The sequence below is a fragment of the Prionailurus viverrinus genome, chromosome E2 (assembly GCF_022837055.1).
Source record: "Prionailurus viverrinus isolate Anna chromosome E2, UM_Priviv_1.0, whole genome shotgun sequence".
NCBI classification, from domain to species: Eukaryota; Metazoa; Chordata; class Mammalia; order Carnivora; family Felidae; genus Prionailurus; species Prionailurus viverrinus.
The window spans coordinates 50,481,263-50,613,221 of NC_062575.1; the positions used below are offsets into that span (position 1 = coordinate 50,481,263).

The 131,959-nt window shown below is 41.7% G+C and overlaps 4 protein-coding genes, 2 long non-coding RNA genes and 1 other non-coding gene across 16 annotated transcripts; 5 read left to right on the plus strand and 2 right to left on the minus strand.

Moving 5' to 3' along the window:
• The first annotated feature begins 6,467 nt into the window (after positions 1-6,467).
• LOC125152925 (zinc finger protein 226-like) lies at positions 6,468-26,445 on the plus strand. 5 transcript variants are annotated; one of them, XM_047835566.1, is made up of 7 exons: positions 6,468-6,479; positions 11,056-11,188; positions 11,715-11,762; positions 17,730-17,786; positions 18,888-19,014; positions 19,860-19,952; positions 23,386-26,445. In XM_047835566.1, the coding sequence occupies exons 4-7, from the start codon at positions 17,772-17,774 to the stop codon at positions 25,569-25,571; spliced, it is 2,421 nt and encodes an 806-aa protein (XP_047691522.1). In that variant the 5' UTR covers positions 6,468-6,479; positions 11,056-11,188; positions 11,715-11,762; positions 17,730-17,771; the 3' UTR covers positions 25,572-26,445. The 5 variants fall into 5 exon arrangements, with proteins under 5 accessions (XP_047691522.1, XP_047691526.1, XP_047691523.1 ...); XM_047835567.1 differs by lacking the exon at positions 6,468-6,479 and adding an exon at positions 6,708-6,820 and having other exon boundaries at positions 11,077-11,188; XM_047835568.1 differs by lacking the exons at positions 6,468-6,479; positions 11,056-11,188 and adding an exon at positions 11,290-11,381.
• TRNAQ-UUG (transfer RNA glutamine (anticodon UUG)) lies at positions 22,558-22,641 on the minus strand. Its single transcript has one exon. It is a non-coding gene; the product is annotated as a tRNA-Gln (tRNA).
• Positions 26,445-44,338, minus strand: LOC125152927 (uncharacterized). The gene is made up of 3 exons (XR_007147361.1): positions 44,246-44,338; positions 34,832-34,874; positions 26,445-26,533 (listed from the first exon to the last, which is right to left on the minus strand). It is a non-coding gene; the product is annotated as an uncharacterized LOC125152927 (long non-coding RNA).
• Positions 43,970-57,009, plus strand: LOC125152924 (zinc finger protein 227-like). 6 transcript variants are annotated; one of them, XM_047835561.1, is made up of 7 exons: positions 43,970-44,078; positions 44,586-44,748; positions 46,689-46,758; positions 47,203-47,264; positions 49,380-49,506; positions 50,569-50,691; positions 54,434-57,009. In XM_047835561.1, the coding sequence occupies exons 4-7, from the start codon at positions 47,205-47,207 to the stop codon at positions 56,548-56,550; spliced, it is 2,427 nt and encodes an 808-aa protein (XP_047691517.1). In that variant the 5' UTR covers positions 43,970-44,078; positions 44,586-44,748; positions 46,689-46,758; positions 47,203-47,204; the 3' UTR covers positions 56,551-57,009. The 6 variants fall into 6 exon arrangements, with proteins under 6 accessions (XP_047691517.1, XP_047691515.1, XP_047691519.1 ...); XM_047835559.1 differs by having other exon boundaries at positions 44,024-44,269; XM_047835563.1 differs by having other exon boundaries at positions 44,025-44,269; positions 49,338-49,506.
• Positions 57,010-67,927: 10,918 nt separating this feature from the next.
• Positions 67,928-73,930, plus strand: LOC125153514 (uncharacterized). The gene is made up of 3 exons (XR_007147497.1): positions 67,928-67,977; positions 69,960-70,459; positions 73,882-73,930. It is a non-coding gene; the product is annotated as an uncharacterized LOC125153514 (long non-coding RNA).
• A 231-nt stretch (positions 73,931-74,161) lies between these two features.
• On the plus strand, positions 74,162-83,329 carry LOC125153512 (zinc finger protein 233-like). The gene is made up of 2 exons (XM_047836725.1): positions 74,162-74,683; positions 82,677-83,329. Exons 1-2 carry the CDS (start codon positions 74,533-74,535, stop codon positions 83,174-83,176), a joined length of 651 nt encoding a protein of 216 aa, XP_047692681.1. The 5' UTR covers positions 74,162-74,532; the 3' UTR covers positions 83,177-83,329.
• A 104-nt stretch (positions 83,330-83,433) lies between these two features.
• Positions 83,434-84,528, plus strand: LOC125153513 (zinc finger protein 233-like). Its single transcript, XM_047836726.1, has one exon. It carries the CDS (start codon positions 83,434-83,436, stop codon positions 84,328-84,330), a length of 897 nt encoding a protein of 298 aa, XP_047692682.1. The 3' UTR covers positions 84,331-84,528.
• The last annotated feature ends 47,431 nt before the right edge of the window (positions 84,529-131,959 follow it).

Here is a 131,959-nt window from a genome sequence, read left to right on the forward strand (position 1 = left end):
TTAAAAATAGAACTGCCCTATGGTCCAGCAATTGCACTATTAGGAATTTACCCAAAGAATACGAAAACACTAATTTAAAGGGATACATGCACCCCGATGTTTATAGCAGCATTGTTTACAATAGCCAAAATATGGAAAGAACCCAAGTATTCATAAGTTGATAACTGGGTAAGGAAGATGTGGTATGTGTATATATATATACGATGGAATATTACTCAGCCATAGAAAAGAATGAAATCTTGACATTGGCAATGATGTAGATGGATCTAAAGGGTATATTGCTAAGTGAAGTAAGTCAAAGACAAATAGTAATTACACTCCTATGCGGAATTGAAGAAACAAGAAACCAGCAAAGGGCAAAGGAGAGGCAAACCAAGAAACACTCTTAACTATAGAGAACAAACTGATGGTTATCAGAAGGGAGGTGGGTGGGGGGATGGTTTAAATAGTTGATGGTGATTAAGGAGTGCACTTGTGATGAGCATCGGGTGATATGTGGAATTTCTGAAGCACTATATTGTACACCTGAAACTAATACACTGTATGTTAACTAACTGGAATTTAAATAAAAACTTTACCAAAAAAAAAAGTCTGCACAGCCTTAATATTGACTAGCCCTTGTAGGTGTGCTCTCTACCTGTATGTTAAATAAACAGCATATGAAAATTGCATCCAGAGGAGGAAACCTGCAAAGTAAATTTCAGTACAAAGCAGTACATTTGTTGAACTGTAGAAAACCACTGGATATTACAATTCACAACGTTAATGTTACTCCTCTACTATGAATGGCTCCTCTCCTCCCACAGCCTCTGTTCTCAAGTTGGGTTCTTATCTGGGGCCCTGTGTACTTTTCCAAGCATTGTATACAGTTACGTTGAACTGTCTTTTGTCATTTTTCTGATACTACAGACTGAGAAAGTTTTGTTTGCAAGGACTTAGCTGCATTTCACACAGCTGCTTTTATCCCTCAGTGTTAAGGCAAGAATTTACTGTAACACTTTGAAAATGTCACAATTAGGGGCGCCTGGGTGGCACAGTCGGTTAAGCGTCCTACTTCGGCCAGGTCACGATCTCGCGGTCCGTGAGTTTGAGCCCCGCGTCAGGCTCTGGGCTGATGGCTCAGAGCCTGGAGCCTGCTTCCGATTCTGTGTCTCCCTCTCTCTCTGTCCCTCCCCCGTTCATGCTCTGTCTCTCTCTGTCCCAAAAATAAATAAACGTTGAAAAAAAAAAAAAAAAAGAAAATGTCACAATTAATTACCAATAACAATTTTCTTAACTGACCTTGAGTTTATCGTTGATTTATAACTCTGCATTTCCATCCAACTCAAAATGTTGCCTTCTAATTACTGTAGCAATTTTTTTTTTATCAAAACTTTCATGTGGGGTCTATGCCCTCTTTCTCCCCCATGCTCATGAAAGGAATACCCCCCCCCCCACACACACATTTGTGGGAATTTGATAATTTGATCAAATGTGTTTTTTTTAATTTTTTAAATGTTTATTTAGTTTTGAGACAGAGAGAGACACAGCATGAGCAGGGAAGGGGCAGAGAGAGAGGGAGACACAGAATGTGAAGCAGGCTCCAGGCTCTGAGCTGACAGCACAGAGCCCGACGCGAGGTTCGAACTCACGAACTGTGAGATCATGACCTGAGCCGAAGTCGGACGCTTAACCGACTGAGCCACCCAGGCACCCCTGATCAAATGTATTTTTGAGGGGAAATTGATACATGCTTTTCCCTACTGGCAGCACTAAAGCATGGTTCTTGGAAAGGAGTATATGTCAGAATATAGGTTGTACATCTCTGATTTGGAAATCATATAATCAGAAGTTAACATTATGAGATTAAAATACGAAGAAGATGAGCACCACATTGATGATATCACTGATTTTTTTAATAGGAATAAGTGCACGTCTGTAGGAACTTGAAATTCGAATATTCATATATTAACTTGAAGCCATTAAGATTATGGCAGATATCTGTGACAAGAGGAGAAATATACGGGCTTTGAGAAATCATAGATTGTAGCCTTCATAGCATAATCACACATAAATCTTTGTGTGTTTGTGGGAATGTATGTATCTACATACATAGATAATGTGTAAAGGGATCCTTTTTCATAGTGGTTTTCCTTGGCAAGGAACATTTTATAGCATTTTTACAAATTTTCATCCCCCCCCCCCATATTCTTCCATTTAAGTTATGTTTCAGTTTTTCATGGAATAGTACCAAAGCAGTAAATTACAATGGAATTTAGGAAAGTACCAAATAATTATCCCTTGCAGTTAAGCTGCTTTGAATGTTCTGTATTGTCATCTGGCATATAAGATCAAAATTAAGGTATGGTCTCTGGAAGCCAATTGCAAAACCAAAAAATTCTCTGGTGGTTTTGCATATACAAGAATTGGATGAATTTTAACAATTGTAGTTAACGCATGCTGTGCTTTAAGTATAAATTCATAACAGGGAGAAGGCAAATCCTGGAGCTACAAACAACATTGGTATAAATGCATTGTGGAGGCATTAAAAAAACATTTCCTTTTGAAAAGGTATGCATGAAGGAAGACCATAACAGCAATGTGGACCCTCTGGCTGTGGAACCAGTAAAGGTGAAGACCAGGTTTGGATGCTGTTGCATAGACATGATAGTGATTATTCATTATAGTTGATTAAAGGGGCTTTCCTCAGCAAACTCTATTTACTGGACACAGATTCCCACAATTGAAATTGATTTTGTGAACCACACCTTCATCGGATGTTAGGTACTTAATTAGGTCCCTGCTGTTTCAGTTTTGTGTGTTGGGGGTTCCTAAAGCTATTCCATGTTCTTTCATTCCCTAGAGTACCCAACAACTGATCTGTTAATTGAAAAGATACAAAATAAAATGAGCAAAAGGAGAAGGTACATAGGATGAAGTCCGGAGGAGGAAATTGGGTGCAAGCTTCCAAAAGTTCTCTCCCTGTGGAATCACAGTGTACCGAATTCCTTTGGCACTGAATTGTGGTAACACGTGTGAAGTGTCACCATCAGAGACTCTATGCCCTAGGGTTTTTTTTGGAGGCCGGTTACTTAGGCATTCTCTGCCTGGCATGTACCAAAATTAGAGATTCTCAGAAGGAAAAGAGATATTCAGGATAAATCACTTTGCACAAAGAGCTTAGGCACTGTGAACTACTTAGGGAACGGTAGGAATCCTCCTGACCAATCCAGCTACCCAGATATTTGTCAAGAGCCAGCCTTGCACACCGGCCTTTCTAAGGGTCCCAGTCTCAGCTCTATTATAAACTTTTCTGTACACATGACATCAGAAGCCCAGTGCCTTCATTTTGGTTTCGTTTTTTTTTTGTTTTGTTTTGTTTTTGTATTTTGTTTACCATTTTTTGCTGTTATACCATAATGTGTCGTCAGGGAATTTGTGACAGAAAACTCAGTAGATGAAAAAAAAAAAAAAAAGATTTGCCCTCACAACTTCTAAGACTGCAGGTACGGCTTACAGGTTGAAAGTTACTGAAAAACAGGATGGGTGCTACAGAGCCCAAAATATCTCCACAAAGTACAGTATTATTATAAAAAGAAATATAGGGGCACCTGGGTGGCTCAGTTGGTTAAGCTTCCGACTTTGGCTCAGGTCATGATCTCACGGTTTGCGAGTTCAAGCCCCTCGTCGGGCTCTGTGCTGACAGCTCAGAGCCTGGAGCCTGCTTGGGATTCCATGTCTCCCTCTCTCTCTGCCTCTTCCCCTGCTCACACTCTGTGTCTCTCTCACAAATAAATACACATTAAAAAAAATTGTTTAAAGGAAATGTAGGTATATCATGGAGAAATCTAGGTGAACACTCCCTTAGCCAAGATGTTCATATTATTGATAATAGAACAAACCTACATTTTAGGTCTGATATGTACCAAGAAGGGTATGATGTTGCTTCACTGTTATTACCACCAATATAATATTTTTGTATTTTTGTATCCTGCATTCTGAGGGAATAGCAGATAAACCCAAATTGATAGTTTCTTCACAATTGCCTGACTGCAGGAGTATAATTGGCCAAAGGGCCCAGCTGCTGTGCTCTAAAATGCACCACCACACTACATTTACATGGAGGCCAATCTTCCCATGATTGCTCCCCATCAACACAATAGGGGTCCTAAAACGGATCCATTCTTGGAGGCTGGGACTCCTCTGTCCAAAGCCTTTTCTTCGGGGACCCCCTCCCCCTGACAGCTTTCAAGATCTTAGATATAAGGCAGTCTAGGATGATCACCAAATCTTCCAAAACTCCTTCACTCAGGGTCACGTTTGTACCATGATCTGATGATTCTGATGATTCCCTCCCTGAGCTCCCGGCCATTTTCTCTCTCAGATGTTTCCCCCTAATAAAATATCTGTTCTTTAAAAGTCTTGCTTAACATCTTGGCGTCCACTCCTTGGAGAACCAGGACAAACCCAACATCTTAGAAACACACCTCTCGGGGTGGGTGATGGGTATTGAGGAGGGCACCTTTTGGGATGAGCACTGGGTGTTGTATGGAAACCAATTTGACAATAAATTTCATATATTAAAAAAAAAAAAAAAAAGAAACACACCTCTCAGGCTCATTCCTGTTATTTCCTTTTCCCAGTGGTAGCCACTAACTCAATGGCACAGATTCATTTAGTCTGTTCTGTATTTTATATAAGTGGAATTATACAGTGTACACAAAATACATACACGCTGGCTTCGTTCACTCACCATCATGTTATGACATTCACCAACATTGTTGGGAGCAGAGGACTTTGTTTTACTTTAGTTGGTGGAGATCATTGTAGTGTGTAAACATACCATAATCTATTGATTCTATTGTTGATGGGTATCGGGTAATTTCTAATTTTTGGATATCACATTTAGTACTGAAATGAACAGTCTAAAATGTGTCTTGTGCTTAATATATGATACATTTACTTGAGGAATATTTATATGGATGGAACCAAAACATTATAGGTAAATGTTCAACTTTAGTAGATACTTAGAATATTCCAAAGTAGTGACACCAGTGTAGTCATACTTTCTCAATAGTGATATGCAAGTGGTGGCATCTTTACTCAATATATATATTTTTAATTTTAGCCTTTCTAATCAGAATGTGCTGGTATCTCATAACAACATAATTTGTATTTCCCTTATGACATGGAGTTTAGTACCTTTTCATGATTACTGGCTCACTTGACATCCTCTTTTCTGAATTTACTTAAGTCTTTTTTCCATACTTTGTGTCGGGATGCCTATCTTATTGATCTGAAGACTTAGATTTTACATAACAGTCCTTTGTTCCACACATTTTGAAAATCTCTCTTTTTGCCTTTTCATTCTTTTAGTGTGTTTTGATTAGCAGTGTTTCTTAACTTTAAAATAGTACAAGGGAATGCAAGCTGGTGCAGCCACTCTGGAAAACAGTATGGAGGTTCCTCAAAAAACTAAAAATAGGACTACCCTACGACCCAGCAATTGCATTTATCCAAAGGATACAAGTGTGCTGTTTCAAAGGGACACATGCACCTCCATGTTTACAGCAGCACTATAAACAATGGCCAAAGTATGAAAAGAGCCCAAATGTCCATCGATGGATGAATGGATAAAGAAGATGTGGTCTATATATACAGTGGAGTATTACTCGGCAATCAAAAAGAATGAGATCTTGCCATTTGCAACTACATAGATGGAACTGGAGGGTTATTATGCCATGTGAAATTAGAGAAAGACAAAAATCATATGACTTCACTCAAATGAGGACGTTAAGAGACAAAACAGATGAACATAAAGGAAGGGACACAAAAATAATATAAAAACAGGGAGGGGGACAAAACAGAAGAGACTCGTGGAGAACAAACTGAGGGTTATGGGAGGGGTTGTGGGAGGGGGGGATGGGCTAAATGGGTAAGAGGCACTAAGGAATCTACTCCTGAAATCATTGTTGCACTATATGCTGATTTGGATGTAAATTAAAAAAAATTAAAAAACAAGTTTAAAAAATATAAAAATATATATAAAATAGTACAGTTTTTCAATTTTTTATTTCAATATTTGATTTTTATTTGTTTTTGGTTTTTTGGTTAAGAAATTCTTCCTACTTAAAAAGAGGGAGGGAGAAATTCTCTCTAGTCCGAGTAAGAAAGAAATTCTGTTTCTTTCCTTTTAAAAAAAAAAAAAACATTTTATCTTTTTAAATTTATTTTTGAGAGCAAGAAAGAGCATGAGCAGGGGAGGGGCAGGGAGTGAGGGAGACACAGAATCTGAAACAAGCTCTGAGCTCTCAGCACAGAGCCTGATGCGGGGCTCAAACTCACAGACCATGAGATCATGAACTGAGCTGAAGTCAGACGCTTTACCGACTGAGCCACCCAGGCGCCCCTGTTTCTTTCCTAAATTATCATTGTTTGCTCTTCAAATTTAAATCTGCAGACCTTCTGGAATTTGTATTTTTATATTCTATGAGACAGTGGTCAGCATTTTTTCCCTGTAGAGATATCCAACTGACTGAGAACTGTGTATTAGGGAGACCTCTTTACCCTCTCTGTTGTAGTGTTTTCTTTATACACATCAAGGTATAATGTCTGTTTCAATATAGATTTTGATGTCTATTCACTCATTCATCTAGAGCAAACTCCAGACTTATATTGTAGATTTTTAAGAAGATTTAGTGTATACTAATATAAATAAGTCCTCTGTTTTATTCTTAGACTCTTCTTAGCTCTTTTCTAATGTTTCTAATCATCTTATCATTTTCTAGGGGAAAATGCTGATATTGTTATTGGAGTTTGGTTGATACTATAGGTCATTTTGGTGAGTATTGAGATCTTTGTAATACTGAGTCTTGAAGCCATGAATATCATTATTTATTTTTTAAGAGTTTTCCTTAGAGAACATAAAAGTGAATCCCCATATAATAAGATGCACATACATAGACTCCAAAACATTTAAAGGACCTACATATGAAAGACCGGTCTAGAAATTTATTTTAAGCAGGAAGAAATAGATACTTTTGCCTTAGGAGTGTCAAAGGACAGAGGTTAAGAAGAAATTTAGTAGTTATCTCACAATTAATGACTTCTATTCAATGAGGGACACAATAGACAAAATTTAAAAACACATGCCCACTTAGGAAAGAATGTTTGTAATTTCTAAAACTGACAAGGTATCAATAATCAGAATGTGCAATGAAAATGAGGAAAGAAAAAGGTAGCATCCACAAGAGAAAAGGGGCCAAGGGTATAAGTAGGCATTTACAAATGAGGCTCCTGAGCATTTGAAAAAATTATCACTTACTAGAAACTAGAGAAATTTAATTAAAACTGTGTGATACTACTATACATTTAATAGTATCATAGTTATACTGCCGGTAGTAACAACTGGCAAAAGTTAGGGTGACAAGTCTTCCAAATGGAGGTAAAGAGATAGTTACACAAAAAGACAGCTCTTGTTAATGTGGACTGGTGTAATGATTCAATCTGGCTGATACTAAATTTAAGTATACATGTATGCTATGAAGTAATTTCCCTCTTGGATATGTCTTCCCAAGAAATTCTCACATAGGTCCGTAAGTGAACATGTGTGTTCATTTCATTGTTTCTGGCAGTAGGAATGGGAAGAGTAGATGGATGAAATGTTGGGAAAAAATGTAGAGGCAAACCAAGAAACAGACTCTTAACTATACAGAACAAACTGATGGTTGCCAGAGGGGAGGTGTGTGTGGGATGGGTTAAATAGGTGATGGGAGGGGCACCTGCCTGGTTCAGTCAGTAGAGCAATACAACTCTTGATCTCAGGGTTGTTGAGTTCACTCCCCATGTTGGGTGTGAAGCCTACTTAAAAAAAAAAAATCTTAAATGAATAGGATAGGATAGAATAGAATAGAGTAGAATAGAATTAAGGAGTGCACTTACTGTGATAGTACCAGGTATTGCTAAATTATATACCCAAAACTAATATTACACTGTATGTTAACTACTCGGATTTAAATACAAACTTTAAAAAAATGTGGGTGCAGAAAATGGAGTTCTATAAACTAGATAAAATGGGTGGATAAATCTTAAAAACATACACCTGAGTGGATAATATAAACACCAGGATAAATTTTATGACACAGTATCACTTATATAAAGTAAAAACACATGTGCACAAACTGCATCATACTACATTCCAGATTTCAATTGACTTGTACATTGGGAAGAATTTCTGTGTCTGCTCTGTGTGCCATGTTGCATTAAGCCAGGCACGGTTCTTAGAGGATGATTTCCCAGAATTTGGAACACAAAAACATTAAAAAAAGACACAAGAATACTGTAATTATTATCCCACTGACTTCTGGGTTTCAATGTTGTTGAAGCAATGAACCAAATCCAAAATACTGCAAGTGTAGGGAAAATAATGTGATTTTCCATGAATTCAGTCACATACTTAAAAAAAAAAAAAAAAAGAAGAGTGCACGACTATAGAACTATTTAATAGTGATAACCAATACATTCAAATGTATGGATCGTTTTTTTTAATATCTGGATTCAAAAAAATTTAGTTTAGGCATATTTCACACAATAGTAAAAATTTTTTTTAACCGGGGCTTGAATATAAATTGTTATTAAACAAAGATTTTTCCTTTTCCTTTTTTCTTTTAAGTTTATGTAAGTAATCTCTACACTCAACCTTGGGCTTAAACTCATGATCCTGATATCAAGACTTGCATGCTTTTCTGACTGAGCCAGCCAGGTGCCCCCTAATTTTATTTTTCTTAAACATAATTGCACAATATCTTTAGGCTTTAAAAATGTTCTTATCAGGGGTACTTGTTGGTTCAGGCAGTGGAGCATGTGACCCTTGATCTCCTGGTGGTGAGTTCAAGCCCCACATGGGGGGTGGAGCCTACTTAAAAAACATGTTCTTAACCAGTAAGAGATGGATACTAATATATTTATAGGTGAAAGTACCTCTCTGGAATTTGCTTTAAAATAGTCAAGCAAAAATAAAAATTGAGAACGTGTTAGAGGAAATAAGTGACCCTGGCCAGTTCAAGAAGGAATGAAAAATAAAGAGAAGGTATACAAATTGGAAAGGAAGAAATAAAATGGTTGTTACTTACAATTAACATGATTTTTTAAGTTTACCTATTTTGAGAGAGAGAGAGTGAGCAAGCAGGAGAGGGGGCAGAGAGAGAGGGAGGGAGAGAGAATCCCAAGCAGGCTCCATGCTGTCATTGCAGAGCCCAACTCGGTCCTCAGTCTCAGGAACCTTGAGATTATGACCTGAGCGAAAACCAAGAGTCAGTCCCTTAACCGGCTGAGCCACCCAGGCACCCCACTTAAATTAACATGATTAAGTGTATAGAAAGTCCAGATGAATGTGGTGTTAACACTGAAATGTATCGATGAGTTTGGCAAGTGAAGTTTCTGTCATTTCATCAGGTATTACATATATACATATACATATACACATATACATCTATATATTTCACAGAAATATATGTACATATATATACAGATATATTACATATATACGTATATATACATATATATTACATATATATATATATACATATATATATATAGTTGTTGTTGTGAGAGAAAGTAGTACAAGCAGGGGAGAAGGGCAGAGGAAGAGAGAGAATCTTAAGCAGGTTTCACACTCAGCTCAGAGCTGATGCCAGGCCTGATTCCATGACCCTGGGATCATGATCTGAGCCAAAATCAAGAGTTGGACGCTCAACAGACTGAGCCACCCAGACACCTCTACAAATATATTTTTATAAAGGTGTTTACAGTATCATCATAGTATCTCATGATGTTCTCTTTAATTTCTGATACTTGCTATTTTTCATATATGTCTTTTTTAAAAACCATTCTCACCATACTTTTATCAATTTCATTGCTTTCCCCACGGGGTGATCTTTTGACCTTCTGTGGAAGGCGGGATCCACTTAATTTTGTTGGTAGTTCACTCATCTGGTCTTATTTCCTTCTATCTGCTTTCTTTGGTTTTGTTATTCGTTAATTAAATTTCTGAGATTAGTCTTTTTCCGGAGGGATTTTCAGCTTCTCCTCTATTTTAATACATGCATTTAAGGCTCAACATTTTCCCCCATGTGTGTATCTGTTAAAATCTCCAGTTCCAACTGAGTTTGAATCTTTCTCTGTCATCGTTCAATTTTCGCTTTATAAAATACAAACTGAAGTTATTACTTTCTGGTACCTTGAAACTTTTATCATTACGAAAAGTGGCCCTATGCCAAGTAATGTTTTCCCCCCTTAAAGTTCACTTGGCCTAATACTGATATGACAAATTTTATAATGATAGGAATAATTTGAGGCTTAGGATGATGACCGACATCTTCCCGTACAAAGGATTTCCACTCGCTTCTGCAAGGGTCAGAAGATGCCAACAATTCACTTTCATGCAGTTTCAAGGACTGAGCTGATTTAACGTTTGCCAATGAAGGCCCAGTTTCCTTTTGCTCCTATTCCTATGGTGGAGCTCTTTGGGATTTACTAGGAAGCATCTGTGGTAGAAAAAAAAAAAAAAAAAAAAAAAGGATTTACGTGCTTTAGTCCCTTGAGCATCTCGAAAGTGCTACTTAGCTTCTCGGCTTTTCGTGAACAGAATCTACACTCTTGTAAGTGCTGAGATGACGTGCTAAAATGGCAAGGCAACTGCAGGAGACCCTTTCGGGAATCCCTGGAAGTGAAATAGAATAGTCAAGCACTTCCGTATCAGGGGCGTGGCTTTGTCTGTTTTCCGCTACGACCTTAGGCGAAGGGTAGTCTGGAGAGCCTTGTTGTCACCGTAGCCGCAGCGCGACGCAGGTTGGCCCCTGCGGTCCAGACCTCTCCGTATAGTCTCGCACTCCGCAGCGACTGTAAGCCCCGGCTGTAAACGTTTTCCCCTGCGGCATTCTGGGAAGTGTAGTCCAGGAGCTCCGAGTAGTCGCAGGTACTTCCATTCAACACGGTGGTGCTGGTGAATTCTGGGAAGTGTAGTCCAGGAGCTCCGGTGATCGCAGGCGCTTCCGCCCCAGGAGGACGCCGTAGCAGCCATCTTTTCTCTGATTGTAGGGTTTCAGGTCCGCTGTTCACGACCCGTTCAAACTTCCCCGGAACGCACCCGGGGCCAGCAGCCACCAGCCTTTCATTGGGAGAGAAAGAGGAGCAGTGACTAAAAACGGAGGTTAGATGGCCGGGGGGGGGGGGGGGGGGTGATTTGCGTTCTCCTGGGCGGAGCTTCTTCGCGTTGGGGAAGTGCCCGGGATGGGGCGGGTTCTGGTTGTGCTTCTCCGGGTTAGAGGGTGTCCCGGGCTCTCTGCACCTGTGTCCTGGCTCCCCGCCTACGACCTACCCCTCTTCATGCGGTATCGCATTGGGTGAGTTACTTAATCCCTCTATGCCTTGGTTTGCTGTTTTGTAAAAGGGGAGTAAAAGTAATACCTTCCTAATACAGTGCCGTGGGGAGAAAACCAAGATAGTACAAGCAAAAGATTTAAAACTACCTGGCGGGAGTGTTGTGGTTATTAATACTACTGTAATTATCCGAGAAGCGCCTGTTTCTCAGACTCTGCGAGCCCAGGATGCTGAATTGTCCTGGACTCCTGACCTTTTTTTGGAAGGAGAGGGTTGCTTCTAGTTGATACCGGGGAATGTGATTTATTGGGAATGGAAAGAATACTGGTATTTCACAACCTCCTTTCCTTCCCCAGCCCTGACTTCTCAACAAGCACTGCAGGGAGGAGGCAACAGAGCCCCACGTGAGTAGGACTTGCCATTCTTCTACCAAGATAGTCACGTAAACTGGAGAAAGTGTGGGACACGCTCTTGGGCATCGGTGATGATTACAACTGAGCCTTCATTGCAGAGTTCCGTTCTAAAAGCTTTACACAGATGAACACATTCCCCCTCACACAATGCTCATTGAAGTACTGCTGTTTTTCCTACTTAAAAAAAAATTTTTTTTAAATATTTTTAATTTACTTTTGAGAGAGACAGAGCAGGAGCAGGAAGAGGGGCAGAGAGAGAGGGAAACACAGAATCCGAAGCAGGCTCCAGGCTCTGAGCTGTCAGCACAGAGCCCGACACGGGGCTGGAACCCACGAACCTTGGGCATCATGACCTGAACCAAAGTCAAATGCTTCACGGACCTACGTGCCCCCATGTTTTTCCTACTTTAAAGATGAGGAGAGACTGAGGTGGAGAACATAGCCCATTTGTCCATGGGCATCCAGGTAGTAGGAGGCGGAGCGGGACATTCTGAAGCCATCACCTGAGTTCATGAATCTCTTTGATATATTCTCCTTGAGCATAAGGGACTGGCTAGAATCATTGTGAAAACATTTTGGGACTTGACTGCAGGGACCTTGAGAGCAAGGTTTAGGGTATTCTAAGAATTTCTTATATTTTTTTAAACCGTTTTTTAAGTGTATTTATTTTGAGAGTGCGTGCGTGCAGGTGGGGGAGGGGGAGAGGGAGAGAGAATCCCAAGCAGGCTCCCTGCTATCAGCACCGAGCCCTGCTTAGGGCTTGATCCCACAAACCATGAGATCATGACCTGAGCTGAAACCCAAGAATCTGATGCTTAACCTACTGAGGCACCTCGGTGTCCGAAATCTCTAAAGTAGATTTTTGGTCTGTGTCATTTGTTTTAAATAATATACATATTTTTTAATTTTTAAAAGTTCACATATCTGAGAGAGAGAGCAAGCACAAGTGGGGGAGGGGCAGAGAGAGAGAGAGAGAGAGAGAGAGAGAGAGAGAGAGAGAGAGAAATTCCCAAGCAAGCTCTGCACCGTCAGCACAGAGCCTGTTGTGGAGCTCGAACTCACGAGCTGTGAGATCATGACCTGAGCCAAAGTCAAACACTTAACCAACTGAGCCATCCAGTCGCCCCTAAATAATACTTATATCATAGAAGTAACCTAATCATTATGGAAAATACAAAAATGCATATAAATACAAATGTTAACTACCCATAACCTTGGAATGTAACAGTAACAACAACAACATTTTAGCCTGTCTGGTTGCTCTATGTATATTTGTGTTTAGTGGAGGTTGCTTTCTTTGGTCCAGGTGGGATACTGCAGTGCTCCTGAAACTGTGGCCCACAGAGCAGTGGCCTTGGCATCACTTGGGTAGAAATGCTCATCCTTGAGCCCCTTCTGAGACCTTTTATTTAAACTTTCTGCCCATGGGGCCCAGGAATCTGCATTCCAGCAAGATTCTGGGGAGATTCCTGTGCACGTGAAAATTCCAGAAGCTCAGGAAAAGGCTCTTGTCTGGAAGCTGAGACCTGGAAAATGGACCTTGCTGGAGGTCACAGATAAAACTGAGCTGGGTACACCATAGCCCCGTCAGTCCAGTGGTTTCTCCCCCCACCCCCCGACTCATTCTTGTCAGCTGTCATGTCTGCTTGCAGTGTATTGACTTGAGCAGAAGGCAGCTGGCAAGTGTAGAGTCAAACTGGAGGGAATTGGAGGATGTGTGTAATTGGGGAGTGAATTTGTTGCCATCTTTTGTAATAGAGAAATTCTTCCGGAAGTTTGAAGATCAGCTAGTAGTTACTGTTAACATAAGATATTTTTGCTATAGTCACCTTTATCAGAACTACTGCTATTATTACTATTCTTTTTTTTTTTTTAATGTTTGTTTTTGAGAGACAGAGCGTGAGTGGGGGAGGGGCAGGGAGAGAGGGAGACACAGAGAGAGAGAGAGAGAAAATCCCAAGCAGGTTCTGCACCATCAGCACAGAGCCCGACGCAGGGCTCGAACTCACGAACTGTGAGATCATGACCTGAGCCGAAGTCAGACGCTTAACCGACTGAGTCACCCAGGAGCCCCATTACTGTTCTTATAGCTATGACTATTTCCTATTTTCTTTCATCTTTTTTTTAAAATATATTTTTTAAATGTTTATTTATTTTTGAGAGAGAGAGAGAGAGAGAGAGGGAATCCCAAGCAGGCTTCACACTGCCAGTGCAGACAGAGCCCGATGTGGGACTTGAACTCAGGGACCGCAAGATCATGACCTGAGCTGAAATCAAGAGTTGGACACTTAACCAACTACGCCACCCAGGCACCCCTCACTTTTTCTTTCTATGTACCTTCAAACTTCTAGAAAAGTTGCAAAAATAGCATAACGAAGTCTCATATCTTCATCGGATTCATCAGTTACTAACTTATATTTTGCCTATTTGCTCTGTCAGTGAGTGTCAGCCCCAAACCACCAGGGACGTCTCTGTAATCAAAGCACTAGGTTGGTTTCAGCTTGTGGAAGCAAGGAAGCCCACACACCCAGGGTGTCTTGGTAAGAGGCTATTAAGTGGGGCTGCTTACAGGGTTTTTGCCTTGTGTTAACTGAGTTGGGGAGTTTTAAGCAGTGAGAGTTTCCTGCTGTCAGGAAGCAGAAGCAATTTGATGACTGAATGTTGTAATAATTTTTGTCTAGTAGATGGGAGAAACAAAATGAGACTGCAGTTGTCACTATTAATAAACTAGTCACTCATGTTAGCTGGGGGTGGGCTACAACAAAGAATGTCTTTGTGTCTGTGCTACAAAGTGTCTCATCCTTTTTAAAAAAATTTGTTTTTAAAAGGTTTATTTAGGGGCGCCTGGGTGGCGCAGTCGGTTAAGCGTCCGACATCAGCCAGGTCACGATCTCGCGGTCCGTGAGTTCGAGCCCCGCGTCAGGCTCTGGGCTGATGGCTCGGAGCCTGGAGCCTGTTTCCGATTCTGTGTCTCCCTCTCTCTCTGCCCCTCCCCCGTTCATGCTCTGTCTCTCTCTGTCCCAAAAATAAATAAAAAAATGTTGAAAAAAAAAAAAAAGGGTTTATTTATTTTTGAGAGTGAGAGAGAGAGCACGAGCAGGGGAGGGGCAGAGGAATCAAAGGATCTGAAGCAGGCTCCAGGCTCCGAGCTGTCAGCACAGAGCCTAACGCAGGGTTTGAACTCCTGGACCGTGAGATCATGACCTGAGCCAAAGTTGGACGCTTAACTGACTGAGCCACCCAGGCGTCCTGTGTCTTGTCCTCTTCCTGTTCATCATGATGACTGAGTGGCCCTGTCAGATTCTCACTGATCGGTGGCAAACACCAAGCTCTAGCTGTTTGCTGCTGTTAGCTTTCAAGGCCTCCCCCTTTTTTTTTTTCTCTTTCACAGCTTTATCATACTTGTATACTATGTTTTTTTGCTGAACCATTTGAGAGTGAGCTATAGACTGATCAATATGGAATTAATTGGGGCGCCTGGGTGGCGCAGTCGGTTAAACGTCCGACTTCAGCCAGGTCACGATCTCGCGGTCCGTGAGTTCGAGCCCCGCGTCGGGCTCTGGGCTGATGGCTCAGAGCCTGGAACCTGTTTCCGATTCTGTGTCTCCCTCTCTCTCTGCCCCTCACCCGTTCATGCTCTGTATCTCTCTGTCCCAAAAATAAATAAACGTTGAAAAAAAAATTTAAAAAAAAAATATGGAATTAATTATGATAATGTACTGTTATCTAATCCACAGTACAAATTTCAGTTTTTTTCAGTTTTTCCAAGAAAGTCTTTGAGAGCAGTTTCCTTTTTCTAGTTCAGGGTTCAGTCCTGTGATATGCGTTGAACTTAGTTTTTGTTTTATTAGTCTTTATTCTAGAATGATTCTGGGGTGCCTGGCTTGCTCAGTCTGTAGAACATGCAACTCCAGATTTTGGAGTTAGGAGTTTGAGCCCCTTGTTGGATATAAAGATTACTTAAAACTTGGGGCGCCTTGGGTGGCTCGGTCAGTTGAGTGTCGGACTTCGGCTCAGGTCATGATCTCTTGGTTTGTGGGTTCATGCCCCATGTCAGGCTCTGTACTGACAGCTCAGAGCCTGTAGCTTGCTTCAGATTCTGTGTCTCCCTCTCTCTCTTCTCCTCCCCTGCTCACATGCTGTCTCTCTCTCAAAAATAAACATTAAAAAAAAAATTTTTAAAAACCTTGGGGCACCTGGATGGCTAGTTGGGTAAGCGTCTGACTTCAAGTCAGGTCATGATGTCACAGTCCATGAGTTCAAACCCCGCGTCGGGCTCTGTGCTGACAGCTTGGAGCCTGGAGCCTGCTTCGGATTTTCTCTTTGCCTGTGTCTCTGCTTCCCCCCTGCCCCATTAAACATTAAAATAAACATTAAACATTAAACGTTTGAAAAAATTTTTTAAAGGTTACCTAAAACAAAAAGATGGAATAATTCCTCAGACTTCATTTATGTAATTTAGATGATGGTATTCTTGAAGAATATTGGCAAATTATTTTGTAGAATGTCCCTCTTTTTTGGTTTATCTGATATTTGTTTATGATTTGATTCAGGCTGTACGTTAGCAACAGGGATGTTACAGAAGTCAGTGGTAAGGCCACCTTCTTGGGAGGCACCTGTCAGTTTGTTGGTTTGACCCAACTGCTGGTGTCAAATTTGTTTTCTTAGGTAAGGTGTCTGCCAGGTTCCTGTTTTCCCTTTTGCAGTTAATATTTTATTTATTTATTCCCAAACTTGCACCATTTTTTGGCATCCATTGATGATTTTCTAACTATCTTTCTTTCATTCTACTTTTTTTACCTTGCCTTCTGCCAGAGGGGGAACTTTTTCTTCCTACCTATTTCTTATACATTCCTTTATTTGTAACAGTATGGTTACAACTCAGATGTCTGTCTTTTTTATTTAAATTAGGTCAGGACTGTCAACCTATTTTCTGTTGTAGAAGCTTGGGTTTTATTAGTTTTCTTTATCTCCATGCATACTTGTCAAAAGTGCACTTCCTGCTTAAAAAGAAACTTCACTTGGGGTGCCTGGGTGGTTCAGTGGGTTAAGCATCTGACTTCGGCTCAGGTCACGATCTCACGATCCGTGAGATCCAGCCCTGCTTCAGGCTGTGTCCTGACAGCTCGGAGCCCGGAGGCTGTTTTGGATTCTGTGTCTCCCTCTCTCTCTGCCCAGACTCTCTCTCTCTCTTTCAAAAATAAATAATAAACATTAAGAAAAAAAGAAAGAAACTTCACTTATTTTTGTAACTTTTATAAAAAGTTGGCCATGTCTCTCTAAATATTGTCGTTGAGGTTTCAGATTATTAGGAAGACAAACGGAGATGTGGAGCAGTTAATAAGACTCTCGCCCGACAGAGTGACAACCTTTGATCTCTGTGTATTTTAACAATATTCTCTCGGTAGAGAGAATCTAAACTATAGAGTCTTATTCTGCAGAATGTGTCCCTGCATTTGCAAAGAAATAAGGAACTGGCAGGCCTCTGGGAGCTTTCCACCTCTTCCGTGGTCCCAGGACGTTGGTAGCATTATTCTCCCCCACTTGCACATGACAAAATCGAGGCAGAGATATGTTAATGATCTGCCCAAGATGACACTGCTACTGAATAGCCTAGCTGGGATTTCAGCCCATGCACACTGACTCCAGAGCCAACTCTTACTGGTGCGGTCTCAATTTATATCATACCCGGGATAAGAATTCCTACGGGGATTCCCTGTAGCGGAAGCTACAGGGGCACTGTGGTGGAGCCATTTTTGTGGTTGGGCAGGTGTTCCTTGAACTACTATGGAAGGGATAGAGGGCGGGTAACTGGTATACATGTCTCATTCTGCCTGTGAAGGCTCGTTCACCCGCGCCGTGCCGAGGAAGGAGTGCCCTTGCTGATTCACAGTGAGCCGTCCCCTAGGTTAGTGACGTACCTGACTGATTGCCACTGACTTCTTTCTTCTTTCTCAGTCTGTCTTCCTAGGATTCTGTTTCTCCAGAAGGAAAGGGAAAATGAGCTTGTTCAAGGTGAGTAGGGCTTGCCTTTTTTGCTGTTAAAAATGTCCTTTTAGTCCTCCAAGGCTGGACATAAGTTCTTCTCTCTTTAGTTTTTATTTGTCTTTTAAATTTGTTAAAAAAATTTTTTTTAACATTTATTTATTTTTGAGAGAGTGAGTGGGAGCTAGCGGGAGAGGGGCAGAGAGTGAGGGAGACACAGAGTCCCAAGCAGGCTCCAGGCTCTGAGCGGTCAGTACAGAGCCCGATGTGGGGCTCGAACTCACAAACCACGAGATCATGACCTGAGCCAAAATCAAAATCAAGAGTAGGACGCTTAACTGACTGAGCCACCCAGGCATCCCCATCTTCATTTTAAATATAAAGAAAAGGGGTTAGGAAAAAGGTACCTGCTTAAGTTCACACAAGAAAACCAGGGATCTGGAGGCAGAGTTGTGGTGTTCAAGTGAAGACAGGTACAGGAGGAGAGAGTGCTTCATTCAGGGACCTGGCATGCCCTTTGGATTATTTCCACACAGAATGCTACTTCTCACCTGATCCCACCTCAGTGGGACGGCAGGTGCCATCAAACAGTGCTGTGGCTAAACTGTTAAATGTTCCTGGGGTAATTGGCAACGTTAGTTAAAAAGTAAAACCTTTTTAGTATAGGATACAGCGATTCAAATTCTAGGGAGTTTGCTCTTTATAGTGTTCACTGAGAGGGCCGGGTGAATAGACAAGCTTTCCTTTCCATAGCAACACTTTTTTTTTTTTTTTTTTTAAGGTTCTGTATTTATTTTGAGAGAGCGTGAGTGGGCTAGGGGCAGAGAGAGAGGGAGAATCCCAAGCAGGTTCCACATTGTCCGTGCAGAGCCTGATGCAGGACTCGAACCCAAAACACCGTGAGTGAGCTGAAATCAAGTCGGATGCGTAACCGACTGAGCCGCCCAGGTGCCCCTCATAGCAGCACTTGTGACAAGGCTGCAGGAAATCCGCATGTGGCACTGGTTGGGTAGGAGCGGCGCTGGGAAACCTACACATTGCTCAGGGGCCAGAGCAACTTCCCCCCCCATCCTTCCCACCTCTCGCAGTGGACATCGGGTGTAAGATGGAGGTTGTGTGTGTTTGTCGTAGGAGGCAGTGACGTTCAGGGATGTGGCAGTGGCCTTCACGGAGGAGGAGCTGGGACTGCTGGACTCTGCCCAGAGGAAGCTGTACCAGGATGTGATGTTAGAAAACTTCAGGAACCTGGTCTCCGTGGGTGAGGACAGCCCCCCTCTGGAGTATCTTTGTGACCTTTGGGGGCTCTTGAGATGGTTCTCTGAGTTTGGGGATTGAACTTTTCCATTTCCTACGGGACACAGGATGTCTCTGGTCTTTGTGAACGGGACCTTTCAGGTCTTTTTTATTTGGGTTTGGTAAAGAACTATAAATGGACTATGTATGCTGCTACGCTTTACCTATTCGATTTCAGATTTCACTCCTATCCCATTAATGCATTGTAAAACTGGTTTATTGAGGTCTGTGAGCAACTTTGAATGAAATAAATAAGGTAGAGGATATCAGCTTCTGAGGACGCACTGCAGCAAAAACTGGCTGAGTGCAGGAGTGTGTGAGGGCCAGTGGGAGGGATTTAGTGAACACGGACATTGGTCAGAAATAGAGCATTCAAACGTTGTTTCAACAGTACATATCTTTAGGTATGTATTTGGGTCATGAAATAAATGCTATGTACTTAGCTTTTGGGTCATGATTTAAAACAGGTTGGAAAAACACAACTTTCGATACCTCGAATCTGCAGTTGGAACTCAAAAAGTTTCCAGTAAATTTTAGCCCTCGTGTGTTCGTTCTTTGTTTTTAATTTTTTTTTAACGTTTATTTATTTTTGAGAGAGAGAGAGACAGAGCAAGAGTGGGGGGAGGGCAGAGAGAGACACACACAGAATCTGAAGCAGGCTCCAGGCTGTCAGCGCTGAGCCCGATGCGGGGCCTGAACTCATGAACTGTGAGATCATGACCTGAGCCGAAGTTGGCCGTTTAACTGACTGAGCCACCCAGGCGCCCCTCTCGTGTGTTCGTTCTAACTCGTGACTTTGCGTGTTCTCAGGACACCAATCCTTGAAACAAGATAAATGGCGTATAGAAAGAGAAGAGAAGCTTTGGTCGATGAAGACCGCAGCCCAGATGGAGAGAAATGTGGGTAAGAACCAAGCACGTGTGAGTTCTCAGTTTCCTGACCATCCTTGTTGTTTCTTGCCACCCCTGTGCTGTTGCCCGTGTCCAAGTTGCCACAGCTCTTTCCTGGATTGTGTGACTCCTCCTACAGTCTGTTCTTCGAGTAGCAGCCAGAGTGATCCTTTGTAACTTCAGGCCAGGTCAGGCTAGTCTTCTGTTCAGAATTCTTTTACGGCTTCATTCACGTAGAATGAGAACCACTGACAACAGCCTCCGGAACGTCCTCTGTGGCCTGCCGTTCATCCCCCACTTTCCGAATACATCCGTCCTCCCTCTTGCCCCATCTTTTCTGCCTACAGCGTCCTCTCTGCCGTTCCCCAGAACCGCAGAGGAAGCTTCTGTCTCAGAGCCCTTCACTCGTTCTTCTCTCTGCCTGGAATACTTTTCCACCTCCGATCCTTCAGGCCCCTTCTCTCCTTCTTTTGGGTCACTCAGTTTTAATATCATGTTGGGCTCTGACCGCCCTGTTGAAGATGCCTTCCCCTTTCTCCTCTCTGTGCCCTGCTTTATTCTGTGTCTGAGCCCTGGTCCTCATCTCACATATATTTTTGTTCATTGCTTATTACCTTTCTCTCCTCACTGGAGTGTAATTTTTTAAAGTGGGGGGATTTTTCTGTTTCTTGTTCACTATCCTTAGTGCTTAGAACAGTCCTGGTACATGGCAGGGGATCTGTAAATATTTGTTGAATAAATGAGTGAGTTCCCTTAGAGGGAAACCTGCCTTCAGTGGAGATAGCTGATAGGTGGTGAACAGATCCACGTGAATAGGGGATATTGCAAACCAGTTTTTGTCTTTAAATGAATTCCTGACCTAATTCCGATGTTTCTGGTGTCCCTGGTATACGTGCGTGTGCATGTGTGTGTGTGCCTTTCTGTACAAATTGACCCGCACCAACTTGTACAGAAACCTGTACAGAACCTGCAGCACTGTCATTATAACCAAACTGAATAACATTCTTTCCCTGTGACTTTCCATTAGTAGCAGAGCATATTCATTTGGGGAGGAATTGTTTTTTTAATTGTGGATTCTTCTGTCCAGTTAGGCAGCTCCTCCATAGAAGGGAAAATACTCAGTTTCCGTGTCTCTTGTATCAGAGAATGAAAGGTCTCAGAAAATAGCAAGCTTGTGAGTTAGCCTTTCCCTTGAAAGATTTGCCCAACTGCATCCCATTTGCTGCTTCCAAAATCCACAGGTATAATAAGAAGTGGATCTTAACGTTGTTACCTCAGACGTTGTGTTTGTGTATGTATTTAAATGTATGACTTTTGAAGGCGTTTCGTATAATGACACCTTTATTGCTTGCGATGATTCTCTAATCGTTTCTGATCTGTTTCTTCTAAATATTGTAAGCTATGGAATTGATTTCCCAGCTCACTAAGAAACCGTTCTTCACTTTGAAAATTATTCTTTTTTTTTTTTTTTTTAATTTTTTTTTCAACGTTTATTTATTTTTGGGAGAGAGAGAGACAGAGCATGAACGGGCGAGGGGCAGAGAGAGAGGGAGACACAGAATCGGAAACAGGCTCCAGGCTCTGAGCCATCAGCCCAGAGCCTGACGCGGGGCTCGAACTCACAGACCGCGAGATCGTGACCTGGCTGAAGTCGGACGCTTAACCGACTGCGCCACCCAGGCGCCCCTGAAAATTATTCTTGTTGAAGACCAATGGATCTATATCCAGAATTTTTCCACGCTGTCTTCAAAGAGTCGGCATTCGTCCCTGGGCTCTAAATTTGATTCTTACTTGGCAGGGTAGTATGGGGAGGGTGATTAGGGTATATTTAGAGAGATAGTACAGGGGCGCCTGGGTGGCTCAGTGAGTTAGGTGTCCGACTTCGGCTCAGGTCATCCATGATCTCACGCCTGGTGAGTTTGAGCCCTGCGTTGGGCTCTGTTTTGACAGCTTGGAGCCTGGAGCCTGCTTCGGATTCTATGTCTCCCCCTCTCTCTGCTCCTCCCCTGCTCATGCGCGTGCACTCTCCCTCTCTCTCTCTCTCTCTCTCTCTCAAAAAATAAAAACATTAAAAAAAATTTTAGATAATACAAAAGTCTCAGAAGGATCTAGTGCATAAGTCTTCATGCTTTTCTTTCTTTAGCACCTTTGATTTTCTCCTCAGTACCCCCTTGGTGTACTGCTGCCTCTGGTGCCGCCTTTCACTTTCTTAGTAATCTGTTTTTACCTGTCCTTTTCTTATTTCAAAAAATGTTTTATTTTTATTTTTTTTCAATTTTTATTTACTTATTTATTTAAACATTAATTTATTTTTGAGAGACAGAAAGACAGAGCATAAGCAGGGGAGGAGCAGAGAGAGGGGGAGACACAGAATCTGAAGCAGCCTCCAGTCTCTGAGCTGTCAGCACAGAGCCTGATGTGGGGCTCGAACCCACAAACCGTGAGATCATGACCTGAGCCGAAGTTGGACACTTAACCAACTGAGCCACCCAGGCGCCCCTCAAAAATTTGTTTAAATGTTTATCTTTGAAAGAGAGAAAGAGCACAAGCGGGGGGGGCGGAGAGATTGGGAGACACAGAATCCAAAGCAGGGTCTGGGCTCCGCGCTGTCTGCAGAGAGCCTGAGGTGGGGCTCGAACCCACAAACATGGAATCATGACCCGAGCCAAAGTCGGTTGCTTAACCGACTAAGCCACCCAGGCACCCCTTATTTCAATTTTTTTTTTGTTTTAATGTTTATTTGTTTTTGAAAGAGAGAAACAGAGACAAGAGTGTGAGCAGGGGAGGGGCATAGAGAGGGAGACCCAGAATCCAAAGCAGACTCCAGGCTCTGTGCTGTCAGCAAAGAGCCTGATGTGGGGCTCGAACTCAAAAACCATGAGATCATGACCTGAGCCGAAGTCGGACACTCACCCAACTGAGCCACCCAGGTGCCCCTTCTTTTCTTACTTCAAATACTTGTAAAAGTTCTTTGGCTCCTCTGTCCTGTTCACACTTAAACTGGGATTTATAATTCTAATTCTAATCATCATCATTATCATCATCATCATCTCAGACCTCAAACTGGGATTCATCTATGCATGCGCTTCTTGAGTGCCTGCTAACTGCGACGCACTGTCAAAAGCTGTCAACACTGCAACACGCTTGTCCTTACTGATCATGCATTGTGGTGGGAAAGACATGTCATTTCTGACGTGATTTAAATGGTATGTCAGATGGCAGTAATTTTGTTTCAAGTAGGTTTCATTGATGCTAAGCGGTTGGGAGTTTAATGGACTACCTCTTGGTTTCTATCAGTATATAAGCCAGAGTATTTCATACGTGGTGAAAAAGATAAGCCGGACCATCCTGAGGTTCAGTAAAGTCTTGTACTGTGTCCTAAGTGTGAAATCTTGACCCTGAACAGTGCTTTCACTTGTCCTCATGTCTGAATTCTGACCCTATAGGAGGGAACAGTCAAAGTGAGCTGAGGACTCTTCAAGACAGAGGACCACGTGAAGAGCTTTCCTGCTGGCAAATCTGGCAACACATCGCAAGTGACCTAACCAGATGGCAGAACTCCATGAGAAATAGTTCTCAGTTTCACAAGCAGGGTGATTCCCCCTGCCAGCTTGGAGCGGGACTGTCTATTCAGATTTCTGAAGATGAGAACTATATGCTAAATTGTAAAGTGGCTGGTCCCAGTGGTACTGAAAACTCAGAGTTTCCAATTCTGAGAGTCCAGGACTCTTGGAGGAAAACGTCTTTGGCCGAGTCGCAGAGTTACCAGAACAGATATCAGCAAATTTCCATGAAAAATCATCTGTGTCGGTGTAAACAAGATGTTGACGTGATCGGTTGGATTTCACATCCCCTTAATCATGGAATACACAGAAGTGACAAATCTTATTGCCACGATGATTATGAGAAAGACGGCATGAAGGTTTCAGCATTGAACCAGGATAGTGTGATTCACACAGGACAGAAACCTTACCGATGTAATGAATGTGAAAAAACCTTCAGTGACCTCTCCAGCTTTGATCTTCATAAACAGTTACACTCAAAGGTGAAGTCTCATACATGTAGTGAGTGTGGGAAAGGCTTCCGTTACAGCTCAGTTCTTCGTATTCATCAGAGAGTTCACGTGGGACAGAAAGGCTATACGTGTGGTGAGTGCGGCAAGGGATTCAGTCAGAACTCACTTCTGCAAACCCATCAGAATGTCCACACTGTAGAGAAGCCATTCAAATGTGAGGACTGTGGGAAAGCCTTTGGTCGTAGATCAGCACTTACCGTTCATTGCAAAGTCCACACAGGAGAAAAACCGTATAGTTGTGAGGAGTGTGGGAGGGCCTTCAGTCAGGCCTCTCATCTGCAGGACCATCAGAGGGTCCACACTGGGGAGAAACCATTCAGATGTGATGCGTGTGGTAAAAGCTTCAGTCGGAATTCACATCTTCAATCCCATCAGAGAGTCCATACAGGAGAGAAACCATACAAATGTGAGGAGTGTGGGAAGGGCTTCATTTGTAGCTCAAATCTATACATTCATCAGAGGGTCCACACGGGCGAAAAGCCCTACAAATGTGAGGAATGTGGTAAAGGCTTTAGTCGGCCTTCAAGTCTTCAGGCCCATCAGGGAGTCCACACTGGAGAGAAATCCTACATATGTAATGTGTGTGGTAAAGGCTTTACTCTGAGTTCAAATCTTCAAGCCCATCAGAGAGTCCATACAGGAGAAAAACCATACAAATGCAATGAGTGTGGGAAGAGCTTCAGGAGGAACTCCCATTATCAAGTTCATCTGGTAGTCCACACAGGGGAGAAACCCTACAAATGTGAGGTATGTGGGAAGGGCTTCAGTCAGGGTTCATATCTTCAAATCCATCTGAAGGCCCACAGCGTGGAGAAACCTTACAAGTGTGAGGAATGCGGGCAGGGCTTCAATCAGAGTTCCCGACTTCAGATTCACCAGCTGATCCACACCGGAGAGAAGCCACACAAATGTGAAGAGTGTGGGAAGGGATTCAGTCGTAGAGCAGATCTCAAAATCCACTGCAGAATCCACACAGGAGAGAAACCATTTAATTGTGAGGAGTGTGGGAAGGTATTCAGGCAGGCCTCAAATCTTCTGGCTCATCAGAGAGTCCACAGCGGAGAGAAACCTTTCAAGTGTGCAGAGTGCGGGAAGAGCTTTGGTCGCAGTTCACACCTGCAAGCCCATCAAAAAGTGCACACCGGAGAAAAGCCATACAAGTGTGAGGAGTGTGGGAAGGGCTTCAAGTGGAGCTTGAATCTGGACATGCATCAGAGGGTCCACACGGGAGAGAAACCCTACAAGTGTGGGGAGTGTGGGAAGCACTTCAGTCAGGCCTCAAGTCTTCAGCTGCATCAGAGCGTCCACACTGGAGAGAAACCGTACAAATGTGATGTGTGCGGCAAGGTCTTCAGTCGCTCTTCGCAGCTACAGTCTCATCAGAGAGTTCACACGGGGGAGAAACCTTACAAGTGTGAGACCTGTGGTAAGAGCTTCAGCTGGCGATCCAACCTTACCATTCATCACAGGATCCACGCCGGTGATAAATCTTACAAAAGCAATAGGAGTGGTAAGAACAGCAGAGAATCTACCCAGGAAAATAGTTGCATAAAATGATTTTTTAAAAAGAAAACCCCAGTGTCCCGTGAATTCTTCCAATCATAAAGTTCAGAAGAACTTGTTTGTTTCACTAAAGTCAGTGTTCAGCCCCAGCTTAACATATCCCAGTAGTCAGGAGGCCACGCAGCAGAGAATGCTTGTGGGTTGTATAGCGAAGTACAGTTTGAACTTTGAGCTTTATTATTAAATACTATTCAGGGGAGAGGCTTTGGAAAGTACAAGTTTTATCAGGCCTTGTACAGAAGTCTGATGGACATGCTAGAACGAATGCCCGTTAGAATGTAAGCTCCATAAATGCAGCGACTTGTTCTGGATCTGCAGAGTCTTAACATGCTGGGGACTTTGGAGGTGCTCAGTGTTTGTTAAATTAATGAATGGGGAAAATGGCTTATTTGAAAATTGTGTTGAGATCACCTCCGGAATTTCACAAAAATTTATATTCAGAAGAGGTGACCTAAAATCGGCCTTAATGAAATTAGTTCAGGGAGACAGTTGAACTGAGACCACTCAGTACTGCAGTCTGTCCTGGTAGTTTGACGTTGCCCTGTTGTGATGAGCTCCTGTCTTCTCCAGCCTCTCATCAGGTTGGGTCTTATCATTGGACCTTGAACTTAGTCTGCATAAAATCAATAGAATCCCAGACAGTTACCTTTTGTGACAGCATAGACCAAAAAATTGCTGATCTTACAATAATAAGACCTTAACACTGTCGATTATTATTTTCAAGAATATCAAAGCAGGGGTTTAAGTGTCAAAGTTCCACTAATGACACACATCTCTTAGTAAATGTTGAATTGATCATTGGTGTCTTATTCTCCATATTTCCATCCAGACTTTGACGTCATTGCCTTCTAAGGGTTTTAGCATTACTTTCATCAAAACTTCTTAGGTAGAGAGGCTATTTGAAGTTGATTACTTTTGTCAAGTTCTCTATCCCATTACTGCGTCCTCTCCCCACCCTGAGAAAGAAGGAAAGAAAAATTATTTGTTGGAATTTGAGAATTTCCTCAAACACATTGACCATTGAGGCATGACTGACTTTCACGCTTTTTCCTAGCAGTGGATTGAATAATTGCTTTTTGTTTTGAAACTGGTCAGTATTTATCAAAATGTAGAATGTGGAATCCCTTTGATCTGGAGAAGGTAGAATATGAACTTACGATTTGGAGTTTCAAATAGAAAAGGTCAGTAGCACATCAGTGCTGTTAACTAAATTTTTTTTTCTTTAACATTTATTCATTTTTTGAAAGAGCAAGAGTAGGGGAGGGGCAGAGAAAGAGGGAGACACAGAATCCGAGGCAAGCTGGAGGCCCTGAACTGACAGCACAGAGCCCGGTGCGGGGCTCGAACTCAAAAACCGCGAGATCATGACCTGAGTTGAAGCCGGATGCTTAACCGACTGAGCCACCCAGGCGCCCCATAACTGAATTTTTTAAAAGTGGAAATAAATGTTCATCAGTAGGGATTTATATAAATATGTTTTGATATACAATAACATTCATTAAAATGATGGCTAAGGCTTAAAGCCAAGACAAGAATGTAACAGTTTAAGGCAGTTTAGGGACATCAAGTACCTTAATCAAATGTGTGTGTGTCTATGAATGTGTTAATAATGCATCCAGTCATGTGAAGGGATATTTACGTTATGTAAATAGTGGCAAGGAAGATTCTCAGAGATTTTATAGTATTTAACTCAGATTTTTCGTTGAGCATCAGTTTTATAGTAAAATACTGTTATTTTACAGCAGCACAGTAAACTATGTAAAATATAATTTTAAAAATTTCTAAGAACATATCTCTTACGGTAAACTCATATCATGTGGCATGTAAGGCCAAAATTAAGGAATAGAACCCTGGAAATCAGTTGTAAAAAGAAAAAAAAAATTCTGTAGTCATTCAAAGATACAGATACATACAGTGAGTGTAACTGTATTTGTAATTAATATATTTGAAGCTTAGGCATAAATCTATGTGGCTTAGAAGATTCTAGTGTAACTCCAACAGTGGAGATTTGTACATCCCCTACTTCTTGTCAGACTTCCCTACTGGGTGAACGGAATCCCACAGTACTGGCTTGCTCTGATCAGGGTGGTAGCTGGCTCTTTCCAGACACCATGAAACAGAGAACCTTGAGCTGTGGGAGAAAAGGGATGATGAAAAACTTGTTTACAGAGTAACTGGGCAAATCTTGAAGATGGAGAACGAAAGTACATCTGTTTGGAGGTAAAATTTAACAAAGATTTCCTAAGGAAAAGATGTGCATAGGGGAACATCTAGCATGATGGAAGCAAGCTGTGTGAGGTTTGAATATCATTTCTACTTAGTCATTTTACTGATATTTAATGCTTACTTGGTTAAAGGGCTTTGCTCAGCAATGGAGATTTTATATATATATATATATATATATATATATATACACACACACACACACACACACACACACATATACACATATACATATATATACACACATGTATATATACATACATATACATATATATACACATATGCATATATATACACATATATGTATATATAATGTATATAATGTGAAAGGTTTCCAAGTTGATTTCTTGGACCACACCTTCACATGCTATGTGAATGAAGTCCATGCTACCTCAAATTGCATTAGATGTGAGAAATCCTAGGCCTTGCATATTTTGTTTTGTTTAATGGATACCAGGATAGCCTGTCATTTCAAGGTAATTTGTAGTTTAATGGGTTAAACCAAAGTTTGGCAAGGTATTGAAAGCTTTATTGGAACATAGCAATGCCCATTTATATATCATCTGTGACTTTTCTCATTGCAGTGACACTTTAGTAGTTGTGACAAACACTGGCCCATAAAACCTAAAATACTGAACTTTCTGGCCCTATACAGAAAATGCCTGTTAATCCCTGTGTTAAACCAAAGACATTTGTCTCCCATAACTGGAAAGACTACAAGTAGAACAGACCTTAAACCTGGTTCAGCCAGGATTTCAGAATGGTTTCCTTTTGATTCTTGTATCTGGCCTTCTGGTTGATCTTGTTCTTTTGGGTTGGTCCAAAGATGCTGGTAGCAGTGGGGACTACCTGTTTCTTCAGTCAGTGAAAGAGAATTTCCTTTGTAATACTGGGTAGTTCACTACTCTCTCCCAGTGTGCCTGGCTCCTCTGACCTTGACTCCCATCTACATAAAGATTAAACCTCTAGCTGTGTATCCAGTTCCATTGGCTTTTGTAGGCCATTCGGTTTCAACTCCCACTTGACACCATGGGCCCACACTCATGGCCTCTGGAGGATTTTCCTATCTTAGATTTGAACTTGGCTACATATTAATAGTTTGAGGGCTTGTTGTAAAGAGTTGGCTTGCTTGCTTTCTTGCTTGCTTTCTTCCTTCCTTCCTTCCTTCCTTCCTTCCTTCCTTCCTTCCTTCCTTCCTAACAAAAAGGAGACCCAAAGTCAAATTCAGTAACCAGCTGAATGAGAACACATCGATTCACAAACTTGTAGATTCTCTTATGGTACAGAGCATCAAAGGGAAGGACTAGAATCCTGAAAAATTGAGGAAGAAATAATATGGGTAGATTCCAACAAAACGGAGGCCTTTGATCTCTAAACTTAGGTGAGCCTCCTTTGCCATTAGAAGGAAGCCTTTTTCTCTCTTCTGATGTAGTTTTTTCTTGCCTGAAGAACCTGTTATGATCTCCCCCAAGATGGGTTCCTTGCAGGAGACTAGATCCTTAAGACTTTTCTCTACTGCCTCTCATTTTTCTAGACCTGTTAATCATAACTAAATCCTTGCAGGGAAGGGGAAAGTAGTGGGAGTGGAGGGAGCCATCAGGTATAAAGTATAACCATGAGGAGACACTATACCTTGCCAAAATATTTTTATATAATTTGTATCAATAGAAACCTGAGAAATCTATATGGTTGTGGGTCTTAAGGGTATGGGATCAGGTGGAAGTAATATAATATTGGAGTAGGGTGGATTTGTTGATACGAGTGCACTGAACATCAATTTCAGACTGTTTGAGCATCTGTGAATGCCTTCAACAGTTTGTTCAGTAAAATGACTAAAACCTGAACCTAAAGTTATCCTATATACACTAAAGTCAAAATGCTAGAACTTTATAAGTATGTTGTAAAATATGTTCTCAACCTTGACACAACTGACATTTTGGACTGGATAGCTCTTTGGTGTTGGGGGCTGTCCTGTGCATTGTAGCATCTCTGCAGCAGCATCTCTGGCCTCTATCCACTAGATGCCAGTTGCACCCCCCCCCCAACAGCTGTAACAATAAGAAATGTCTCAGGACACTGCCAAATGCCCCAGGGTGGGGGACAAAATTGTCCCCAGCTAAGAACTGCTGTAGAAGGTATACAAAGACATGGGAATGTCAGACTGCTGAAGTGAATTTGTCATGTAAGACCCGCTCAACGTAACCCTCTATGTGCCCTGGGAGGGTTTAAAGAACACTGCCTTTGCCAAAGATTTAAGAAGTTCATTGGTGAGGGGAGCATTGGCAGTCTTGGTGAGTGAGTCCATTCCCATTTCCAGAGCATCTTAAAGAACAGGCCAGGTTCCCTTGAGGAAAGCATCTGATATACTGCCAAAAGTATATACCATAAATTGTTCTAGACTTCCTCAAAGTGACTTGCAGCCATATTTATGGAAGTTTTGCATTAGATAAGTGGAAATAAGTAGAATACGGAGGGATTACTGGACAGTAGACATGACATTAATTCCTGGAACCTCAAATGCATTGTGCCCACCAGTTAGTAGTTGGGGCTTATAAACAACAAATAATAACCTAACTTTTGCTCAGGTCCATATGTGGTGGAACCCATTGTATGGTTATTTCCGAAGTTCCAGAATGCCATATTGCAATAGAAATACCCAACCACTGGCAGAATTCTCACATTGGTTCCCTCACCCATGAGACAAAGGCTATTTTGGTAAGAAAGGACAAATAAACACTGTAACTGCCTTGTATGTACCAAAATAGAAAAACAAAAGAAATGCCATATTATTCAAGGGATTCTAGAGATTAGTGCCACAGCAGTATCTTGAAAGTCATAGATAGGAGTCCTGTTATTCTATCATATCCCTCTAGTTTACTCATTAAAAAAATTTTTTTTTAATGTTTATTTTTGGGAGAGACAGAGACAGTGTGAGTCAGGGAGGGACAGAGAGGGAGACAGAGAATCCAAAGCAGGCTCCAGGCTCCGGGCTGTCAGCACAGAGCCTGATGCAAGGCTTGAGCCCACGAACTGTGAGATCATGACCTGAGCTGAAGTCGGATGCTCAACTGACTGAGCCACCCAGGCGCCCCTAATTTACTTATTTGACCTGTGAAAAAAGACAGGTGGATCTTGGGGGAATGACCTGGGATTATTGTAAATTTAATTAGGACTTGACATCACTTGTAGCGTCAGATGAGGTTTTATTGCTGGAGCACGTCAATCATCTGCTGGCACCTGATATGCAGCCATTACACCAACATGCTTTCTTTTTCTTTTTTTTCCCTATACCTGTTCCTATACCTGTTTGAATGTTAGTAAACGTTCAAAGAAGTTGAGTTTCATCTGGTAGGGGCATCAATACACTTTTATAGCTCCAGCTCAGGGCTACACCAACTTTCCAGTCTTCATAGTTTAGTTCCAAGGATTGGCCAACTACAATCCATGGGTCAAATCTGGCTGCCACTTGTTTTTTGTAAATAAAACTTTATTGAAACATAGCCATGACGACTCTATACATATTGTCCACAGTGCTTTCATGCTAAGATGGCAGAGTTGAGTAGTTGTGACAGAGATCTGTGTGGTCTGCAAAGCCTAAAATATTTACTATCTGGTTCTTGACTGAAATAATTTTGTGACCCCTGATATATATCTGATGATGTATGAAGTGTCTGACAGGTAGGGTCACTGCACAGAACTTACAGCATACATATTTAGGATTTAGGAACAAAATTAAGCCATTCTCTGCTGATAGCATTAATCCTGAGAAAGCAACTTCTGGGTTTTTCAATCCCTAATTGAAACTATCTGGCCATAAGCCAGAAAATTACCATGTGATGAAGTCATAAATTTGAGTATACCAGCAGCTATACTGGTGCTGATGTTGAAGTGATCCATATGAGGTTGGGTCTAAACAGAAGTCACAAGTAAGCTGCATGAACGAGTGACTCAGGTTTCCATAGCTCCAATTCTTGCTACTGTGAGTCCCATCTTTCAACCCATGCCTGTGGCTTCATGAGGAGGTGTCTGTGATCAGCTGAATGAGAAGGGAAATTTTTGGTGCTGTTCTCCAAAGAGACCTACCCGGGCCCCTGCTAGGAATTTGATTACACAAGACCACTTCCATCATGGAAGGGACAGCATTTTGTTTTCACTGGAGAAAAGTTGCTTTTAGATATGGAACTGCCTTTCCCGGTCCAGTGCTTCTGCCAGAAACACCATCTGTGGACCTCACAAAATGCCTTATTCTCTCTCATAATATTCCATCCACCATTGCTTGTGACCAGGCAAAGAATTTTACAAAAAGAATTGTAGCAAAATTAATGTTCACAGGATTCACTGATCTTACACGATGTTCCCCATTAACAATTCTGCTTCAGAATCTGGATGAGCTGGGCTTCTCAGAATTCCTAAACTCTGATTTCTCCTCCCACATTTGTGTAAAGTCTAATTCCTATTTTTTTAAAAATGTTTATTTCTTTTTGAGACAGAGAGAGAGGGAGACACAGAATCCGAAGCAGGCTCCAGGCTTGAGCTGTCAGCACAGAGCCCGATGTGGGGCTTGAACTTACGAAATGCGAGATCATGACCTGAGCTGAAGTCAGACGCTTAACCGACTGAGCCACCCAAGTGCCCCAAATCTAATTCCTTTTTTAAAATACACTTATCTCTAAAATCATAATGACACAACTTTTCTGATTGAACCCTGGCTGATATTGAACCCTGCAGTGTAAGTGCCTGACATTAGCCTATTGATTCCTGAGGCATCTGCTTAAAAATGTTGAGGCATCCGCTTACTCATTTTGGATAAACATATTGCCAGCTATATGGCAGTTTCTAGCAAAACAACCAGATAAGGAACTAGGCCACCCACATTCATGAACTTCCCTTTCAGAAACCCTGGGTGACCCTGTCTCTTCTCTCCCATCCTCTAATCCCACTTGTATGTTTCAAATAATTAAGTGAACTCTTGTGAAACCCCAGACACCCCACCCCTGGACCCAATTAAACGCAGAGCCCCAGGTGTCAGCTTGCTCTTTCTCTCTGATCTCACTGTGTGGTCCTTTGGCATACCATGTACCCTCCAGGACATGGGAGTTATAAATCTTACTCCTGGTTTTTTGCTGAAGTGTGTCCTGTGATCATAATAACCAATAAGGGCTGGTCCAGCCACAACATTGGCCCCAGTTGGGGAAATGTCTATGGGGCTCTATACAAGTAATACAGAGTCTGGGCCAGTACTTCAGGCATCCATAACCAAGACCATTACCACCAGTAGGCTCTAACAGACACAACAAACCATTACTGCTGCTCCTTTTCAGTTACTACCCACCCGCCTCAAGTGCACTTCCCTAACTTCTATTACTATTGACTACTTTTCCTTTTGTTTATCTTTACATAAATGGGATTACGTTGTATATATTATTTTGTGCCCCGCTTGTTTTGCTCAACATCGTGTTTGTGAGCTTGAACCATGTTGCTGTTTATAAGCAATTGTTTACGTGTTTACTGTAGAGCAGAGGTAGGCAAACTACATCCTAGGGGCCAAATCTTGCGTATATTTTGGGATGTGTGTGTAGTGTGTTTATTTTTCTGCTTGCTGGAAGTGGAATTGCATGTCATGGGTGATGCATATATTTAATTCTAGCAGACACTGCCAAACATTTTCCAAGTCACTGAACTAATGTACACTCTCACATGCAAAGTGATAGAGTTATGGTTGCTCCATATCCTTGTCAACACTTAGTAGTTTGCTTTTGGACTTGTTTAAGAATTTTATTGCCCTATTCTAAGGTAACAAACATTCTCTCTTAGGTTTTATTCTTAAGGAGTGCCTGGCTGGCTCAGTCGGTTAAGCGTCTGACTTCGTCTCAGGTCATGGTCTCGTGGTCTGTGGGTTTGAGCCCTGCTTTGGGCTCTGTTCTGACAGCTCAGAGCCTGGAGCCTGCTTTAGATTCTGTGTCTCCCTCTCTCTCTGCCCCTCCCCTGCTTGAGCTCTGTCTCTCTTGCTCTCAAAAACAAATAAACATAAATTTTTTTAAGGTTTTATTCTTAAAAGCTTCATTATTTTACTTCTCAAAATTAGATCTACAGTCCTTATGAAAGTTATATTTGTAGAGTCTGTGAAGTAGAAGTAAATATACTTTTCCATATGGATGTCCGATTGATGGAGGAACATACATAAAAATACTTCTCTCTCCCTCTATTGCAATGTCTCATTTTCATGAATCAGATGAAAGTGTCTGCTTTGATCTGGTCTCTATTCTCCTCCCTTTTTTATCTGGCCATCTTTAAGCAAACACCATGCTGTCTCAGATACTGTAGCTGTATAATATTATTTAATATCTGATAAAGGCTTCCATTTTGTTGTCTTAACATTATCTTAACTATTTTTAGCCCTTTGCTTCTTTACAAAATTTTTATAACTACTGCATCAATTTCCAGGAAAAAAAGTATTTCTTTTTTTTTTATGTTTTAAAAATTTTTTTTTTTAATTTTTGAGACAGAGAGAGACAGAGCATGAGCAGGGGAAGGGCAGAGAGAGAGGGAGACACAGAATCTGAAGCAGGCTCCAGGCTCTGAGCTGTCAGCACAGAGCCTGACGTGGGGCTCGAACTCACAGACAGTGAGATCATGACCTGAGCTGAAGTCAGACGCTTAACCGACTGAGCCACCCAGGCACCCCAGTATTTCTTTTTTTTGAGAGACATAAAATGCAAGTGGAAGAGAGGGGCAGAGGAAGAGAGAAAGAGAATCTAATCAGGCTCCATGCTCACTGCAGAACTTGACATGGGGCTCAATTCTACAACACTGGGATCATGACCTGAACAAAACTCAAAAGTTGGATGCTCAATTGACTGAGACCCCCAGGTACCCCATAAAGCCAGCATTTCTATTGGGTTTGCACTGATATTGTAGATCACTATACTAGTTTAGCATATTTTAAATTATGGAATTTTCTATCCATAAATAGCACTACTCGTTCTTAAGCATTTCTTTTGTATATGCAGAAAAACAAAGTGGTTCCTCACCTGATAACACATGCATCGGTAGACTCCAAAAGGATTAAAGGCCCTAAATATAAAGGATAAATTATAAAGTTAACTTTGAAAATTTGAAACTTGGGAGTTTTAAAAGCCCAGAAATTAAGACAAAGTTTGTTAAATTGATTTCTTCATCATCAAGGTTGTTTATCCAATGTAGGACACAATAAATGAATTTTAAAAATCCAGTTAGGGTGCCAAGGCAACTCAATGGCGAAAGAACAGTCTCTTCAACAAATGGCGCTGAGACAATGGATATATACACGCAGATGAAGTTGCACCCCGTACCACACACAATTTTCAAAAACCAACTCAAAATGGATCAAGGACCTAAATGTAAGAACCAAACATTATAAAACTTTTAGCATTAGTCAGTGGTTTCTTGATATGACATGGAGGCACAAGGAACAACAATAAAAGATAGATTTGTAGGACATCATAGAAACTTTTGTGTCTCAAAAAATACCACCAAGAAAGTGAAAAGACATCCACAGAATGGGAGAAAAAAATATTTGTTTTCATATCATATATGAAGTTGTATCTCTTATAATGAAGTTATAACTAGAATGAATATATAAAGATCATTTACAATTTGGTAATAAAAGACAAATAACCCACATCATCAATAAAAAGACAGATGGCCCAATTAAACCATGTGCCAAAGCATTTGGTAATAGACATTCTTCCAAAGAAGATACGCAAATGGCCGGTGAGCACATGAAAAGATGGTCAACATTAGGAAAATGTAAATCAAAACCATAATGAGATAGCACTCCACATTCACCAGATTGGCTATATACAAAACAAAACAAAACTTGATAATAAAATGATTGGAAGTGGAGAAATTGAAACTGCCATATGCTGTGAGTGGAGATGTTTTGGAATGTGCAAAGGCTTTGGAAAATCAGTCCAGCACTTTCTCAAAAGGTTAAATTTGCAGGGCGCCTGGGTGGCTTCATTGGTTGAGCACCCAACTCTTGATTTCAGCTCAGGTAATGATCCCAGGGTGGTTGGATCGAGCCCCATACTGAGCCCTGTTTGGAGCCTCATGTTGGGCTCTGCACTGGCCATGAAGCCTGGTTAAGATTCTCTCTCTCTCTCTCTCTCTCTCTCTCTCTCTCCCTCCCTCCCTCCCTCCCTCTCTTTCCCTCTCCCTCTTTTTCTCTCTTCCTCCCTCTCTCCTTCACACACGCTCTTTCTCTCTCTCTCTTGAAAATAAAAAAGATTAAACTAGCTATTATTTATAAATATAAGTATATGGATATGCTGTGAACCAACAAATGCACTCCTTAGATATGTGTCCTAAATAAATTCTCATACATTTGTATAGGAGTATGGAGACATATCACATCATTATTGCCAATGGAAAACTGGGTATCTTTCATGGAAGAGTAAATAGATAAGATGTTGTGTGTGAATTTTATAAAGTAAATTAGATGTATGCTAAAAACATGGACAAATCTTAAAGATATAATACTGAATGAAGAAAGTTAAAAAAATCAATTAAGTTTTATAACACAATACTGACGTGTTTTTGGAGTGATGATGGGGTCCAGAGCCAATGACCAAGAAAGAATTCTTGAGATATCTTTGGTGCAAAAAGATGATTTTACTAAATAAAAGGGACATGATCAGTGGGTAGAAAGAGCTGCACTGGGGTTGTGAGGAGTGACTGATTGTATATCTGGGAGTTGAGGGGGTGGGTAAAGGCAAGGGGAAGTTTCCAAAAGGACCTTCATATGCTAAAGAAGACTCACAAGATACTGGAGATCTTGCTATGGTTGAGCCAAAGTTATTTTTCCCTCTAGTAAGGCATTAACATTAAGAAAGATGGGAGTTTCTTGGAGGAATGTTTTACTCTGCCTATTTCAAGTATTTGTCAATGGGCTGCAGGTTATAAACAAATTTAATTTTGTGTACATTTTCTTCTTGCCTTCGTTACCCACATCACTATGGAGGGGAGGGTGACGTTGGGGCTCCAGGAAACTGAGTCTATAGGTTTCTGGAGATTTCCTTTTTTCTTATAAATCATTAAGACAGTTGCAAACTGATGGAGATTCATGCCCTGCATGATTGTGATCTCCATCATTTAACCCTTTGTTTTTCCCTTTCCTTTGTTCTTGGGCAGCTAGGGGTACCTGAGAAATGTCACACATATCCCACCTCGGGGGAGAGAGAGAGTTGCATGGTGTTAGCTTTACCCTCAGCTTGCCTTTGGCTCCCTCATCAATACTACTTACATAAGTTAAAAATATGTTCACACAAAAACACACCACACATATTCTGCATAAGAAGACACACAAAAAGAAATACAGCTGACCCTTGAACAACACAGGGGTTAGGGACACTAACCCACCCAGTAAAAAATCTGTGTATAACTTTTGACTCCCCCCAGACTTAATAGCCTACTATTGACCAAAGCATTACCAATAAACAATTAATATCTGTCATAGACTGGGTCTAAAGTTCTCTCTCGTCTAGCAAGAGAGAAGGATGCAGGATAAAAAGTGAGAGATGGTTAATGTCCAGGAAAAGACAAGAGCCCCGAATAAGTGTCCTTGCCCCATATTTATTAAGATCAAAAGCCTTACAAACACGATGGGTGTGCACAAAGAGACATTGAATCGGTGAACATTAGCTCATGGGCATGAGGGGAAAAGGGGGTTTTGAAGATACACAGTGTTTGGGGCTTGGGTCAATATAAAACAAAATCCTAGTGCCGGGAAGATGGGCAGATGGTTGTTAACGGCAGACAGGAGGTGCTGTATATGTTTATCTTAGCTAGCCTAGGGGATAAGACAGGGGAAATAGCCTCAAGGTTAACAAGGCCCCTTTTCTTTTGTTAATCATCTCCACTCTGGGCAACTTCACCCTCAGCACAGTGGTCTATAACTCAATTTACCTGTTTACCTAATTTGATCCTTCCCTCCTGCGAAAGCAGCTTTATGCTATAACACTAAATTGGGGGGCGTTTTCGCCCTGAATGCCTAATCTTGCTTACCTCATATAACTTTGTATTGGGGCCTTTGCACCCCTCTCTATTCTGGGGTGCCTTTGCACCTCCCTATTCTTGGTGCCTTTGCACCTCCCTATTCTGGGTTGCTAATCTTGTTTACCCAAACTCGGGTGTGAGCATCCTATCGCTTTGTAATTCTTTATGCCTTGTTAACCCATTGGTGTAAGCCCAGGGGATTCCTAAGCTTATTCCCCACAAATATGTTGTTACATGTATTTTGAATGTTGCACTGTACTTTCAAGTAAGCTAGAGAAAAAAATGTTATTAAGAAAATCATAAGAGAAGAGTTCCTGGGTGGCTCAGTCTTTAAGTGTCTGACTCTTGGTTTTGGCTCAGATCATGATCTCATGGTTTCGTGAAATCGAACCCCAAGTCAGGCTCTGTCCTGGAAACGCGGAGCCTGCTTGGGATTTTTTGTCCCCCTTTTTCTCTCCCTCTCCCCCTCTCCTGCTGTCTCTGTCTCATTAAAAATAAACTTTAAAAAAATTTTTAAAGCAAATCATAAGAGAAAATACATTTATAGTACTGTACTGTATTTATTGAAAAAGAATCCACATATAAGTCTACCTGCACAGTTCAAACCTGTGTTGTTCGAATCAACTGTAATTCAGATTAAATAATATCCTATGGGTCAGAGGAGCAAATGAAAGTGTTTGATGGGGAAAAGAAAGGAATAAATACAAAATTATTTTATCACATGTGTCCAGGATTTCAATTTAATTTTACTGAAAAAAGGTTCTGCAATTTGCTTTAAAATACTCCCGCAAAAATCTTTTTAAAAAGTGTGAATAGGCTAAAAGGAACAAGAGTTCTTTTCAACGTACAAATGAAAGAAAAATAGATAAGAAATGTAAAGACTGAAAAAGAAGAAACAAAATTGTCATTATTTACCAATGGCGTGTTTATGTATTTAGGAAATCTAAAATAATTTACAACAAAGTTATTGGAATTGACAAGTAAATTTGACCAGTTTGCTGGATACAAGGCCCAGTACAATTTGATGAAAGGGGTGGTATTTAGCATTCTCTTCTGTTTCCTGTTCTCAAAGATAAAAATTTCAACATTTTATCACTAAGTATTATGTGTAATTGTTGTATACGTTTATTTTAGGTATCTTTCCACATTAAAAAAAATTCAAGTTAGTTGACGTATAGTGTAATATTGGTTTCAGGAGTAGAAATTGATTTTAGCTTTAAGCTGGAGTTTTCTAGGAGTTTATAACCATTTGACATGTATTTTCAAATTTATCATTGTAATTTTCTGCACAATGTTTTCTTAATATCTTTATTGGTGTTTCCATTTTTATCACTGAAATTGGTAGTATGTCATTGCTGTCTTTTTTTTTTCTTAGCCACTCTTACTGGACGTTGTCAATTTTATTGGTTTATTCATTGACTCGTCTTTTGGCCTTTCACAAAAACTTCAGTCTATTTTGTTTTCTATTTCATGAATTTCTTATTTTCATCATTTTCTTCCATCTACTTACTATAGTTTTTGTTTTCTGTTTATTAAATTCCTGAGATGGATGTTTCCATTTTAATTTTCAGCTTCTCTTCTGTTTTAGTAAATGCTCTCCAGACTCTACATTCTTCCTAAATATGTGTTAAAACTTCCCAGTCTAATTGTGAATGTTTTTCTCCCTGTAATTCTGTCAGTTTTGCTTTTTAAAGTTTGCTTTTGATCATGCAAAGCTGTTATTCTTGATAATTTGAAACTTATGAAGTGTTTCTTTCCATGCCTCATAATGGTTTTATCTCCAAGGGCTATTTTGCCCGCTATTAATATATTTTAGTATTACAGAAATAATTTGAAGGCTAGGATGATGCTCTCTTTCTCTAGAAAAGATTTTCATTTGTTTTTGCTAGCTGGTTGAAGACAGTAACAAACGTTTCACTCTAATCCAATTTCAATTAGTGAGGTGATTTGGAGTTTGTCTTGGGTCTCTACCAAAGACAATCCATTTCCCTCTTATTTTTACTCCTACAGGGCAGCTTTTTGGGATTCTTCACTGCCCTACCCCGACCTCCTTCCGAGCGCCTTGAAAAAGTGCTGATCAGCTTGCAACAACAGAATCTGTAGGAGCCACCGTGGAAGACCCTTGCAGTCTAAAAATGACACAATCCCGCCAAGATTCACTCTGGCATTAAAGGAGTTAATACCCAGCCGCTCAGGGTACCCGGAAGTATTTCCGCTTTAGGAGGCGGAGCTGAGGGCATCGTTTATCTCGGGCATTCTGGGAGATGTAGTCTGGGCTACATGTAGCCTGGAGCACTTCCGCTTCTGGAAGGCCTGGCGAGGGAATTCTGGGAAGTGGTCCAGGAGCTCCCTCTAGTCGGAAAGAGCCGCTTTCGCGGTAGGAGGGCGAGGTTGGTGCCCGCCTTCCCGTCCAGTAGAGGAGTCTTCCCTCCCAGGGAGCTCTCCGAGCCCGGAGCTGCCCGAGGCAGCGTTGGGTGGAGTTGGAAGAGGTCTGCGTCCCCCTCTGCCAAGCCTCCCGTCTGCAGCGCCTCTGGCTTCCCTGGGTCGGGGCGGCCCAGGTCTCCGTGTCCCCTGGTCTGCTGGTCTCCCGGCGCTCCAGCCGGCTTTCCTCACCTACCAGTCAGCGCTGCCACTTCCTAGCAGAACAACGCTATGCGAGTTACCTAATCTCTCTTGGTCTCATTATGCTCATCTCTCAAGTAGTGTCATTGGTATAGTGGTCCCTCATCATTTTTATACGAATTAATTTATGAAATGACCTCAACAGCCTTATGAGCCAGGTAATGCTATTCGCCTTTTATTTATTTTTTCAGCAGAGGTAGCTGGAAATACAACCTCCTACTAACACAAAGTTCTCGCTACATAATGTAGAAAAGTAAGCTTATTACTGAATACTCATATTCAGAGTACCGTATTGTAGGTAATTTGCGGGAAGAGATTACAAGTAAAGAAGCTTCGCCCTGTTTATACAGGCAAGCAGTTACAAGCTTTTTATACTGTTAAATGTTTAACTACTGGGTACACGTATTCTCAGTATTAACGATATCTTGTCTTCCTATAAGAGGGCTTGATTACACCATTTGCTGCAAATTCGTTGACAAATTTATGCTAATTTTTCTTGGGAATTTTCTTAGTTAATTGACCTTATCCGAGGGAATAATGAAATGTATCTTATCTCCCCTGCTAGCAGAGAAAGAAACCTTGGTTAAACTCCCACAGTGATAGGGACACTAGATTATTTGCCCGGACATTTACATTTAAAAGGGACAAAGCCCAGACCTTTGAAAAACACTTCTGGAAACTTGGTAAGAAGTTACTTAGCCTCTAACAAGATTTACATATGTATTTAAAGGTCAGAAAAAAGATCCAAAAAGCACTGGGTTTCCTATGGAAATGCTCTAAGAAAAAGGGCAGAGAAAATGCATCTTTTGGACAAGGAAAATTATTTTTTTTTCTTCTTCGTTTACTCTTTGTGAGTTTACACTGTTTGCCCAAAACTTAACGCTTTAAGAGGCAGAACTGCCATTCGAGCCCAAGGTGTTACAGCCTCAAGTCTGTGTTTTTAATCTCAATGCTGTACATTAAAACAAACATAGGAAATAGTTCTTTTTAAAAATTAATTTTTATTTTATTTTATTTTAATTTAATTTAATTTATTTTATTTTTTCATTTACTTTAGAGAAAGAACAAGCCAGGGAGAGGGGCAGAGGGAGAGAGAGAATCTTAAGTAGGCTCCATTATCAGCGTGGAGCTCAATGTGGGTCTTGATCCCATGACCCTGCGATCATGCCCTGGGCTGAAATAAAGAGTTTGGGGTGCCTGGGTGGCTCAGTTGGCTAAGCGTCTGACTCTTGATTTAGACTTAGGTCATGATCTTACAATTCTTGAGTTTGAGCCCCCCAAACTTGAGCTGAGTTCTTGAGCCCCCCACTACTACTGCAGAGCCTGCTTGGGATTCTCTCTCTCTCTCTCTCTCTCTCTCTCTCTCTCTCTCTCTTTCTCAAAAAAAAAAAAAAGAGTTGGATGCCCAACTGAGCCACTCAGGCGCCCTGCTCTTAATTTTAATGATCTTAAAGCAAAGTTGCTAAACCACTCATCCCTTATTCATGTTTCCCGTCACCTGAGGATAATACTTGCTTTTTATAGGGTGGTTATGAGTCAGGTAGAGTTTCCAGTGCCCTTCAGTGTAGTTACTAATTTGTTTATCATATCAGTCATAGTATTATTTCCATTTTGCAAGTGAATAAAAATGGAACAGAGTTCACAGAATAAGTGGAAGAACTGAATTTTAACCCAGGCAGCCTGATTCCAAATCTGTAGTCTGTGTTATTACACACGGCTTTTATTCATGTATGAGACAAAACCCACAAGAAGTCTTACGGGAACAGGGAAGATTTAAGCTGTAGATGAAGACTAAGCCCTAGAAGGGAATAGAGCAGTGGGGTGTGATGTAATGAACAGTAGATACAAAGAGGCTTTTTGTAGGAGTACAAGTTATTCACCATGGCCAGACATGAGTGGAAGACGGGTTTGAAGAGGAAAACGACATAGAAGATTCCTGTTTGTGTGACTTGCCTTGAGGGCACTGGATAGAAATGCAGGTGAAGATAACTGAATTTCCATATTATGTTCTATCTCTTTGGCATCAGGGAGGCCAAAAAATTGATTGAAATTAAGTATCTGTTTGTGTTGATTATACGAGATGTGCCTAATGAGTGGTTAGCACTCAGGCTCTGGGTGTCAAATGCCAAATTTTGAAACCTGGCACTGGCACTTACTAATTTAGTAACGTGGACAAAGTACTTACCCTTCCTCTGCCTCTGCCTCCTAAACTGTAAAATGGAGGAAATTATAGTATTTACCTCAAAAAGACAGTTGTGAATGGGGAATCCCAGAGTCTCAAGTGTTTGGAATAGGCCCTAGCATGCACAAAGCACTTCACAAGAAACAGTGGTGTATAACAGAAGGAATGGCCCCACAGAAACTCTGGGCTATGTGCTTATATCAATTTTTTTCTTTTGGAGGGTCCTTGGATCTCAACATTTGAGTGACGGGCCTGGATTACATGCTAATTAGCCACACATGTCCTTTCCCAATATGTATTCGAAATACTTGCAGGGGAAGGAAACTGCAACATTATTTCTATTCATATTTCTAGAGATCTAAGCTAAATAAGGACAACAGGCTGCTTTCTGCACAAGTGCAACAAACTTAACTCTTCCTCTGCTGGGATGTTGTAACGCAAACCTACCGCTAGGTGGATGGAATGGGGTGGTCCCTGGGCGGTCCTTGGTTGGGGGTCTCTGTCAGGACATCTAAGGTCCATTCTCCTGTCGCTCATGCCTATTTTCCTGCCTAACATGTTCAGTAAATAAGAAATGCAAACATATATTGTAGTGGATATGTGTATATTTTTAGGTATTTCTCTCTGCTCTCCACCCTCATTTCTTTGAAACATCTGTTCTATCATAGATATCAGCAAACAAGAGTTTTACAGTGACTGTTGCATAAAAATCTAATTAATAATGTATTCATCCTCAAATTCGGAAATTTCTCTGAGGAATGTTTACAACCCCCCCCCCCCCCCCCGGTTGGGAAATTGATCATACAAATATGCTGAAGCTTGTCTTTTTGCTCTTGAGTATGTCTGGCTGTCCTCAGTAGCCAAGTTCTTAATTATTTGTGCTATTCACAAAAGTTGAAATCTACAATACGTTTTGCCTCCATTTTTTGTTTTTGGTCTTTCATTCGTTTTTATATCTAAAAAGTCTGAAACTGCAAAATAAAGGCTATCGTTTTCTCTCGTCTAGTAGTAGGTACAACTTCGTTATTGAAGGATCACGTGATCTTCTTACAAACTGTTTTTAAGTCTCTGACTCTTCAAATATTTGCTAATTACGTTTTGTTTGTCAGTGGGAAAAACTCAGTTTCACTGGCGTCACAGAACAGCTTTAGGGCGGCAAAATGGGAAGCCATAAAGCAGTTTCTGATCGTTGTAGTCCTCGCATTACTAGCTGGGAGATTTGCTGGGAGGGAAGGGAGTGGCCTAAGGCGGGCGGGCAAAGTTCTTCCTCCTCTTTGAGTTTCTGGGAAATGTAGTCCTTAACTCTTTCCGGAAACAAGGGGCCGCTGCGCCGCCTGTTCCCCCTGGGGCTTCCGGGAAGTGTAGTTCTCGGGCGCCGTGTAGGCAGAGGCACTTCCGCCCCGGAAAAGCGAGGTTGCCACCATCTTTTCGGTCGGGAGGTGAGTCAGCCTTGCTCCCCTCCACCCCTCCGAGCCTTTTCGGCCTGAGCGTGGGACTAGTCGCTACCGAGGCGGCCTTTTTAGGATGGAGGAGTCGCTGCCGCCGGCGGAGGCCGAGAGACGGAGGGCAGAAGTTTGGATTCCCTCAGCTCTCCTCCCCCACTTACCGAGCAGCGCTGCTACTTCTATCGGTACAATACCCGGCGAGTTGTTCTCTGCGCTCTACTTTCCTCCTCCGTCCGGTAGCGAGCGAGCGAGCGAGAAACTACTGGGTAGGGTTGTGATTCCAACTGAACGAGACAGTACGTGTCCAGAGCTTAGAACGGCGGGGCACGGGATGACGGGTTGGCTCTCGCTCGTGATAGAGCAATTCGGTCACCAGCGCCCCTTTGCCTGGAAGCCCCAGTGAAGACAGGGAGCTCAGGGCTCTAGGGGCATCGACAGCGTGGCCCTGCTGTCGTCGTCCCGGGCACCGAGGTCTTCCCCAGCTCTATCGATCTCTTTTAGGAAGCCCCGAGGCACCCCGCGCTAGCGCCTGGGGATGTCCGCTACGCTTGATCCCGGAGACAGAGCCAGCCGTGCCGTCCCACCGCGTCCTTTTCTTCCGCGTCCCTGGGGTCGCAAAGGGGAGAAAGGACGGACTTCTTGGCTGCCCACGGCATAGCCCCGGGTACGTACCAGCGAAGGTACTTTCTTGTCCTGTCCTCTGTTTTCAGTTCATCAGGTTTCTTTCAGCCAGTAAATTCGCAGTAGGAAAATGTGCAAATATTTGTCGCATCAGCCTGCCGGTGTTTAATCTCCCCGTTGGTAGGTGTGAGTGTGGATTTTATACCACACGCGCATATGTTTTGAATATGTCTTCATTTTTCAGTTTACCACGTTTTACATTTCTTCCTTTTGCTCTCCTTTCGTCTTATTCCTCTTTTATTTACTCGCAACTGCTTTGGGATAAAAAACGGTTATCTGTCTCTGAGACTAATGTTTTCTTTTTTTTGAGAGAGAGCGAGAGCAAGCAGGGAAGGGGCAGAGAGAGAGGAAGAGAAAGAGAATTCCAAGCACGCTCTGCACTGTCAGCACAGAGCCGGATGTGGGGCTCGAACCCAGACTGTGAGATCATGACCCCAGCCGAAATCTGATGCTCAACTGACTGAGCCACCCAGGCGCCCCCACGCCCCCACCTTTTTTTTTTTTTTTTAATTTTTTTTAATGTTTATTTATTCTTGAGACAGACACAGAGCATGAGTAGGGGAGGGGCAGAGAGAGAGGGAGACACAGAATCCGAAACAGGCTCCAGGCTCTGAGCTGTCAGCACAGAGCCCGACGTGGGGCTCGAACTCACGGACCATGAGATCATGACCTGAGCCAAAGCCGGACGCCCAACCGACTGAGCCACCCAGGCGCCCCCCCCCCCCTTTTTTTTTTAAACTGTAGGGTAGGTTCTGTGGGATAGGTTATATTTTTGTTCTGACTACCCTCCAAATTGGTCAGATCTTTCTTGGGCTTTTTGTTTGTTTTAAATCACAAAGATGTTACCGACATACTTACAAGGGTCTTTTTGTTTGTTTTGGGTTTTTTTTTTGTTGTTTTGTTATTTTACCATTTCTTCTTTAGGGCTCATTTAGTTATAAATGTTCTTCATCTTTGTTCAGCTGAATTTTTTTTTTTTTTTTTCCTGCCTTGTGTCAGTAGTCACTCTGTCGAGCATAGAATTCAAGGTTGACCATTATTTTTTTTTCCTTCCTTTTGGAGATCTCGTTCAGTTGTTTCAGATCTCCATTCTGTTTCCCTGATTCTGTCAGTCTAATGGTCATTTCTATTAGGTAAACCGTATTTTCTTTCTGGGAGCTTTAAGGATTTTTGTTGTTGTTTTTAGTTCTTATTTACGTACAGTTTTTAGTTCTTTGCATTCTTGAGTTTCAGTATGATTTAAGAGAGTATTTTTATTTATACTGTTCAGAATTTTGAAGTAAGACCTCTCTGCCATTTCTTTCATTCTCTTTTCCTCATACTCCTATTGGACAAATCTTGGAGCCTCTCAATCTGTCTTCTGTGTTTCTTGATTTTTATTTTGTATCTTTCTTTATCTCTATGCACATAGGATTAAAAGGATCTTACCAAGAAGCCTTTTATTGACTTCATGAAGTAAACTGACTCGAAATGATGCTTTTTAGAAAACTAATACCAGTGTCGAAATGTTACTAGCTGGGCAACAAATTATTATTTTTTAAATGTTTATTTTATTTTTTCTTTGAGAGAGAGAGCATGCGTGGGGGAGAGGCAGAGAGAGAGGGAGACACAGAATTCCAAGAAGGCTCTGCCATGTCCGCGCAGAGCCTGATACAGGGCTAGAACTCACTAACCAGGAGATCATGACCTGAGCCGAAACCAAGAGCCAGATGTCTAACCAACCCAGCCACCAGGCACCCCCGGGGAAAGAGTTGTTAAGTAAGAGAAAATTTTAAGTCAAAATTAGGATTTTCAGAGAAGAAAGGTGAGTTTCATAGGAGAGCGTTATGAAGTCCAGGTACTTTTCTGGTCTTTTTTGCTGCTTTGAGAAAAGACCTGTGCAAATACAGTTTATAATGCAAAGTATCATCTGCTTTTTTGCAGGTGCAGGAAAAAAGGATTCCTGGCTCTTTGAACTTTCCATCTGCTGTTAATCCGGGGAAAACCTCATGAGGTGAGTATGATTTGCAGTTCGTATCCTGTCCTCACGTGCAGATGACCACAGTGAGGCACAGAGTTTTTTCTTTAACATCCCTGACATTACATAGATGCAAGTATCATTTCCAGGATTTAAACCGAGGCCTTTGACTTAGAACCACATTTTTTTTTTTTAAGCCTATACATGTTGTTAACAATGCCCTTCACTTCCTACTGTCCCCAGGATGGAAAATTCTTATAGTAGGGTTACTGCGTTTGATTCTGCAGGCTATTGACTGTCCAGTGGCCCCTGATTAACAAACTTATTAGTAGTTGGAATCTACTCCGTGCTTTCCTTACATTGTTGTATGTGACTGCAACTGCTTGGAAGTAGGAGAACTCTCGTATAATTTCTGCAAAGATCCACATGGGCTCATGGCCACCCTGGCCTGCATCTCATGGCTTCTTTGTCCTTCCCCAGTTATGCCTTCTCAGGACTCTGACCTTTCCGAGAAGGAGCAGGAGAAAATGACCAAGTTTCAGGTAAATAAGGCATTCTTTTGTGGCTCCCAAGGTGTGTTTTTACTTTTCAGAGATTAGGCACATCCTTTTTTCTCTTCCTTGGAAAGGTTCGTGGAAAACAACAGATTTTGAGTGCATGTTCTGGCCAGACTCTGTGTGCATGTGTGTGTGCTGTTTTATCTTTATTATTTCACAAAACGATCTCTGAAAAAAGTAATAGCAATTTGAAATAGACAAAAGTGATGTACACTCCTGCTTTGCTTACAAACCAGCTCTTTGCACTTTCCCGCATTCCTTTTTCACGTGCATTCTTAACTCTGTATTTGCAATATTGGCATTGGTGGGATCTACAGTTGACCCTCAAACTATGCTGAACCCCCTGCACAGTTGAAAATCCACATATTACCTTTTGACTCTCCAGAAACTTATCTTTTAAGCGTACTGTCGAACAGAGGCCTTACGAATAACATAAGCAGTTGATTAGTACATATTTTGTATATGTTATATACTATGTTCTTACAATAAAATAAGCTAGAAGAAAAAAAACATTATTAAGAAAATTTTAAGAGAGGATACATTTACAGTACTGTAAAAAATTTGTATATAGGGTGGACCCATGCAGTTCAAACCCTTGTTGAAGGGTCAGCTGTACTTACATACATTAAAGAAAGGCTTAATAACTCTATTAAGATTAGTAAGAGGGGCGCCTGAGTGGCTAAGTTGTTTAAGCGTCTGATTTCAGCTCAGGTCATGATCTTGCAGTTCGTGAGTTTGAGCCCTGTGTCGGGCTCTGGTCTGTGCTGACAGCTCAGAGCCTGAAGCCTGCTTCAGATTCTGTGTCTCTGTCTCTCTCTGCCCCTCCTCTGCTCATGCTCTGTCTTTCTCTCTCTCTCTCTCTCAAAAATAAATAAACATTAAAAAAAAAAAAAAAGACTATTATGATAAAGAAAAACCTAATTGGTATATGAGTAAAAGAAATGGAGTGTTAAAAAAGGCAAATTTATGGAGAAAATAATGGTCACTCATAAGTAAACGTATGCAGATGTGAACAAAGTCTTTCTGTGTATTTATCACTTAGGTTGTTGAAGATTTTTTTAAACAGGAGTTCTGTCCTCTTTGGCCAGAGTCTAGAGATTCAGGAACACTTGTACTCTTGCATGAAAGGTGAACTGGGAAAACCTTTTGAGAGGGAAATGTGCTATTCTTTGAAAAATCTGGAAGGGTTTATTCTGTGACTTTGCAATTGCTGCTCTTAGCCAAAATCTCCGTAAAAGGATATTTGCAGCATTGATTAAAATTAAAAATCTGTCACTATGGGACGCCTGGATGGCTCAGTCGGTTGGGCGACTGACTCTTGATTTTGGCTCGGGTCATGATTTCATGGTCGTGAGATCGAGCTCTGTGTTGGGCTCCGTGTTGGGTGTGGCGCCTGCTTAAGATTCTCTTTCCCTCTGTCTCTGCCCCTCCGCCAACTCGGGTGTGCATGCTCTCCCTCTCTCAAAATAAATAAACTGAAAAAATAAATACAAAATAAAAATCTGGAACTAATTAGACATGATTTGTATTGATTAAAGACAAATCGTAAATTCTAAGGAATGTTAGAGTCTTTGGTCGCAAAATGGAATGAGACCGTATAATAGTAATTGTTCACATTTATTGAGCACTTTGAGATGTGCCAGGCACCACTCTCTGTGGTTTGCATGCACTTACTCATCTAACGTTTTCAAACACCTTGTGGTTTTAGACACCATTAAAGAAAAGAGGAAATTGAGATAGTGGCAAGTTATGGAATTTCCCCCAAGGTCCTGTAATTAAAACTTTGAAATTTGAACTCAGTCTGTGCCTTCACCAGCTGTGAATGCCGCAGGTGGATACGGCATGTGCATTGAACACAGAAAGCCGTGTGCCTGTCCTGGAGGACTGCCAAAGGCCTGTGAAAATTGCAGGGACAGAATCCAAGCTTTGTGGGGCGATCGGGAGGGGACGGTGAATGGGGGACAGCTCTGGGACTGAAATCTGCCTGGGTTCCCTTCAAATCAGCAACAAGATTTTTGGTAATCCTCTTTACCCTTTTCAATCCCGGCTTTTTTCCAGTGGAGATTATGGGATCGAGGTTGTGTGTGTTTGATGTCGTAGGAGGCAGTGACGTTCAAGGACGTGGCTGTGGTCTTCACTATAGAGGAGCTGGGACTCTTGGACTCTGCCCAGAGGAAGCTGTACCGAGATGTGATGGTAGAGAACTTCGAGAACCTGCTTTCAGTGGGTGAGAACAGGCGTAGTGACACTGAACCTCACCCCTACTGAGAGCCCGTGTCCTCATTTCAAAGCTTTGGACCTTTCAAAATGGTTCCCTGACCTTGAAAGCACAAGTTTTTCTAATCCCTGGGACTGCAGGCATAGTTTTTCCTGGTCTTTCTGCTCAGGCAAAGTTCTGTCCAGGGATAATCCCCCCCCCCCCCCCCCCCCCCCCCCCACCTTAGGCAATGTCTGGAGACTATTTTGATCATCACAACTAGAGGGGAGGGGTGCTACTGCCACCTAGTGGCTGCCAATGCTTCTAAACCTACAGCGTGTAGGACAACCCCCACCACAAAGAAGTAGCTGGTCCACAATATTCATAGTGCCGCAGTTGAGAAATCCTCTTTAAGTTAACTATAAATGAGGGGCACCTGGGTGGCTCAGTCAGTTGAGCGTCCGACTTCGGCTCAGGTCATGATCTCATGGTCCGTGAGTTCGAGCCCTGCATTGGGCTCTGTGCTGACGGCTCGGAGCCTGGAGCCTGCCTCAGATTCTGTATTACCTCTCTCTCTGTCCCTCCCCTGCTCGTGCTTTGTGCCTCTGTCTCAAAAATAAATAAACATTAAAAACAAAATTTAAAAAAATTAACTATAAATGGGAATTATAAATTATAAATTGGCTTCTATGTTTTTCAAATACTTTATCTTTCAGATTATGGCTGTGACCCACTGGTGGGTCATGGAATTAATACATTGTACTGGAATTTTATTTTTCAGTGAAATAGAATAGACAAGAATAAGGGCAGAAACCATCAAAGTTCCTTATCAAGACCTGCTCACGTTGAGGCACAAACTGACCATTTGCAGTGAGTGGTGTGAGAGTGGGAAATAGGATGAGAACAGCCATTGGCTAGATCTAATTTTATCTCTGTCCAGACACAGACTAGGTCATGACTTCAATCCATTTCTTATGGTTTGTGATCAAAAAAGTTCTTAAGCTGTCACTTTAGAGGTTCTAAGGATTGTAGAATTTGGACAAAAATACAGCTTTGTGTTCATCTTAAAAATACGTATCTGCCTTTTCATAGGACATCTTCCCTTCAAGCCAGATATGATGTCCCAGTTGGAGGCAGAAGAAAAGCTTTGGATGATGGAAAGAGAAACCCAAAGAAATGGATATTCCAGTGAGAACCATGTGGCTGTTCCTTCAGGTACCAGCTAATCTGCTTCTCACCACGCCCGTGATTACCACTCTTGTCCCAGTACTGTCATCCCTTGCCTGGACTGGGAAAGCAGCCTCCGCATTGGTCTCCCTGCCTCCTCCCTTGCACTCCTGTCATCTGTTCTCAACATGGGACCTGAGTGATTCTTTAGGGAGCAAGTGGGATCACGCCGTTCCCCTGCTGAAAACCCTCCAGAGACTTCCCATTTCTCTCCGTGTCCTCACAGTGGCCTGCACGGCCCTACCTCATCTGGATGCGTCACCGGGCTCCTCTATGATCAGCCTTGCTTTTACCCTGGATTCCATCATCCCTGGTGTCCTGGCCCCCTTGGAGTGTCGTCTGCTGTTTCAGGGCCTTTGACTGGCTCCCCCTCTGCCTGGGCATAGAGTCCGCAGCCACTCCCTTACTCAGGTCTTTGCTCGGGTTTCACCTACATCAGCTAGGCCTTCTGTGTCTGCTGTTTAATGTGTCATCCTCTCCCTTCTCCATCCCCTCACCCTGCCTTATTTTGTGTCTAAGCACCGATCACCTCCTGACCTGGTAACACAGTTTTATTTACTTGTGCGTCCTCTATCTCTCCAGGAAGTAGGAATTTGGGCAGTTTTATCTGCTGTGTCTACTCAAAGCCTCGGGTGGGCCTTCTGCACAGAAGGTGATCCCATACGTGCTTGTTAAGTGAGTAAGTCAGTTACCTAGTTACTGTTCTTGTAGAAGTGAGCTACAATACCAGCCTTTCAATAGCAGCCTTTCCCGGATGGGAAGAATGCCGTGTCCATGTCCCCAGACAGGCTGATTACTTTCCCGCCCAGCCTTTTACCGCCCTCCTTTCTCCTGCCCTCTCTCTCTCCTTCACCTTTCACTTCACTCTTCGATCTCCTTTCCTTTCTCTCCCTAGTGTCCTTTCTCTTTAATTGGCATATTTCTCAGTTCTACCCATTTAGAAGTTAAAAATTAGATATTCCTAGATCAAGTAAATTCATAGGCTCTCCCTCTGCCTGAAAACGAAACAGTGGCTTCTCTGCAAACGTGATAAGTTAGGCGATGAATTCTGCAAGTGATTGATGGATGTACCCCTTCTTTTGTCCTTTTCCCTTCCTATGTCGTTTCATGGTTGATGCGCTCAGGGTGTTGGATACTTGCTTCCCTTCACTGGGTCTCGTTTTCACATGCAGACTCAACCTCAGGAATGCCGACCCTAAGTATTGTCACTTCTCAGTTTTGCATAATAGACCAAGTCTGTCTTTTAACAAATCTTGTAGCATTTGCTGTCACCTTGTCTCAAAGGTTTTTTGACCTCTTCACCATCAGCATGTTTCAGGATTTTGCAGCCATGCCCCACATACAAAAACTGTGCTAAAGTGCTCTTTGCAGGTCACAAGAGGACAAATTAAAGGGCTTATTTTTGTAGATTCTTAAAAACAAAAAGCTTACAGATACTGGAGACAAGTGGGCATCCCATCTCCGTCACTTCTAGAGGTGGCTCATAGGTTTAGAGCCCACTAATGTGACTAATGGATTGTTCTGGAACATCGTCTCCCAGTGAATGTCTAACATAGTTCTCATTTCTTTTAATTTTTTAAAAAAAAAAAATTTTTTTTTTTTAACGTTTATTTATTTTTGAGACAGAGAGAGACAGAGCATGAACGGGGGAGGGGCAGAGAGAGAGGGAGACACAGAATTGGAAGCAGGCTCCAGGCTCTGAGCCATCAGCCCAGAGCCCGACGCGGGGCTCGAACTCCCGGGCCGTGAGATCGTGACCTGAGCTGAAGTCGGAGGCTTAACCGACTGAGCCACCCAGGCGCCCCTTATAGTTCTCATTTCTAAGATGTCTTGGAATATGTAAAGATTTATACTGAGTAAACTTAGAAGATAAAAGCTATTCCCAGTTATCAGAATGGATAACTAAACTATCAGAAATTATCAGTGCCAAGGACGCAAGGCATTTCAGTTCATCAGTTCTCAGGGAAGAGGCTCAGGTTGTCCACATATGAATGGAAGCCACCAGCTTCCCAGCTGAGCGCCTGCCCTCTCGCTAACACCTAAACGATCACAGAACGCATATATGGTAGATGTTCAGTAGTTTCAAACTGGACATTTCCAGGCATCAGAAGACTGGTATATGTACCTGTGGACACGAGAAGGGTCCTGACAGGAAAGAAAATTACAGACTTTCTAAATTTTCCAGTGTAATTTGCATCCTAGTGATATTAACTAGCTGATAGAGCAATGTGAGAAGCCTTTTGACATGCTGTAGTGAGTCCTGATACGAAACACCCGAAGTTAGCTCCAGCGTCACAGGTTAAGGGCACAGACCTCCATGAGACCACCCACCAAGACGTCAGACACCAGCTGGGCTCTCCAGGGCTACCCTCTTAGGACCCAGCTGGCATTCACTAAAATGACAGAACACAGGAAAGCTCTGTACTTACAATTATAACTGCATTATAATCAAAGGAATACAAAGGCAATGAATTCTGTGAGCGAGTGATGGATGTACCCCTTCTTTTGTCCTTTCCCCTTCCTATGTCGCTTCATGGTTGATGCGCTCAGGATGTTGGATACTTGCTTCCCTTCACTGGGTCTCGTTTTCACCTGCAGACTTAGCCTCAGACAAGGCAGACTGAGGTTCAGCCTTTTTATTTATTTATTTTTTAAAAGATTTCCTTTTTTTGGTAATCTCTACACCCAACGTGGAGCTTGAATTCACACCCCGAGACTGAGTCACGTGCTCAACCGATTGAGCCAGACAGGTGCCCCGAAAAGAATGCAAATCCGAACCAGCAAAAGGCAGAGATGCATAGGGTGAGGCCCGGGACAGTTCCCTCCCACCTCCCTCTGATAATGACCCTTGTGATGACTTTGGACACATCCACATAATCCAGGATAACTTCCCCATCTCAGGATCCTTAATTTAATCAGATCTAAAGCCCTTTTGCTACATACATGAACATACAGGTTCCAGGGATTAGGGCATGGACATCTTCACCTAACATACCTAGAAGTGTATATATACCTGTTGAGATTTTTCAGCTTATGTTATTAGAATGTAACTTTCCGCTTAAGCAAATTAATGAAGGACTTTTGGTACCCAGCCCCACTCAAACATTTTAAGCCAGTGGCTTCCATACATTTTTAGCCATGACCTTCGATCAGATATTTTACATCTTTATCCAGCATAAATATAATATTTAGGTGTGTGTTTAGAACTGAAACAAGCATTTCTTTCTTTGTTTCTTTTTTTTTTTTTTTTTTTTTTTTGAAACAAGCATTTCATACAGTGGTGTCCTTACTATGTGTGATTTCTGCCAGGACCTAAAATACTATTTAATGCCTATAAGCTTTTTTAATCTTAGTGGGGAGGATGCCTCTTACCATAAGCCTACTAGGGCAAAGGTGAGTAGGCTTTTAATTGATGTTATTGGAGGATAGAATGTGGCTTGTCTTTGTTGCCCTGCAGTCATTTGATTTCAAACTTAAAGCTCTCCTTTTAATCTATGAAATTTATGGTTCTAAAATGGGTTACATTTACACTTAGTGGCTAAGAGTCTGTTGACCCCATTTTTTGCTTCCACTTGCATGGAAACACATAAAAGGTTACATGATACTGTATAGACGTGACCCTCCCCATGGTTTGTGGAGGCCTTATCGTAGGGCCTCTATGTGAAATCCTGACGTTTCTGGACCTAAGCGTTCACTTGTCCTTATCTCTGAATATTGCTTTTTCTTATAGGCAGCAAGAATCAAAAGGAGATGGAGACTCTTCGAAAAGTTGCATTAAAATACCTTTCACACGAAGAACTATCCTGCTGGCAAATCTGGAAGCAGGTGGCAAGTGATTTAACCAGCTGTCTTCAGAGGAAGCGTTCCCAGTTACTCCACGGTGATTCTGTTCAGGTTTCTGAAAGTGAGAATAATGGAATGAATCCTAAAGCAGGTAGCTCCAGTTACACTGCAGGTGTATCTATTTTGAGAACTCAGGATTCTTGTGGGAATACCTACCCGCGTGAGTCACCGGAGCAGAGTAGAGGTCAGCAAGTAAATGTGAAAAATAACCTGAGTATATGTGAGGCCTTCATGAAGCAGTCACTTAGTGATTGTATTAGCACTGGCACAGAACAGAAACCCTATGAATACAATGAATGCGACAAAAGCATTTGCGATGGTTTCAGTCGACATGTACCCCCGGGAGGGGATCTCTTTCCGTGTCGTGAGTGTGGAAAGGGTTTCAGTTATAGCTCAGTGCTTCCACTTCACAACGTTCACCCAGGAGAGAAATGCTCCAGGCGGTGGCCACACCTGCAGGCTCTTCAGAGAATTCGCCCAAGAGAGAAACACAGTAAATGTCATGAACCTGGCGACTGCTTCGGTAAGAGCGCTTTTCATCCTCATCAGTCTAACCACACAGGGGGAAAGTCCTACAGATGTGACAGTTGTGGCAAGGGATTCAGTAGCAGCACAGGCCTTATCATTCATTACAGGACTCACACCGGAGAGAAACCTTACAAATGTGAAGAGTGCGGTAAGTGCTTTAGCCAGAGTTCAAATTTTCAGTGCCATCAGAGGGTCCACACTGAAGAAAAACCATACAAATGTGAAGAGTGTGGTAAGGGCTTCGGCTGGAGTGTTAATCTTCGTGTTCATCAGAGGGTCCACAGGGGTGAGAAACCCTACAAATGTGAGGAGTGTGGGAAGGGCTTCACGCAGGCTGCACACTATCACATACATCAGAGGGTCCACACTGGGGAGAAGCCTTACAAATGTGACGTCTGTGGTAAGGGCTTCAGTCATAATTCACCGCTAATATGCCATCGGAGAGTCCACACTGGAGAGAAACCATACAAATGCGAGGCGTGTGGGAAGGGCTTTACCCGTAATACAGATCTTCATATCCATTTCCGAGTTCACACAGGAGAGAAACCCTACAAGTGTAAGGAGTGTGGGAAGGGCTTCAGTCAGGCTTCTAATCTTCAAGTCCATCAGAACGTCCACACTGGGGAGAAACGATTCAAATGTGAAACGTGTGGGAAGGGCTTCAGCCAGTCATCAAAGCTTCAAACCCATCAGAGAGTCCACACCGGAGAGAAGCCATACAAATGTGATGTGTGTGGTAAGGACTTCAGTTACAGTTCAAATCTTAAACTGCACCAGGTAATTCACACTGGAGAAAAACCATATAAATGTGAGGAGTGCGGGAAGGGCTTCAGCTGGCGATCAAATCTTCATGCTCATCAGAGAGTCCACTCTGGAGAGAAACCCTATAAATGCGAGGAGTGTGACAAAAGCTTCAGTCAGGCCATAGACTTTCGGGTACATCAGAGAGTCCATACTGGAGAGAAACCGTACAAATGCGGTGTATGTGGTAAGGGCTTCAGTCAGTCCTCTGGTCTTCAGTCCCATCAGAGAGTCCACACTGGGGAGAAGCCATACAAATGCGATGTCTGTGGAAAGGGTTTTAGATACAGTTCACAGTTTATATACCACCAGAGAGGCCACACTGGAGAAAAACCTTACAAATGTGAGGAGTGTGGGAAAGGCTTTGGGAGGAGCTTGAACCTTCGCCATCATCAGAGGGTCCATACAGGAGAGAAACCCCATAGGTGTGAAGAGTGTGGTAAGGCCTTCAGTCTCCCCTCAAATCTGAGAGTCCATCTGAGTGTTCACATTAGGGAAAAACTATTTAAATGTGAAGAGTGTGGTAAGAGCTTCAGTCAGAGTTCGCGTCTTCAAGCCCATCAGAGAGTACACACTGGTGAGAAACCATACAAATGTGATGTATGTGGTAAGGACTTCAGTCACCCTTCACGTCTCACGTACCATCAGAAAGTCCACACCGGCAAGAATCGTTAAAAGTGAAGAATGTCTTAATGGCTTCTGTCAGGATGTACGTCGTCACATATTTGGAGGGTCGTTGCTGGTGAAGACCTACCTATCAAGTATTGAGAGTGGAAAGGGGTTGATTTCTTCAGATGGAATCTTTCTAACATCCATTAAAATGATGACGTGGAACCATAATGCCAGGAATGGAACTAATATTAAGGGGGAGGAATAGCTTGTAACCCTCTTGGCAAGATCCATCTGCTAGAGTCTTTAAAAGTAAATACATGCCTAAAGATACTGTGTGAAAAGGATATTTGCCATATATATACTAGCTAGTTTTTTGGCGGGGGCAGGGGTGGGGTGGTCAGGGAGGTTTCTGGATTACTTTAACTTATATTTTATACTTATTTACAGTGACCATTATTTTTACTAAAGCTGTAAAGCTGTGAAAAGTGAATAAAATTACTGACTTAAATTTCCTATAACCAAGAATTCATACAATGATTGCTTTATTTCATATGGTATATTGGATTAAAATTAAGGAATAGATCCCCTGGGATGAAGCTTTGATCTTCAGAAGTAAATTTGTATTTGCTACAGATGTATAAAAAAAAATGGTCATTGCATCATTGTTTATAATAGGAAACAAACAATCAGTTGGATAGAGTATTTTATGATTTATGAATCCAGTAGGCCACTATGCGAACATCAGATGGGAAAAGGTAAATTTGTAGTTCGGGATATTGGAAGATGTCCAGAATATATTAACCTGAAAAAAACAAGGCATGGGATTTTGTGTGATCTCATTAGAAAAGGTATAGATGAATAGGTATTTCTGGTTATCGCTAAATGATGATATTTTGTTTCATATGTATTTTTGCATTTCTTTAGATTTCTTATTTTGAAATAATATCAAACTTTCCAAAAAATGTAAGTTATGTAACATCTCTTGTATTCCCTTTATTCAGATTGATGAGTTAACATGTTTGAATCATTCTCTCCTTGTATGTGAATGTGTGTATATACACACATATTGATATCTGTATGTACACATAGAACTTAAAAAAATTTTTTTAATGTTTATTTATTCTTGAGAGACAGAGTACTAGTGGGGAAGGGGCAGAGAGAGAGGGAGACATAGAATCCAAAGCAGGCTCCAGGCTCCAAGCTGTCAGCACGGAGTCCGATGCAGGGCTCGAACTCACAAACCATGAGATCATGACCTGAGTCAAAGTCAGATGCTTAACTGCTCAACCGACTGAGCCACCCAGGTGTCCCTGCACACGTAGAATTTTTAACCATGAGTATGTTACAGACCTCTTGCCCCTTGCAGCTAAATACATCAGTGTATGTGCTAAGAACAAGGATGTTTAATTTACTTACACAGCTACAAGTATAGTGATCAGGAAAATTTAATACGGATACATAACACTATTTAACTTACAAACCTTATTCAAATTTTATCAGCTGTCCTGATAATGTATCACATGCTTTCTGGTTTAGAATCTAGTCAAGGTTTATACATTTCATTTAGACTCCTTTAATCTGGATCACTGCCTTACTGTTTATTTTTAATGACCTTGATATTTTTGAGTATTACACAATTTGGATTAGTGTGAGGTTTTCTCATTATTGGATTTAAATTATGCATTTTTTGGCATAAGGATTCCATAAGTGATGTGTCCTTGGTGTATCACATAAGGAAACATGGTATGTTAGTCCTATTATAGGTGATGTTAACTTGGTTAACTCGATTAAGGTAGGTAAGCTGGGTTTTTCCACTGCAAAGTTACCATTTTTACCTTTGTAATTAGTACTTTGTGGGGAGGTATATTCTGGTTCTGTAAACAGCTTGTTTTTCAACAAATTTTCGTCCGCTAGTTTTAGCATCCGTTGCTAAATGTGGCCTAAATCGACTTACTGATGGTTGCAAAAGAATGGTTTTCTACCATCATCATTCCCTCAACATATGTTAGCCAATATCTGTACTGTTTGCTCATTTTTTTAAAGTTTATTTACTTATTTTGAGAGAGAGTGTACGGGTGAATAGGGGTCAGAGAGAGAGGGAGAGAATCCTAAACAGGCTTTGCGCTGTCACCATAGAACCTGATGCGGGTCTTGATCCCATGAACTGTGAGATCATGATCTGAGCCAAAATCAAGAGTGAGACTTAACTGACATACCGCCCCTCCCTCCCCCCCTCCCCCCCCCCCCCCCCCCCGCCCACCAGTGCCCCTACTTATTTACTCTTCATAAATTTGAGCACACCCTTACTCTGGCACAATATAATGTCCCATACTTACCTTGTAGTCCCCCACCCCAGCCATGGAATCTGTTATTTCTTTAGGAGACCTTGTTCTTCACAGTGGGGAATGGTATTTAGAAATTAAGGCCTGAGAAATAGATATGCCCCTCACTACTGAGGGGATGAAAATGATAAATAGGTAGGTAGATAAGGATGTTCACAGGTAGAAAGAATGAACCATGAGTTCGAACCATCAATTCTTAATTCAACAGTATAGTGTTCTTTCTAGCCTTGCCCCATTACAAATTGCATCTTCATTCTCTAAGCATAAAAAATGTTACTCCCAGTATCATCCACATATTAACTGAAGAGTATGGACATGCACTCCCAGCTACAACTTGGTTCTGTTGTTCACGGGAAAAGAATGGAGTATTGGACAACTAAAGCTAGAAGCGACTTTTGAATGGCATAGTCTCCACCGTAAGTTTTCCCAGTCTCAGGTCACCAACTCTAAACCAAGTAAAATATCCTTGTTGGACCATGAAGAAAAGTATCTGATAGAAACATTAATCCCAAGACGGGCATATCCAGATGAGAACCCACCGGTTAATGATCCCTTGCAGATACTAGGACAGCGAATGTAAAGGAATAGTTCCTTTGAAGGGTGAGTTGGGGAGCAGTTCTGGCCATTGACCAGCCCTGCATTATGTCATCTACTATTCACCTCCCATTCCCCCCTATACTTAGAAGGAGCTTGACAGTTTTCAGGCCATTGAGGACCACACCCCTCCATTGCTTCTTGAAAAAAACACACACACACACACACACACACACACACACACACACACACACACACACACAAGTATTTTAGGAGAAACTAATGTTAAAGAGACCAAACCAGAATGTTGGTTACAAAGCAGTATATTGTAATTAAAAAGCAGATTCTGGAACCAGACTTGTCCAGTTGAGCTGTTTGCTAGTTGAGTAAGTGCAGACAAGATGCTTAACCTCTCTGTTCTGCAGCTTGTGTGTTCAGTGTGGGTAATAGCTCTTCTGTTATGGGGATTAAAACTATAATAGTAAGAGCTGTAGGTATTTAGGTATTATCTTCGACAGATGAAATTATTACTATATATTTATATTATTAAATTCTAAGCCAGAGAATAATAAACTATAGGCTCTTGGCCAAAGCCGGCTTGTATCCTATTTTTGTATGGCATGAGACCTTGGAATTTCACATTTGTTTTTTTGTTTGTTTTTTTTTTTAATTTTTTTTTCAATGTTTATTTATTTTTGGGACAGAGAGAGACAGAGCATGAACGGGGGAGGGGCAGAGAGAGAGGGAGACACAGAATCGGAAACAGGCTCCAGGCTCTGAGCCATCAGCCCAGAGCCCGACGCGGGGCTCGAACTCACGGACCGCGAGATCGTGACCTGGCTGAAGTCGGACGCTTAACCAACTGCACCACCCAGGCGCCCCGGAATTTCACATTTGTAAAGAATTGTAAGGAGAAAGCAAAGAGTATGGACCATAAAGCCTCAAACATTTACTGTCTGGGCCTTTATAAAAAGTTTGCCATTGTCTGGTCTGAGCAAATTTCAGTTTCTCAAAAACTCTTCTGAGATATATACATAATATGTGATAATACAGGAGAGTTTTAGCTCAATTTAGCACTTCTCAAACCATAGGATTTAAAACTTTGAGCACTTTAAACCTTCAGGAAGTCTAAAAAATGCCCAAAGCAACATCAGAAAACTTTTTTTTTAATACAAGGTTCTGGCCATTTATGAAGAAGCAATATGCTATTATGCTATTATTAATGTCTGATTAACCTGCAGTGCTAAGAATACATGTTATTTATTTCTCCATCTTTGCATGTAAGAAAATTTAGGCTTTAAGAGGTCATTTTCCCCGAGAGAGTAGATAATAAATAGCACGACCAGAGTTTGAACTCCATTCTGACAGACTTTGAAGCTACTTTTAACTGCCATCTGCATGAATTACATTGCAGGGCCAGAACCCCTAAAATTGCTCTGTAGAGCATTCTCCCTGTCTCGCATGAATGAATCATGAATGTAAGAATGGAAAATCCATAGAAAAATACCTGATTTATCTAGGAAGCCTTTGTTACATTTCTACTCAGGCTTTTATTTTTTTGTTTATAGTAAATCAATAACCCAAGGGATACGTTTTATATTCTGTATTTCCTTGACTGTTTCTGACCTCACTAATGCCATTAATTTTCTAACATTTTTCTTTGATGACTCAAGAGCCAACTCTGAAAATTAACTCAAACTGAGAAAGAACAGCCACGTTGAAAGCTTTAACTTGGCACTTGTAACCAAACTGAACACCATTTTCAGTTTTGCAGATTCTTTGTATATTCTGAGTACAAATCCTTTATGTGGTATGTGATTTGCAAAGATTTTCACCAAGTTCTCAAGTGGAAATTTTAAATATTTATGAGGTTAATTTTGGAATTGTTCTTTTATAGATCATGTTTTTGGTGTCATACAGAAGAAATCTTTGCCTAATCCAAGGTCCCCATGATTTTCTCCTATGTTTTCTTCCAGAAGTTTTATAAGTTAGGTTTTACATTTAGGTCTCTGATCCATTTTGATCATGTTTGATCATTCATTGTGATACTTGTACATGGTACAAAATGTAGGTTCATTTTAAAACGTGGATGCTCAGTTATTCCAACATCACTTTTGTTCAGGAGACAATCCTTTCTCCATTGAATTGGGTTTTCCATCTTTGTCAAAAACTGATTGACCATATATGAATGGGTTTTTTCTTTTCCTGGACTCTATTCTGTCACATTGATCTTTGTGTTTATCCTTGTATCAATACCACTTGTTCCTAATTACTCTAGCTTTATAATAAGCCTGTCAATCAAGTAGAGAAGCTTTGCTTTTTCAAATTTGCTTTAGTTATTCTAGGTCTTTTGCTTTGAGTTGTAGAAGTATCTTGTTGATTTCTTTAAAAAAGTATTTGCTGGGACTTTCAAGGGAAGTGTGTTGGAATATTTCACATCTTAAATCTTCCAGTCTGTGGATGTGGCATAGCTCTATTTGGATCTTTTATTTCATCAGTAATTTTTGTTACTCAGTACACAGATGTTGCCTGTGTTTTGTTAGACCTATACTTAAGTATTTCCTGAATTTTTTTTTCATTCTTTATAGCCTCTATATATATGGTCTGCAAATTGTCTGTTGTCTGCAACGTTATTTCTTATCCGATCTGGTTTTGTGTCTGTTTGGTTATTTTCCTTATTGTACTGTCTGGATCCTCCAGAGTGCTGTTGAATAGGAATGTTGAGAGAAATCATTTTTGCCTTTCTCTTCAAGCACTTAGTCTTTTAAGTATTACATTAACTGTAGGTTTTTGTAGATGTCTTTTATAAAGGACAATCCTTCTATCCCCAGTTTGCTGAAATTTTTTCATCATGAACAGATGTTAAATTTTCTCATGTGCTTTTTTTCTGCATCTGTTAAGATGTCATACACTTCTTCTGTAGTCTATGAATATGGTAAATTACATTAGTTTTCAAATGTTGGAATGATATTGCATTCCTGAGATAAACCCACCTGACATGATGTATTGCTCTTTTCAAATGTTGTTGTTTTCTGCTTGTTAATAGTAATTGTTGAGGAATTGTGCATCTATGTTTACGAGGGATATTGGCCTATGGTCTTTCTTCGTGTAATGTTTTTTTTTCTTGCGTTGGTAACAAGGTAATGTTGCCCTTATAAAATGAGTTGAGAAGTGTTCTGTCCACTTCTATTTTCTTTCTTCCTTTTTAAAAATATTTATTTTGAGAGAGAGAAGAGAGAAAGACTGTGCCCATGTGCACAAGCTGGGGAGAGTTAGAGAGAGAGGGAGAGAGAGAATCTCAAACAGGCTCCATGCTCACCATGGAGCCCAATGCGAGGCTCGATCCCACAACTGTGAGATCATGACCTGAGCTGAAATCAAGAGTGGGATGCTTAACTGACGGAACCACAGGCACCCCTCTCCACTTCTGTTTGCTCAGTTTTTTGAGGAATTGTTTTGTTTTCTTAAAGGTTAGTAGTATATAAGCAGTCTAGGGCTGGTTTCATTGTTTTAGAAGCTTTTAAAACTTGAATTCAATGTCATTAATAGATACAGGAATACTGTAGTTGTCTATTTCTTCCTGAATTATTTAGGTAATTTGTGTCTTTTTAAGGAATTTGTCCATTTGATCCAAGTTGTCACCTGTGGCACAAAGCTGTCATAAAATTCCCTTATTATCCTTTTAATGTCTTTAGGATCTATTAAAATGTCTTGCAGTCCTGCCATTGGTAATTTCTTGTAACCTCTTTTAGAAGTTTATTGTTTTTGCTCTGGTGTTTTTCACCTTTCAGTTCCATTGATTTCTGCTTCATTTATTATTTTCTTCCTTCTGCTTTTATCTCCCAATACTCTAAAATTTCCCTCTAAGCATGCCTTAGTTGCATTCCACAAGTTCTTATATATTGTCTTTATATTTTGATTTGGTTTGATTTAATTTATTTCCCATTTCCATTTGTAATTCCTTTTTTGACCATGGTTAATTTAATTTCAAGATTTGGGGGATTTTCCTAATTTTTTCTGTGATTGATTCTCATTTAATTCTGTTGTGTCTGAGAATGTACTTTATGTGGCTTCACTTCCTTTAAATTCGTTGCAGTTAGTTACATGGTCCAGGATATGATCCATCCTGGTGTATGTTCCATATGCCCTTAAAAAAGAATGTGTATTCTGCTATTGTTGGGTAAAGCATTCTATAAATGTCAGTTAAGTGAAGTTGATTAATAATGTTGTTGAGCTCTTCTGTTTCCTTACTGATTTTCTTTCTGTTTATCCTATTGATTGGTGAGGGGTGGTGGAGTCTCTGTGATTGTGGATTTGTTTAGCCATCCAGTCCTTTAAGTTGTTGATATATTTTGAAGCTCTATTTCTTTGTGCATACGTGTTTCATGCCTTTTTGGCCCAATTACCCCTTTATTATTATGTAATGTTCCTTTTTCTCTTGGTAATATTCTTTGTCTTGATGTCTTTTTTGATTATCATATAATCACTCTTGCTTTTTAAAAATCAGTGCTTGCCTAAAATTACATAGCCATTCCAGCTTTCTTTTGATTATTGTTGCTTTATTCTCCAATCCGACAATTTCTTTTTTTTTTAGCAAGACTAAATTTATTCAATACCCTAGTAAAAGTGTTTTTTTTAAATGTTTATTTATCTTTGACACACACACACACACACACACACACACACACACACACACACACACAGCATGAGCAGGGGAGGGGAAGAGAGAGAGGGAGACACAGAATCTGAAGCAGGCTCCAGACTCTGAGCTGTCAGCACAGAACCCAATGTGGGGCTTGAACTCGCGGACTGCAAGATCATGACGTGAGCTGAAGTTGGACACTTAACCGACTGAGCCACTCAGGCACCCCCCTAGTAAAAGTTTTGAGTATAAGTATCCAACAGTATAAAAAGTACAAAACAGATTTGTAGCTTTCTAACATATTAATACAAAGTGCATGACTACATATAGTATATCCTATTCCAATCTGACAATTTCTGTTGTGTGTATGCCATTTATATTTAATTGGTGTGTCTATGCCATTTATATTTCATATAATTATTGATATGCTTGGATATAAATCTATATTTTCATTGCCTACTGTTTTTTCTTCCTTTTCTTGTTAATTGGAAGTTTTTTTTGTGAATTCATATAATTTCCAATATTGACCTATTATTTATATCACTTTTTGTAATTGTTTTAGTGATTACCATAGGACTTGCAATATACGTCTTTAATTAATCGTAGTCTACCTTCAATAATGTATTCTACTTATACAGCCATATACCCACAATTCCTTCCTCCAACATTTTGTGCACTTGTCAAATATTTTTCTTTTGCACATGCTATAAAGCCATAATACATTGCTACTGTTTTTTATTTAGACAATTATCTTTTAGAGCAATTAAAAATACCAATTAAAATTTTAACTGCTTCTGGCAATCTTTATTTCTTTGTAGGACCAAATTTCTGTGTACTATCTTATTTTTCTGCCTGAAGAACTTCCTTTAAGATTCCTAGTAGTGCTAGTCTGCTAATGAATTCTCAGTTTTTTTGTTTGTTTGTTTTGGTTTTAAGAAGTATTTATTCCTCCTTCATTTAAAAAAATTTTTTAATTAAAAATTTAAAAATATTTATTTATTTTTGAGACAGAGAAAGAATGCGAGCAGGGAAGGGAAAGAGAGAGAGGAAGACACAGAATTTGAAGCAGGCTCCAGGTTCCAAGCTGTCAGCACAGAGCCTGATGCGGGGCTCAAACTCACAAACTGAGATCGTGACCTGAGCCAAAGTTAGACGCTAGCCGACTGAGCCACTCAGATGCCCCTTCTACTTCATTTTTGAAAGGTATTTTTGCTGGGTGTGGCATTTGGGGTTGACAGATTTTTTTTTCTATATTGTATTGTCTTCTGGTTTGCATAGTTTCTGATAAGAATTGTTCTGTAATTCTCTCTCTCTCTGTCCCTTGTGTGTGCGTGTGTGTTGTGTCCTTCCCCCTCTCTCTGGCTATCTTCAAAATTTTCTCTTTATCTTGTATATTTTTCAGTTTCAATATAATGTGTCTAGCTGTGTTTTTATTTTAACCTTTAATTAAAAAAACGAAGGAAAAACCCATAGAAAAATACTCATTCACCTAGAAACTCTTTTACCCCTTATCAGTAAGACACTTCATGTAATAAATGAAATGACTGAAGTGTGTGTGTGTGTGTATTTAAATTTGAGTATAGTTGACACACAATGTTACATTAATCTCAGATTTACAACATAGTGACTTGACAAGTTTATACATCATGCTATGTTCACCACAAGTGTAGCTACAATCTCGTGATAAATTGCTATTACCTTTCTTATTCCTTATGTAGTGGCCTTTATTCCCATGACTTATTCATTCTGTAACTGGAAGTCTGTATCTCTCATTCCCCTTCACCCATTTTTCTCAACTTCCCACCCCCGCCCTAGTGGCAACCATCAGTTTGTTTGCTATATTTATAGGTCTGATTCTGCTTTTTGTTTGTTCATTTTTTTTAAAGACTTAATTTTTTAATATATTTATATATATTTTTTGAGAGGTCGTGCACATGAGTGGGGGAGGGGCACAAGGAGAGTGGGGAGAGAATCTTAAATAGGGCTCAATCCCATGGCCATGGGATCATGACCTGAGCCAAAATCAAGAGTCCAATGCTCAACTGACTGAGCCACTCAGGAGCCCCTAAAGATTAAACTTATGAGTGAAATCATATGGTATTTGACTTTCTCAGTCTAGCTTATTTCGCTTAGCATAACACTGTCTAGGTCCATCCATGTTGTAATATTCCATTGTATGTTGAAGGATATATTTTTTAAAGCATTAGAAGGGCCTTGTTTGTATACACTTTGTCATTGGTTATATTTTGTAGCTCACTAATGTCCTTCACTTTTAAACCCTTTTACTTTAATACATAATCAAAGAACTAGTTCCAAAAATTAACTCACACTTTCACAAAGAATAGTCATATATTATGGAATATTTAAAATTGATTTTTAACTTGAATATATACCTCTTGAATTTGTGTTATGTGCATGAAGAACCACTAGAAACACACACACACAAAAGCTAACAAAACTTAGTGTATGGACATTTGGTAAAGGCAAACCTGGGGTCAGGATGGGATAAGAGTTCTCAATGTATATTTGTATAATTTTAATTATGAACCATATGATCATACTACCAAGTGTAGGAAAAAACTCAATTTAAAAATTCTCCCCAAATTGCAATATTGGAGCTCATGTTTCCATCTGAACAGTTTAATTATTTGATTAGAGTCTCACTTATGATAAGCACTGAGCAATGCATAGAATTGTTGAATCACTATATGAATCACCTGAAACTAATATAACACTCTATGTTAACTATACTGGAATTAAAAGAAAAAAGAAAAAGAAAATATTCCCTTTTTTAACCCCTTAAAGTTGCACTGTTTAAGAACTGCAGAGTGATGTCAGCAAAAATTATGGAGAAAGTCGTTCCAAGGGCCCAGCTTCCACAGAAACAACAATAAAAGGTCAAAAGCTCAGAATCAATTTCACCGGGATCCTGGAAGATGGCTAAAGATGTACAACCACCCAGTGAATGGTGAATTGAGAAAACAGCAACTTGAAGATGGTAGGGGAGCTTTGTGGCATTTTACTTGCCCTTGCTTCACCCACCTCCCCTACTCAGCAGTGGTCTTGATGGGGACAGCCTACACTCACATCTGGTAGGAACCAGATCGTTGGCTTCAGAGGGACCAGAGCTAACTGTGTTCTCAAAGAATTGTGTTTTGTCTGTTCGGAATCATCTGGGGGCTACCTGAAGGACTGATGCCACGTGCTTGATTTTGTTCCGTCTATATTGGAGCAAAAGATGAAAATTATAAGGGTTTCAGGAGCTCTATGAGAGGAATGGGGGGGGGGGCAGAAACAAATATATATTTCTATTATCTCACAACCCATTTCTCATCAGAAACCATGGAATCCAGAAGGCAATGGATAACTCCTATATGATTTAAAACAAAAAAAAACATGAAACGACAATTATAAACCTATATTAATGGGGTATATAAGGTGTAAAGATGTAATTTGTGATAACCTAAAGAGAAGAAGACAGAGAGACTGAGGGGTTGGGGGGAGGGAGAAAGAAAGAATGTTAAGTAGGCTTCACGCTCAGCGCAGAGCCGCAGAGCCAGAAGCTGGGCTCAATCCCAAGACCCTGAGATCATGACCTGAGCCAAAATCAAGAGTCGGAGGCTCAACCCATTGAGCCACCCACAGGCGTTCCTAAGGAAGGTTTTTTTTAAACAAGCAAAGAAGGAAAAGAAAAAGAAAAGAAAGGTCAAACGCTAATAGCACCTGAGAACGGACTTAACTGCAACTGTTATACATTTAAGGGGGGGAAAAGTGGCAACCTTTAGAGTCGCATTACGGAGGATTCTGGGAAGTGTAGTCCAGGCCTGTGGGAGTCACAGCCACTGCCACGGAAAGAAGCTATAAGCCCTTTGTACCGCAGAGGGTTCTGGGAAGCGTAGTCTAGGGACGGTGGCCGACAGGGCACTTCCGCCCTGGGAGGATGAAGCCGCGTTCATCGGTACCTTCTGGGAGGTGAGTCGATGCCGAGCCCCTGCGTCTCTGCCAAGCTTGCCCGGGCGCGGAGCCCGCAAGTGTCGCCCTCTCACTCGGGGAATAGACGAGGCATAGAAGCCGCTGAGGGCTGGGGCGGCGGGGTGTGTCACCTTGGCGTTGTGGGCGGGCGGGGGTCGCGACCTCGGTTTCTCTCGCCTCCTACACGCTCTGCCGCCTTCTAGCGACATTTTGTGGACTTGTTTACTTTCTCCATTTGTCCTCTGTAAAGTGGAATTAAGGGTAGTACCTTCCTAGTAGGCACTAGTGTAGTGGGGTTTACGTGAAGTAAGTAGATGTAAGAATGCTTGAAAGCGATCCTGGCACAGGGACGGTGGCCGGTTGTTACCAATCTACGATTTCTTTCCAAGAAGCGCTCGGTTCCTGGAAGCTTGTGAGCCCGGGGTGAGTTCAGCGCTGCAGCGTCGCCGGCCCTTCTCTGACGCCTGCGCGAAGCAGGGCCATTTAAGATTCCTCTTGACTCTTCACTACCCCACCCCACCCCCTTTTTAAAAGAAGGGCTGGCCTCACTCCCAGCTCTGGCCTGTGATTGTCCTCCGTGATTTATCCTGGACCAGAGACAAAATTGTGATCTCTCCCAGCCTCCTCTCCTGTCTCTGCCCCAAGTTCTCAGAGGGTGCAGAGGAGAAGTGACCCCCAGCGTCCTGCTAACTGGACGAGCGGACCTAGGCTGGCCGACTCCATTTTGTTCTGTGTCCTCCATCTTGAGTGACTATGTCCCCGACATGGCCCCCTTTCTGGGAGAACCACAGAAAGAAATTCCCGCTCAAACCTCAGACCACGCCTACTCCCCTGGAGTAACTTCCCGCTCACCCGTTCAAACTTCCCATTCAAATCACGCACGGCAACCTGTGCAATGGGACTATGACCCTTCCCCAGCCTCGGCTAAGGCCATGACCATCACCCCACCAACTGCCCCTAGATCCCTATAAAACCTTTGTGCTTTTGAAACTCTCTCTCTCTCTCCGGCATCTCACCGCTGTGTTGGTGCAGGTAGGGGATTGAGCTCGAGCTAGCTCAAATAAAGGCTCTTTGCTTTTGCATTGGACTCGGCTCCCTGGTGGTCTTTGGGGAATCACAAATTCTGGGCATAACATTTGGGGCCTTGTCCAGGATCCCCAAGACCCCCGAGGGACCCCCGACCAGGAGAGCCTGACTGGCCATGGTTAGTGTCTGTTCGTTCCCTGTCTCTTCTGTGTGAGCTCATTTCTGAAATTCTGGTAGTGCCTGGTGCGGTCTAAGTGGACGCACTGGAGGACCACGGGCCGGGAGTTTCGGAAGACATTCCGATCCCCCCTTCTGGAGGGACGTGGATTCCCCTCAAAGGTCTGAGACGAGGCGGGTCGCTCCCGCCGGTCGGTGTGAGGCCGTTGTCTAGCTTTCAGTTTTGCTTCTATGGAGTTGGAAGACTGTTTCTAGGGGCCCTCTGTCTGTTTCTGTGTTTCTCTGTTTTGTTCTGTGGACTTACTGGACGGACATTATGGGACAGACTCAGACTACTCCTCTAAGTATTATGATTGATCACTTTAAGGATGTGAGGGGAAGAGCTAACAACCTCAGTGTGGAAGTCCGAAAGGGTCGGTTGCAGTTTTTTTGTTCTAGCGAGTGGCCAACTTTCAATGTTGGATGCCCACCAGAGGGGACCTTCGACCTCCCTGCCATCCACCGAGTCAGGGGTATCATCTCTTGGCCTAAGACGGGCCATCCTGATCAGCTCCCTTACATTATCACTTGGCAGGACCTTGTAGAAGACCCACCCTCTTGGCTTAAGCCCTTCCTAGCCCCACGCCCTCTGGAGCCGAAACCCATTCTTGCTTTGCAGGGGACAGAGAAGGAGGAGAACAAGAAAAGTCTTATCCAGCCTTCAGCACCCCTCTACCCTGTCCTATAAGGGGGGACTGAAGAAGAATTAATTTTTCCTCCCCTGTATAACCCGCCCCTAGGATGCCGGAAGAACACCATCGTCCCCCTCCAGGGGAGGCAGAAGCTGTTCCGAGAGCGGGAGGCAGAAACGCTCCAGTGGGAAGCCCGCCCTTTACCAGACAAAGGACTCAGAGGGAGCAATCCACCTCTGCCGCTGACTCTACTATTCTGCCCCTGCGAGCCACCAGACCCCCAGATGCGGAGGGGAATCAGCCCTATCACTATTGGCCTTTTGCCACTAGTGACCTCTACAATTGGAAAGCTCAGAATCCTAAGTTTTCCGAGAAACCAGCAGGGCTTATTGATTTATTAGACTCTGTTCTTCTTACCCATCAGCCCACATGGGACGATTGCCGGCAGCTTTTGCAGGTCCTGTTCATGACTGAGGAAAGAGAAAGAATCCTCAATAAGGCCTGAAAACTAGTTCCGGGTGCAGACGGGAATCCCACCACCAACCAGGCTCAGATAGATGCCTCCTTCCCCTTAACTTGGCCCGAGTGGGATTTCAACACAGCAGAAGGTAAGGAGAGGCTCCGGGTCTACCGCCAGACTCTAATGGGAGGTCTCCGAATGGCTGCTAGGAAGCCAACCAATTTGGCCAAGGTAGGAAATGTGCAACAGGAAAAAGATGAATCTCTGGCTGCCTTTTTAGAACGGATCATGGAGGCATTCCGTACCTATACCCCCATGGATCCAGAGGCTCCGGAAAGCAAGGCAGCTGTTATCATGGCCTTTGTAAACCAGTTGGCCATAGACATTAGGAAAAAATTACAGAAAATAGATAGACTAGGAGAAAAAAGTCTGCAGGACTTACTGGTGGTAGCCGAAAAGGTATAAAATAACCGGGAGCCTCCTGAGGACAAGCAGGCTCACGCCATGGCGGCTGCCAGCAGTAAGCAGACTCGAGACCTGGCCAGAATACTACTAGCTACCACTGCTGACTCCCCCAAGGAACGAGACCGCTGTCTCTGGCAGCTGGCAGATGACTCAAAAGGAGGTAAAGGAACCACCAAGGGGGGAAGCAGAGGCTGCAGAAAGATCAGTGCGCATACTGCAAGGAGATGGGGCATTGGGCCCAAGATTGTCCGAAAAAGGCCAGCGGGAAGGGAAGCAAGACTGATCAAGTAAAAGTCTTAGAGCTAGATGAGCTGAGTGATTAGGGGAGCCGGGGTTCGGACCCTCTCCCCGAGCCCAGGGTAACTCTTAAAGTGGAGGGGACCCCTGTTGACTTCCTTGTTGACGCTGGAATGCAACATTCGGTCCTCTGCACCCCACAAGGAAAACTAGCCAGCAAGAAGTCCTGGGTACAAGGGGCAACTGGTATGAGCCACTATTCATGGACTACCCGAAGAACGGTAGATTTGGGGACGGGCCGGGTATCCCACTCCTTTATGGTAATACCAGAATGCCCCTATCTGCTGTTAGGACGGGACTTACCAAGATTGGAGCTCAGATAACTTTCAGACAAGGGGGGCCTCAGGTCACCGATGGCAAGGGCCACCCCATCCAGGTCCTGACCATGAAACTAGAGGATGAATACCGCCTCCACTAGGAGGCTCTCCCGAGAGAGGATAATATAGACAGATGGCTACAAGAATTCCCCTCGGTTTGGGCAGAGACTGGGGGATAGGACTAGCCACTCACAGGACCCCAGTCCTGGTAGAGGTCAAGCCAGGAGAAGGTCCGGTAAGGATCAAACAATACCCCATGTCTCAGAAGGCCCGGAAGGGGATCCAGCCACACATCCGGAGACTATGAAGCCTAGGGGTACTAGTTCTTGCCAGTCTGCCTGGAACACCCCCCTACTGCCGTCAAAAAGCCTCACACAAATGACTATCGACTGGTACAAGACCTCCGGGAAGTAAATAAGAGGGTCACGGACATACACCCAACTGTTCCCAACCCATATACTCTCTTGAGCTCCTTGGCACCCTCCAGGGTCTGGTATACTGTACTAGATTTAAAGGATGCCTTCTTCAGTCTGCTGCTGGCACCCCAAAGCCAACCCTTGTTCACCTTCAAGTGGCATGATCCGGAGGAGTGCTACAGCGGACAACTCACCTGGACACGGCTGCCTCAGGGGTTCAAAAATTCGCCCACCATCTTCGACGAGGCACTACACGAGGACCTGGGTCCTCGTGAGTACAGAAAGGAGTACCCTGGCCTCACCCTTCTACAGTACGTAGATGACATCCTGATTGCTGCCGAGACGGCCAAGGACTGTGAGCGAGGGACCCAGGACCTGCTGGCTACCCTGGGGGCCTTGGGGTACCGGGCATCCGTGAAAAAGGCTAAGATATGCAGGGAGAGGGTAAGTTACCTGGGATACATCCTGGAGGGCAGACAGCAGCGGTTATCAGATGCCAGAAAAGAAACTGTCCTGAAGATCCCTACTCCCACCTCCCGAAGGGAAGTAAGGGAATTCCTAGGATCGGCCGTCTACTGCCGCCTCTGGGTTCCGGGTTTTGCTGAGATCGCCAGACCCCTATATGAAGCTACCAAAGAGGGGAAAACATTTGAATGGACTGAAAAAGAAGAAACTGCCTTTAATCAGTTAAAAAAGGCCCTCCTAGGTGCCTAAGCCCTGGGCCTGCCAGACATTACGAAGCCCTTCCACCTCTTTGTAGATGAACACAAGGGAATAGCAAAAGGGGTTCTAACTCAAGCCTTAGGCCCCTGGAACTGCCCCGTGGCTTACCTGTCCAAAAAGCTAGACCCAGTGGCTGCTGGCTGGCTGCCATGCCTAAGAATTATTGCGGCGACAGCACTCCTAGTCAAGGACGCAGACAAACTGATCCTAGGACAGGAGATCTGGATCATGACCCCCACACGCCATTGAAGGGGTCCTGAAACAGCCTCCTGATAGATAAGCAACACACGTATGACTCATTACCAGAGCCTCCTACTCAACCCCCCACGGGTGCAGTTCCGCTCCAGTGCGGCCCTCAATCCTGCAACCCTGCTGCCTGACCCTGACCTAGATGCTCTACTACATGACTGTGCAGGGATCCTGGAGCAAGTACGTGGATTCCAGACGGATCTGACCAACCGGCCCCTCCCCGATGCTGAGTCTACTTGGTTCACTGATGGCAGCAGCCTTGTGCGGGATGGACACAGGTATGCGGGTGCAGGGGTGGGCACTGAAACGGACACCGTATGGGTGGAGGCTCTACCCTCTGGAACGTCAGCCCAACGAGCAGAGCTCATTGCCCTCACCAAGGCGCTGATGCTGGGAGCTGGAAAACGAGTTAACGTCTACACAGACAGCCGTTATGCGTTTGCCACAGCTCATATTCATGGGGCAATTTATCAGGAGAGGGGGTTACTGACGGCAGAAGGACTGACTATAAAAAATAAGCAGGAGATACTTGACCTTATGGCTTCCTGCCAAGCTGGCCATTATCCACTGCCAAGGGCACTAGAAAACTGATAACCCAGTAGCTAGAGGTAATCAAAAGGCTGACCAGGCAGCCAAGGCAGTAGCCCTTACTTCAGTCCCCACCATGACCATACAACTACCGGACCCGGGAGACCCAGTTTTACCAGACCAGCCCAAATACTCCCAGGAGGAGTTACAGCAGATCAAGAAACTCCCCATGGCCCAGGAGATAAAGGGATGGTGGTATACACCTAACAAGGAGCTCGTACTGCCAGACCGGCTCGGAGTCTCGGTATTAGAGCACATGCATTGGTCTACTCACATGGGGGCCCGAAAATTAAAAGACTTAATCTGACATGCCGGAATCAAGATTCACCAACAGGACACCAAAATAGAGCAAGTTGTATCTGCCTGCAAGACCTGCCAACTCACCAACGCGAGGGCCACATCAAATAAAAAAGGAACCAGGCTCAGAGGCACCAGACAAGGAGCCCAATGGGAAGTTGACTTCACTGAAGTCAAACCAGGAAAGTATGGTTATAAATATCTTTTGGTATTTACAGACACCTTCTCTGGCTGGGTGGAGGCATACCCAACCGAGCATGAAACGGCTCAGATGGTGGCTAAGAAGCTACTAGAAGACATCTTACCCAGGTATGGTTTTCGTGCCATGATAGGATCAGACAATGGACCAGCTTTTATCTCGCAGGTAACGCAGGCAGTAGCCAAGGCAGTGGGGGCAAACTGAAAATTACATTGTGCTTAGAGGCCCCAGAGCTCAGGACAGGTAGAAAGAATGAATAGAACCCTAAAAGAGACCCTTACCAAATTAACCATGGAGACTGGCGGGGACTGGGTGACTCTCCTACCGTACGCCCTTTACCGGGTTAGGAACACTCCTTACACCCTGGGTTTTACTCCCTATGAGATCATGTTTGGCAGGCCACCCCCTATTATTCCCAACCTTCGAGATGAACTTCTTGCTGAGTTTAAAGATCAAGAACTTTTTCTTTCCTTGAGAGGGCTCCAGAAGGCACATGAGGACATTTGGCCGCGCCTCCATGCCATCTACGAGGCTGGCCCAACCCTGACACTTCATCAGTACAGGCCGGGAGACTGGGTCTACGTTAAGAGGCACCACCAAGAGACCCTTGAGCCGCGCTGAAAGGGACCCTACATCGTGGTGCTGACAACCCCCACCGCTCTCAAAGTAGATGGCATTGCGACCTGGGTCCATCACACCCACGTTCGGCCAGCAGACCCCTCCTGGATCCGGAAGGACTTCGTCATGCGATGGGCCGTCAATCAGGACCAACACAACCCACTCAAGCTCAAGCTACAGCGCATTCGACCCACCTAATATTGGTAACTCTGTCAGCTCTGCTTGTCACTGCTTATGCTGCTGAGAGTCCCCACGCCCCCCAAAACATCACCTGGCAGATCATAGACACCAGCTCGGGGACAATACTTAATCAGATTTCCCAGAGCCACCCCAGGGACACTTGGTTCCCAGAACTTTGCGTAGACCTCCAAACTCTGCTCCCCTTATGACCATATGCCCCCGGATTCCATCCACAGAACCTTTATTTCTATGTCTGCCCTGGCCACTCTCGCTTGAGCACATGCGGGGACGCGGCTGACTACTTTTGCGCCTCCTGGTCATGTGTCTTGACGGGGCACATCTGGTGGACCCCACCACACCAGAGACCTCATCGTGGTAAAGCGACCCAGTGGCCCCCGACCGCCATATGCCTGGGGGTGCGGTAATCCCATAGTTATATCCTTTACAAGCCAAGGTAAAAAAACAACAGGACGGGAGAGTGGAAAAACCTGGGGACTCAGGATATACGACCGGGTTAGGCTGGGAGCCAAGGACAAGGGAACGTTATTTACCCTCTGAATGCAAGCGACTCCCCTTGCCCAGCAGTCCCCCAAGGGGGTAGGACCCCACCAAGTACTAGTTCCCTGACCTGCCCCCGCCCGGACGGCCACGCCCAGAAACACCCAGGCCCCGGCCACACAGCCCTCCACATCCCCTGTCCCTACCGGAGTGTCACCCGCATCTCCTGCCCCAGGTCACAACTCACTATCTGATACAGACCCCCTGTAGAGCATGGTTGTCGGAGGATACCAGTTACTAAACACTTCTAGGCCCAACCTGACCAAGTCCTATTGGCGCTGTCTAGATGTCCAGCCCCCATAGTATGAAGGTATTGCCATTAAAGGTAATTATACAACAGCCTCCAACTCTAGCTCCTGCAGATGGCAGCAGGCTACTGCAAGACTAACCCTCCAGGCGGTAACAGGGCAGGGCACTTGCATAGGCCACGTGCCCCCCCTAGGCAGTCACATCTCTGTAGTGAAACCCTAACAGTCCCCAGGGAGACAGTGTATCTACTTCCCCCCAAAAATGCATGGTGGGCCTGTTCCAGTGGCCTCGCTCCCTGCGTCCACTCCCAGGTCCTTAGCGCTCTTTGGACTGGGATTAGTGGGGGCAGGGACCAGAATATCCTCACTCGTCATCCAGGACAAAAACTACAGAACCCTAAGGGCAGCCATTGACTTAGACATAGAAAGAATTGAGAAATCAATTTCTCATCTATAGGAATCCCTTACTTCCTTATCAGAAGTAGTACTCCAAAACAGAAGGGGATTAGACTTATTATTCATGCAGCAAGGAGGACTATGTGCAGCCCTAGGGGAAGAATGTTGCTTCTATGTTGATCACTCGGGGGTCGTAAAAGAATCTATGGCCCTCATAAGGGAAGGGCTGCAAAAACAAAAGTTAGAGAGAGAACAATCTCAGTCCTGGTACGAGTCTTTGTTCAACTGGTCTCCCTGGTTAACTACCCTCATCTCGGCCCTTGCCGGACCCCTTGCCATCCTGCTCCTAATAGTAACCCTTGGACCCTGTATCATCAACAGGCTGGTCCAGTTTGTCAGGGACCGTGTGGGGGCCGTCCAACTAATGGTCCTCCGTGCTCAGTGCAAGCCCCTAATAACAGAAGAGGACAAAATAGAAATGCAGCCAGTCCCATGATTGGGTCTGTAGGCTACATGACAAGGGGGGAATGAAAGCGGAACTAGGCCAGCCGACTCCATTTTGTTCTGTGTCCTCCATCTTGAGTGACTATGTCCCCGACATGGCCCCCTTTCTGGGAAAACCGCAGAAAGAAATTCCCGCTCAAACCTCAGACCATGCCTACTCCCCTGGAGTAACTTCCTGCTCACCCGTTCAAACTTCCCATTCAAATCACGCACGGCAACCTGTGCAATGGGACTCTGACCCTTCCCCAGCCAATCGGCTAAGGCCATGACCATCACCCCATTAACTGCCCCTAGATCCCTATAAAACCTTTGTGCTTTTGAAACGCACTCTCTCCAGCATTTCACTGCTGCATTGGTGCAGGTAGGGGATTGAGCTCGAGCTAGCTTGAATAAAGGCTCTTTGCTTTTGGATTGGACTCAGCTCCCTGGTGGTCTTTGGGGATCACGAATTCTGGGCATAACACTAACAGTGTCCCAATCTCAATCACAAGTTAGCAAATATAAAAGTCTAATGAATCGACATCTCACTGTGATTGTGATTTGTATTTCCCTCATGATAAATGATGTTGAGTCATGTGCTTTTTTTTTCAGTGTGCTTTTTTTTTGGTATATCCTTTCTGAAAAGTTTAGTGAAGTTAGCAGCCTATTTTATTTTATTTTTTAAATTTTTTATTACTTTTGAGAGGGGGGGAGGGAGACACAGAATCTGAAGCAGGCTCCAGGCTCTGAGCTCTTTTCTTTTCTCTTCTTTTTTCTTTCTTCTTTTTGATAACTAGGAGGAGAATCTAATCTCTGGGTTATATGCTTAGCTTTTTAAGAGATGTCAAATAGTTTTTCATTTGTAGTTGCATATTTTATATTCCTTTTGGCAATATGATAGAGTTCCAGTTGGCTCCACATTTTTTCTAACATTTGATATTTTCAATCTTTTAAATTTTAGTCATCCTAATGACAGTTGTGTTGTGATATATTGTTGTGGTTTTCATTTGTATTTTCTGATGCTTTAGATGTTGACTACCTTTTTTTTTTTTTTTCCGCCTTTTGGGCATTTGCATATTTTCTTTTTGAAAGGTTCAATTCTTTTGCTCAATTTTTAAGCTAAGTTGTTTACTTTGTATTGAATTTTAATAGTTCTTCTAATATTCTGGATACAAGTCATTTTGACCCATGAGCATTTAGATCTTCTTTCACTTATTTGGGTCATTTCATTTCCCTCAGCTTTGTTTCACAGCTTTCAGTATGTGGGTTTCTTACATGTATTTGATAAATTTATCTCTAAGGGATTGATATTTAGGGGGTACTATTCTAAGTGCTGTTATTGTTGAAATTCAGTGTCTGTTTGTTGCTAGAATATAGATATATAATTGGCTTTTGTATCTTGACCTTGCTAACTTTGCATAGTAAATCTAAAAACATTTTTCTGACCTGTTAGAATTTTCTACACAGATGGGCATCACTAAATAAAAAGTTGTACTTCTTCCATTCCTGTCCCCATTGTGTTGATTTCTTTTTCTTCTCTTATTGCACTGGCTAAGACTGTTAGAAGACTTTTGGATAGAAGTACTCACCATATACATCCTTTACTTGTTCCTAATCTAGGGAGAAAGTGTTTAGTCCTCCATCACCTGCTGGCCTTTTTGTAGATGCCAGTCACTGGGGTTGAGGAAGTACCCTTCTAGTCCTACTTTACTCAAGAGCATTTATTATGAATGACCATCAACTTTTTGTAAATGCTTTTTCTTTTATTTATTTATTTATTTTTTTCAACGTTTATTTATTTTTGGGACAGAGAGAGACAGAGCATGAACGGGGGAGGGGCAGAGAGAGAGGGAGACACAGAACCGGAAACAGGCTCCAGGCTCTGAGCCATCAGCCCAGAGCCCGACGCGGGGCTCGAACTCCCGGACCACGAGATCGTGACCTGGCTGAAGTCGGACGCTTAACCGACTGCGCCACCCAGGCGCCCCAATGCTTTTTCTTTTAATAATCGGATCATCATATGTTCCTTTGGTTCAATTTGATTCTTTTCGACCTTGTTTTTTAAGCTTAGTTAGGTTGGGTCTAGAGTAATCTTTATTCCAGAGCAGTGGCTTTCCAGCAGCTTTGCCCCACCATGGGACATTTGGTAGTGTCTGGACATTTTTGGTTGTCATGATTAGGGTGGGTACCACTGACAACTACTGGGCAGTGGACAGGGATGCTGTTAAATATCCTACAATTCACATGATAGCACCTGGCAACAAAGAATTGCCTGCTGCAAAATGTCAACTGTTGAGAAACTCTGTTCTAGAGATAGTTTAGCCCTTTTACCTAAGCATGGCCCCTCAGTTGCTGCCAAATGTCCCTAGTGGTCAGTGAGGGCTTTCCATTTTGACTGTTTGGAATTCAAACACCTCTAAGTCCTACTAAGCTACTAAGCTCTGGAAACCATTCAGCCCATAACTCTCCGGTTACTTTTTGCCTGGCCTGTGGAGTTTCCTCATATATGTGCACAGTTTGGTCTTTAGTGGTGGACTCAAAGGGATTCCTGTGCAGATTTACAGTGCTTTTCTTCTGCATTCTTCTTTCTGGAACTCTGCTCTGCAATTTCCAGCTACCCAGTCTCCTTGTTCCGATTTTTTCTCTTCCACTCAGCAGGTCTCTGTTTGGGCTCCTCCTTCTTGCACCTGCAGTTCAAAAGTTATCGATTGGCAAATATCTGGGGTGATCATAGGACTCCTCATTTGTTTCCTGCATTTAAGAGATCAAAGTATTGTGCTTTCGATGTCTGAAGATGGTTGTTTCATACTTTTTCCCCCTATTTTCCTACTCATGATAGGAGGGCATGTTTAGTCCTAGTTATTCTCTTATAGCCAGAAATAGAAGTTTCTGTCACCTACATTTTAAAAACATTTTTATTTATTTTAGAGAGAGCATGAGTGGGGGTGGTGGGCAGAAGGAGACAGAGAGAGAATCTTAAGCAGGCTCCATGCTCAGCACAGAGCCCTACTTGGGGCTTGATCCCACGACCCTGGCATCATGACCTGAGCTGAAATCACAGTTGGACCCTCAACTGACTGAACCATCCAGGCGCCCACGTCTGCATTTTTAATGACTACATTATAGTTCAATGAATTGTTCTTAAAGAATTCCCTAATCTTAGACATTTAGGTAGTTTAAGATTTTTAAAAAATGTTTTAATGTTTATTTTTGAGACAGAGAGAGACAGCGTGAACTGGGGAGGGTCAGAGAGAGGGAGACACAGAATGTGAAGCAGGCTCCAGGCTCTGAGCTGTCAGCACAGAGCCCGACGCAGGGCTAGAACTGTGAGATCATGACCTGAGCCGAAGTTGGATGCTTAACAGACTGAGCCACCCAGGTGCCCCTAAAAAATGTTTTTAAAGAACACTGCAGTGTTCTTACATACAAGGTCTGTTCCCAAAAAGTAATTCTGGAGACTGCCACTTCTGGAAAGATGGAGGAAACGTACTTTTCCCTATTCTTCCCACTTAGTACAGCTAAAAATCCTGGATGTTGTATGTAAAGCAAACATGAAAGCAGGCAGACTGGCTTGGGACCTAAGACTCGAGGAGTGATATGGCAGTGAGTTACTTGGGTTTTCTTTTTGCCTCATATATCCCAGACTTGGTGCTGGAGATGATGGCAATGTGGAAATACCAATGAGTACAGACCAAAAAAAAAAAAAAAAAAAAAAAGCCTTTTCTGTCTGGTCAGAGGGTGAGGAAAGGGCAGCTTAGCAAGACAGAAAACTTTTTGATAGTAACTACTCTTTTTCCAGTCACCAAAACAAAACAAAACAAAACAAAACAAAACCAACCAACCAACCAAACAAAACCCGCCCCACACCTGCCCCTGCCAGGCTGTAATGACAAGCCTAGGCTTCCTGCCTTGCCAGCTATAATGAGCCCCCCAAACTCCCTGTCAGGGAGTAATAAGTACTCACCCACCACTATGTTGTCAAAGGAGACAATGTGGGAGCCTGGACTTCACACTCACCTAGTGATAATGAGTTGCCTCTCCTTTTCCCAGCTTAGGTGGTGTCAGAGGAGACCTAGTGGAAATTCAGGACTTTGACCACTACCTGGCAGAGTTGAGGCCAACTCCTCGTACCCCATGTCAGTAGAAGCCAATGGGGAACAGTAACAAACCACCTCTGCCCCTTTCAGCCACAGTCTTATCTGCAGAGACCAGAAGTAAAGGGCCCGAAGTCTCGCCCCAGCCCAGAAGTAGTTAACTCCTTACCCCACCAGATATCAACAGAGGCCAAGTAGGGAATCTGGGCCTAGCTCTGCCCCCCTTCACCTTTGAGAGAGGTGTCAGAGGGGGCCTAGTAAAACAGAAGATTTACATGAAATCCCAAGTCTTATAATACTCAAGATGTCTGAGTTTCAGTGGAAAAATGACTTGTCATACAAGAACGAGGGGAATCTCAACTTGTATGAAAGACAATCAGATACAGTAAAATGATGTTCACTGATGTTAGCTCTCAGTTAGAAGGGATGAGATAGATACTAGTTACCTGACAAGGGCTTTTTTTTTTTTTTTTATTGTGGTAAAATATACATAACAAAATATATCATTTTAAGTGTACTTCTCAATGACCTTAAGTACATTCCCAGTGTTGTGCAGCCATGACCACCACCTATCTCCAGAACTTTTTTCATCTTCAAACTGAAACTCCGTACCCATTAAACAGTAGCTCCTATACCTCCTCCCCCTAGTCTGGAAACCATCATTTTTTCCTTCTGTCTCTATGTATTTGCTCCTCCTGGAGAAAGCTTACATGAGCAGAGTGAACCACGGTGATAAAAGGATTATTTCAGAACATTGTTAATGTCTAACCTAATTAGAAGTTCTGTGGTACTTGTATTAAGTTATCTATAGTTATATAACAAATTACTCTTAAACTTATTGGTTTAAAGCCACAAGCATTTATTTACAGTTTTTGTGAGCCAGGAATCTCGGGCAGGTATCTGGGTGGTTCAGGCTCAGGATCTCATGAAGTCACTGCCAAGGAGATGCCAGAACTTCAGTCTTCTGAGGGCTTGATGAGGGTGAAAGGTCTGCTTCCAAGATGGACTCATTCACATCATTGTTGGCAAAATATCTCAGTTCCTCGCTGATTATTTGGGGGTCTCACTTACTTGCCAAGTGGGCCTCTCCCTGGGGCTGCCTGAGTGTCCCCAAAACATGGAAGCTGTATTCCCCAAGAGCTAGTGATCTAAGAGAGTGGAAGGCAGAAGCCACAGTATCTTTTGTAATCTAACTTTCGAAGTGTCATAGCATCACTTCCGCCATATTCTGTTTACACAGAGTGATCCTGATACATTGTGAGAGGGGACCTTTATAGGAGTATGGATATCAGGAGGCAGGGATCATTGGGGGCCATCTTGTGTGCTGTGTACCATAGCACCTTTTGTACAAACACAAATCCACAAAAGCTAAGAGATGACTCTAACTGTTCAGCAGAAAATCCAGCCAAATTAAGTGGCCACAATGGTCATAGGATTTTTACTCCCATACGATATGTCCGCTATGAGAATACATTTTCTAGTGGTTTTTATTTCTAGTTATAATGTTTATCAGTTGAATATTCTATATTAGGACTTCATTGGAATAAAGGGGAATCCTCTCAAATCTAGCTTGTTTAATGTGTGTTTACTGGCTAAATTAAGGATATAAGGAAACTATCTCATGGATCTATTATTAGGACAGAGAAAATGTTTCCTTTTACAAATAAATTCTTTGCACTTTTCTGAGGATGTCTTCTCTTTTTCTCTGTGGGAACTCTTGGCATCACATGATAATCTTTCTGTAAACACTAAAGGACAGATTCGGCATTTCCCAGCCATTTTTGCGTGGTCTTATACATACATGCAGGTGGTAATAGCGTAACCATGATTTTAAGGCTTATAAATATCCAGGATTTTGTAGATCTTATATACCTGCTGCAGAAAAGAGGCAGGAATTACTTAAGTGATTATTTTTATGGACAAAGAAGTAAAGTTCCTCCCCTGTAAAATCTTTCTGATACGTCTTTTTGTTGCTCTGTAGCCTTGTATTTCTAATTTGACCTCATACATTAGTCTTGGTATAGTTATAAATGAGTCTCCTTGGTACTTAGTGGGCAGGAAGGAGCCTGCTCATTACTGTGTTTCCATAGGCACGAAAAAGCCAGTGATAAAGTCAAGCTGAAGTCTTCACTGGTTGAGTAAGATCTCCCGGTGTGATTGATCTGTGAAATATTTCTGTCTCTGAACAATATTCACTTGTCTTCATGCTCGCATCTGAATCCTTTTTATCCTTCCAGGACACAGGAATCAAAACAAGATGGAGACTTTTCAAAAAGTAGGATTAAGATACCTTTCACATGAAGATGTCATATACTGGCAGATCTGGGAACCGTTTACAAGTAAATTAACCAGAAATCAAGACTTTGTAATAAATCTGCAAAGCAAGAAGTCTGAGTTGCCAACACAAGGTGATTCCTCCTGTCGGGTGTGGGCAGGAGAATCTCAGGTTATTGAAGATGAGAACTGTGTAATAAAGCTTCAAGGGGAGAGTTCCAATACTATCAAAAGTCAAGAAATTCCAATTAAGACTACTTGGGATTTCTGGAAGAAAATCTACCTGAGAGAGTCACACAATGATCAGAATAGGTGTCAGCAAATTGATGTAAAAAATAAACCATCTAAGTGTGACCATTGTGTTATGAGAAGGATCTCTCAACATTACGATGATCAGGAAGCACACAACAGCCAGAAGGCTTATAACCACAATAGTTGTGGAAAAGAGTTCCTGAGGAAATAGTTCCAACATAGTATAACCCACTCAGGAGAGAAACACCATGTATGTAGTGAGTGTGGGGAGGACATCAGCAACAGTTCAGTGCTTTGCATTTGTCAGAGCATCCATGCAGGGGAGAAATGAGGTAGGAATGGTGAGTGTGGTGAGGGCTTCAGTCAGCTCACACCTGCAAAATCATCAGGGAATCAACACAGGAGAGAAGCCCTACAAATGTCAGGTGTAGGCTAGGGGCTTCAGTCAGAACTCCTGTCTTCCCACCCATGAGTTCCTTCACCCAGGAGACAATCTGTATAGGTGTGACATGTGTGGGAAGGGCTCGAGTCATAGCCCAGATCTTAACATTTGCTGTATCAATGACACTGGAGAGAAATCCTCTAAATGTGAGATGTGTGATAAAGGCTTCAATCAGGCATCACAACTTCAAGCCTATCAGAGCCTCCCCCCCCCCACCCCCCCCACCCCCGCTCCTAGAGAAAAAAACATACAAATGGGAGGCATGCGACAGGCTAGTTAATCAGAATCCTGGTCCTCATCAGAGAGTTAGCACTGGAGAGAAACCATATAAGTGTGAGGTATGTGGGAAGGACTTCAGTAAGGCCTCAAATCTTCAAGTCTATCAGAGAATCCACACTGGAGAGAAGACATATAAATATGGTATGTGTGATAAGAACTTCAGCCTGAATTCCCACCTTCAGGCCCATCAGAGAGTTCACACTGGAGAAAGATCATATAAGTGTGACACATATGGTAAGTACTTCACTCAGATTTCCCATCTTCAGGTCCATCAGAGAGTCCATACAGGAGAGAAGCCATACAAATGTGAGACATGTGGTAAGGGCTTTTGTCGGAGTTCACATCTTCAAGCCCATCAGAGAGTCCATACAGGGGAGAAACCCTACAGATGTGAAGAATGTGGGAAAGGCTTCATCTGGAACTCCTATCTTCATGTTCGTCAGAGGATCACACAGGAGAGAAACCCTATAAATGTGGCATGTGTGGTAAGACCTCATATCTTCAAGCCCATTGGAGAGCTTGAAGACTTCAATCAGACCTCACATCTTCAAGCCCATTGGAGAGTCCATACGGGAGATAAACCCTACAAATGTTTTGACTGTGGTAATGGCTTTAGTAAAAGTTCACGTCTTCAAGTTCGTTAGAGAGTCCATAATGGTGATAAATCCAGTGCACGTGATGAGTGTGAGAAAAGTGTTCTTCAGACTGTAGACTTCTCATTTTCATCAGAAAATCCACACAGCAGAGAATATTTACAAAATATTATATTTTAAGAATTCAGCAATGAGCTGAGTTTTTTTTTTTGTTAATGTTTATTTACTTTTGATAGAGAGAGAGTGCAAATGGAGGAGGGGCAGAGAGAGAGGGAGACACAGGATCTGAAGCAGGCTCCAGACTCTGAGCTGTCAGCACAGAACCCGACGTGGGGCTTGAACTCACGAACTGGGAGATCATGACTTGAGCTGAAGTCGGAAGCTTAACCAACTGAGCCACCCATGAGCCCGAATTCCACTGAAAGAAACCTATTGTGTGAATGTGGCTAGTGTTTCCAGCAGAGCTCAAAATTTCAGTCCTCAAGCCATAGAAACCCTGTGAGAATAGTACAGTAAGTTTCAGTCAGAACTTCTACGTTCAGTCAAATCTACACAGGAGAGAGCCCTTAAGAATGATAGGTAAGGTCAGGATGTTAGCAAAAGTATATAGATGGACATGACAAAATCCATACCCACTAGAATATAAGTTCCATGGGGGCAGGAAGTTTGTTTACTGCTGAATGACCATGACCTCCAGCCAGTGCTTAACAAACAGTAGGTGCCCTGAAAATGTCTAACTTGGTGGAAAGGAAACCTATCACAAATATGACAAATATGTAAAAATTTTAAGGAGCTCAACCCAGTCAGTCATAATCAGTTGTCCTAGGAAAAGGATTCTTGTAAGGAGCTTCAAAACATAATTCAAGGAAGTGACCACTTAATAAAAATACATAAAATCATGCAATCTGTAATTTGAGTGTAAGATTTTTTTTTGCATTTGGCTCCTGTCCTCTGCAAGTTTTTGTCTTACCACTTAAGACTCTCTGTACATCATCCATTGTGTATAAATCTCATTATCTCTTTTGGGTCTTTTGTGACAAGAAGAGACTGAATGATAAAAGAGAAATTTGTCTTCAATTCCATAAAGTCTTCGTGAGAAAGGTGTGTGAAAATAGGGGGACATATTATAGTATGCCTTTTGGACGTTGAACTAAGCTATTAAGGCACAGAGTATTTTGAATTTTTTTTAACGTTTATTTATTTATTTTGAGACAGAGAGAGACAGAGCATGAACAGAGGAGGGGCAGAGAGAGAGGGAGACACAGAATCTGAAACAGGCTCCAGGCTCTGAGCTGTCAGCACAGAGCCCGAAGCGGGGCTCGAACTCACAGACCGTGAGAGCATGACCTGAACCAAAGTTGGACGTTTAACCGACCAAGCCACCCAGGCGCCCCAGGCACAGAGTATTTTGGATACCACCCCACACTTCTTATCTGCTTTGCTTTTTTTTTTTTTTTTTAAGTTTGCTTGGTTGAATAGTTTACTTCAGTGTATATTTACTGGAGAGAGAGAGAGAGAGAGAGAGAGAGAGAGAGAGAGAGAGAGAGAGAGAAAATGGTTTCACACATTTTTTTTTTCCTGGACCTTACCTTTCAGATACTTGAGTTCCATATTACCATCAGAAATCCAGGGCCAGTAACGCTGTGCTTTGTCATTACCAGATCCTAGGGTGGACAAGTGGAGCTCATGGCTGTTTATATGAGGATGTTTTCAGTTGTAAGAAATAGAAAACCCAGTCTGAACTAGCTGAGACAAAAGGAGAATTTTTTGGTGTATGTAATTAAAAAGAATATGGATAGGACAGGATATAGGCCCCATTGAAAATGGCTCTGGATTAATTCTTTTTGCAATTTCCTCATCTCTGCGCTTTTGGTTGAGTTGATTCTCATGTTCTTTCCAACTCATAGCAAATTTATTTAAAGAGTTGATGCTCTGTTAACTCTTCTAGCACACCCCCTTTCCTATATACTTATAGAACAGTTTTCTGAACCTCTTGTTGTCCGTGTTTGTCACCTAAAGGGTTGGCAGTTTCCTAAATATGCCCTATCTAAATGCCAATATTTATAGATACGATTTGCCATTTTTATCATATATCAGTGTTCTGGAGAATCTTTTTCTTTTCCCCTGAGTAAAATTAGATTTTTCTCTAAAAAATAATGCCTGGGGGCGCCTGGGTGGCTTGGTCAGTTAAGCGTCCGACTTCGGCTCAGGTCATGATCTCACGGTCTGCGAGTTTGAGCCCCGCGTCAGGCTCTGTGCTGACAGCTCAGAGCCTGGAGCCTGTTTCAGATTCTGTGTCTCCCTCTCTCTCTGCCCCTCCCCTGTTCATGCTCTGTCTCTCTCTGTCTCAAAAATAAATAAACTTAAAAAAAATAAAAAAAAATAAAAAATAATGCCTGTTGGGGCACCTGGGTGGCTCAGTCGGTTAAGCATCTGACTTCGGCTCAGGTCATGATCTCATGGTCTGTGAGTTTGAGCCCTGTGTCGGGCTCTGTGCTGACAGCTCAGAGCCTGGAGCCTGCTTCGGATTCTGTGTCTCCCTCTCTCTCTGCCCCTCCTCTGCTCATGCATTGTCTCTCTCTGTCTCAAAAATAAATAAAAACATTAAAACAATAAAAAAAATGCTGAAATTTTTAAATAAGCAAATAATTTAAAAAAGGCACTAATGTCTCCATAATAAACATAATAAACAAGATTTTATTGAACATTTTTAGGGTATCTGCATATGGATACATATCTTTTCAGTTTTGCAAAACTAGGACAATATGCATACTATGTTGTAACTTGATTTTATTCACTCATTAATATGTTGGAAACCTTTTCTATCAATATTGATCTATAATGTTTTAATTGCATAGTATTCCAGTAATACAGACATATCACATTTTAACCAATTACCTACTGATGAATGTTCAGTTTGTATCTCCTAAACAGTTCAATGCAAAATTTAGAACAGTGACATCCATCTTCCTGCTCTTGTACTGTTATTTTCTTGGGAGAAATTTTTAGAACCAGTGCTGTAAAATGACAAACTGTGTCTAAAATGTATATAGCTATTTAAAGGGCCAAGAACAGTGAAGACAGTCCAGAACAACATGAGGGGTTATACTTTCAAATACCAAACCTTTGATGAAAATGCAATTTTTACAACAGAATGGCATAGTGGTGGTGGGCACGGTGGTGGACAACAGACTAATGAAACACAATAGAGTTCATGTATGGTACCGTCTTGATATACAACGAAGGAATCATTCATTGCAATACAGTGGAGAGATCTTCCAGTAAATCAGTGTATCAGTAGAGGATCGTTTCAGTATATGGTAGTGATCAGATACATAGAAAATAAATGAACCTTGACTTCTATCTCACACCATGCTGATTTGTAAATCAGTTCCATATGGTTACTAAGACCTAAAAGTGAACACTGGAACAGTAGAGCCTAGAGCCGCACCACCAATATGGTAGCCAACTAGCCACAGGTGACTGTTCAGATTACAATTAAAAGTTTAGTTCTTCAGGCACTCTAGCCCCACTCCTCAAGTGCTCAGTAGTCATATGCTACCATATTAGCACAGATACAAAACACTTCAGTCATCTCAGATCTATCGGATAGCAGTGTATGCTATAAGATGCAAGGTAGTCTTTTCCTGTTGGGGCCTGTAATTGATGATTCTTTCCTGTTGAGGACTCTTCTGATGGACTCTATAATTGGTACTTGTTCAGGGTGAGTGGTACACGTGAGAGCTCCCCCTTCTGGCCTCCCGACTCTATTTTAATGAGGTTTCCTTTTAATGATTTTCAGAGTTCCTTTTATTGCTGATGAGTATTCCATGGGGCAGGTGTACTACAGTTTGTTTAACCATGTACCTGTTAGAGGGCATTTCGGTTGTTTCTGGTTTTTGATGTGATTAATAGAGCTTCTGTAAACACTCACAGGTTTTTGCATGAACATAAATTTTTGTTACTCTGGGATAAATGTTCAAGAGTGTAACTGATGGCCTATTTTTTTTTTTTTTTTAAGATTTAGTTTTTGAGTAATTTCTATATCCAGTTTGGAGCTTGAACTCACAACCCTGAGATCAAGAATTGCACGGCCTACTGACTGATCCAGCCAGGCTTCCCAATGTATGTTTTGTTTTATTTATTTATTTTTAATATTTATTTATTTATTTTGAGAAAGAGAGACAGTGTGAGCAGGGGAGGGGCAGAGAGAGAGGGAGAGAGAGGATCCAAAGCAGGCTCTGAGCTGTCACCACAGAGCCCCATGCAGGGCTCAATCTCACGAACTCCGAGATCATGACCTGAGACAAAATCAAGAGCAGACACTTAACTGCCTGAGCCACGCAGGCACCCTGCATGTTTTGTTTTAAAAGAAATTCCCAAACTATTTTCCAGAGTATCTGATATTTTATATTCCCAGAAGCAATGTATGAGTGATTCAGTTTCTTCATACCCTTCCTAGCATAGCATTGTCACATTTTACATGTTTTTTTGAGAGAGAGAAAGCATGAGTGTGCATGAGTGGGGGAGGAACCCAGAGAGAGAATCTTAAGTAGGCTCCATGACCAGCACAGAGCCTGACATGGGGCTTGATATCATGACTATGAGATCATGACCGAAACCAAAATCAAGAGTCTGATTCTTAACCAATGGAACCACACAAGCACCCCACATTTTATATTTTGATCCACATTGTCTGAGAGTCTTCTAGAAAGGCTATGCCAATATACTCTGATAAAAGACTCATGAGAAACCTATTTCCCTACCTCATTACCAAATAGTAGGCACTGTCCATTTCTTTGTGTCAAATATAAGGAAACAATGAGAGGGCAGATATTGTAAAAGATATTCATTACCTCTGACATCTGAGACCTGGGATTTCTGTAGGGTTTCCACCATTCCCTAAGTGATAAAAAGTGGTTCACTTGGGCCTAAACTGTACAAACGATGTGGTGTAGGCCAAACACTTGCTTTCCTTTTCAATGTCAAGAATGTGAATGCATTGTAGGCAGAGTGTGTGTATGTGACTAGCCTGTAATTAAATCTTAGGTACTGAATGTCTAATGGTGCTGAGTGTCCCCTGGTAGACATACCTCACATGTGTCGTGACAGCCCATTGCTGGGGAATCAAGAGTGTCTTGTTTGACTCCACATGGAGAGGACTCTTGGAAGCTTGGGCTGGTTTTTTTTTTTTCTCTAGAAAATTGTGTCTTCACCCCACAAGACAAAATTTTAGATAAACCAGAGAAATAAAGAGGGTGGATGGAGGAGGGAAAGACTGAGGTTCCCTGATAGAAAACACTTTCATGGTGTTGTCACAACCCTCCTCCCCAGCCATTGCTAACCTTGTAAATGTTAGACCTACTGCCCGGGGTTTGAGTAAGCTTACAAAGAGGGGGTAAAGCAACGGGGACTTTTATTAAAATTTTTTTTTTCAACGTTTTATTTATTTTGGGGACAGAGAGAGACAGAGCATGAACGGGGGAGGGGCAGACAGAGAGGGAGACACAGAATCGGAAGCAGGCTCCAGGCTCCGAGCCATCAGCCCAGAGCCTGACGCGGGGCTCGAACTCACGGACCGTGAGATCGTGACCTGGCTGAAGTCGGACGCCTAACCGACTGCGCCACCCAGGCGCCCCAAACGGGGACTTTTAAAGACATGGCTTTGTATTTTGTGGCTAGGATGTATGATAAAAATTGATGCAAGTTTCTAAGATTATGACCTAAACGCTAGAGGGATCATCTCAGTCAGAGAAAGCTGCAGAGGATGTGTCAAGAGGCCACAACTCCCTTGCTTCCTGCTTCCTGTCAGCAGGTTAAAATGTAAACTTTGGGGGCACCTGGGTGGCTCAGTTGGTTAAGCGTCCAACTTTTGGCTCAGGTCACGATTTCACGGTTCGTGGGTTTGAGCCCTGTGTCAGGCTCTGTGCTGACAGCTCAGAGCCTGATGCCTGCTTCAGATTCCCTGACTCCCTCTCTCTCTGCTCCTCCCGCACTCACGCTCTGTCTCTGTCAAAAATAAGTAAACATTTAAAAATTAAAAAAAAATTAAACTTTGAATTTTGGGAACAGAATAAGTCTCTGTAATTGATGATTTTTGCTATGAGTCTTGTCTGTTGTAGCCTTGGGAAAAAGGAGGCAACATGAAAAGAGAGGCCATCTCCTTGTGGAGATACACTTTTGGAGTTTTCAAAAGCAGTTTTTAGCTGCTAATGAGCTCTCGGAGAATCAGATGTCTAACCCCAAAAGGCAGATGCTTCTCCAGCCTGGTGTGCATATTTTTGAGAGGTCAGTTTGGACTCTAAGAATAACAAGGTAGAAAGGGCTCAGGATGGCCTTACTTGGACTTGGGCACAGCCATCTTGCCCTATAGTCTCAGCTTTGCTGCTTCCAGAGAGAAGCAGGTGGCTTTTTTGGAATGCTGAAATCACAGTTCCTCATTGCCTGGACTGTCTCTGGGCTGAAATCTGGTACCGTCTGCCCGAGCTGTTCCAGCCCCAGCATGGACTGTGCTGAATTGAAGTGGGTTGGGATCGCTCCACTCAGGAAACTGACTCAGACTGTGCCACTGTGTACCTCTCTGGGGGGCCCTAAATCGTGACATCATAGATACTCCAGCTTCGGGGTATATATATCCAAAGGAAATGAACACAGGTCACCAAAGAGGTACTGCACCTCCGTGTATATGGCAGCATTATTCACAATAACCAAACTATGGCAGCGACCTAAGTGGCATCGACAGATGAATGGATAAAGAAGACATGGTGTAGATATGAACTACTATTCAGCCATGAGAAAAAAGGAAATTCTGCCATTTGGGGACAACACGGATCAATCACATTATACTAAGTGTGATAAGTCAGACAGAGAAAGACAAATACTGTATAGTTTTTATATGTGGAATCTAAAAAAAGCCAAAAAACAAAAAAAACTAAAGTCATAGAAGCAGAGTAAAATGGCAGTTACCAGGGACTAGGAATGGGGTAATGGGAGAGATATTGGTTAAGGCTACCTCTGGCAACTAGTAGATAAATAAGTCCCTGGGGCACCTGGGTGGCTCAGTCGGTTAAGCATCTGACTTCAGCTCAGGTCATGATCTCATGGTTTGAGGGTTCAAGCCCCAAGTCGGGCTCTGTGCTGTCAGCCCAGAGCCTGGAGCCTGCTTTGGATTCTGTGTCTCCCTCTCTTTCAGCCCCTCCCCTGCTCTCTTGCATGCTCTCTCTCTCTCTCAAAAATAAGTAAACATTAAAAAAAATTTTTAAAAGTGGAAAACCTTTTATGGGTGCTGCTGGGCCCTCTGGATCGCACAGAAACACCCCCAGAAAAAAGCTTATTGCCTGATGGAGTCATGTGACACTGAGGTGCTCGCTGATCCACACTAGATGTCAATAGACTGATTGCATTCCTAGCTCATGGGACTTGTCAACTAGAAACACATCCGGACTTGAGTGAGGAGAGACTTCGTTCAAAGGGACTTTCATTAGGGCAAATGCTCCGATTTCCCAAATCTGAAAGTGTCTCAAATGGAGACAGAAAAGGGCTTTTCTTTTCTCAGGTGGGGTAAGAAGATCTAGCAGGCACCTTGTGGGGGAGGAGTAGGTGGCCAAAGCAGGGTGTCACAGGAAATGTTTCATGTCTTCAAAGATATCCCAAGATGTCCTCGAGGTGCTTGAGAGCAGTAGATAAGGGGAGAAACCCAGAAGCAGCACCCAGAAAGTGACGCTGCTGCTCTCCAAGTCCCCTGACCTGGGAACCTCAACAGTCACACATTCCCCATCCAACTGTGGGCTCACCCTGTCCCTCCATTCATTGTGCAGCCTGCCCCTCATGTGTTTGGGGGGCTGTCGATATGAAACAGAGGAAGAACTAATCGCCTCTCAGGCAGTGCAGGAGCTTGATTAATAAAATATCCCTGGAGGGTGAGGGGAAGCTTCATCAAGGCATCACCTGAGTAGGGTTTTGAGGGGCACGTGCAAGGTCTCATGCCTGCTCTGCAAAGGTGAAGGGAAGGAGAGCCCCCCAGGTGGAGCCAATATCCTGAGCAAAGTGGTGAAAGGACTTGGCTTGGGAAAGGTCATGTCTGGAAAGCTGGGTCTAGAAAACAGACCCTGATGGATGTCATGGGTGAAACTGAGCCTGGTGCACCAGACCCTTATTTGGTCTAGAGAGTCTTCCCCACTACACATCTGGGTTTGTCAGATCTCCATGCAACTCCCAGTGCCTGAGCAGAAGGCATCGGATGATCCTGGAGCCGGCCAGAGGAAGTTACTTGGGAAGGAATGTCTCCAAGTAGGAAGAGAAACTAACAATAGCAGGTAACATGTCTCAAAGACTTCCTCCTGCATGCCCTACACAGTTCTGTGTGTTTTGATGTATATTTACTGCATTATGCCTCCCCACAGGCCTATGAGGAAGTTACACTTGTCTTCCTTTTACACAGATGAGGCAACGAGGCACAGACAGGTAGCAGGTTGGCGGTAGAGCCTTAAAGATGTGGCTCCAGAAGCCACCCCCTTCCCTATTCTGTATTAGCTGGCAGAAAGAGCATTTGTCAGCAGGAGCTTTCTTTCTTTTCTGTGTTTGTCCTTTATTCCTTGCAGTGGGCGGCATAGTGTCTCCCAAAGACGTTCATGTCCTAATCCCTAGAACCTGTGTTCTCTTCTATGGACTTAGCAGGTGTAATCAAGTTAAGGGTCTTGGGGAGAGAACCATGCATTATCCAGGTGAACCCAATGTAATACAAGGGTCTTAGAAGGGGAAGGCAGGTGGTTGGAGGGAAGAAAAACTGCTATACGACGGGCTTTGAAGGTGGAGGAAGTTGCCACAAGCAGCTTCTAGAACTGGAGGGGGCAAGAAACGGATTTTCCCCGTGGGGCCTCCAGAAGGAGTCAGCTTTGCTGACATCCTGATTTTAGCCCTGTAAGACTCACTTTGGACTTCTGACCTCCAGAACTGTGAGAGAATAAATATATGTTCACTTAAATTAGTACAAAGTGAGCTCATTACAGCCTCCATAGGAAACGAATCCACTCCAGGACTGTCCTGTTACTGAATCGGTGAGTATTCCCCCTCTCCTCTTTGTCTTTAGAGCAGCCCAGTGGCGAAGAGCAGAGAGGTTCTAGACTCAGCCAGATTTGGGTCCAGCCACTTCCACTTGACAGCTTTATGACTTGGGTGACCTATTCTCACTGAATCTCTGTCTTCCTATCTCTCAGGAGCAACAGTCATCAAAATCGTCATTATTTTTTGAAAATGTATCTAACGTGCCAGGCCTTACAGAGATAAGCTCAAAAAAGCCCCCAAAATCTCTGTGGGTTGAGTTTTATTATCGCTATTTAAGGATTGTTAAACAGGGACTCAGAGTTTTTGCTAATATGATGAATAAAACTCAAAGCTTTCATTGGTCCAGGAACAAGGAAGAGAATGTGCCTTTGAGCCTCTTGCGGCTTCCAGAAGAAAACCCACCAGGAATTATCCCTTTTTATGAAACAAATATGAACATAAAAAAAAAACACCTATGAGGCAACAAATAATAAGTAAAGCCACCAGTGAAGATTTCACACTTTTCAAAGATGAAGTTCCCTGGTGTTCTGGTGTCTTCTCAGCCCATTTGCAAGGAAAGCTCTCTGATGGGGAATATAGCCTCTGCTTCTCTGCAGTTGGCAGGAGATGGGGTCCCCAACCCCCACAAACAGAATGATAACAGCTTTCTTTCTACCCCCATGTTTAAACCTCACAACTACTCGGCAATGAGAAAGAATGAAATCTTGCCATTTGTAGCAACGTGGATGAAACTGGAGGGTATTATGCTAAGTGAAATAAGTCAGGCAGAGAAAGATACCATATGTTTTCACTCATATGTGGATCTTGAGAAACTTAACAGAAGACCATGGGAGAGGGGAAAGGGGGAAAAGTTAGGGAGGGAGGCAAACCATCAGAAACTCTTAAATACTGAGAACAAACTGAGGATTGATGGGGGGTGAGGGAGAGGGAGCTCTGAGGAACGGTGGTTGACATTATTAGACCCCGCTGTTCTCATCCCAGAGGAAACTAGCGGTAACGGGAACCCAGCCCATACTCTGCTTACCAGGGCACTTGGGGCTGCGTCTGTTTCGTGTACGGGGGGGGGGGGGGGGGGGGGCTCTTTATTTTTTTCCAGTTTTCACAAAGATGCCAAACAGGCTGGAGAATTCCTGGCCTTTCTCTCATGACTTCTTTTCCTTTATCTAGTTGCGTTTTCTCGTGACTCTGTCCTTCTCCAGAAAAAGGAGGAGACAATGACCAAGTTCCAGGTGAGTTGTGCTTTTTTTTTTCTCATTTGGCAATGAGCGGGCACATCTTTTGTCAATTTGATGAGGACTAAAAGATGACCCCCAAATATTTAGTGTTTGTAATATGTCGAACGTGTGCTTTTTATCCCTGAATTTCATTTATACTTTTTGTTGCTCACTGTTGTTTCACAAATAGTGTGAAAGTGAATAAAAATGTCTGTGTTACTCTTCTGCTTACAAATCAGCTGTTTTCTTTTTTTTTTAATTTTTTTTAACGTTTTATTTATTTTTGAGACAGAGAGAGACAGAGCATGGACGGGGGAGGGGCAGAGAGAGGGGGAGACACAGAATCGGAAGCAGGCTCCAGGCTCTGAGCCGTCAGCCCAGAGCCCGACGCGGGGCTCGAACTCCCGGACCGCGAGATCGTGACCTGAGCTGAAGTCGGACGCTTAACCGACTGAGCCACCCAGGCGCCCCACAAATCAGCTGTTTTCAATGCTTTTTAAAAAATAGACCTTGATAGGGGCGCCTGGGTGGCTCAGTCGGTTGAGTGTCTGACTTCAGCTCAGGTCATGATCTCGCGGTTCGTGAGTTCGAGCCCCGCGTCGGGCTCTGTGCTGACGGCTCGGAGCCCGGAGCCTGCTTCCGATTCTGTGTCTCCCTCTCTCTCTCTGTCTCTTCCCCCCTCACACTCTCTTTCTCTCAAAAATAAATAAACGTTAAAAAAATAAAAATAAATAAAAATAAAAATAGACCTTGATAACTACAGTAGCAATAATAGAAAAAGTATGATTTTTATAGGAACTTTCTTTCCCTATTTTTATAACGAGTTTGAGGTAGAATTCACATATCCTACAATTCATCTACTTAAAAATTCAGTGGTTTTTAGTATATTCAGGTATGTGTAACTATCACCATAATTTTAGAACATTTTCATCACCTCAGAAAGTAACCCTGTACTTTAGCTCCCTGCTCCACCCCTCCTAAAAATGGAAACCTCTAACATGTAGTACTTTAGGACTGGCCTCTTTGTGTGTGTGTGTGTGTGTGTGTGTGTGTGTGTGTGTGTGTGTGTGTGTTTAATTTTTGATGTTTATTTTTGAGAGCGACAGAGCATGAATGGGGGAGGACCATCAGGAATGTATGATGGCTCCAGTTTCTCCAAATCGTTTATTTCCAGCCTTTGTCACTTATGAATAAAATTGCTGTAAACACCTGCAATGTAGTTTTTGGATGTGTTATCATTTCTTTTGAGTAACTACCTAGGAGTGAGATTGCTGGGTCTTGAGGTAAGTCTTAGTCAACTTTGTATAGCAAAGCGTCAAACTACTTTTCAAAGTGCTGTTATATTTTGTGCAACAGTTTCAATTCTGTATCCTCAATAGAACTTGGTATTACCCATTTTTTTTTTTTTTTTGCTTAATTCGATCCATTCTAATGCATGTATGGTAGTATCTCATTGTGGTTTTAATTTGCATTTCTCTAGGACTAATGATACCGAGCATTTCCATGTGATTACTGGCCATTCCTCTATCTTTTGAAAGTGTTTGAGCACATTTTTTCCATTTACAAAATCGATCATTTGTCTCATTGAATTCTAAGACTTCTTTGTAAATTCTGGATGCAAGTTCTTTCAGTTCACTTTCTATCATTTCTCACTATGTAGCCTAACATTTAAATTCTGTTAATAGTGCCTTTAATTTAATGAAATTGAATTTATCAAGTTTTTCTTCTGATTTATCCTTTCTGTATCCAGTATAAATCTTTGAATAACCTGTTTATAAATATTTTCTCCTATGTTTTATTTATTTTTTTTAAATTTTTTTAACGTTTATTTATTTTTGAGACAGAGAGAGACAGAGCATGAACGGGGGAGGGGCAGAGAGAGAGGGAGACACAGAATCGGAAACAGGCTCCAGGCTCTGAGCCATCAGCCCAGATCCCGACGCGGGGCTCGAACCCACAGACCGCGAGATCGTGACCTGAGCTGAAGTCGGACGCTTAACCGACTGAGCCACCCAGGCGCCCCTCCTATGTTTTCTTAAAAAAGCTTCATATCTCCAGTTTTAATGTGGGCCTATGGTGCATTCTGAGTAATTTCATAAATAGCGTACAAAGGATGAAGGTTCATATATTTTAACATGTGGTTGTTCAAGTGTTTCAGTAAAATTGGTTCAAATTCTACCCTTTCTCTATTAAATTACCCTAGTACCTTTATCAAAAGTTAACTGACAGTAAATGTGTGGTACTAATTATGGATTCTCTGTTGCAGTGAGCTGTATATCTGCCTCCATGCTACTAGCAGCCTGTCTTGATTGCTCTAGTTTTAGAGTAAGTTGTGAAATTAGGTAGTGTGAGTCTTCTAACTCCGTGCTTTTTCAAAAGAACTACCCTATGGAGATCAATAGAATGTTGCTGCTTTCCGTCCCTTAGCCAGGATGTCCCTGATAAAAGATGGGATCCAGGGGGCAACTGGGTGGCTCAGCTGGTTGAGCATCCAACTTCAGCTCAGGTCGTGATCTCGTGGTTTGTGAGTTTGAGCCCTGCATTGGACTCCCTGCAGTCAGCACGGAACCCACTTCGATCTTCTGTTCCCATCTCTCTCTGCCCCTCCCCTACTCATGCCATCTCTCTCAAAAATAAACATTAAGAAAAATGGGATCCAGGCATCAACACACCTGGCCAAATCTGAGGCAGTCATCTTAGCATTGATGCCCTGGCCAATAAATGACCCATCTTCATGTTTCTCACCAACAATTGGACCTTTGCCTAAAAATTGTCCCCGCCTAGCATAAAGGACTCTGGTAATCTCTTCCATCCAAAGTAGAAATCAAATTATACATCTCTACATGTACTAAAGCCATAAGATATAGCCTTACCAGGATACTCATTTTCCTCTTTAGAATTCTGGACATTACTGATAGGTACCAAGGCACACATTTCACTTCCCCAAAGATGCATTGCTAGCTCTGGGAAAAGGGTATTTGATAAAACTTTCGTATTTCTGACAGGTCCCAGAATGCTAATCTAATTAAGAAACTTAATGGTAGCCAAGATGGCAGAGCAACATGGAAGTTCTCAGCTTCTCTCATTGCTGAAATGCAACTAGATCAGGACCAAACTATTTTTTCACACTTAGAAAATGATATGTATAAGAAAATCCATCTATATGCTGTTTACAAGAGACCCATTTTAGACCTAAAGATACCTTCAGAATGAAAGTAAGGGGATGGAGATCCATCTATCATGCTAACGGTTGCCCAAAGAAAGAGTAGCCATACTTCTATCACACAATCTAGATTTTAAAATAAAGACTGTAGGGGCGCCTGGGTGGCGCAGTCGGTTAAGCGTCCGACTTCAGCCAGGTCACGATCTCACGGTCCGTGAGTTCGAGCCCCGCGTCGGGCTCTGGGCTGATGGCTCATGGCTCAGAGCCTGGAGCCTGTTTCCGATTCTGTGTCTCCCTCTCTCTCTGCCCCTCCCCCGCTCATGCTCTGTCTCTCTCTGTCCCAAAAATAAATAAACGTTAAAAAAAATTAAAAATAAAGACTGTAACAAGAGATGAAGAAAGGAATTCTATCATAATTCAGGGATCTATCCACCAAGGAGGTCTAACCATTGTAAATATTTATGCCCCAACGTAGAGCACCCAATTGATTTATTAATGTATAAATCACTTAATCACAAAGAAAGAAGCTCATAGTTAATACCATAATGGTAGGGATCTTCAACACCCCACTTACAGCAATGGACAGATCGTCTAAGCAGAAAACATAAATTTTTGATCTTGTTTCCATCCTCTAGGCCTGGAAACCAGATTGAAGGTGTGTACTCGGTTGGGACCCATCCGAGCCTAAACTTCTACTACCCCTAAAAACTTACCTGAATATTCAGGTTAAAAGGGGTGGATAATCTCTGTTCTTCTGATCCTCTTCAGGAAATTAGTATTCCAGCTGCATCTCTAAGGGCTGTAGGAACTGCCAGAAGGCAATACAGAAAACTTCACTTAGCAAATAAAATATTACACTTAGACATAATAAAAGTCAGCACAATTAGTTTGCTATGGCTAGCATAACAAAATACTACCGGCTGGGTGGCTTGAACAACAGAAATTAATTTTCTCTGGAGGCTGGAAGTCCAGGATCAAGATGTGGGCAGGGTTGGCTTCTTTTGAGGCCTCTCTGCTGGACTTGGAGATGGTGCCTTACTGCTGTGTCCTCACATTGTCTTTTCTTTGTGCCAAGCATACATGGTGTCCTGTTGTGTGTCCAAATTGGATTAAGGTCCACCCCAAAGACTTCATTTTAACTGGATCACCTCTTTAAAAACCTTATCTTCAAACATGATCAAATTCTGAGGTACTAGGTGTTAGGATTTAAAGTATGAACTGGTGGGGGCGCCTGGGTGGCTCAGTTGGTTAAGCGTCCGACTTCAGCTCAGGTCACGATCTCGCGGTCCGCGAGTTCGAGCCCCGCGTCGGGCTCTGGGCTGATGGCTCAGAGCCTGGAGCCTGCTTCCGATTCTGTGTCTCCCTCTCTCTCTGCCCCTCCCCCGTTCATGCTGTGTCTCTCTGTGTCTCAAAAATAAAGAAACGTTAAAAAAAATAAAGTATGAACTGGTGTGGACATATGGGTGGGTGTACACAATTCAGCCTATAGCAACACCATATCCCATAATGATGAAACCAGACAGCCCCTCTTTGGTAATAATACGTGCCAAGGAATCCCAACATTCTACAACAAAGCCCATCAAGTGCAGTTGCACACCATTCTGTTGACTGTTGGTCTGGTTACTGTTGATTTGGATGTTTTCTTTGGTTTGCAACCAGGAGGCTCAAACCTTCCAAGTAAGCCAGTTTCAACCAGACATGGCAAATGCTGAGGTTTGCATGCCATCAAGTTTGGCTAATACAAGCCCTACGATCTAAAGACCTTACCTGCTTGCCTATCACTCACCAGTCCAACAACTGAGGTAAAGAGCCCTGAGTAATTGACCAAATTAGAAGGCTAATGATGGATATTTCAACTGGCAAGCAACCTGACAACCTATGAGCACTATGCACTCAAATCGGTGTGATTTTTAGGATTTAAAACCTATTTGCAACAGGAATCCTTCACCCTGGTTAGACACAAATACCCCTAATTTTTACATATGCTTTATCAAAATTTCAGTTCATACCCTCCAAGAACTTCCAGACCTGCCACCTTGACCCAAGAAATAGACCAAGATGTTATTATCAATATCTTTTCAATGGCAATGTCTCCTGATCTGTTGACTCTACCATACCTCAACTATTCCATCATTATTCCACTGTATTTTAAAATAGCAGATGTCTGTGTCATCTGCAAATAGTTTTATTTCTTAATAGCCTGTACACCTATAAGTTTTTGTACTAACTTGGACCTTCAGTTCAATATTGAATAAACATAGTGAAATTAGACATCTTTGCCTTATTTTCAATCTTAGCAAGAAAGCATGCTTGAAAGAATTTTCAATGTTTAGTATAACATTAGCTGTAGAGTTTTTACAGATACCTTTTTATAAGAGGGTATTCCTTTCTATTCATAGTTAGTTGAGAGTGTTAATCATTAATGGGTGTTGAATTTTATGGCTATTAAAATGGCCACGCGGTCATTCTTTTTAGTCTCTTATTAACATGGTGAATTAAATTGATATATTTTTAAATGTCAAATCAATGTTGCATTCTCTTAATGATCCCCACTTGGTCATGAATGTATCCTTTGTAAATATTGCTGGATGTGACTTCCTGATGTTTTGATATAATTTTCATGTATATTCATGAGCTATATTAGTCTATAGTTTGCTTTTCTCTCCTCCATCCCATGCAGCACCTGTTACTCCCCGTGACTCATTTATTCCATAACTGAAATCCTGTATCCCCATTCCTCTTTAATCATTTTGCCCAGCCCCCACTCCCTCCACTCTGGTAACCGTCAGTTCTCTGTATTTGAGTCTGTTTCTGATTTTTGTTCTTTTTTAGAAAATTCCATGTATAAGTATAATCATATGACATTTGTCTTTCTCTGACTTATTTTACTTGGTCCATCCATGCTGTTACAACTGGAAAGATCTCATTTTTGATGCTTAGTAATATTCCATTTTATACATACACACATATACACATGCACACACACCACATCTTCCTTATCCATTCATCTATCGATTGACACTTGGGTTATTTCTACATCTTGGCTGTTGTAAAGCTGCAATAAACATAAAGCTGCACATACCTTTTTAAATTAATATTTTCATTTTCTTTGGATAAATACCCAGTAGCAGATTACTGGATCATATGGTATTTTATTTTTAAAAATCTTTATTTATTTTTGAGAGAGAGACAGAGTGAGATGGGGGAGGAACAGAGACAGAGGGAGACACAGAATCTGGAGCAGGCTCCAGGCTCTGAGCTGTCAGCACAGAGCCCGACGCAGGGCTTGAACCTATGAACCATGAGATCATGACCTGAGGTAAGTCAGTTGCTTAACCAACTGAGCCACCCAGGCACCCTATATGGTATTTCTATTTCTAATTTTTTGTGGAACTTCTATACCATTTTCCATGGTAGCTGTACCAATTTACATTCCCACCAACAGTGCACAAGTGTTTCTTTCCCCTCACAGCTTTGCCAACACTTGTTATTTTTTGTCTTTTTGATAATTGCCATTCTAACAAGTGTAAGGTGATATATATATATATATATATATATATATATTTTTTTTTTTTTTTTTTTTTTTAATGTTTACTTATTTTTGACAGAGTGCAGGCAGGGGAGGGGAAGACAGAGAGGGAGACACAGGATCTGAAGCAGGCTCCTGGCTCTGAGCTGTCAGCACAGAGCCAGATGGGGCTTGAACCCAGGAACCGTGAGATCATGACCTGAGCTGAAGTCAGATGCTTAAGCGACTGAGCCACACAGGCACCCCTCTCATTTTTTTTTTTTTTTTGAATGTGTGATTTTATTAGATAATTGTTTGAGGTGGCCATTTTGGCATATAGTGGCTTGGTATTAAAGCAGAAGATAAGCTTGCATTTCTAGGATAGGCTAAAATTATGGACATGATATTCTTTTTAAGTTTTTTTTTTAACGTTTATTCATTTTTTGATAGAGACAGAGTGTGAGTGGGGGAGGGGCAGAGAGAGAGGGAGACAGAATCCGAAGCAGGCTCCAGGCTCCAAACTGACAACACAGGGCCCCACGCAGGGCTCAAACCCACGGACTGCGAGATCATGACCTGAGCCGAAGTCGGACGCCCAACCGACTGAGCCACCCAGACGCCCCATGGACATGATATTCTTAAAATGATTACTTTGTTAGAAGTTTTCTCTCAAAGAAAAGAACACATGGCTTAAAATAAGCTTTAAAAAAAAAATCACCAGTGTCATAGTTACAGTATGCAAATGAAGTAGGATTCAACCCTATTTTATGGAACACATTACACTGAATGAGGAAGGGCTGACCACTGTCCTAATGTAGGAGACAGAGAATGACTCAGCATTGTAGTCATGTGGTAAATGATCTTCGAGTCCCAAATAACACAGGAGAATTTTGGTTTCGGAGGTAACCCGTTCCATTGACTATAGAACTTAATGTATTTTTGAGCCATAACCCCAAATAATCTGACCTCTTGAAATGCTTCACTTTAGGGGCGCCTGGGTGGCGCAGACGGTTAAGCGTCCGACTTCAGCCAGGTCACGATCTCGCGGTCTGTGAGTTCGAGCCCCGCGTCGGGCTCTGGGCTGATGGCTCAGAGCCTGGAGCCTGTTTCCGATTCTGTGTCTCCCTCTCTCTCTCGGCCCCTCCCCCGTTCATGCTCTGTCTCTCGCTGTCCCAAAAATAAATAAACGTTGAAATGCTTCACTTTATTCCCATAATTATGTTTACCTCTGACAACAGTTTCCATCACAGAATGCTTATATGCCAAAGCACTTGACATGTTGTTTCCTACAATAGTCCTGTAACGTGTATGGTTCCATATCCTTTTTTCAAATGAAGGGACTGAGGCCCAGGGTGTTAAATTAGGCCACTCAGCTGGCAAGTACATAAAACAGAGCATTTTGTCTGGGTACGTATAACATCAAAGCCCAAACTCGTAACCAGTACACTTATACTGCCTTGTTTGAGGATTGTGCCTGATTCTGTTTAGAAAAAATAATTCATTGTGGTCACAAAACATAAGAGATTGAGGGAAATTTATAGTCTTTTTAATTCTTACACACTACATAGAGGAAAATGGAGGCCTTTTAACCTTTATGATAAAATTAAGGTGTTTACACTTTTTACAAATTTTTTGTTTTTATTTTATTTTTGAGAGAGCGAGAGACAGAGTGGGAGTGGGGTAGGGGCATAGAGACAGGGAGACACAGGATCTGAAGCAGACTCCAGGCTCTGAGTTGTTAGTACAGAGCCTGATGCAGGGCTTGAACTCACGGACTGTGAGATCATGACCTGAGCTGAAGTCGGATGCTTAATCAACTGAGCCACCCAGGCGCCCCAGTCTATACTTATTTATAAAACATAGTGAGTTCATACTTGTGTTTTAAATGCATTTCTTTGTCTAACGCACCAAACTATCCATATATGATCTAGCACTTCCCGAAGATAAATTACCTTTGGGCTATTTATGCAAATGAAATAGGTAGAGTGGTGAGCTGAGGAAGAAGTAAAAATATGTTGAGTTGTTGTACTGTGATAGGTATTGGTCAGTTTTCACATAATTTTAGTTTCAGAGATTTGATATAGGTTGATCCCAGAAGAATGCTAAATAAACAGCAGTAAGTGGTTGACTCCATCTTGTTGCTTCTGTTCCCCACTAGTGGTGGGAAAGCAATGAATAATTCCTCTAAGTGGAAACAGTCCATGCCCCAATAGCGTATATTACATTGTTCCCTGAATGACTTTATACTCTTACATACATTTAGCTATCTGATGCGCAGAATCCCAAGTAGATATACAGGGCTTTTAGGATTTCATCTTAATTTATTTACAGCGTTTTTAAGGGTATCTCTTTATATTTTTAATGGTTGCTCTGGATTTTACAATATACATATGTGATTTAAAATAGTCTGCTGACATAGGCATTTTACCACTTTGAGGTGTGGAAGTCTTACTTCCATTTATGTTCCTTTACCTTCCCCACTTTTAAATATCATTGCCTTGAGTATCAGGTGGTGGTATAGTGTTTGTTTCAATCATCTAATATGTCTATAAAACTCAAGAGAAGGATTGTCTTTTTATGTAGCCAAATTTCTGTTCCTTGTGTTGTGCTTCCTTCTTAGGTTCCAAGAGTCCCTCTTGTACCATTTCCTTTCTGTTTGAAAATTTTTCAGCCATTCTTTAAATATAGGTCTGCTAGCAACAAATTCTCTTAGTTTTCCTTCATCTAAGGATGTCTTTTACCTTCATCCTGAAGGATAGTTTTGCTGGATATAGAATTTCAAGATGAGTTTTGTTTGTTTGTTTTTCCAGCACTTGGAAAACGTGCGACTTCTTCTGACCTCTATATCTCATTGTGGTTTTGATTTGCATTTCCCTGGTGATGAGTGATGTTGAGTATCTTTTCATATGTCCATTAGCCATGTGTATGTCTTCTTTGGAAAAATGTCTATTCAGGTCTTCTGCCTATTTTAATCAGATTATTTGTGGTTTTGGTGTTGAGTGTAATGTGTTCTTTACATATTTTGGATATTAACCTTTAATCAGATATATCATTTGCAAATATCTTCTCCAATTCAGTAGGCTGTCTTTTTGTTTTGATGGTTTCCTTTGCTGTACAAAAAAAATATTTTGCTGTTCTTGTAATATATTTGCCTGGTTTGGGTATCAAAGAAATGCTGGCTTCATAAAATGAGTGGAAAATAATTTCCTCCAATTCTCCAAAAGATTTTGTATAGAATTCATATTAATTTAACTCTTTGGTAGAATTCACCATCAATATGAGACTTGAAATTTTTACTAGTTTTTTTTCTATTTTAAGGAATATATTTAACTATAGATTCCTTTTTTAAAATATAGAGGGGTGCCTGGGTGGCTCAGTTGGTTGAGCATCTGACTTCAGCTCAGGTCATGATCTCACAGTCTGTGCTGACAGCATAGGGCCTGGATCTCACTTCAGATTCTGTGTCTCCCTCTTTCTCTCCCCCTCCCCCACCCCTGCTCACACTTTCTCTTTCTCTCTCTTTCTCCCAAAAATAAACACACATTAAAAAATAAAATAAAATATAGAGCTATTCCATTGTTCTATTTTTTCTTGGATTCGTTATGAACATTTTATATCTTTCAAGGATTTTTTTTTTCATCTAGGTTTTATGGGTATGAAGGTATTAATAATATTTTATCTTTTAATGGCTTTAATATCTGAAGTGATATCCACTCTCCTTCCTGATGTTGATAATTTTTGTCTTGTCTCTTTCTTCCTAACTAGACTGGCTAGAGATTTTATTTTATTGGTCTTGTCAAAGAATAACAAAAATGTTAAATGTTTATTTATTTTGAAAGAGTGTGTGCACATGAGCAGGGGAAGGGCAGAAAGAGAGGGAAAGAAAGAATCCAAAGTAGGCTGTGTGCTGTCAGCACAGAGTCCAATGGGGGGCTCAGTTCTCATGAGCCATGAGATCATGACCTGAGCTGAAATCAAGAGTTGGAAGTTTGACTGAGCCATCCAGGTGCCCTGAGAATCAAATTTTTGTTTCACTGATTTGTCTTGATTGTGTTTCTGGTTTTTGTTTCATGGATTTCCACTTTATTACTTTTTTTTCCAAATTAAACTTGGGATTTTTGACTTTTCTTTTTCTAGTATCTGCATGTGAAAGCTTAGGTGATTGATTTCTTCTATTGCAATATAAACACCTAATATTATAAATTCTTACATCACTTTAGTTGCATAAATTACTTTTGTATTTTACTTTAATGTTTTTGTTATTTTACTTAAAAAATTTTTTTTAATGTTTATTTTTGAGAGAGAGACAGAGCATAAGCAGGGGAGGGGCAGAGAGAGAGGGAGACACAGAATCCGAAGCAGGCTCTAGGCTCTGAGCTGTCAGCACAGAGCCTGATGTGGGGCTCGAACCCACAAGCCATGAGATCGTGACCTGAGCTGAAGTCAGATACTTAACCGACTGAGCCACCCAGGGGCCCCTGTATTTTACTTTACTTTTAATTTTTGTGATTTCTTTTTTGTCCCATCTCTTATTTCTGATTTCAACTCTTTTGAAAGTTGCACTGTATCTTAAAGGAACTTTTTTCTGCTATTGGGCACAGTGATCTACAAGTGCCAGTTATGTCAAATTGGTTGATAGTGGTGTTTAGGTTCTCTAAATCCTTATAGATTATCTATTTACTTATTCTGTTGGAATGGAAGTCTCTAACTCTAATCATGTCTGTGTCAAGATCTTCTTTTGCTTCATGTATCTTTAAATACCTTATGTCTTCTTGATAAATTTGCTCCTTTATCATTGTGGGATGTCTCTATTTATACCTGTTAATATTTTTTTGTTCTAAACTTTACTCTTATGATAATATAGACACTGTAGCTTTTTACCCCCATGAGTATTTGCATCTCTTTCCATTATGTTATTTTTCCCATATGCATCTTTGTATTTAAAATATGTTTTTGTATACAACATATAGTTGGGTATTGCGTTTTTAAAAATACAATATTAGGGGCACCCAAGTGACTCTTTCATTTAAGCATGCAACTCTAATTATTTATTTATCTATCTATATATCTATCTATCGATCCATCCATCTCTCCATGCATCCATCCATCCATCCAAATTTTGATTTCAGCTCAGGTCATGATCTCATGGTTCATGGGTTTGTGCCCTGTATGGGATTCTCTCTCTCTCCCTATCTCTCCCTTCCTCGCTCCCTCCCCAATCTCTCTCTCTCTCTCTCTCTCTCTCTCTCTCTCTCTCTCTCTCTCAAAATAAATAAATAAACTTTAAAAATACAATATTAGAATATATGCCTATTTATTTCGTTGTTTAGACCATTTATATTTAATGTGAATGTTGACCGGTCTGGATTTAAATCTAGCATCTTCCTATATTTATATTTCATATGTTCTTTATTCCTTTTCTCCTACTTTCTGTTGGATTATTTTTTATGATTCTGTTTTATCTCTATTGACTAATTATAACCATTTGTTTTGCTTTTAGACTAGCGTTTCTAATATGCAATATCATAATCTACAAAATAATACAATACTGTTTAAAGTATAGTGTCAGATTATTACAACAGTACACTTCTCATCCCTCCCTTCTATCCTTTTGCCATGATTACACATTTTACTGTGTGTGTGATAAACTTCCAGAAATATTATTTATGTTTCAAATAGTCAATTATCCCTTCAAAGTTTACTTCAAACTATCACACTGTGTATGTGTGTGTGTGTGTGTGTGTGCGCGTGCGCACGCGCACGTATGTGTGTGTATCTCACATCTTCTTTGTCAGTTGATGGACACTTGGGCTACTTCCATATCTTGGCTATTATACAAATAATGCTGCTATAAACACAGGGGTGCATGTATCTCTTTGAATTAGTGTTTGTGTATTCTTTGGATAAATACCCAGTAGCGAAGTTGCTGGATTGTAAGGTAGTTTTTAGCTTTTTTAAAAGTTTATTTGTTAATTTCAAGAGAAATAGAGTATGACCTGGGGATGGGTAGAGAGAGGGAGAGAGAGAATCCTAAGCAGGCTTCACACTGTCAGTGCAGAGTCCCATATGGGGCTTGAGATCATGAACCTTGAGATCATAACCTGAGCCGAAATCAAGTCAGATGCTTAACTGACTGAGCCACCCAGGTGCCCCTGTTCTTAACTTTTTGAGGAAACTCCACACTGTTTTCCATGTTGCCCTACTGGTTTGCATTCCCACCAATGGGGCACGAGAGTTCCCTTTTCTCCACATCCTCTCCAACACTTGTTTCTTGCATTTTATTTGATTTTTTAGTTTAAATCCAAGTTAGAACATACAGTGTAGTGTTGATTTCAGGTTTAGAATCCAGTGATTCATCACTTCCATATAACACACAGTACTCATCTCAACAAGTGCACTCCTTAATGCCCATCACCCATTTAGCTTATTCCCCACCCCCCCAACCTCTCCTCCAGCAGCCCTTAGTTCTCTGTATTTAAGAGTCTCTTACAGTTGCCTCTCTCTCTGTTTTTATCTTATTTTTCCTTCCCTTCCCCTATGTTCATGTTGTTTCCTAAATTCCACACATATGTAAAATCATATGATATTTGTCTTTCTCTGACTTATTTGGTTTTAGCCATTCTGAAAGTTGTAAGGTGATATCTCATTATAGGCTTGATTTGCATTTCCCTGATGATGAGTGATGTTGAGCATCTTTTCATGTGTCTGTTGGCCATCTGTATATCTTCTTTGGAGAAATGTCTGTTCATGTCTTCTGCCCATTTTAAAATTTGATTATTTGGTTTTTGGGTGTTGATTTGTATAAATTATTTATAGATTGTGGATACTAACCCTTTGTCAGATATGTCATTTATAAAAATCTTCTCCCATTTGGTAAGTTGTCTTTTTGTTTTCTTGTTTCCTTCACTATGCAGAAGCTTTTTATTTTGATGAAGTCCCAATAGTTCATTTTTGCTTTTGTTTTCCTTGCCTCAGGAGATCTATCTAGAAAGAAGTTGCTACAGCCAATGTCAGAGACAATACTTCCTATGTGCACTTCTAGGTTTTTCATGGTTTCAGGTCTCACATTTAGGTCTTTAATCCATTTTGAATTTATTTTTGTGCATAGTGTAAGTGGTCCAGTTTCATTCTCTTGCATGTAGCTTTCCAGTTTTCCCAAAATCATTTGTTGAAGAAGACTGTCTTTTTCCCATTGGATATTTTTTGCCTTGTAGATGATTAATTAACCATATAATTATGGGTTTATTTCTGGGTCCTCTATTCTGTTCTATTCTATTGATCTATATGTCTATTTTTGTGCCAGTACCATACTGGTTTGGTTACTGCAGCTTTGTAATTTAACTTGAAGTCTGGAATTGTGATGCCTCAAGCTTTGCTTTTCTTTGAAATTGCTTTAGCAATTTGGGGTCTTTTGTTTCCCTACAAATTTTAGGATTGTTTGTTCTAGCTCTGTGAAAAACGCTTTTGGTATTTTGATAGGAGTTGAATTAAATGTGTACATTTCTTTGGGTAATATAGACATTTTAACAATATATGTTCTTCCAATCCATGAGCATGGAATGTCTTTCCATTTCTTTGTGACATCTTCAATTTATTTCGTCAGTGTTTTATAGTTTTCAGAGTACAGGTCTTTCACCTCTTTGATTAGCTTTATTCCTAGGTATCTCATTATTAAAAAAATTTTTTTTTAAAACATTTATTCATTTTTGAAAGGCAGAGCACAAACGGGGGAGGGCTAGAGAGAGAAGCAGACACAGAATCTGAAGCAGGCTTCAGGCTCTGAGCTGTAGGCACAGAGCCTGACACGGAGCTCAAACTCATGGACTGTGAAATCATGACCTGAGCCAAAGTTGGCCGCCTAATCGACTGAGCCACCCAGGCGCCCCAGTATCTCATTACTTTTGGTGCAACTGTAAACGGAATTGTTTCCTTAATTTCTCTTTCTGCTATTTCATTGTTAGTGTATAGGAATGCAACAGATTTCAGGGGCGCCTGGTTGGCTCAGTTGGTTAAGCGGCCGACTTCAACTCAGGTCATGATCTCACAGTTGGTGGGTTTGAGCCCCACGTTGGGCTCTGTGTTGATAGCCTGGAGCCTGCTTCAGATTTTGTGTCTCCCTCTCTCTCTCTGCGCCCCTCCCCCCCCCCCCCCCCCCCAGCTCACACTCTCTCAAAAATGAGTAAATGTTTAAAAAATGTAAAAAAAAAAAGATATGCAACAGATTTCTCTATGTTGATTTTTTTATCCCAACACTTTGCTGAATTCATGTATCTGTTCAGATAGTTTTTTGGTGGAGTCTTTAGGGTTTTCTATTTAGAGTATCATGTCATCTACAAATCATGGAAGTTTTACTTCTTCCTTACCAATTTAGATGCCCTTTTTTTCCCTTTTGGTTGTCTAATGGCTGTGGCTAGGACTTCCAGTACAATGTTGAATAAAAGTGGTGAGCGTGGACAGCCTTGTTTTGTTCCTGACCTTCGGGGGAAAGCTCTCAGTTTTTCCCCACTGAGGATGATGTTAGCTGTTTTTCATATATGGCCTTCATTATGTTGTGGCTTGTTCCCTCTAAACCTACTTTGTTGAAGGTTTTTATCATGAATGTATGCTGTACTTTGTCAAATACTTTTTCTGCATCTATTGAAATGACCATACAGCTTTTTATCCTTTCTCTTATAGATGTGATATATCTGGTTGCTTGATTTACAAATATTGAAGCACACTTGCAACCCAGGAATAAACCCTACTTGATTGCTTCATTGCATTGATTTTTAAAAATTCATTGTTGGATTTAGTTTGGTAACATTTTGTTGAGAATTTTTGCACCTATGTTCATCAAAGATATTGGCATATAGTTGTCTCTCTCTCTCTTTTTTGTGGTGTCTTTATCTGGTTTTGGCATCTAGGTAATGCTGGCCTTATAGCATGATTTTGGAAGTTTTCCTTTCTCTTCTATTTTTTGGAGTAGTTTGAGAAGAAAAACCATTAAATCTTCTTTAAGTGTTTGGCAAAATTCACCTGTGAAGCATCTGGTCTTGGACTTTGGTTTGTTGGGAGATTTTTGATTACTGATTCAATCTCCTTGCTGTTAATCAGCATATTCAAATTTTCTATTTCTTCTTGTTTGTTTTGGTAGTTTTATGTGTTTCTAGGAATTTATTCATTCTTCTAGGTTTTCCAATTTGTTGGCATATGGTTTTTCATAATATTCTCTCACAATTGTTTGTATTTCTGTGATGGTTGTTATTTCTCTTCTTACATTTGTAATTTTATTTGAGTCCTTTCTCTATTTTTTTGGTGAACGTGGCTAGAAGTTTATGAATTTTGTTTATCTTCTCAAAGAACTGGCTCCTGGTTTCATTTATCTATTCTACTGTTTGTTTAGCTTCTGTATAATTTATTTCTGTTCTAATCGTTGTTATTTCCTTCCTTTGCTGGTTTGGGGTTTTGTTCTTCTCTAGCTCCTTTAGGTGTAAGGTTAGGTTGTTCATTTGAACTTTTTCTTCTTGAGGTAGACTTGTATTGCTATAGACTTACCTCTTAGAACTGCGTTTGCTACATCCCAAAGGTTTTGGACTGTTATGTTTTGTTGTTTTGCTTTGTTTTTTGTTTTTTATATTTTTGTTTTCTCTTTTTTTTGTTTAAATTTTTTTATTTTTTTTTAATTTATTTTTTAACTTATGTCCAAGTTAATTAGCATATAGTGCAACAATGATTTCAGGAGTAGATTCCTTAATGCCCTTTACCCATTTAGCCCATACTCCCTCCCACAACCCCTCCAGTAACCCTCTGTTTGTTCTCCATATTTATGAGTTACTTATGTTTTGTCCCCCTCCCTGTTTTTATATTATTTTGCTTCCCTTCCCTTGTGTTCGTCTGTTCTGTGTCTGAAAGTCTTCATATGAATGAAGTCATATGATATTTATCTTTGTCTAATTTTGCTTAGCATAATACCCTCTAGTTCCATCCGTGTAGTTGCAAATGGCAAGATTTCATTGTTTTTGATTGCCGAGTAATACTCCATTGTATATATAAACACCACATCTTCTTTATCCGTTCATCCATTGATGGACATTTGGGCTCTTTCCATACTTTGGCTATTGTTGATATTACTGCTGTAAACGTTGGGGTTCATGTGTCCCTTCAAAACAGCATATTTGTATCCTTGAATAAGTACCCAGTAGTGCAATTGCTGCGTTGTAGGGTAGTTCTATTTTTAATTTTTTGAGGAACCTTCATACTGTTTTTCAGAGTTGCTGCACCAGTTTACATTCCCACCAGCAGTACAGAAGAGATCCTCTGTCTCCACATCCTTGCCAACATCTGTTGTTGCCTGAGTTGTTATTGTTAGCCATTCTGACAGGTGTGAGGTGGTATATCATTGTGATTTTGATTTGTATTTCCCTGATGATAAGTGATGTTAAGCATTTTTTTCATGTGTTGGTTGGCCATCTGGATGTCTTCTATGGAGAAGTGTCTATTCACGTCTTTTGCCCATTTCTTCACTGGATTATTTTTTTGGGGTGAGTTTGATAAATTCTTTATAGATTTTGGATACTAACCCTTTATCTGATATGTCCTTGGCAAATATCTTCTCCCATTCTGTCCATTGCCTTTTAGTTTTGCTGATTGTTTCCTTCACTGTACAGAAGCTTTTTATTTTGATGAGGTCCCAATAGTTGATTTTCATTTTGGTTTCTCTTGCCTCCAGAGATGTGTTGAGTAAGAAGTTGCTGCGGCCAAGGTCAAAGAGGTTTTTGCTTGCTTTCTCCTCAAGGATTTTGATGATTTCCCGTCTTACATTTAGGTCTTTCATCCATTTTCAGTTTATTTTTGTGTATGGTGTAAGAAAGTGTGGACCATTATGTTTTCATTTTCATCTGTTTCCATGTACTTTTGGATTTCTTCTTTGATTTCTTGGTTAACCTATTAATTGTTTGATAGCTTATTATTTAACCTCCACGTATATGTTGTCTTTCCAGATTTTTTCTTGTGGTTAATTTCTAGTTTCATAGCATTGTGGTCAGAAAAGATGCATGGGATGACTTCAATCTTTTTGAATTTGTGGAGACTTGGGGACTAAAGTGTGATCTATTTTGGAGAATGTTCCATGTGTACTTGAATGTGTATTCTGCTGTGTTATAACAGAATGTTCTAAATATATCTGTTAAATCTACCTGATCTAGGGGCACCTGGGTGGCTCAGTCGGTTGAGTGGCCGACTTCTGCTCAGGTCATGATCTCACAGCTCATGAGTTCGAGCCCCATGTTGGGCTCTGTGCTGATGGCTCAGAGCCTAGAGCCTGCTTTGGATTCTGTGTCTCCCTCTCTCTCTGCCCCTAACCCACTCACATTCTGTCTCTGTCTCTCTCAAAAATAAATAAACATTTAAAAAAATCTACCTGATCTATTGTGTCATTCAAAGCCATTGTTTCCTTGTTGATTTCTGATTGGATGATTTGTCCATTGACGTAAGTAGGATGTTAAAGTCCCCTACTATTGTATTGCTATTGTTTGGTTCCTCTATGTTTGTTATTAACTGTTTTATGCATTTTGGTGCCCTTATGTTGGATATATAAATATTTACAATTGTTATATCCTCTTGTTGAATTGTCCCCCTTGTTATTATATAGTGTCCTTTGTCTTTCATTACAGTCTTTTTTTAAAGTCTAGTTTGTCCAATAGAAGTTTTGGTACTCTGCCTTTCTTTTGACGTCCATTTGCATGATAAGTGTTTCTCCATCCCTTCACTTTCAATCGTCAGGTATCTTTAGGTCTAAAATGAGTCTCTGTAGACAGCATATACATAGGTCTTGTTATTTTATCCATTCTGTATCCGATGTCTTTTGGTTGGAGCATATAGTCAATTTACATTCAAAATATTATTGATATATATTTATTGCCATTTTATTGCTTGTTTGTGGTTGTTTCTGAAGTTTTTCTCTGATCCTTTTTCCCTTCTTTATGGTTTGCTGGTTTTCTTTAGTGATATATTTGGATTTCTTTCTCTTTGTTCTTTGCATATTTATTAGTGGTATTTGATTTGTGGTTACCATTAGGTTTGCATACAACATCTTCTGCATATAGCTGTCTACATTAAGTAGATGGTCGTTTAAGTTTGAAACCATTCTTTACTCTCCTACTCCTCTCATTTAGGTCTATGGAGTCATACTTACATTCCTTTACTTTGTGAGTTCTTGGACTGATATTTTTACAGAAATATTTATCAATCCTGCTTTTGTGTTTCCTACCTTCATACGGTCACTTCTGTTCTTTCCTTTGCACTCAGAGTCCCCTTTCATATTTCTTGCAGGGCTGGTTTAGTGGTCACAAACTCCTTTAGTTTTTGCTGGCCTGGACACCCTTTCTCTCTCCTCTATTCTGAATAATAGACTTTCTGGTTAGAGTACTCTTTGCTGCAGGATTTTTTTCTTTCAGCACTTCAAATATGTCATGCTACTCCCTTCTGCCCTGCAGTTTTGCTAGAAATCCCCTGATAGCCTTCTGGGGTTTCCCTTTTATATAACTGTTTTCTTTTCTCTTGCTGCTTTTAAATTTTTTTCTGTATGACTACATTTTGCCATTTTATATTTTAATTTTTGTTTATGTATTATTTATTTTCATTTAAATTTTATTTAGCATACAGTGCAATATTGGTCAGGAGTAGAATTCAGTGATTCATCACTTACATAAAACACCCAGTGCTTATCACAATAAGTGCCCTTTTTAATACCCATCACCCATCTAGCCCATCTCTCTCCCACCTCCCCCCATCAACACTCAGTTTGTTCTCTATCATTAAGAGTTTCTTGTGGTTTGTTTCTCTCTCTTCTCTTTTTCACCCCTTCCCATGTGTTCATTTGGTTTGTTTCCTAAATTCCACATATGAGTTAAATCATATGGTATTTGTCTTTCTCTGATTGGCTTATTTCACTTAGCATAATACATTCTAGTTCCATCCACATAATTGGAAATTGCAAGATTTCATTCTTTTTTGATGGCTGAGTAATACTCCATTGTATATATTTACACCACATCTTCTTTATCCATTCATCAGTCGGTGGAAATTTGGGCTCTCTCCATAGTGGCTATTGTTGATAATACTGCTATAAATATTGGGGTGCATGTACCCCATCAAATCTGTATTTTTGTATCCTTTGGGTAAATACCTAATAGTGAAATTGCTGGATCATTGTGTAGTTCTATTTTTAGTTTTTTCTTTTTTTTGAAATTTATTTATTTTGAGAAAGAGAGAAAATGGGGGAAGGGGCAGAGACAGAGAGAGAATCCCAAGCAGATTCCAACATGGGGCTCAAACTCACAAACTATGAAATCATGACTTGAGCCAAAGTCAGATGCTTAAATGACTGAGCCACCCAGGTGCCCTTCTGTTTTTAGTTTCTTGAGAAACCTCCATACTGGTATCCAGAGTGGCTGCACCAGTTTGCATTCCCGCCAGCAGTGCAAAAGGGTTCCCCCTTTCTCTGCGTCTTCGCCAACATCTGTTTTTTCTTGTGTTAATTTTAGCCATTCTGAAAGGTGTTGGGTGATATCTCATTGTAGTTTTGATTTGTATCTCCCTGATGATGGGTGGTGTGGAACATCTTTTCCTGTGTCTGTCAGCCATCTGCCCGTCTTCTTTGGAAAAGTGTCTATTCATGTCTTTTGCATTGTTATTGGGTGTATAGAAATGCAACCAAGTTCTGCATGTTGATTTTGTATCCTGAAACTTTGCTGAATTCTTGTATTCTAGCAGTTTTTGTGCAGTCTTCCAGGTTTTCTACATAGAGTATCATGCCATCTACAAATAGTAAAAGTTTGACTTCTTGCTTCCTGATTTGTATGCCCTTTATTTCTCTTTGTTGTCTGATTGCTGAAGCTAAGACTTCCAGTACTATAAATAGTACTATAAATAGTAATGATGAGAGTGGGAATCCTTGTCTTGTTCCTGACCATAAGGGAAAGGCTCTCAGTTTTTCTCTATTGAGGATGATATTAGATGTGGGTGTTTAGTATATGGCCTTTATGATGTTGAGGTATGTTCTTTCTTTTCCTACTTTCTTGAGGATTTTTGTAAAGAATGGATGCTGTATTTTTGTCACATGCTTTTTCTTTTTTTAAATTTTTTTTAACATTTATTTATTTTTGAGACAGAGAGCATGAATAGGGGAGGGTCAGAGAAAGAGGGAGACACAGAATCTGAAACAGGATCCAGGCTCTGAGCTGTCAGCCCAGAGCCTGACGCCGGGCTCGAACCCATGGACTGCGAGATCATGACCTGAGCCGAAGTCGGACGCTTAACTGACTGAGCCACCCAGGCGCCCCATGTCACATGCTTTTTCTACATCTTGACAGAATCCTATGGTTCTTATCCTTTCTTTTATTAATGTGGTGTATCTCATTGATTGATTCATGAATATTGAAACAGGCCTGCAACCCAGGAATAAATCCCACTTGATCATGGTGAATGATTTTTTTTTTAAATTTTTTTTTCAACGTTTACTTATTTTTGGGACAGAGAGAGACAGAGCATGAACGGAGGAGGGGCAGAGAGAGAGGGAGACACAGAATCGGAAGCAGGCTCCAGGCTCCGAGCCATCAGCCCAGAGCCTGACGCGGGGCTCGAACTCACGGACCGCAAGATCGTGACCTGGCTGAAGTCGGACGCTTAACCGACTGTGCCACCCAGGCTCCCCGTGATTTTTTAAATATACTATTGAATTCGATTTGCTCATATCTGGTGCGAATTTTTGCATCTGGTTTCATCAGGGATATTAGATGATCTGTCAACTGTTGTAAGTGGGGTGTTAAAGTTCCCTACTATTACTGCATTATTATCGAGTTGCTTTATGTTTGTGATTAATGTATTTCTATATTTGGGTGCTCTAAAGTTGGGGGCATAAATATTTACAATCGTTAGATCTTCTTGATGGATAGACACCTTAATTATGATATAATGCCCTTCTTCATCTCTTGTGATAAACTAGACTTTAAAACAATTATAGACTGTCTGGGGCAACTGGGTGCCTCAGACAGTTAAGCATCTGACTTTGGCTCAGGTCATGGTCTCATGGTTTATGGGTTTAAGCCCCGTGTTGGGCTCTGTGCTGACAGCTGAGAGCCTGGAGCCTGCTTCAGATTCTGTGTCTCCCTGTCTCTGCTCCTCCCTGCTCATGCTCTGTCTCCCTCTGTCTCTCAAAAATAAATAAACATTTAAAAATTTAGGGGCGCCTGGGTGGCGCAGTCAGTTAAGCATCCGACTTCAGCCAGGTCACGATCTCGCAGTCCGTGAGTTCGAGCCCTGCGTCACGCTCTGGGCTGATGGCTCGGAGCCTGGAGCCTGTTTCTGATTCTGTGTCTCCCTCTCTCTCTGTCCCTCCCCCGTTCATGCTCTGTCTCTCTCTGTCCCAAAAATAAATAAACGTTGAAAAAAAATTAAAAAAAATTTTTAAAAATATTAAAGTCTAGTATGTCTGATATAAGTATGGCTACTCCAGCTTTCTTTTGACCACCATTGGCATGATAGATGGTTCTCCATCTCTTCACTTTCAGTATGCAGATGTCTTTAGGTCTAAAATGAGTCTCTTGTAGGCAGCATATAGATGGGTCTTGTTTTTATTTTTTAACCCATTCTAATACTCTATTGTCTTTTGATTGGAGGCAATTGGTCCATTTACATTCAGAATAATCATTGAAAGATACAAATTTTGTTTGTGTTGCCTGTAGAGTTGGTGTTTCTGGTAACGTTCTCTGGTCCTTTCCAGTCTCTATTGCTTTTGGTCTTTTCTGTTTGTTTGTTTTTTTTTTCCTCCACTCAATGAGTCTCCCTTAAAATTTCCTATAGAACTGGTTTAGTGATCATAAACTCCTTTAAGTTTTTGTTTGTCTAGGAAAGTCTTTATCTCTCCTTTATTCTGAATGATAGCCTTGCTGGATAAAGAATTCTTGGCTGCATATTTTTCTGATTCAGCACGTTGAATATATCCTGCCACTCCTTTCTGCTAAGTCAAGTTTCTGTGGACAGATCTGCTGCTGCAAACATGGTCTGTCTTCCCTTGTAGGGTAAGGACTATCTTCCCCTTGATTCTTTCAGGATTCTTTACTTGTCTGAGTATTTTGTGAATTTGACTATGATATGCCTTGGCAATTGTTGTCTTTGTTGAATTTAATGGGAGTTCTCTGTGCTTCTCTGTGCTTTGATATCTGTGTCCTTCCCCAAATTAGGAAAGTTTTTGGCTATAATTTGTTCAAATAAACCTTCTGCCCCTCTTGCTCTTCATCTTCTGGAACTCCTATGATACAAATGTTATTATGTTTTAATAAGTTGCTGATTCCCTAAGTCTGCCTTCGTGATCCATAACCTTTGTTTTCCTCTTCTTTTTAGCTTCATTATTTTCCATAATTTTATCTTCTATATTGCTAATTCACTCCTTTGCCTCATCCATCCTTCATGACATCCATTCAAATTTGCATCTCATCTTTGGCCTGATAAGATTTTAGTTCTTTTATTTCTGCAGAAAGAAATTCTCTGGTATCTTCTATGCTTTTTTCAAGCCCATCTAGTATCCTTATAATCTTTGTTTTAAGTTTTATTTCAGTCATCTTACTTATATCTGTATTGATTAAATCACTGGCCTTGAATTCTACTTCCAGTTCCTTCTTTTGGGGTGAATTTCTCCATCTTGTCATTTTGTCCAAAAAGAAAAGAACAAAGGAAGGAAGGAAGGAAAGGGAGAGGGAGAGAGGGAGACAACAACAACAACAACAAAAACCCGAAAACTAGATCCTGAATGTGTTTCTGTCTGCTTGTTAAAAGAATCTTGATCTAAAAATAAAATAAAACAAAATGAAAATAAAAAAATACATACAATAAAAAATATATATAATTTAAAAAGGAAATAAAAAAAAGAGAAAATAAATGAAAAAAAAAGAAGTAAACAGGAAGCTAGATCCTATTTTCCCTAGAGCTGAAGCTTTGTAGCACGCTATAATCAGTAGAGTTGGTGCCAGGGAATTGTTTGTGCTGGTTTTCTTGGGGAGGGACCTGCTGGGCTGATTCTCAGGCTGACTTGTTTCAGTGGAATCCTGCTTCCGGGGGCATTGGGGTAGGGCTTGGCGTAAGTGGCTCTGGCCTCCATTAGGTGGCGCTGTTTTGCTCCCTGAAGGCTTTCAGCTCTGACTGGGGGGAGAGGATAAATATGGCATTGCCCTGCTTTCTCCTCCCTGAGCTGAAAGATCATGTCCCCCCACTCTTCAGGGAACCCTCACAGAAGAGCAATCAGTCACCCCTCTTGTGTCCCTGGTTTCCATCAGAACCCTGTGTTTACCTTGCCTATATCCAAGCTTTTTTTTTTTTTTTTTTTTATCTCAGGTGTGCAATTCATTTCCAAAACTCCAAATTTTAGGGACTCCCACAGTGCAGACCTGCTCTGTTGCTACGCGGGAAGGTCTAACTGTACTTTTGCTGGCCCTTGCCAGGAAAGCAGTCACATGACCATGTGGCAGTTTAGGGTTTATATCAAAACAGAGCAGAAAGCCAGCAACTCCGCTTTCTGCCCTCAGCCCCAGTCCCCGTTCCTGTGCCTGAAAACTGCGCAGCATGGTGGCACCACCTGTCCTTGCGACCCAAGGATCCTCAGGTCATGCTGTCACTCCTGGGATTCCACCCTGCTTTGCCACCTGAGCAAAGCCCTTAAGGCACATCCCCCACTGTAGCAGACTTCTAAAAGTTCAGATTTTGCCCTCCCCTGCTTGTAACACTTTGCAGTAGCCTCTGTAAACAGGTTCCCTCCCCATTGCCATACTCATAGCTATATGTCTCCGCACCTCCTACCTTCCAGAAGGTGGTAGCTTTTCTACTTATAGACTTGCAGTTTTTGTTCTCTCAGACCTCCGACTGATTTCTTGGGTGTTCAGAGTGATCTGGTGACTATCTAGCTGTGTTTGAGGGAGGAGACAAGCTTACCGTCTCCCTACTCCTCTGCCATCTTAACTCCTCTCCTCAGCTTTCTATTTAAGTACTTTGAAGTTTTATTGTTAGGTTGCTTTATAGTTTATCCTTGTTATATTTACTTAATGAATTGACCTTTAATCATTACATAATATCTCTTTTTAAAAAAAATGTTTATTTATTGGGGCGCTTGGGTGGCTCAGTCAGTTAAGCATCCCACTTTGGCTAAGGTCATGATCTGGCAGTTGGTGAGTTCCCCTGGGTAGGGCTCCAGAGCCTGGAGGCTGCTTCAGATTCTGTGTCTCCCTGTCTCTCTGCTCCTCCCCCACTCGTGCTCTGTCTTTCTCTCTCAAAAATAAATAAACATTAAAATTTTTTAATGTTTATTTTGTGAGAGGAGTGTGAGCAGGGGAGAAGCAGAGTGAGAGAGTAGGGGAGGGAGGGAGGGAGGGAGGGAGAGAGAGAGAGAGAGAGAGAGAGAGAGAGAGAGAGAGAGAGAGAGAATGCCAAGCAGGCTCCATGCTCAGTGTGGAGACCAATGAGGGGGCTTGATCTCATGACCCCCAAGATCATGACCTGAGCCAGTATCAAGGGTTGGATGCTTAACCAACTGAGCCACCCAGGTTCCTGAATAATATCCCTTGGTAACTTTTGTTGTTATAAGACTAGTATGTCTTATATTAATGTGGCCATTTTGACTTTTTTTTTATTTTTAAAACTTTTTATTTTGAAATACTTTAAGACCTAAGAACTTGACGGGAGCAAGGGGAAAGTAGTATTGCCACACAACTGTTCACAATGACAAAATCTCACATAACCATTGTACGCTCCTGGTTTTAAAACCAGGAAATTGCCCTTGATACAATATTATTAACTGTACACATTTTTATTTGTTTTCATCCTTTTTTCACTTGAAAATTTTAATGAGATAATTTAGGTTGTCATGCAGTTATAAGACACAATACAGAAAGACCCCTTGTGCCTTTTGCCCAGTTTCCTTCCATAGAAAAATTTAGCAAAACTATGATATAATAATGCAACCAAGATATTGACACTCATACAATGCACTGACCTAAATCAGATTTCTCCAGTTTTATTGGTACACGTTATGTGTATGTCAAGTGCCGTGTAGATTCATGTATCCACAACTATAGTCAAAATATTGAACACTTCTTGTCTTATTTATAACCCTACCTACCACCTCCAACTTCTTCACCCCATCCCTAACCTCTGGCAATCCCTATCTGTCCATCTCTGTAATTTTTTCATTTCAGGAATGTTATATAAAAGGAATCTTAGAGCAGGTAACCTTTGGAAATTAACTTTTTTACACTCATCAAAATTCCCTGGAGATCCATCCAATTGTGGGTATCAGTAGTTCAGTACATTTTAGGATAATGTAGTATCCCATGCAATATGCCACAGTTTGATTAACCTTTCACCAGTTGGAGGACATGGGCACTGATTACATTTTTTCAGCTATTACAAATAAAGCTGCCATGAGCATTTGCGCACAGATTTTTGTGTGAACATGTTTCCTTTTCTCCAGGATAAATGCCTAGGAGCAAAATTGCTGGCTTGGCAGAGAGCTGCATATTTTAATTACCGTTTGCATGCAGAAAGTGTGTGTGTGTGTGTGTGTGTGTGTGTGTGTGTGTGTGTGTGTGTGTGAAAATTTATCCCACATACAGGTTTTGGTAACCACCACAACACTCAGGATATAGAACTGGCCCACCTGGTATTATTCCTTTATAAATAGACCCTCTATCCAACCCCAACTCCTGGAAACCACCAATCTGTCTTCTATTATTATAATTTGGGTATTATACTTTATTTTTTAAGTAGGCTCCACACCCAAAGTGGGGTTCAAATTCATGACCCTGAGATCAAGAGTCACATGCTCTATAGACTGAGCTAGCCAGGGTCCACTTGGATATTATAACTGCAGCTGCTGTGAACATTTGCAGATACGCTTTGGTCACATGGCATGTTTAGTTTTTAAAGAAGCTGCAAACTTTTCTAGAGTGACTGTACCATTTTATATTCTCACTAGCGACCTGTAATAGATCCATTTGCTCTCCAACCTCACTAGCCCTTCAGATTGTCAGGTTTTTTTTTTAATCCACTCTTCCAGGTATGTGGTGGTATCTTGTCATGGCTTTAATTTGCATTTCCCAAACAGCCACAGCTTTCTTGTGATTGTTACACGGTAAAATTTTACCCCATCATTTTACTCTTAACCTGCCTATATCATTGTAACTGAAGCACCTCTCTTGTAAACAACGTATAGTTGTGTCATTAAAAAAAATTTTATTCTGACAATCTGTCTTCTAATTGTTGTATTTTTATTTTTATTTTTTTTTAACGTTTATTCATTTTTGAGACAGAGAGAGACAGAGCATGAACGGGGGAGGGGCAGAGAGAGAAGGAGACACAGAATCGGAAGCAGGCTCCAGGCTCTGAGCTGTCAGCCCAGAGCCCGACGCGGGGCTCGAACTCACGGACCGCGAGATCATGACCTGAGCCGGTCGGCCGCCCGACCGACTGAGCCACCCAGGCGCCCCTAATTGTTGTATTTTTAGACGTATTTACTGAAATGTTTGGAATTCCCTTCACGTTTGTAATTTGGTCTGCCATTTGATTTCTGTTTGTTCCCACTGCTCGCCTTTTCCTGCCTTCTTTTGAAAAATAAACAGTTTTCAGGGCAATCAGTTAAGAGTCGACTCTTGATTTTGGCTCAGGTCATGATCTCGTGGTTGTGAGATCAAGCCCTGCGTTGGACTCTGTGCTGGGCCTGCGTAAGATTCTCTCTCTCCCTCTCTCTATGCTCCTCCCCTGCTCCTGTACTCGCTGTCTCTCAAAAAAAAAAAGAAAAGAAAAGAAATGATTTCACAGAAATTCAGCATTGAGCAAGGCTGCTTTTTTGCCATGATGCATCAAGGCAAAAACAAGGCCACTCTGCAATCCTGTTTCAGCAGGGACAAAATAGTATTACCCAAATGACAGAAATGGCTAACTAGCACCCTCTCCCAGCTGCTTTGAGTGACTGCCGTTTCTTCACCAATTCCACCCTTAGCCTTGGTCTAACCTTCCCTCCTACATAACATTTATGAATATACCCAATCACAGAATTACCCCCTGACAACACCCAACCCAGAGCAAAGCCCCACTCTTTTGAACCCTCCGCGACATCACCTCACACAGCTCACTGAAAATCCCTTGGTTGCGGTCTTCGCTGTCCCTTGCTGCAATAAGTACTCAGCCTACCTTGTTCAGCTACATAGCAGGAGTGTTTCTGGTGGAACTCTGTGCCTCTGGAGTTGAGCCAAAGTCCAGTTATCACCAGGTAGGGCAGATGAAACTAAACACAGCAGTTCTCAGGGACACAAACAAATAATGAAGTTCTTCTATGGTTTGGATAGCGATCTGAAGCAAGGTTTAGCGAAGATAATGACTAGGGGGCATTGACAGAATGGAGGTTCACTATAATCCCATTGAAGCCCTCGCTGCCTTGGATGGGGACTTCCTGCTCAGTAACAGTGTGTATGTATGAACCATTTCCACCCCCAGCTGAGTATTCAAGGTGCTGCCCAGAAGGCAAGTTCATGCAGAACTTACCCCTGAGGTTTCAATGAAGCAATTTGGCATTGGGTTTGTTTTTCTAGGATTGAAGTCCCCCGGGATATTTTGCTGTAGTTATCTGATGAAATTTGAACTGCTCCTTGGTGAAATTGTTTTCCAGGCTTTTAACACCTGCTCCTGTGGTGGTCTGTCTGCTCGTTGATAGAATGAGCACAGGTTCCATGACTCTGGTCAAGCTGCTGTAGGGATTGGGAAAGTCAGAGGGTCTCCTCAGACCGTAGCCTTTTGGACACAAACTTTGCTTCAGGTCGCTATCAAAATAGTATAATAATTTCTTCCCTAGTGTTTGCATCGCTGAGAACTTCTTTGTTTTGTTTTGTCTGCCCTAACTGGTGGCTATTGAGCTTTGGCTGAGCTCCAGAGACATGAAGTTATGTAAGCACCATCCTTACTGCCTGGTCAGTACTCATGGGGCCTCTTTTTTGTTTGTTTTTAAATGTATTTAAATTCAAGTTAACATACAGTTTAGTATTGGTTTCAGGAGTAGAACTTAGTGATTCATCACCCAGTGTTTGGCCCAACAAGTGCCCTCCTTAATGGCCATCCCCCTCCCCCACCTGCTTCCCCCACCTCCCTCCAGTACTCCTCAATTTGTTCTCTCTCTCTCTTTTTTAAAAATGTTTATTTATTTTTGAGACAGAGACAGAGCATGAACGGGGGAGGGTCAGAGAGAGAGGGAGACACAGCATCCGAAACAGGCTCCAGGCTCTGAACTGCCAGCACAGAGCCCAACAGGGGGCTCGAACTCAGGAACCCAGGAACCGTGAGATCATGACCTGAGCTGAAGCGGGTCACTTAACTGACTGAGCCACCCAGGCGCCCCATCAATTTGTTCTCTTTAAGAGGTTCTTATGGTTTGCCTCTCTGTCTGTTTTTATCTTATTTTTTCTTCCATTCCCTATGTTCGTCTGTTGTGTTTCTTAAATTCCACATATGACATTTGTCTTTCTCTGACTGACTTCGCTTAGCATAATACCATCTAGTTCCATCCACGTTATTCCAACTGGCCAGATTTCGTTCTTTTTGATCAGCAAGTAATATTCCATTGTAGATATATACACTTCTTCTTTATCCATTAAAGGGGCACATGCACCCCAATGTTTATCACAAAACTTGCTTCCAGGCTTACCACCTGCGGCCTCTATCAATTCCTCACTAATAGTGCTAACTTGTACAGTTGCCTAACTGGCACAATTTCTGGAGGGACGATTTAGAATTGCACTGGCCACTTGGGGAACTTTTACAAGTGAGCAAGACTGTTTGAGACACACCTTGGAACAAAGTGAAGGAAAGATAAATTCATTGGGAGATTTTTTTTTTGCCTAGAAGTGAGAGCATTTTGTTTAATTTGGTAGAAACCTGATCCTTTGTTTCTGTATTTAAAGAGTTGACCATTGATAACTTTAAAAATTATTTTTTAGGGGTGCCTGGGTGGCTCAGTTGGTTAAGTGTCGGACTTTGGCTCGGGTCATGATCCCACGGTTCATGAGTTCAAGCCCTGCACTGGGCTCTGTGCTGACAGCTCAGATTCTCTCTGTCTCTCTCTCTCTCTGCTCCTCCCCTGCCTAAGCTCTGTTTCTCTTTCAAAAAAAAGTTAAAAAAAATAAAAATTATCTTTTAAATTTAACTTTTAAAAATTACCAGGCACCAAATTTTCTCAAAACCAGCTATGTGTCACTCCTTGAATGGGTCTATTCCAAATCTTTTTCTGCATCTAAACTTTCTTCCTTTTTCTTGCAGAGAACATATTAGCCTCATCATGGTATAAATGCATCATTGTCTGAAGCTGGATCCCTCTCATTTTTTTTTTTCTGTTCCACTTCTTTTTTTTTTCTTTTTTTAACGTTTATTTGTTTTTGAGACAGAGAGAGACAGAGCATGAACAGGGGAGGGGCAGAGAGAGAGGAAGACACAGAATCTGAAACAGGCTCCAGGCTCTGAGCTGTCAGCCCCAGAGCCCGATGCGGGGCTCGAACTCACGGACCGTGAGATCATGACCTGAGCTGAAGTCGGACGCTTAACTGACTGAGCCACCCAGGCACCCCTGTTCCACTTCTTTTTTTATTTTCTCCCATGTGTGAGTTAGAGGGAGCAGAGAGAGAGGGAGAGAGAGAATCTTAAGCAGGCTCAATGCCCAGTGTGACTTCCAACACGGTACTCGATCTCAGGACCATGAGACTATGACCTGAAATCAAGAGTTGTACGCTTAGCCAACTGAACCACTCAGGTGCCCCTATTTTCTCTCTCTCGTGAAACATTTAAGATTATCAAAAAAATCATTTGGTTGTTATTCACACACACTAGGAGATAAACTGTCAAAATTGTTTAAAATAGAAGTTATTAAACTTCAAATTATTATATGAATAATGTACCAAGAAGAAAAATTACAATTTGGGTATTTTTATGTAAAATGACTAAGTTAATACATGCCCAGATTAATACAGTTTTCTTTCATTACCAGATTTATTCTGTAAACTCCCAGGTAACCATCAACAGTATTCTGCTGTTCTTGTGTATAGTGTTCTATAAATATCACTTAGATCAAGGTGGTTGATATTGTTCATATCTGTCTTCAGATGTAATTTAAAAAACTCCAATTCTAATACTTTTTGAGAGAGGTTAAAAATCTTTACTTCTGATTTTAGGTTTTCTTATATTCCCCTTTAATTTTGTAAGTTTTGTTTCATGTATTCTAAAACCTTGTGACTTGTCACATAAACAATAATTATGGGGCACCTAGGTGGCTCAGTAGGTTGAACATCCGACTTCGGCTCAAATCATGATCTCAGGGTTTGTGGGTTCAAGCCCTGGGTAGGGCTCTGTGCAGACAGCTCAGAGCCTGGAGCCTGCTTCGGATTCTGTGTCTCCCTCTCTCTCTGTTTCTCCCCTGCTTGTGCTCTGTTTCTCAAAAATGAATAAACGTTAAAAAATATTAAAAAAACATTAATAATTGTATGTGCCACTGATGTATTGACCTTTTTATCATTATAAGATTTCCCTGTTGTGTCTCTGTGAGAGTTTTTGTGAGGAAATCTACTTTATCTGATACTAACATAACTGCCAGTCTTCACACATTTACTGTTCATATGGACTTTTCAACCTATCTGTGTCTTTATGCTTAAGGTGCCTTTCTTGCAGACAACGTATAGTGAATTTTTTACCCATTCAATCCTTGCATTTGTATAGTTAATTAACATTTGATGCCATTATTTACATGGTTACATTTAGGGCTTCCGTTTTACTATTTGCTCTCCCTTTTTTCCCCTTTGTTTCTCCTTTCCTGCTTTCTTTTGAGCTAATTGAATATTTTTGAGCATTCAGTATTAATTCAGGCTGTACATATTTGCATTAAGTTACTTAAGTGATTACGTTCTTTTTCACAGTTGTCTTAAAGTTAATATTGTGTCATTTCCTGTAAAAATATTTTTTACATGTATCGCATCCACATGTTATTTTGCATGATCAATCATGTATATTAAATAAATTAAGAAAAATAGCATTTTATAATTATCCACATATTTACAGTTTTGGTGTTCTTCCTTAATTCCTGGAAGTCCATGTTTCTAGTGTCATTTCTGCTTGGAAATGTACATTTCTCGATGTGCAGTTCTGCTAGGAGTGAATTCTCTGTTCTCTGTGATTTGAAAATATCTTTATTTTGAGAGGACATTATTCTGAATACTGGTGTGTGTGTGTGTGTGTGTGTGTGTGTGTGTGTGTGTTTCCTCGCAGCGATTTACAGACAGTGCTGCTATTTTTTTTTTGGCCCCACGTTGTTTTCTGATTGGACTTTTCCCCAAATGCCAACAGTCATTTGAACCATTGTTTCCCTGTGTAATGTCATTTGTCTTTAGCTGCTCTCATGATTTGATTTATATCCTTGGTTTTTATTAGTTTGATTGCAGTGTAGATAGGTCTGGTTTTCCTGTTTGAAGTACACTTCTTAAATCTGTAGATTTATATCTTGCACCAAATTTGGATTTTTCATCTTTTTTTTTTTTTTTTTAATTATTGTCTTCCTTATTCCCCCTACCCCTCCTCCTAGGACTGTAAATACACTAAGTTATCCCTTTTGATTATCCTTCTGACCACAGAGGTTCTTTTAAATTTGGGGCTATCTCTGTTCTTCAGATTTGATAATTTCTCTCTCTTTTTAAAGTTTGTTTATTTTGAGAGTGAGAGTGAGTGAGTTCAGGGAAAGGGGCAGAGACAGAGGGAGTGAGAGAGAATCCCAAGCAGGCTCCACACTGCTAGCACAGAGCCGGACACGGGGCTTGATCCCACAAACCACAAGATCATGACCTGAGCCTAAATCAAGAGTTGGATGCTCAACTGACTGAGCAACCCATGTGCCCCCAAATTGGATAATTTCCATTAATCTGTCTTCAAGGCCATGGATACTTTTCTCTGTTGTTAGCATTTTGCTATTTTAGGAATCTAGTGAACTTGTTTTGGTTATTGTCTTTTTAATTGATTCATTTGGTTTTTAAAAAATATTTTTAAATTTATTTTAAAAAAAATTTTTTTTTCAACGTTTATTTATTTTTGGGACAGAGAGAGACAGAGCATGAACGGGGGAGGAGCAGAGAGAGAGGGAGACACAGAATCGGAAACAGGCTCCAGGCTCCGAGCCATCAGCCCAGAGCCTGACGCGGGGCTCGAACTCACGGACCACAAGATCGTGACCTGGCTGAAGTCGGAGGCCCAACCGACTGCGCCACCCAGGCGCCCCTTTAAATTTATTTTTGAGAGAGCGAGCGAGTGTAAGCAAGCAGGGGAGGGGCAGAGAGAGAGAGAGAGACAGAGAGAGAGAGACAGAGAGAGAGAGAGGAGACACAGAATCCGAAGCAGGCTCCAGGCTCTGAGCTGTCAGCACAGAGCCTGATGTGGGACTTGAACTCACAGACCACGAGATCATGACCTGATCCGAAGTTGGATGCCCAACCAACTGAGCCAGCCAGGTGCCCCTAATTAATTTGTTTTTTAAGTGAAATTCTATTGTTTACAGAAAAATAAAGCAGCCAGGGAGTTCCCATACATTCTTTCCCTCCTCCTCCCCCAACCCATTTCCCCTGTCATTACCATCTTGCTATCGTGATACATTTGTTACTACTGATGAACCAATCTTGATCCATACTATTAACTAAAGTCTATATTTACCTGAGTATTTACTCTTTCTGTTGTACAAGTCTATGGGTTTTGACAAACACATAATATCCTGTATCTCCCATTACAGTATCATACATAATAGTTTCACGGCTCTAAAATTACTCTGTGTCCCACTTAGTTAACCTCCCCTCTTATTTTCTTCAACCTCCTGATCTTTTTATGGTTTCTATAGTTTTGCCTTTTCTAGAATGTCATGTAGCTGGAATGCTATAATATGTAGCCTGTTCAGACTGGCTTCTTTTACTTAGAAATATACATTTAAAGTCACTTCGTGTCTTTTTGGTGGTTTGATAGCTCATTTCTTTGTTTTTAATCATTGAGGAACACTCCATTGTAAGAATATACCATAGATTGTACGTCAACTCACCCATTAAAGGGCAACCATGTTCCTTCCAGTTTTTGACAATTATAGGTAAAGTTCCTATAAACATTTGTGTGAAGATTTGGAGATTTTCAACCCCAGTGAGTAGGTTCCTAGAAGCATAATTGCTAGATTATATGGCAAAACTAGGTTTAGCTTCATGAGAAACCGCCAAACGCTGTCTTTCAAAGTGTCTGTACCACTTTGCTTTTCCACGAGCAATAAAATATCATTTTTGCGCTCTACATTCATATGTATTGCGTATGTTTTGCGCAATACATACTGGCATTGGTATTGCCAGTATTTGGTGTTTTAGCCACTCTAATAGGTGTAGAGTGGTATCTCATTTTTTTTAATTTGCAAGTTCCCAATGACATGACCTCTTCTCACATGCTTTTTTTCCATCTGTATCTTCTTTAGTGAGGTGTCTGTTGAGATCTTGTGCTTATTTTTAAGTTGGCTCGTTGTTGACTTTAAGACTTCTTTGTATATTTGGGATACACAGCCTTTATTAGATCAGAGTTTTTCAGGTATTTTCTCTGATTTTGTGGCTTGTCTTTTTATTCTGTCAACAGTGTCTTCTGCAGAACAGAGTTTTTAATTTTAAGGAAGTCTAACATTTTTTTTTCTTTCATGGATTGTGGTTTTGTTTGTTGTATCTACAAACTCATTGTCAAACCCAAGGTCATCTAGATTTTCTCTTCTGGGAGTCTGACAGTTGTACATTTCTACATTTAGGTTTGCAATCCGTTTTGAGTAAGATTTCGTGAAGGATGTAAGGTTTGTGTCTATTTCTTTTTTTTCTTTTGCATGTGGGTGTCCAGTTCTTCCACAACTGTTTGTTGAAAACACTTTCTTGGGTCCGTATTATTGCCTTTGCTCTTTTTCTCAAAGATCACTTGACTATATTTGTGTAGGCTTGTTTCTGGGCTCTATTCCATTAACCTGTTAGTCTATTCTTTTTTCAGTACCACACCATTTTGAGTACCGTGCCTTTGTAGTAAGTCTTGTATTCAGGTAATGTCAGTCCTGTCCTGTGACTTTATTCTTCTTCCTTTGTTGGCTGTTCTCAGTCTCTTGCCTCTTACACAAACTTTAGAGTCCATTTGTCCATATTTATAATATAACATTCTGGAATTTTGTTGGCATCATCTTGAGTCTGTAGATCTAATCGGGAGAACGGACATCTCGACAGTATTAAGTCCTCCTGTCCAAGAACATGGAATATCTCTCCATTTATCTAGACATTAAAAATTGTTTTTAATGTTCATTTATTTTTGAAAGACAGAGACAGAGCATGAGCAGGGGCGAGCAGAGAGCAAGGGAGACGCAGAATCCGAAGCAGGCTCCAGGCTCCGAGCTGTCAGCCCAGAGCCTGACGCGGGGCTCGAACTCACGAACTGCAAGATCATGATCTGAGCCGAAGTCGGACGCTCAACCGACTGAGCCACCCAGGCGCCCCAGACATTAATTTTTTTTTTTTTTTTACCAGAGCTTTATAATTTTCCTCATGTGGTTCTTATACATATTTGGTTAGATTTATATATAGGTATTTCCCATTTTTGGAGCTAACATAAATGGTATTTTGTTTTTAATCTGAACTACAACTTTCCATGCTGTTACACAGCGAAGAAATTGACCTTTGTATATTGTATCCTGTACCTTGCTCTAACCAGAAGGATGTGTTTGTTTTTTGTTTTTGTTTTTTTCAGTTCTTTGGGATTTTCTACATAGTCTTTGTGAACAAAGGCTGTTTAATTTCTCCCTCTTCAAGCTGCATACCTCTTATTTCCATTTCTTATTTGTTAGCTAGGACTTCCAGTACAATATTCAATGGGAATGGTGAAGTGAATATGTTTGCCTTCTCTCTGATCTTCAGAGGAAAACTTCTAGCTTACCACCATTAATTTATTATGTTGTGCTAGGTTTTCTTGTAGATGTTCTTTATCAAGTTCAGGAAGTTCCCCCACTATTCCTAGCTTACTGAGTTTTTATCATTGGAAGAGACGCAGTAGCACTGGCCTGCAGGGCACTCTCCTTGTGTTGTCCTCTGAGAAGCTTTCATTGGTGGATGGGGCCTGCAGTCAGGCCCAATGTCTGCCTTCAAGCCCTCTGCTGGGGCCACAGTCGGACTGGCGTGTGTGGTTGTGTTCCCCATTTCCTTGGGCAGGAGTCACTTTGGAGTGGTGCTGGTCTTTGTTGGGGATGTTTCTTTGGATAGGATCTGGCCAAAGCCGTATGGTGGGCGTGGCGGGGGGGGGGCGGTGGGGGCGGGCAGATCTTCAGGAGATGTGGGGGCAGAGTGAGTGATACCAGCAAGGTCAGCACCGGTCAGCTAAGAGGGGACTTGCAGCCACCCAGAATTCCTGCTTAGGCCAGGGCAGGTCCACACCATGTGTGGCAAGATGTGTTGTGTTAGCAAGTTAGGTACGGAGTGTTGGTGCTATGTTGTTACTGTGTATATCTAGTCTGGGGGGTAGGGTTGGGAAATGGCATCTACCAACTCCTTTGTTCCCAGAGAAGTCTCCCAATGATATCTGCCTCTCCAGCACATGCTCTGCGATTAATAAATCTCCTTTTCATATACCCCAGGCATTTTTCAAACTGCTGCTTCTTGCTGTATCTCTTTAGGGCTGTTTGTTGTGCTATCTCTTTAAGGGTGAGGACTCCATTTCCTATTGCCCTCCAAGCTCTTGCAGAGCCACCTGCTGACTTTTAAAGTTCCAGTTGTTAAGCCCCATTGGTTGTAAAAACTAAAGAAATTTGGCCCCTCTCGTTTTTAAAGCCCAATGTCATGGGGATTTATCTTTCGTGTGTGGGTCCCCTATGGCTGGGGTACCTGGCATGGGGTCTGGTCCTCTCCCCTCTCTGCACCCATGGCATCCCTCCCCCCTGCAGACTATTTCATAAGTCTATTTAGCTTTCATGTCTCTGCCCTTCCTACCCTCTTTGATGTGGCCTCTTCTCTACATGGAGCTCTGGAGAGTCTGTTCTGCCAGTCTTTGGGTCATTTCCTGGAGTATTTATAGTGATGTGGGTGTTATCTAGATGTATCTGTGGGACATGGTAAGCTTAGGGTACTCCTCCACTGTCTTCTCCCTGGACCTTTTATTTGGTTATTTTTTGGTAGTTTCTATTTTTCAGCTAAGGTTTCTTTCTTTTTTTTTTTTCCTTCTTTGGTGAGCATAGTTTCCTTTACATTTTAAGCACAGTTATAATAGCTTTTAAAAATCATTGTCTAATTCCCACATCTGGATCATTGCAGTGTTGACCTCCATAGATGTGTTTTCTCTTGAAAATGAGTCATGTTTTCCTGTTTTGTTTTCTCATATATCTAGTAATTTTGAATTATATCCTGGACATTGTGATTAATATATTCAGGAAACTCTGGATTCCATTATGTTCCTCTATTTTCTTTTTTTTTTTTTTAATTTTTTTTTTTTTAACATTTATTTATTTTTGAGACAGAGAGAGACAGAGCATGAACGGGGGAGGGGCAGAGAGAGAGGGAGACACAGAATCGGAAACAGGCTCCAGGCCCAGAGCCTGACGCGGGGCTCGAACTCACGGACCGTGAGATCGTGACCTGGCTGAAGTCGGACGCTTAACCGACT

Bases quoted from the DNA above. Each gene is read 5' to 3' on its own strand.
- LOC125153512 (XM_047836725.1), top strand. From the start codon at position 74,533: ATGGCATTGCGACCTGGGTCCATCACACCCACGTTCGGCCAGCAGACC. The intron at 74,684-82,676 runs GTAACTCTGTCA...TTATCCTTCCAG, and splicing joins ATTCGACCCACCTAATATTG to GACACAGGAATCAAAACAAG.
- LOC125153513 (XM_047836726.1), top strand. From the start codon at position 83,434: ATGAGTTCCTTCACCCAGGAGACAATCTGTATAGGTGTGACATGTGTG.
- LOC125152925 (XM_047835566.1), top strand. The intron at 19,015-19,859 runs GTGAGGACAGCC...GCGTGTTCTCAG, and splicing joins CAGGAACCTGGTCTCCGTGG to GACACCAATCCTTGAAACAA. The intron at 19,953-23,385 runs GTAAGAACCAAG...CTGACCCTATAG, and splicing joins CCAGATGGAGAGAAATGTGG to GAGGGAACAGTCAAAGTGAG.
- LOC125152924 (XM_047835561.1), top strand. From the start codon at position 47,205: ATGCCTTCTCAGGACTCTGACCTTTCCGAGAAGGAGCAGGAGAAAATG. The intron at 49,507-50,568 runs GTGAGAACAGGC...GCCTTTTCATAG, and splicing joins CGAGAACCTGCTTTCAGTGG to GACATCTTCCCTTCAAGCCA. The intron at 50,692-54,433 runs GTACCAGCTAAT...TTTTTCTTATAG, and splicing joins CCATGTGGCTGTTCCTTCAG to GCAGCAAGAATCAAAAGGAG.